This window comes from Vidua macroura, chromosome 15, assembly GCF_024509145.1.
Source record: "Vidua macroura isolate BioBank_ID:100142 chromosome 15, ASM2450914v1, whole genome shotgun sequence".
NCBI lineage: Eukaryota > Metazoa > Chordata > Aves > Passeriformes > Viduidae > Vidua > Vidua macroura.
The window spans coordinates 15,422,551-15,544,446 of record NC_071585.1 but is presented as its reverse complement, the minus strand read 5'-3'; the positions used below and the strand labels follow the sequence as shown (position 1 = coordinate 15,544,446).

General features: G+C 58.1%; 13 protein-coding genes across 31 annotated transcripts; 7 read left to right on the top strand and 6 right to left on the bottom strand.

The window, feature by feature from the left end:
• Window positions 1-2,715: 2,715 nt before the first annotated feature.
• EIF4E1B (eukaryotic translation initiation factor 4E family member 1B) lies at window positions 2,716-4,640 on the bottom strand. 4 transcript variants are annotated; one of them, XM_053991188.1, is made up of 7 exons: window positions 4,300-4,640; window positions 4,068-4,153; window positions 3,861-3,956; window positions 3,682-3,745; window positions 3,383-3,496; window positions 3,141-3,280; window positions 2,716-3,031 (listed from the first exon to the last, which is right to left on the bottom strand). In XM_053991188.1, exons 1-7 carry the CDS (start codon window positions 4,315-4,317, stop codon window positions 2,917-2,919), a joined length of 633 nt encoding a protein of 210 aa, XP_053847163.1. In that variant the 5' UTR covers window positions 4,318-4,640; the 3' UTR covers window positions 2,716-2,916. The 4 variants fall into 4 exon arrangements, with proteins under 4 accessions (XP_053847163.1, XP_053847162.1, XP_053847161.1 ...); XM_053991187.1 differs by having other exon boundaries at window positions 4,068-4,640; XM_053991186.1 differs by having other exon boundaries at window positions 3,141-3,496.
• A 155-nt stretch (window positions 4,641-4,795) lies between these two features.
• Window positions 4,796-9,325, top strand: SNCB (synuclein beta). Of its 2 annotated transcripts, none has more exons than XM_053991173.1 (6): window positions 4,796-4,916; window positions 5,471-5,598; window positions 7,064-7,102; window positions 7,452-7,570; window positions 8,348-8,437; window positions 8,581-9,325. In XM_053991173.1, exons 1-6 carry the CDS (start codon window positions 4,840-4,842, stop codon window positions 8,611-8,613), a joined length of 486 nt encoding a protein of 161 aa, XP_053847148.1. In that variant the 5' UTR covers window positions 4,796-4,839; the 3' UTR covers window positions 8,614-9,325. The 2 variants fall into 2 exon arrangements, with proteins under 2 accessions (XP_053847148.1, XP_053847149.1); XM_053991174.1 differs by lacking the exon at window positions 4,796-4,916 and adding an exon at window positions 5,219-5,326.
• Window positions 9,326-17,463: 8,138 nt separating this feature from the next.
• Window positions 17,464-22,520, top strand: GPRIN1 (G protein regulated inducer of neurite outgrowth 1). 2 transcript variants are annotated; one of them, XM_053991170.1, is made up of 3 exons: window positions 17,464-17,626; window positions 19,053-19,139; window positions 19,341-22,520. In XM_053991170.1, exon 3 carries the CDS (start codon window positions 19,381-19,383, stop codon window positions 20,767-20,769), a length of 1,389 nt encoding a protein of 462 aa, XP_053847145.1. In that variant the 5' UTR covers window positions 17,464-17,626; window positions 19,053-19,139; window positions 19,341-19,380; the 3' UTR covers window positions 20,770-22,520. The 2 variants fall into 2 exon arrangements, with proteins under 2 accessions (XP_053847145.1, XP_053847146.1); XM_053991171.1 differs by lacking the exon at window positions 17,464-17,626 and adding an exon at window positions 18,057-18,115.
• A 273-nt stretch (window positions 22,521-22,793) lies between these two features.
• Window positions 22,794-33,949, bottom strand: CDHR2 (cadherin related family member 2). 2 transcript variants are annotated; one of them, XM_053991105.1, is made up of 33 exons: window positions 33,864-33,949; window positions 32,600-32,665; window positions 32,077-32,135; window positions 31,645-31,710; window positions 31,415-31,554; window positions 31,157-31,210; window positions 30,867-30,956; window positions 30,187-30,276; window positions 29,770-29,892; window positions 29,549-29,692; window positions 29,346-29,421; window positions 29,043-29,149; window positions 28,733-28,963; window positions 28,490-28,645; window positions 28,097-28,264; window positions 27,767-27,828; window positions 27,443-27,683; window positions 27,106-27,342; window positions 26,759-26,828; window positions 26,057-26,671; window positions 25,742-25,813; window positions 25,419-25,468; window positions 25,154-25,305; window positions 24,856-24,958; window positions 24,688-24,776; window positions 24,414-24,488; window positions 24,222-24,299; window positions 24,082-24,142; window positions 23,850-23,974; window positions 23,566-23,679; window positions 23,378-23,455; window positions 23,214-23,274; window positions 22,794-23,001 (listed from the first exon to the last, which is right to left on the bottom strand). In XM_053991105.1, exons 2-33 carry the CDS (start codon window positions 32,638-32,640, stop codon window positions 22,882-22,884), a joined length of 3,948 nt encoding a protein of 1,315 aa, XP_053847080.1. In that variant the 5' UTR covers window positions 32,641-32,665; window positions 33,864-33,949; the 3' UTR covers window positions 22,794-22,881. The 2 variants fall into 2 exon arrangements, with proteins under 2 accessions (XP_053847080.1, XP_053847079.1); XM_053991104.1 differs by lacking the exon at window positions 33,864-33,949 and having other exon boundaries at window positions 32,600-32,691.
• Window positions 33,950-42,941: 8,992 nt separating this feature from the next.
• On the top strand, window positions 42,942-49,594 carry RNF44 (ring finger protein 44). The gene is given in 14 exon segments (XM_053991061.1): window positions 42,942-42,979; window positions 42,981-43,144; window positions 43,147-43,331; window positions 43,333-43,381; window positions 45,959-46,139; window positions 46,525-46,741; window positions 47,249-47,416; window positions 47,590-47,766; window positions 47,951-48,112; window positions 48,190-48,314; window positions 48,481-48,568; window positions 48,709-48,830; window positions 48,921-49,020; window positions 49,230-49,594. Coding segments are annotated over 14 exon segments (1,839 nt in total). The 3' UTR covers window positions 49,293-49,594.
• Window positions 49,595-52,881: 3,287 nt separating this feature from the next.
• FAF2 (Fas associated factor family member 2) lies at window positions 52,882-67,740 on the bottom strand. Of its 2 annotated transcripts, none has more exons than XM_053990857.1 (11): window positions 66,980-67,740; window positions 61,090-61,158; window positions 60,546-60,680; window positions 59,998-60,074; window positions 58,706-58,844; window positions 57,328-57,413; window positions 57,156-57,247; window positions 55,572-55,749; window positions 54,494-54,665; window positions 54,251-54,394; window positions 52,882-53,711 (listed from the first exon to the last, which is right to left on the bottom strand). In XM_053990857.1, exons 1-11 carry the CDS (start codon window positions 67,040-67,042, stop codon window positions 53,529-53,531), a joined length of 1,338 nt encoding a protein of 445 aa, XP_053846832.1. In that variant the 5' UTR covers window positions 67,043-67,740; the 3' UTR covers window positions 52,882-53,528. The 2 variants fall into 2 exon arrangements, with proteins under 2 accessions (XP_053846832.1, XP_053846833.1); XM_053990858.1 differs by lacking the exon at window positions 66,980-67,740 and adding an exon at window positions 63,849-64,397.
• A 96-nt stretch (window positions 67,741-67,836) lies between these two features.
• CLTB (clathrin light chain B) lies at window positions 67,837-74,219 on the top strand. 2 transcript variants are annotated; one of them, XM_053990864.1, is made up of 6 exons: window positions 67,837-68,103; window positions 69,657-69,700; window positions 70,821-70,938; window positions 71,202-71,313; window positions 71,691-71,744; window positions 72,234-74,219. In XM_053990864.1, the coding sequence occupies exons 1-6, from the start codon at window positions 67,920-67,922 to the stop codon at window positions 72,403-72,405; spliced, it is 684 nt and encodes a 227-aa protein (XP_053846839.1). In that variant the 5' UTR covers window positions 67,837-67,919; the 3' UTR covers window positions 72,406-74,219. The 2 variants fall into 2 exon arrangements, with proteins under 2 accessions (XP_053846839.1, XP_053846840.1); XM_053990865.1 differs by lacking the exon at window positions 71,691-71,744.
• Window positions 74,220-75,512: 1,293 nt separating this feature from the next.
• Window positions 75,513-76,341, bottom strand: HIGD2A (HIG1 hypoxia inducible domain family member 2A). The gene is made up of 2 exons (XM_053990871.1): window positions 76,180-76,341; window positions 75,513-75,973 (listed from the first exon to the last, which is right to left on the bottom strand). The coding sequence occupies exons 1-2, from the start codon at window positions 76,292-76,294 to the stop codon at window positions 75,807-75,809; spliced, it is 282 nt and encodes a 93-aa protein (XP_053846846.1). The 5' UTR covers window positions 76,295-76,341; the 3' UTR covers window positions 75,513-75,806.
• Window positions 76,342-76,432: 91 nt separating this feature from the next.
• NOP16 (NOP16 nucleolar protein) lies at window positions 76,433-78,709 on the top strand. Its single transcript, XM_053990866.1, has 5 exons — window positions 76,433-76,581; window positions 76,695-76,806; window positions 77,403-77,472; window positions 77,990-78,096; window positions 78,344-78,709. Exons 1-5 carry the CDS (start codon window positions 76,475-76,477, stop codon window positions 78,485-78,487), a joined length of 540 nt encoding a protein of 179 aa, XP_053846841.1. The 5' UTR covers window positions 76,433-76,474; the 3' UTR covers window positions 78,488-78,709.
• A 624-nt stretch (window positions 78,710-79,333) lies between these two features.
• Window positions 79,334-86,388, top strand: KIAA1191 (KIAA1191 ortholog). The gene is made up of 7 exons (XM_053990863.1): window positions 79,334-79,457; window positions 79,535-79,725; window positions 81,029-81,152; window positions 82,323-82,447; window positions 83,603-83,709; window positions 84,013-84,149; window positions 84,607-86,388. Exons 1-7 carry the CDS (start codon window positions 79,430-79,432, stop codon window positions 84,813-84,815), a joined length of 921 nt encoding a protein of 306 aa, XP_053846838.1. The 5' UTR covers window positions 79,334-79,429; the 3' UTR covers window positions 84,816-86,388.
• A 670-nt stretch (window positions 86,389-87,058) lies between these two features.
• On the bottom strand, window positions 87,059-95,605 carry SIMC1 (SUMO interacting motifs containing 1). Of its 7 annotated transcripts, none has more exons than XM_053990848.1 (10): window positions 95,381-95,605; window positions 93,287-94,006; window positions 92,887-93,107; window positions 92,198-92,267; window positions 91,649-91,794; window positions 91,027-91,191; window positions 90,424-90,552; window positions 89,326-89,482; window positions 89,163-89,247; window positions 87,059-87,848 (listed from the first exon to the last, which is right to left on the bottom strand). In XM_053990848.1, the coding sequence occupies exons 1-10, from the start codon at window positions 95,603-95,605 to the stop codon at window positions 87,613-87,615; spliced, it is 2,154 nt and encodes a 717-aa protein (XP_053846823.1). In that variant the 3' UTR covers window positions 87,059-87,612. The 7 variants fall into 7 exon arrangements, with proteins under 7 accessions (XP_053846823.1, XP_053846825.1, XP_053846824.1 ...); XM_053990850.1 differs by having other exon boundaries at window positions 87,059-87,833; XM_053990849.1 differs by having other exon boundaries at window positions 92,887-93,104.
• THOC3 (THO complex subunit 3) lies at window positions 94,963-98,997 on the top strand. 3 transcript variants are annotated; one of them, XM_053990860.1, is made up of 7 exons: window positions 94,963-95,094; window positions 95,628-95,786; window positions 96,160-96,316; window positions 97,050-97,254; window positions 97,587-97,748; window positions 97,838-97,938; window positions 98,269-98,997. In XM_053990860.1, the coding sequence occupies exons 1-7, from the start codon at window positions 95,068-95,070 to the stop codon at window positions 98,430-98,432; spliced, it is 975 nt and encodes a 324-aa protein (XP_053846835.1). In that variant the 5' UTR covers window positions 94,963-95,067; the 3' UTR covers window positions 98,433-98,997. The 3 variants fall into 3 exon arrangements, with proteins under 3 accessions (XP_053846835.1, XP_053846837.1, XP_053846836.1); XM_053990862.1 differs by having other exon boundaries at window positions 95,076-95,163; XM_053990861.1 differs by lacking the exon at window positions 94,963-95,094 and having other exon boundaries at window positions 95,604-95,786.
• A 993-nt stretch (window positions 98,998-99,990) lies between these two features.
• On the bottom strand, window positions 99,991-115,588 carry CPLX2 (complexin 2). Of its 3 annotated transcripts, XM_053990868.1 has the most exons (5): window positions 115,440-115,588; window positions 110,856-110,953; window positions 102,247-102,354; window positions 101,582-101,757; window positions 99,991-101,410 (listed from the first exon to the last, which is right to left on the bottom strand). In XM_053990868.1, exons 3-5 carry the CDS (start codon window positions 102,275-102,277, stop codon window positions 101,213-101,215), a joined length of 405 nt encoding a protein of 134 aa, XP_053846843.1. In that variant the 5' UTR covers window positions 102,278-102,354; window positions 110,856-110,953; window positions 115,440-115,588; the 3' UTR covers window positions 99,991-101,212. The 3 variants fall into 3 exon arrangements, with proteins under 3 accessions (XP_053846843.1, XP_053846845.1, XP_053846844.1); XM_053990870.1 differs by lacking the exon at window positions 110,856-110,953; XM_053990869.1 differs by lacking the exons at window positions 110,856-110,953; window positions 115,440-115,588 and adding an exon at window positions 104,423-104,485.
• Between the last annotated feature and the right edge of the window lie 6,308 nt (window positions 115,589-121,896).

Here is a 121,896-nt window from a genome sequence, read left to right as displayed (position 1 = left end):
CCCCACAGCAACCCCAGCCCCATATCCCCAACCCCTCTTGTGCCACGTGGGTCCCTTGACCTGCACTTCTCATCCCCACTAGACCCCACAGCACTCCTGGCCCCCCACCCCTGTCCTTGCAGGCCCCTCTGTCTGCCGTGCCTCCCACCCCCACCTCCAGCCCTGCCGCATGTCTGCTGCCATCTGCCTCTCCCTTTTGATTAGTATTAATTTTTAATTATTATTATTGACAGGGCTGCCAGCTCGGCTGCCAGCTGGGACAGCTGCCCAGCATGAGATAGGCCAGGGGCAGCCTGGCACTGCTGTACTCACTGTGTGGCTCCTGGCAACTGCTGTGCCCACACAGGGGGTGACTTTGTGCCCCTCAGCACCCTCTAGCCCTCAGACAGGGACTGTGGGGTGCAAAAGTTGAGGATGAAGGTCATTGTGTCCCTAAAGGGCAGGCTTTGGGTGGGCACTGCCAGCCCCCCAGCCTGGCTGGGCTGCAGAGCTGATAGGAACCCATAAAGCCATGGAGATAAATGGCTCCTATTATTTTTCCAATCAAAAGAAATCCCACTGTGGCTACATGAGAATGGTGATGAACCACGGCAGTGCAGCAGCCTCTGCACCCCCTCCTGCCCCAGTTAACCTTGGCCTTGTGACGTGATGGGGCAAGGGCACTCCATGAGCACAATGCCCTTGATGAGGTATAGGGACAAGGACAGCCTGGCTGCAGGGTGCCCTAGAGCCAAATGGGGGGCGATGACAGGGCCATGTGAGACAGAGCAGTAGGTTGAAGGGACAGAGGGACAAACATGCCCTGCCTCTCACACTCTTGACACTGTCACTGCTGGGGAGGAGCATTAATCGTGCGTTTTAGGGGGGTCTCAGCAGCCCCTCCTCCAGTTTCAGCTTTGCCAGCCCCATGCGTGGTCCTGCCTGTCTCTCATTCGGGTGGGGGGGGTGGGGGGGGTGGACTGGGGTAGCGCTGTGACCCCACTTCGGGCAGGGACCCAAACGTAAGCAGGGCAGGGCAGAGCAGACAGGGACCCCGCCGCAGGCAGGGCAGGCTGCCATCCCTGCCGCGCCGGAGCCGGCCAAGGCCGGGCGAGCGGCACCATCGCGTGGCGAGGGACCGGCGGTACAGGCAGCGCAGGCAGCGCCCGGGCTGCCGGCTCGCGATGCCCGTGCGGGACCAGTGGGCAAGGCAGGCAAAGCCACCCCCTGATCCCCGCTTGCAGTACCCCCAGTTTGGGGGCGCTGCCCCCCCATACTGCATCCCCTCATCCCCGTCCTGCCAGCTGCAGCACCCCCAGTTTGGGGTGCTGCCCCCCTCATCCCACTCCTGCTGCCTTCAGGCCTTCCCAGCCCCGTGGCCCTGCCGGGGAGGGCAGTGCGGTGCTGTTGCCCTTGCACCTGCACAGAGAAGTGACCCAAAGCCATCACATGATGTAAGGACACAGGGACACGGCCTGACACACTGCCTGCCAGGGGTGAGCTCCTGTCTTCATTCTCTAGTATCATCCCCTGCCTGGAACAGGAGCAATATTGGGTAGTGGAGGGCCCTGCACTGCCCTTGGGGAGCTGCAAGGCTGATGTTCCTGAGAAAAGGCAGCGGAGTCCCAGGGACACAGCTCTCTGCATCCATGAGAGCTGCAGGGTAGTGCAGGGCTCAGCAAGCTCAACCCCACAGGCTGCGCTGCAGACAGTCGAGACCTTGGGTGACACAGCCACAGCAGCTGCCTGTCAAGCTGTGACCAGACAGGTCACAACCAGCTCTAAGAGCAGAGAGTGGTCAATACTTCATCCTTCTGCAGAACCAGGTCTCTGCAGGGCCTGTCTGCAGGCAGGGCAGCACTGAGCCATCCCAGCAGGGGACAAGCAACCCTGGCTCTGGGATGATGAGGTGGCACAGTTAGGCTGGACATGTGGCCCTGGACAAGGGGCAGCCCTGGGCTGAAATTGAGCCTGGGTGCTGCTGGAGGGAACAGAGGATATCCTGGATGAGAGCAGCAGTGAGGGCAGAACTGCAGCTGCCACTGTCAGGGGGTGAGCAGACAGCTCCACCTCTGGAATCTGACTGGGCAGGGAAGCACAGACACCACAATCAAGCACACAAATAAAAGATTAGAGGACAGAGTGTGGGGTGGGGCTGGAAGAGAGTATGGGAGGCCAGGACCACCAGAAGGGACAGCAGAAGACATGAGTCATGGAAAGGAGGAGCCAGCAAAGTCCCAGGGCTCAAAAGACTGAGGTTGTGAACCTGCAGGTCTGGCACCAACAAAACCTTGGGAAGAAAATGAGCTTCATAGCACCTATGCTGCACGTGTCTGTGGGAGGGGATGCATGGGGATCATGCTGTGCTGCAGCCCAACACCCACCCTGCAGGGACACTGCCAGCCTTCAGCTGGGAAACTGATCTTCCTGAGAAGACAGACCAATGTCCCACAGTTGTGCAGGAACTTAGGAGAAAAGTGGACCAGCTCCCCAGGCTGAGCTGACTCAGATGAGCTGGGCCTCAGTAATCCCTCCCATGCCCAGGTTTTCAGGACAGTGAGCTGTGCCCATGCCTTGGCCAGGGGAGGATAGAATAGCATTCTTCTGGGAGTTATCCAGGGCCCCCCAAAACACAGGAAACACCCCCACAGCCTGAGGGAGAGGGGCACTGGTCCCAGGCTCTAGGGGAGGTGAAGGGACACATGCAGTGTCCCAATCCCACCATGATGCCAGCTCTGTGCTCCTGGCCCTGCTCACCCAGAATGGAGGGGCCAAGATTTGGCACATCGTCATCTCCCTCCCAGGAAACGTCCCCAACAAACAGGAGCCACCCCAGGTTGCCAAAAGCCCTGGAGACACAGATCATGCTCAAATGCAGAAATGTATTGTGAGACAGAACATGGGGACTTCACAGGCAACTCCCCACTCTCCCCACAGTCACACCACAAACTTGGTCTTGGCAAGGGAGCCACTCTTGGTGGCCGTATCCGCATGAGCCTGGTACCCAATGGCCACCTTCTGTGACAGGCCCAGGTGCTCCTTGTAGACACGCCTGGAGGAGAGAAAGGGATGCATGAACAGGGCACCACCACTTCTCCCATTGGGCCCCAAGGAGGAGGAGCCCTTACTCCCCTGTGCAGTCTCCCCTGAAGCTGCATTACCCAATGTGGGTGACCCCTTCCTGGTTCTCTGCTTCCCGGGTCCAGATGGCAATCTTGTCCCCCTTGGTGCGGATGTTGATGACGGCCCCGCACACCTCGTCGCTGTACTCATCAAACATCTCCCCAATGAGGCACAGCAGCTGTTGGGAGGAGAAAGGGAGCCTGGGACAGTCCCCACGGGGGCTCAGCCCTGGGGCAGGGGGGACACCACAGCCAGGACCCTCGAGTGGGGCAGCACTCACTGTGTCCAGCCAGAACCGGTCCAGCTCGGAGTGCCGCTGCTGCTTGGCCAGGGTGATGAGCCAGCGCCCACCACGCTTGTTCTGGCTGTCCTCCCACATGGGCTCAATGCCATCCTAGAAGCAGGCAAGGGACAGTCAGGGGCACCAAGTACTGGCCAGAGCTGGCCTGAGGAGCTGTGAACGCCCAGCCAGATTTCCCCTCCCACTTTATGCCCAGGGCATCCTGACAGCCTTACCAGCACCACGTGTGCCCCCATAATGCTGGGTGCTGGGGGGATTCTGAGGATGGGGTGTCATACCTTGAAGAGGGAGTAGTCACAGCCAGGTGTGAGCTTGCTGGCGAGCTGGATGTGACTGTACAGCCTGTGTTAGATGGAGGCACAGAAGCAGGTGAGAATAGGTGCCTCAGGCTCAGACCCCCCCACCAGAATATCTCCAGAAGGGACACAGTGGGTGTGCCCACCCAATGCACACTCACGCCCAGAAGTCCTCCACAGTGCTGAATTTGGTGACGAGGCGCAGGTTTGCCTGCCACATCTTGCTCTTGTCATTCTTGAAAAACCAGAGTGCCCATCTGGGGACGGAGGGGAAATGGGGTATTCAACAGTGCCAGAGTCCCCCTCCAGCCCCCCCCCACACCCATCCCAGTGCTGAGAGAGGCTGTCCATGGCCAGGCCTGCCATACCTGTTCTGCAGGGGGTGCTTGCCCAGGATCTCTGCCGGGAGCAGCTCTTGCTGCCGAGCCCTCTGCCGGCGTCGCTCCTGTTGCCTCTGCAGTGGGACAGCCCCGAAGAGCCCCATGACCAGCCCAGCAGGGATCCTGCAGCCCCCCAGCTACCTCCCACACTGGGCACCCCGAGGGCTGGCAGGGCTCTCTGTGTTCTACAGCCTCCCCAGCCCACAGGGCGAGCACCCACCTGCTCCCCTGTAGCCATCCTGACCAGCAGAGGCTCTCCCAGGCAGCCTCTGGCTCTTAAGTACCCACAGGCAGGTGGGATGAGGAGCTTTCCCAGCTGCAGCTGGTGGGGTGGGAGGGTGGTGTCCTGGGGAGACGGCGCCAGTCCTGCCCCTCCTGGGGAGCAGAGAGATGGGGGTTCCCTCTCTAGGGCAGGGAGCTGGGGGATGAGGACAGGAGCTCAGAGTGGGATGGGATCAGGATGAGGAACTAGAATTGTGTAAGTTTGGCACCATGTGTGGGGATCATGATGTGGTATGGGTGGGGCAGGACGAGGTACACAGAGAGGGTGGGATAGCATCAGGTTGGAAGGTAGGGACAGGATGGGATGGGTTCGGATGGAGTCAGGAGAGGATGTGATGGGTTCGGAAGTGGATGTGGTGGGATGGGAATGGGGTGGGATGAGGTGGGAAGAGGACATGACGAGGAGGGGATGGGAATGGCATAGAGACAGGGTGGAATGTGGAGGGAGATGGATGGCAATAAGGATGGAATGGGCTAAATGCAGCCTGTAGATGGAAAGCAGTGGGATCGGGACGAGATGGGACAAGGAACTGGAGGAGATGTGACCGGGAGAGGGTAGGATAGGATGCGATGGGGGTCAGGACAGAATAGCATGGGGACAGCATGGGGTGGCATCACAGGGAGTGATGGGGATGGGAAGAACGACTGTCCCGGGGTGCCGCGCAGTGCGGCGAAGGAGCCTGCGGGGCTGGGGCGGCGAAGGGCCGGGGCGCCGCTGCCGTACGGGGCGGTGCGGGGCGGTGCAGGGCGGTGCGGGGCGGTGCGGGGCGGCGGGGCACGGCTCGGCACGGCCGAGCACGGCTCAGCCCGGCTCAGCCCGGCGCAGCCCGGCGCGGCGCGGTCCCCCCCGCGCATCACGGCGCAGCGCGGCGCAGCGCGGCCCCGGCACAGCCGCACTGAGCCCGCCCCGCCGCAGCCCGGCCCGGCCCGGCCCGGCCCGCCCGTCCCCGCCGACAGCGAGCCAGGTCGGGCGGGCGGCGGGGCCGGGGGCGCGGGACCGGGGTGCGCGGGGAAGGGATGCTCGGGGAAGGGATGCGCGGGACCGGGATGCGCGGGGCGGGCGGGCGCGGGGCCGGGGCGGGGTGAAGCCTTGCGGCCTCTCCCCGCAGAGCCGCCATGGAGGTGTTTATGAAGGGCTTGTCCAAGGCCAAGGAGGGGGTGGTCGCCGCAGCTGAGAAGACCAAGCAAGGGGTGGCCGAGGCCGCGGAGAAGACCAAGGAAGGGGTCCTCTATGTCGGTAAGGACCGGCTTGCCCTGCCTGCCCTCTGCCAGCCCCCTGCCTGCCCCCTACCTCCCATCCCCGGCTAATCTCTGCCCGTCCCTGCCTGCCTCTGCCGGTCCTCTCTGCCTGCCCTTGCCTGCTCCTGCGTTTGCCCTTGCGTCCTCCTGCCCATCCCCCTGCCGTCCCCCTGGCGTCCCCACCTGTCCCCGGCCCCGCTCCCCCTCTCCCCTGCTCCTTCCCCGCCACGACCACCCTGCGGCGGAGTGCTCCGGGGCAGAGGGTCGGTGCCCGCAGTGCCTCGCTGCCCGCGGGGAATCTGCAGGGCAGGAGAGTGGGCTCTGCAGGCACGAGCAGAGTCGGGGACTGGTCCCCAGGCTGAGGGGATGAAACCCTCGGGGGCTGGACCCCTTGCAGCTCCCAGCCTGAGCCTGAGGGTCTCTCAGTGCTGTGCCCGGGGTGCTTTGGGGCAGGAAAGCAGAGGGACCATGCTGGAGGTGGTGACCTCTGTGTTGGGATGTGCCTCTCTTAGGGCAGGGGGGTGTGGACCGCATTTGTCCCCCTTGGAGGGGCAATGCCCTGGAGCTCGTTCCACACCGGCATCTCCTCTGCACCCGGCTGGTGACTGAAGGGTCCCTCCGTGCTGCCCCTTGAGGGCAGGATCTCTTCGGAGCCAAGTCCTAGAAGACATGGCTGGCAGGAGGAGCAGTTCCTGGGCAGTCTGTGTGCCTGGCTGTGGTGCTGGAATGCTTAGGGAAGGAGCTGAGGCCAACCCTGCTTACGGTGGGAGGGAGGAGGGTGCAGGGCTGAGTCTCTGTTCTGCTTCAGAGGGCACAAGCTCTGTGGGAGAGCTGAGGCCCCAAAACTGTTCCCCTGGGCAGTGGTGGGTGCCTGCCCTGGGCCCCCATCCTCGCTAGGGTGTATTTGCTGGACTGGGGTCCAGCAGCTCAAGGAACAGCCTGAGGCCCCATCCTACAGGAGCTGCCCAGCCCCTACCTTTCCTTCCATCCTAGACACCCCACTCCCATTCCGTGGGGTATCCTGGGTGGTGTCACTCTGCTTGAGAGGGCCTGGCAGGGTCAGCACAGCCAGCAGCAGCACCCAGCTGCGGGCACTCCAGCTGTGGGGCTTCCCATGCTCTGTTGGCACCAGCCCTACGTTTGGACCCTGTGGAAGGTTTTTCTCAGCAGCATGGCTCGCATTCGCCCTGCCTGACTGTGCCCAGACACAGTGCTGGGCCCTGGGGTCTCTGCCCTGCCTGGCACGTGGTGGTGGCCCTGTGCTGCCCCAGTTCTGGCTCCTGCAGGGACAACAGGAGCCTTGAGGGGAGCCAGGCAAGTGCTCAGCCCCCCAGGTGCCCTGGCATGGGGTGTGGACAGGCTGCTGTCCTGGCTCAGAGCCCTGCCAGGGTCCTGGCCATGGCACGTGTTGGAGCCCAGCTGTCGGTCCCTCTAACCTGATCTCTGTCTCTTTCTACCCTCAGGGAGTAAAACCCAAGGTGTGGTGCAAGGCGTAACCTCAGGTATGGCCCCTCTGTCATCCTGCCGCGGTACTGCTCTGGCCCTGAGAATGTGGCCACACTAACGAGATCAGAGGCTAATTGAGGGGCTGATGTCACTCTGCTAAAGCCTCTTATATAACCGGGCCGGCAAACAAGGATTTGCGGCGGCTGCTCACACTCCTTGCCCAGCTGCAGAGCAGTGTCATGGCCCCCTCCCCTCCCCACCAGGGCAAGGAAGCGAGAAGAGCCTGATGCTGCCCAGCATCTCCCCACCAGCTCCCCCCGTGGGTGGCGCAGGGCATGAAGCCACAGCTGGGGCACCCTTTTTGGCACGGGGGGGGTCACTGATGGGCACTCCCGGCTCTTGCAGTGGCTGAGAAAGCGAAGGAGCAGGCGTCCCAGCTGGGCGAAGCAGCGTTCTCCGGCGCTGGCAACATTGCGGCGGCCACCGGGCTGGTGAAGAAGGAGGAGTTCCCTGCAGACCTGAAGGTGAGAGTCCCTGGGCACTGCCGTGCCCGTGGGGAGGCTGGCACATCCCCGGGTTTGGCGAGGAGCCCTTTGGCTGTTCCCCAGTCCCAAAGCACAGACCACGAGGGTGCCCAGGTGGTCTCCTCGTGCCCAGGGCAGTCGGGCATCGCGGCCCCGAGCGTGCGCGGCCGCGTGCGCGGCGTCTGCGGACGTGTGCGCGCTCGGGGCCTGGCATGGCGGCCGGCGGCCTGGGCCTGCGGCGCATCGCTCCGGCGGCTGCGAGGTGACCTGACAGCTGCGGGAGGGGCAGCGGGTTCCAGCTCGCCGCCCCGTGAGCCGTTGGCTTCCAGCTTAGCCCAAAATAGCATCAGCTGAAGAAATGAGGCCACCGCCGCCACCGCCGCTGCACAGGGGGATTGGCTGCCCCCCTTTCCCGCCTGCCAGCCCCGGGGAGGGGTTACCCAGCACCGCCCTCCCCTGCCAGGGATGCAGGATGCTCCCGCAGCCCTGCCAGCGCCTGGAGCCTGTCGAGGCCCACGTGGTGCAGCACTCATTGCCTGCCCGAGGCTGGGGCTGGGAATAGTGTATAGAGGGACATACACACACAGCCCCTGCTCCCACAGACTTGTGCATGCCGCCTCCCAGCTAGGTGGGCTGCTGTGTGCCCAGGGTCCCACTGGCTCTCCATGGTGCCCATTGTATCCTGGGCGCATTGCTGGTCTTGCAGGGGCAGGGAGGATGGGTGCTGTGTGTGTATGTGTGTGTGTGTGTGGTACTGACCTCCTGGTTCACTCTCAGGCAGAGGAGGTGGCCCAGGAGGCTGTGGAGGAGCCACTGGTCGAGCCGCTGCTGGAGCCAGAGGGGGAGAACTACGAGGAACCCCCACAGGTGAGGGGACAGGGTGGCACAGTGGACACAGTGTGACAGTGGTCAGTGCACTGTCCAGAGCAAAGCTGGTGTTGGGCTGGAGAAGAGAGGGGCTCTATGCCCCACCTGAACTCTCACTGGCTCTTTCCTTCTCCACGCCACAGGAGGAATACCAGGAATACGAGCCAGAGGCATAATGGACCCCCATCCTTGCCTCTTCCACCAGCAGCACAACGAACCGCCGGTAGCCCCCTGCTCCTCTCCAGCCGGCCCCGGCCGGTGCCTGTGTGCCGGGGAGGAGCAGGGGTGCTCCTGCCCCGTTCGCTCACGAGTTCTTCCTCCAGTTCCGTTCCAAGGGACCGTGTCCGTGTCTCCGTACCATGTCTAGCAGTGAGAAACACCCGCTGTGTCCAAGCCCCCAAGCCCCGGCGCGTGCCCGAGCCGTGGGTGCTGCCCGCAGGGGCCGGTGTGTGTGTGTGTGAGCGTGTGTGTGAAGCCCGGGTTTATGGCTCTGTCTCCCTCCCAGCACCATAAACCCCGGCTGCGTCCCGGCGTGTCTGTGTGTGTACAAAGCATGTTTACCTGCTCGCGGGCTGCTGTACATTTCGCTTGCACGCGTGTCCCTGTGGTTCTGCTCTGGTCATCGTGGAACTATTTTTTTTTATATATATATCTCTCTCTATCTATGGGTGGACGGGTCTTTTGCCTTTGTGAACCCTTGGCGCCCCAGCCCGCTCCCCAGCCTGCTGGGTGGTGACGGTGCCTGCGCCTCCCCTGAGGTCCCATAGTGCCGACGCTGTGTTGTGACGTGGCATGGATATTCCCCCGTCGCTGGATGTGCAATACGAGGGCAGCTGCCAGTGACACAGCTGCCCCCGTGTCCGTGAATAAAGCCAACTCTTGTCTGTAGCCCCCTGGTCCTGGTTGTGGGGTCCCTGGGGAGGGGTTGGCCCCATGCTTTGGTTGGCAGGGGGAATTTTGGAAAGAGGAATGGGGCTGGTGCTTTGGGAGTGGGCAGGACTGGTTGCTCATGAGGACAAGATACCTTTCTGACTGCTGGCTGCTGCATCACAACAGGTCACTGTGCCCTGACTCCAGCCAGACTCTGGCTGAGACTTGGGGTGCAGGCAGTGTCCCCGTACCACCTGCCTGTCTGCAGGGCTTTGCATCTGCAGGGGGCCCTGTGGGGCTGAGAACAAGCCAGAGTAGACACAGCGCTGGGCTCCAGCACTGTTTCCCCCCTCCCTACATGCCCCTGCTCCCCTCAAGGGGCAAGGGAGGTGATTGTCACCCACAGCTTGTTCAGATCCAGTGTCACCACCTACAGGGCAGGTGAGTGTCACACATTCTGTGGGATGTCTGCCATGGCAGGGGGTCCTGTGCCCACCCCACAGCGCCGTCCTTGGGTCTTCAGCTCTCCCAGGGCAGGACCACCAACCCAGCCTGGGCCCCCAGCTAGCCTTTAGCCCCTTGACTGCATCACAAGCTGGGGTGAGAGGCTGGGCTGTGTGTCCCTGCCATGAATATCAGATTAGATCCCCCCACCTGTGCTGGCTCACCATCTTTGCCAGCGAGGAGTGAAGCTGCAGCAGTCAGCACGGACTCACAACAGGTTTGCTGATGCCAGCAAATCCTACCCTGGCTCTGGTTGCAGCAGTGCTCATAGCACTCGCTGTGTGTTATTGGAAGGACTGAGACAGCTCTTTGGGGGCTGGCTGGCTGTTCCCCTAGAACACTTTTTCCTTCCCTTGTCTAGTTCTGCTGTGCATGGACAAGCAGACCCAAACCAGCAGCAGCATGGCTTGCCCCAGTGCCAGGGAGGCTATAAAGGGGCTGGGGTAGAGGCAGTGTTGGGGGAGTACCTGGGAGAGCTGGAAGCCAGAGTGCAGGGAGAGAACTTGCTCAAACCAACGCTTTATAGGAAGCAGGGTGTCCCCTCAGTGCACACCCCCTGCACAGCAGGACTGTCACCCTCACCGGGGCAGCTCCCCTGGGTTCTGTGTCTGTAGGTGCAGCTGACCTCATTGTACACAGTGAACACCTGCTCTGGGTTCCCTGTCCACACCTAGGCTGTACTTGCAGTCATGGTTGTAATTTTCTAGAGAGGGGAGAGCTGTGAGGTCTGCCAGGAGGGCTTGGCAGCAAGAGGGGGGCAGAGGTCCCCATGCAGGCAGTGCCACAGGTGCGAGCACCAGGCACAAGCCTGGCACAAGCCTGGAAATGGGGTACACAGCTCTGGGGGACCAGGGAGAGGGACAGGGACCCAGCAGCAGCAAGGAGCACTGCTGAGCATGAGGCTTTATCCGAGATGGATGGAGTCACTGTGGGAAGTTGAACCCAGGCCTTGTGCTGACCTGCCAGGAGCTGTGATGAGGTGCCATGGGTGGGAACCCCTCAAATACAGCCAAGGGGCTCTGTAGCAAGGCAAAGAGCCCAAGAGCAAGGACAGGTGAGGCAAAGAGCCCTCGGGTACCTTGGCTGACTGTTCCATGGTGTAGGACAATCCTACATACAGTTGTGGAAGGAAGCTGGTATTTGTCCAAATATAATTTGCTCACTTTTTTTCTGCTGCCCATGATTTTCAGTGCCAACATGGTGACACTCCAGTACCTTCAAGAGCATCATCTCCTCTGCCCTTGGGGAAGATCTGATAAAACAATGAAGACTGAGAATGCAGAAGAGCCAGCCAAGCTCATTCCAACCATCCTTGCTCCCTGCCAGCAAACAAAAGCTTGGGCTTTCCTTCCCCCAAATTATATAACCTGCTACCTCCACCCCATGCTCCATCCCTCTGGCACAGCAGGCAAGGTATCAGTGTGGTGATATGGCACCTTCCTGGGCTGCTGAATTCCTAAAGCCAAAGTTTAGCTGTGCTGCTGCCACTCACACACCAATGCAGGGTCTGTCAGGAGCGTGTGGCACGAGTGGTCTGTATATTTGCTTGCTCTGGGGTGTGTTCTCACTCCTGAGCTGATTCTCAGCAGTGGCAGGGATGAGGGTGTTATGAGACATTTCCAAGATGCTGCTATCATAGTGATCTGTTTTTGGGAAGCCAAATATGGTGCCATGGTCCTGGAATGCGTAGGACAGTCCTGTTGTCCCCATCCTGACATTGTTAAGCACAGTCCTCAGAGCTGGGTCTGTAGGACACGAGGGACAGCCACCTTCTCTGTGGGCATTTCAGACACAGACACTGATCACCACCCCTTAAAGAATGGACTGGGATGAATGGGCTCAACTCACCTGCTCATATTCTTATAGGGCCTTGGTGCTGATCCTTCTGGAATTGTAAATGGCTCTGTCTGTGTCCCCCACACAGATATAGCAGGCATCAGACTTGTGCAGGTGTTCAGCCCACTTTGCCAAAGCCCTACAGTGACACAGAGCAGAGATGTGGGGTGTGGGGAGAGGGAAGCTGTGGAGACAAACATTTAACCTGACCCTCTGTGCTGGTAACAGCTCCCTCTCAGGAGCTTTTGCTGAAAAGCACAAATAGAAACCCCAGCGTAGCTGCTCTTGCTGAATGTTTTGGCTGGATAAAGAGTAGGACCTGGCAGGATAGAGATCTCTGGTGAGAGGGTAGTGAAAAGCAGAGTCTGCTCACCTTCCAGCTCATCTTGTCTTTATCACCTCCAGAGCTCCTGGACGTGGTGTTCCAAGCACAGCATGCTGTTCAGTCCCCAAGAGCCAATCCCGATAGAATACAGATACAGTGAGAAACAGTCCCTTGGTGGGCACCATGCAGCATCCAGGCACAATCTGAGCAATCCTGCACCTCACACTGCTGTGGAATTGGCTGCCACAGCACAGCACAGAGCAGGGCCATGGGGGAGGTCAGCTTTCCTTACTGGGATGGAGGATTTTCCACTGTTTGCCCCGAAGCCCTTACCAGCTTGGTACAGCTCCTAAAAGCAAAACTGACACTGCAAAACGAGTCCCAAAACTCAGCAGAACTATCCACAGTGTAGTCAAGGTTTCCAGCTGTCTCATTCTCTGCTGTATCAGCTGTATCAGCGAAGCAGAAGGATTTGTGGAAAGAAAAAGAATCAGCATAGACAGGGCCATTCCTGAGGGTACTGCAGGCAGCAGTTCAGGGTGCAGCCTTGGTTCAAAGCCTCTTCCACGGGGGAGGGAACTGCTGTGAGGTGAGAGGGCTTGGAGGGATGCACAGAGTGCCAGCAGCACTTCAGCTGTGTCTTTTCCAGTTTATTCCTCCCTGTCAACGGCCTCAGGAATGGGCAGCTGCGGGCGCTGGATCAGAGCAGCAGCGCCTGGCCAAGAGCAGGAGCTCCTGGAGTTACAGCAGGGGGAAGCACCTCACCGCAGTTGTGAGCTGGACCTGGTCTGCAGGGAAGAGGGGGAAGGTCCTTCCTGGGAGGAGAGGAGAAAATGCAGTGCTGGTAGTCTCAGGGTGCCACCAAGCTCTCAGGCTCCAAACCGGTGCTGTCAGAGTTTACCCAGTGCCCTACTGAGCGGGTGTAGATGTTTGCTATCTATCTCCCACTCCCCAAGTACTGACATCAGGGGCCAGCACACCAATCCCAGGCCCTGTGGAGGTAGAAAAATCAGCCACATCTTGTCTTGCAACTCATTTGCTGAGCTCCAACCAAAGCATATCTAGAACTGGGTGATTTCCACGGGCTGGGCATGGTCTCAGACACACCAAGGAGTCCCCTGACCAAAGTGTGGTGCTGCCCATATCCCAGGGCCACCCCAGATTCCCTCAGGCATGAATGGCTTTGGCTTTCACAGAGTCTTTGCCTTGGCCCTTACCAAGAGGGAGTGTAGAGGTCTTTGCTTTGTGATCAACACTCACTGAACTCTCTCTCTCATGCTGAGGCAGGAGAAACCTTCACTCCTCCCTGAGTCTGAGCAGGCCAGTGGGACTACGGGTTAATGTCCAAGTGAGACCCCTGCCCAGTAGGAGGACCAGCCTGAGGGCCCCTCTACTCCAAATTCTCAGTGCAGGCAAAGTAAGGTGTGAAGGGACAGTGGAGCACTGGGACAGTGACAGGCAGTGATGGTGGCAGCCTCTGAATCTGCCTGGCCAGGCAGCTGCTGCCTGCTCCCCTGGCTGCCAGCACACACTGCTTACAGAGCCAGGACAAACCCACCACCTACAAACTCCTTCCTGGCCTTTTCTACAGTAAAAGGCCTTGTTATTTTCTTAAGCTCGTGTTCCTGTGCAAGAACAACATAACAGAGTTGTTACAACAGGCCCCAGGAAAAATCACAGAGCCTCAGTACAGCATCCAGCAGCTGTCCTGCCCCGCCTAATGGCTCCAGGGAGTTTAGTCACAGCAGCTGGGGACCCAGCAATGGAAAAAAGAGATGTGTGAACTCCTGCTCCCTTTGCTCACTGCCCTTCTAAGCCCTTGCTGATTTGCCCCTTCCCCCAGCACAGCAGGCAGTGGTGGGAGCATCCCCACTCCAGGCTCCCTCAGCGTGTCTCCGGTCAGATGCACCGACCCATAAACCAGAGTTCACCCCCCTCTCCCGCCCCAAGCTGCTTTTCACAGTCGCTGAGTGAGTGTTACTCACTACAAACATCTCCCCCCACTCATCAGAGCACATCGGCACCGAGAGGGAGGGCTGTGCAAATGGAGCGTGAGTTATGGGCTGTCGGCAGGGAAACGAGGAGTGAACTCACCCAGTATTTCCTTGGATTCATCCTCACACCCACCATGGCAACACAAAAAGGAACATCTGGAAAAGGCTGGGTAAGGCAGACAGATGTTCTCTGCCAGCTCATCTGCTCCCCAGGGGGAGGAAGTGACTCTGGCAATCGTGACTGTGTTGGTGAATCCAGGCAAGGGGCCACGGCTTCCCCACGCCACACATGGCTCCCTGGTAATGCCATGGAGCCTCTGCAGAGCAGAGCTGAAGGCAGGATGGGATATGGACCTTGAGCCTGCCACAAATGCCACCAGCCAGAGCTGAATCCATGACAACCCAGGCACAGCGACTGCATCTGAGGAGCACGATGCTTGACACTTCCTGACCAGCACCAGCATTCCAGGCTGCCTGTGGTGTATTCTGCAACAAGATATGCCCTCACTCGTCTGTGCCCAGAGGAGCACCCTGCACTTCCAAAGACCTGCTGCTTTTCACAGCACCTAATGAGCTTTTCTGACTCGTGGCCCCATCCCATGCCCAAGTCACCATGTGCTTTATGCTCCCTTTGTACTTAGCCACTACAGTGCATTTGTGTGCTGTTAATGCAGCCAGGGCTTTCACTTCATCAGCGTGGATTGAGCTGCTGAAACGAACCCCTGGGAAAGGAGAGAGAAGAAGTGAAGAGTCCCTGCCTCTCTACCACAAAGGCACAGAGGCACTGTAGGAAAGGCTTTTGCTCTTCTGGAACAGCAGCATCTGGTTGCAATAGATGATTGTATTGATGATCAGAGGGCAGGAGCATTCAGCTGTGGAGACAGGATGGGAGAGCTGGGCTGTTTAACCTGGAGAAGGCTCTGAGGAAACCGTAGAGCTCCTTCCAGTACCTAAGGAGAGCTGGAGAGGGACTTTTTACAAGGGAGTGGAGTGATAGGACAAGGGGGAATGTCTTTAAACTGAAGGAGGATAGATTTAGATTAAATATTAGAAAGAAATCCTTCCCTGTGAGAGTGGTGAAGCCCTGGCACAGGTTGCCCAGAGAAGCTGTGGCTGTCCCATCCCTCAAAACATTCAAGGTCAGATTGGATAGGACTCTGAGCAACTTGATCTAGTGGAAGGTGTCCCTATTCATGGCAGGGATGTTGAAACTCGATGATTTATAAAATCCCTTCCAGCCCAAACCATTCATTACTTATATGATTCTCTGTGCTGGTTCTTTTCCAGAGCTCTCCCTCATCCTGTGCTGAGAGATGAAATGTGTGGCTAGGTTGTTGCCCAGTGTCACCACCCAGCTCTGGCTGATTGATGCCATGCTTGGGTCCCTATCAGTGGCACAGAGCAGCTGGCAGAGCTGGGCCTCTCTGTTCCCCTGTCCCTGCCTCTGCCCCCAGCTGGCCCTGGGGCCATATCCCTGTCTGCACCCAGAAACTTCCTGAATGATGTTCTCAGCCACCAGGCTGCAGTGTCCTGGGCACAGTGTTCTCCCATCACACGAGGCTGTGGCAGGGGCTGTGTTTTGGGGCACCTGGGACATGAGGTGCTGGCAGGGATCATATATCCCCCCCCCCAGCATATCCACACCAAGGCAGCTGAGAAAACAGTGCTATTTTTCGGGTGCTTGGTGCTTTTGGATCTCTGGGTAACATCCTTGTCACCCCAAGGCACTCACAGCTCTGGGCATGCAGGAGGGTCCTCCTGCTGGTGACATGACTTGGGGGACAACACGAGACACATGGCTGTGGCTGGAGATGAGATCCTGGTGTCCCTGGGCATCCCCTGCCACTGCCATCTGCAAACGCACCACCACCTCCTCCCCCGACATCTCTGCCCGCCGATACCGTGGGCAGCCGTGCGTGAAGGTGACGTGGCCGTGAAGAGGCCGTGGGAACCCCTCTCCTTCCTGCCGGGCAGCGCCGCAGGGGTCACATTCCACACCCTGCCAGCTGTGTGCCACCGCTCCCTGGCATAGCCGGGCACCGGAGAGCCGGAGGCCGTGGAGCCAAGCTCGGGCTGAGCCGAGTGCGGGACGCGTGTGCTGCCCGCTCCGGCGTGTGCGGGCGCCGGCGGCTGTGGGGGAGCCCGGTGTGCGTTCACGTGGCGCTGCCCGTGCGGCGTGGGAGGTGGGCCACGGCGCCCGGGGAGGGGGTGCCGTGCTACCTGCGCCAGCACCCCCTCCGCCGAGGGAGAACGCGCTTTTCAGGCAGCTGCCGGGCTCCTCCCGAGCCGGCAGCGCGGGAGTGCGTTGCCAAGGCAATGGGGACCATCTTACTCATCCTCCTCGCTATTGTTCTCCTGCCAGCCCTGAGGTGCCCGGGCGGGGAGAGGAGGAGGAGGAGAAGGCAGCCAGCCTGGGATGAAGGCTGCCTGCAGGGAGGGAAAGATGTTCCCCATGGCCATCCCCCCCCCACCCCCCCCGCCCCAGCCTCCAGCCAGCTCTGGTGGGATGGGGACACGCTGGTGGCAAGATGCCGATGGGGATGGGGAGAGACGCTGCTGGCGGAGCTTAGAGAGGCAGCTGGGAGCAAATGGCAGCAGGATGTGACCCCGCAGCCTCCTGCCTGCTGTAAAGTCCCAGCCAGAGGCCAGGGGGCGTTTGTCCCCGCCTCTGCCAGGACTTGCCCCAGTCCATGGTGTCCCTTGGATCCGAAAAGGAATGTGCTGGGAACTGAGTCTGATTCCATACAGGGCACCATAGGACATAACCCCACGCCTGTGCCTCACAGTGAGTTAGTTCCCCCACCGCTGCAGGCGTGCAGTAGGGTCCAGTCAATGCTGCAGGATTGGGACCAGCACACGGGACCAGGTGTGGGGACAAACACTTTGAGTAGGGGACACATTAATGTGTGCAGGGATACACCTCCCATTCCAGCCTCTCCAACCATCTACTGGAGTGCCCGTTGGTGACATTGCAGTGCCTCGCTCTGCCCCAGAGAGGGAGGGGGGCAAGGATTTTTATTTAATTTCCATATCCTGCCTCCCTATTTTTAGCCTTCGGCTTTTTGTTCCAGGCTGGCTGTTTACTGAAAGAAGCGTTTCCAACCTCCCTTGTCTCCAAGCAACCAGGTGTGCCAGCTCCCATGGAACCAGCCTTACCCTATAGATCTATAGGGCTGGGGGACCGCTGCTAACGTTATCTCCAAGATGGGGAAACCTGCCTAACCTTAGCACCCACCCCTCCGGACCCTATAGATCTATAGCTCCTGTCACTGTGCTGACATCTCTGGGTCGGGGAGGGGAGCCTGGTCCCATAGCGTGATGAGGGGCAGTGGGAAGTTTGGGGGTTATGCCGGAGGTTTTAGGGGGGGGGATGCAAGGATGCAGGTGAGGCGAGCAGGCCGCCTTCCCCCCCGCAGCGCGAGCGGGAGTGCGTGGGAAGGAGTTAGACAAAGCCTGAGCCCGGGAGCAGAGGCAAGCGCTGCCGGGAGCTAGACGGGGCCGTTCTTCCCTCCCCGTCCTCCCCCACCCTCCGGCGAGGGGTACCCGGGAGCCCATCTCCATCCCGCCACGCTGGCACGTTGTCCCGGTCCCTCGGGCTGACTGGGGCGCAGCCCCGTCCCCGGTAATGCCCGGGAGGGAAGCGGCCGTCTCCATCACCAGGTAGGAGGGGGACTGGGCTCTGTGCTGCTGTCACTCCCACCCGCGGGAGCTACGCTAAGGTTTGGGATCCCCTGACTCTGCCGGTCCCGGTTGTGTGTCCTGCTGTGCCCGAGTGCAGCGGGGAGTGCCGGGATGCTCGTCCCTGGGGCGCGCGGCGTGGTGATGCTTGGGGTACCGGGGGGGCCGTGGGACCATGGGGGGCTCCCAGGGCAGGCCGTGGTGGTGACGGCGATGACACCGGGGGACATGCGGTGTGCCGGGACCCCCACTCCCCACGCGGCAGCCGGCTCTCCTTCGTCTCCCCACTGCTGCTGGGGGTGCCGGGGCGGGCGGCAGCCGGGGGGAGCGGCCCGGGGCACGGTACCGCCCCCGCCGCCACCGCCCTACGCATGCTCGCCGCCGCTGCCGCCGCCGCGCCGAGCCGAGCCGAGCGGGACGGGGCTGGACGGGACGGGACGGGACGGGACCGGGCGGGAGGATCCGCCGCAGGTACCGGCGGCTCCGGGGCGCACGTGGCGGGACCGGGTCGGGCGCTGCCGTCGCCCGCCCCGTACCGGCACCCCTGGGGGGGGGCGGGTTGGGGGGTGTTATGCAGCCCCGGGACAGGCGGCGGGGGCGGGTCGGCCTCCCCCGGCCGGGGCTGCCGCGGAGGCGGCTTTGTCCGGGGCTCGGCCGGGGAAGAGCGGCCGGGGCGTGCACACGCGTGTCCGTGCGTGCGGGTGTGCCCGTGGCCATGTGCTGGCGTGTGCGTGCCCGTGCGTGTGCACACGCGTGTGCCGGGGCTCGCAGCTCCTTCGCGGCGCATCAATACCGGGCACGGTAGTGATCCCGCGGGATCGGGATGCTGTCGCGGCCGGTCAGGGTGCTGGGCGGCCCGGCCCTCCGGGGATCGGGGTGCTGGGAAACTACAGACGGGGCGGGGATCATCGCCTCCGGGCTCAGCTCTGCTGGGGGACGTCGGTGACCGCCTGGTCCCCGCTCCTGTCGCCTCCCTTTGGGGGAACTCGCTCGGCTCCAGCTGTGTCTGCTCGGCTCTGCCCTTTTCGGGATCCACGAGTGGCCGTGTCCGGAGGCACGGAGTGCCCCACGCCTGAGGGATGCATGCTCTGCAGGGTCTCCCCGGCATTGCCAGAGCTGGGGAGCTCTCGGAATTTTTGGGGCTTCCTGCCCTGCTCCTGCCACATGGGGCTTGGAAGGGTTTGGGGACAGCCAGGTGACACTAGATCGTGTTCCCCTCCTGTGGAGAGGGAAGGGCTTGGGCTGCCCTGTGCTCCTGCCCTTCTCTACAACCTCCCTTGGACCCCAGGCCCAGCTTGCTCTCACCCCTCACTGTGCCCAGCTTCCCACTGATAGGAGGGGGCTGCTGAGCCCCCCAGCTCTCAGCCTGGTGCCCTGGACCATTCTCCAGCTAATGCTCTCTCTGCAGGGGTGCCTGCACCACGTCCCCCGCTCCACCAGCCACAGCAACACCTGGATCCCACTCCCCTGCGCCGGGAGAAGGCTGACTTTTACGGTAGGCAGCCGACACTGTTCCTCCCTTCCCATGTGCCTGGGCACCGTGTGCCACCACACAGGCTGTGCCAGGGACAGTGAGTGCTCCAGGTGGCCACCCAACCTGTTGTCAGGGGTGGCATGGAGAAAAACAGTCGGCAGCTGAGGTGTAATGGGTTACGTGTGCTGCTGGCTCCTCACTGCCCCGTCCTCTCTCTTGCAGACCCGTGGCGGGACTAGCATGGGAGAAGCCTTCCCTGGGCATGGGCAGCGCTAAGGAGCCCGAGGGGCTGCAGGTGCTGAGCCGCCAGGCTGGGGCCGAGGACGCCTGTGAGCCCAGTGCCAGCTCCCCTGGCTGCCCAGTGGCAGGCGAGTGCCTGCCTGGCTCCGGCTGTGCTGCGGGAGCCCGTGCCATGAGGACCTGCTGTGTGGCTGAGGCAGAGTCTCAGGGCACCAAGGCCAACTCAGTGGCAGAGAAGAAGGTGCCATCGCCAGCAGGACCAGCTCCTGGCACAATTCTCCAGGACACCAGCACAGAGCAGAGTGTGGCAGTAGCAACAGGGAGCTGCGGAGGACCAAGTGGTGCTGCCTCTGCCTGTGGTGCCACAGGGATGGGGGTCCCCAACACCCAGAAGGAGGATGCAGCCCCCTCTTCCCCTGTTTCTGATCCCTGCCTCCAGGCAACCAGCAAGGACACGGGGAGCACGACAAATCTTGCCAAACATGTGGCATTTGTGGAGCCCACTGCAAGCACCGGGACAGCTGAGCTTCCAAGCCAGGAGCAGCCCCAGGACAGCAAAGGGACATCCCTGGGTGCTGCTCCCCAGACAAAGAGCAGTGAGGCTCCCAAGCACCCCCAGGCATGCACAGCAGACCCCCCCAGCACCAGCACTGCGGGGATTGGGGGTCGAAGTGAGGCAGGGCCAAGCTCCACTGCTCTGGGCCAGGGCAAAGCTGAGAGGAGCTCAGTCCAGGATGTGGGTGCTGGGAGCAGCCAGCAGCCCCAAACAGCCAAGCAGCTCTGTGAATCCTACTCCTTTGAAGTGACCCCACCCCAGGACACTGGGACACAAGACATGGGGACGCAAGTGGACAGCCGTGTGTCCTTGGTGTCGGTGGCCTTAAGCCCCATGAGCCCCCCATGTGGGGCTGCTGCCTTCACCTTCCCCAAGACAGAGACAGCCTCTGCAGCCCTGCGCCTCGAGCCCTCCAAGAAGGACGCGGAGATGCAGGTGTCCATGCCTGTGGAGACCCGCTCAGTGGCTACTGGGCCGATGACACCAGTGGCCAAGTCCCCGCAGACCTCGTATCCTGAGGTGCAGGTGAAGGGGACGGTGCCGGAGGTGGTGGAGGAGGAGCCTCCGGAGCCCATCCGGGAGGTGAGCTGGGATGAGAAGGGGATGACGTGGGAGGTGTATGGGGCCTCCATGGAGGTTGAAGTCCTGGGCATGGCCATCCAAAAGCACCTGGAGAAGCAGATTGAGGAACACGGGCGGCAGGTGGTGGTGACCCCGCAAACCACCCGCACCGGCTCTGTCAAGGGAGGGCCCCGCAAAGGCGAGGCCAAGAGGCAGCCCAGCGTCTTTCGGGCTCTGCTGCAGAACGTCCGGCGGCCCCGGTGCTGCTCCCGCGCCGGCCCTGCCATGGAGTGAGTTGCTGCCTGTGCTGGCAGGGTGGGGGTGCCTCGGGGCTTCTCCAGAGGAAATGGGGATGGGTCCCTGCCCTGGCGTCCTGAGACACCCGGTGCCAGTGTGCAGGGCTGTGGTGGTGATGGAGCACTGCACACTGGGACAAGGTATCTCCTTTGCTGGGGTCCTCCCTGTCAGCCTGGGGTTCCCCCATGAGTGTAGCCCCATGGAGGTGCCCTGGGACATGAGACTGGTGCCCTGTCTTTGTGCTTGGTGGCTTTTTTCAGCACGAGGAAGCACGTGGCTCCTTCCAGATGGAGGCAGCTGCTCCTGTGTGTCTGCTGCCCGTGGCACAGGTCTGAAGATGGCTCAGGGTGCGTGCTGCTGGCTGCCCTGAACTCTGACACCTCATCACTTCCCATGCTGGAGAGACACTGGTGCATCGCCCTGCCATTGCTTTGCCTGTCCAGGGCTTGGCCACACTCCAACAAGCCTGTGGCTGTGCATGCGTGGATCCCCACAGCCACCCATGGCAAGCACCAATCCCTCAATTTCCCTGTTCTCTCTGCCCCAGTGCCATGTTGTGGGTGCCCTGGAGCTGGGAGGATGTGGCCACACAGGGCACCAGGACAGATCTCAAATGAGAGAGACAGGGGCCAACCACGTGTGTGATGCAGAGCTGCTCATCTCTGTCACCATGGCTGGAGGTGCTTTGGGAGTCTGTCCCTATAGCCCCCAGCTCCACCTGCCTGGAAGCAGCACATCCTCACCACGGCTGGTGGTGGACATGAAGCCTGCCCTGCTTCCAGGCCTGTCCAGCTGCCCCAGTGGCGCTGGAAAAGGCCCCATGTGCTGGGGACATGGGCACGTGTCCCGCTGGGCTTCTCCTCTCCGACGGCAGCTGGGGACGTGATGACTGCAAAACGCTGCCACTTTTTACAGCTGGGGTTTTACAGGGTGGGGGGGAGGGGAGCTTTTATTGAACTGTGTTTGCATTTTTGGAGCTTTTTAAGAGACACTTTCAGCCATGAGCGTCCTGCCTTGGAGCCACTTCCCCTGCAGTGGCCTGTGGGGCTGAGTCCATCTTTTCAAACGCTGTTCCTACGTTGCCTGTGCTCTGCTAGGCTGAAGAGCATTGGGAGTGAAGGGTCAGCCTGCAGGGGGGTGAATATCCCTGTGCTTGGGCCAACATCCCTGTGGCTGGCAGCACCTCAATGTCCTGCCAAGACGTGGATCTTGGCTCCCCCAGCCTGGCCCCATACAGAGGACCAGCCCCACAGCAAGGGGGACCCAGGCCTGTGTCCAGCATCTGATGGGCAGGAGGCTGCAAACAAGGGGTACTTGGAGAGCTGCACCATCCCCTCTGGGCAGAAGTGCGGGAGGGCTCAAGGTGCCAGAGTCACCACTGCAACAGTTTTCCCTCGTTAAGGTAAAGTCTTGCCCACCTAAACCCACACTGTACATCCTGGGCTTGTTTTGTCCCTGTGGGGCTGCAAAGGGCTTGTTGAAGTGCCAGCTGGCAGCCAGGGCCGTGGCAAGTGCCCACTCTGTGCCGTGGCACTCGCTGGGACCTGGCTCTGCTCAGTGCCTTGGGCTGTGGGACCGGTGCCATGGCCATGCCAGGAAGACCAGGAGCCCTGGGGCATCCCCTTGCCACCCTGCCCCAGGCTGTGCTCACCTCCAGCCCCGCACTGCCAAGCTGTGGCACACCAGTGCTGCAGCTTCATCACCTATTTTCTTCTTTTTTTCCTCTTCATTTCTTTTGGGGGTGGGGCGGGGGGAGGAAGGGGCAGGAGGATCAATCTGTCAATGTGGATGTTGGGTAATAAAACCTTGCACAAACCTCTTCGAGGGGCTGCCTGCACCTCCCTCCCCTGGGGCAGAGGGGGTCCTGGGGACAAGAAACCCGGCTGAGCCACACAGTGGCACCTCCCCTCTGGCACCAGCTGGCCCAAAACCAGCACTTCATGCTGGGAGAGATGACGCCAAGCTGACTGAGCCCCTCAGGCAGTTGGGCTGATGACCACAGGACACTGTGACCCCCGTGGAACAGTTTTATTGCCAGACACTGAACATATCAACACTGAAGCAGCTGCCTGAGTCCTGCTCTGGCCCTGCTGCACCCTGTGAGCCCGCTCACAAGTCCGTGGTGGTGAAGGTAGTGTTGAGGTACGCTGTTTTGGTGGGCTCCTTCAGGTTCAGGGCAGCCACCAGCACCTCCTTGTCCGTGGGGTCTGTTGGCTGCATTTTGAGCTGCTGCAGGAGGAAAGTGTGGTCAGGAGGGATGGGGACAGAGATGTAGGGAAGGGACACTCGTCCTTCCCAGGAGCTGAGGGCTGTTGAGGGGTGCAGAGTAAAGAACACAAGGGGTCTGTGAGGCCCTGGGGACCACAGCAGAGAGAAGAAGATGCAGGGTGCTCTGTCAGGACTCCCAGCTGCCAAGCACTGGCAGCTCTTTGCACACTTACCTCAACCTCAAAGTTGTCATCTGCTGGTGCATTTACTGTATTTTCATCCAGGGAATTAGTGCTGTGGAGAATGGAGGGTGGGAGGTAAAAAAGGACCCAGGCACTGGAGAAGTGAGGTATGAGGTTACAGCCTGTGGCCTTTGGGACCTGCCCATATAGCTCACCTGGTCACAGAGATGGAGTCCTCGTGGAAGCCCAGGTCGTGAGAGGGATCCAGTGGGTGGTTCAGCATGGGGTTGGCCCTGGTCAGGGATGGGTGGCAGGTAAGTGCTGCCCCTTGGGGCACTGCAGCCCCTGGATGTGGGGACAAACCTGCTCTCTCCCCAGCTGCTGCAGGGAGCCCCCCACTCACCCTTCAGCATTGTACTGGTTGGTCCCAGGGATGCCAGCTCCCTGCTGTGCTGTTGCAGGGTTGAATGTTGTGGCCGCCTTCAGAGCCTTCATGGCACTCAGCTTCCTCTTGTAGCTGCAAAGCCCAGGGATGGGGTGGGTGAGAGGGGCAGGGGGGAGCTGGGCTGTGGGATGGGGTGGGCAGAAGCGGGTTGGAGGATAGGGATGGGTCTGGGGGTGCTGGTGAGGATGGGGGCAGTGGGGGGTGGTAGATGGGGGGCAGGGGGGGTGCAGGCAGTGAAATACCTCCTGGTGGTGAGTACCAAAACCAGGGTCATGATGAGTATGAAGATGAGCAGGAATGCTGCCAGTCCTGCGATAATGCCAATCAGCTCCACCTCCTTGGTGGGCTTTGTCACCTCCCCGGGGCCCTGGCACAGAGCAGGGGTGAGGGCACAGTTCCAGCCAGTGGAACCCCCCAGCCAGCCCCAAAGGGGTTGTTACCCTCTCCCCGTGCCCTTTGCCTGGCCCCACTCACAATGACAGCCAGGCCCAGTTTCACCAGCTCAGCCAAGCCCACCGGATCGGACTGTATGAGTCTGCCAAGGAAAGAGGAGGTGTGAGCAGCTGGGCTGGTTCCAGCACGTGGCAGTGCCCGTGCACAACCCCAGCACTCACATGCTCAGGTCATTGACATCCAGGGCAGTGCCATTGCTGTACACGAAGTAGGCCTCCATCACTGACTTGGCATCCACACTGCAGAGTCACAGAGATGGGGGGAGTGTGGTGCTGGGGCGCAGGGCATGATGCCCCGCCCCACGGTGACACCCCTGATGCCACCACCATGTCCCCTTCCCCACCACCACTCACTGGGTGTCACGGGTGTCCTCTATGCTTCGGATGGCCACCACGTAGACTGCTGCCTTGGTCACGGTGGTCAGGGCCCTAGGAACAAGAGAGAGGGGGAAAGCTGGGCTGGACATCCTGCTGCTCTGCTCATGGGCACAGGAAGCAGATGGACCCCCTGAAGCCCTCTCCTCTGGTGGGGACCTGTCTGGCCCACCCCGTTCACAGTCCATGAAGCTGAGAGACACACTTGGTGGGTCCAGCCATGCACCCCCAGCCCCGGCCCAGCACCCCTTACAATTTAATATTTTCGGAGTTACTCTGGACTTCTTCCACCGTTGTCACGAACTGGAGCCGAACGCGGTAGCTCTGATCCACCGTGAAGATCTGTGTGGGGGGACCAGGGGTGAGCGGAGCTGGGCCGGGCGTGTGGTGTCCTGGGCCGGGGGTTGGGGGTGACACTCACACTCAGCACGGTCTGTGCTCTGTGCACCGGTTCCTCACCATCCTCAGCCTCCACCGTCACCTTGTACTGCCCCTTCAGTGATTCATCAAGGTTGCTGGCCACTCTGTGAGGACAGGGACATCAAGTGATCCCACTGCACCGCACAGGATGTCCCCTGCCATCCCTCAAGCTCCATGCTCCCTCCATCCCTAGGCAGGACTCCGGAAAGGCTTTGTCCCCTTTCCAGCCTGTGCTGGCCCTGCAGCAGGCAGGAGCTGAGCTGCATTCCTCCCACCCCGGCCCAGACCCATGGCCTCACCGGATACTCCCAATGTAGGCGCCCTTGTCAGGTGTTGTGGACACCCCAAAGAGGTTCTCGAAGGGCCGACTGACCCCGTTGTCCTCCACAAGCACCACACTGACAATGGAGAAGGTGATGGTTCCCCCCAGCCCTGAGTCAGCATCTGTGGCCTGCAGGGATAGGCATGGCAGGAGCATGGGTGGGAATGGCCCTGGCCTGTCCATGGTGGGGACAAGTGAACAAGGCTCCACGGACTGACAGATACAGGTAGGCAGCTCCTCACCTTCACAGTAGCCACTTGCAGTTCCACAGGAGAGATTTCGGGGACAACCACTGCCAGGAACAGACAGATGGATGGTGCAGTCATGCTGGTGAGCAGCCAGACTCGCTGCAGACCCCACGCCCACACAGCCCCAGGGTTCCAAGCACCCACTGCTGCCCTTGGCCCCATAGCCTTCATGGAAAGCACTGAGTAACCCCAGCCTGGCCCCCGCACTGCTCAGCTCTGCCCCGGGCTTGGAGAAGATCCTTGCTGCTGGTGAATGTGGCAGGGCATGTGTGGGTGCAGCGAGGAGCCCACATGATGTGCCAACCCCAGCTGCTCACCAAAAGTCTCTGAGATGGCCTCGAAGACTGGCACGTTGTCATTCACATCAATAATGATGATCCTCAGGGTTTCTGCAAATGTCCCAAAAGCAGAGCTCTGATCACCAACAGAGCAGCTCTGCAGCACCATCCTCTGCTTCCTGTGGGAGCTCTGTCCTCCCAAAAGGTCAAAAGAACTGGGGACACCTTCCCTCTGTAGCCAAACCACCCAGCTCCCGCCCCACTGCCCACAGCTTCTCGTGGGAGGTGGGAGAGGCAGGTCCCAGCACCTGCCATGCCCGGTGGTGGTGGAAGGAGTGGGCAGTGGGGCCGTACCGTTCTGGCTGTAGCGGTTGCCTTTCTCAGTGTACAGGTCCTCCACCCTCAGCGTGAGCAGGACCCTGTCACACACCTCGTAGTCGATGTCCGAGCTGTTCACCAGCACTGAGCCATTGGGTGCCAGCACGAACCAGTCCCAGCACACGTCCTCAGCACTGCTGTCCCCCTTGAAGCAGGCGACTGCCACCTCCTCGAAGACCAGCGAGTGGTTGGTGTCAGGGTCGAAGGCATTCAGCGTGTGGATCAGACCCTGCTGCGTCCCGTTCTCAGCCACCGACGCGTCCTGCAGTGAGCCTGGCAGGATGGTGGGGGACTCGTCATTGACATCGAGGATGTGGACTATCACTGTGACATTGGCCTTGTCCCCTGCGTTGTCTGCAGCCGTGTTCTCTGCCAGCACTGTCAGGGTGAAGAACTTCTGCTGCAGCGTGTCATAGTCCAGGGATGTCTCAGGGTCTACGGACAGCTGCCCACTGTAGTTCCCCGGCCCCAGGCGGGTTGAGCGGATTAAGAAGTTGCTGGAGCCACTGCCTCTCTCAAGTCGGAATGAAATGCGGGAATTGATCTCTGTCCGGTCGGCGTCTGTGGCCTTCACCTCACCCACAAAGGACCCTGCAGGTGGAGACAGACACTGAGTGGGCAGTGGGCACTGACTCAGGGCCACTGCTGGTCCCACAAACCTGGCCATGCAACTTCTACCTGGAGAGTCTTCAAAGACTGAGAACTCATAGGACTGGTTAAGGAACACGGGAATGTTGTCATTCAGGTCCTGCAGAAGACAAAGCCCATGGCTGTAGCCCTTCCAGGAAACAGGATTCTCCACAGCCAGCTGGGGACAGGAGTGTGGGCACCTGCCTGCCCACAGGCAGGAGCTACACAAGCCCTCTCCTGCCTCCCTGCATCAACTATTCACTCTGCCCCCACAGAAAGCCTGGAGACACGCACCTCTGCCACAGCCAGGGATTCCACAGCCCCGCCCGGCCCATCCATCCCAGTTCCAAGCCCCAGCCTGCCCCAGCATGTCCCTGCTTGTGCCCAGGGCTCACCCCCACAGTGATGGTGACGTTCACCGTGGTGTTCAGCGGTGGCTTGCCGTGGTCATACACCATCACTGTCACCACCATCTGTCCACGCTCATCTTCCAAGGCTTCGCGGTCCAGTGGCTCCTTGCTGTGCATCTCACCTGTGTCTCTGTTGATGGTAAAGTTGTCGCTGAACAGTCCTGGCAAGATCATGAAGCCCAATTTGCTGTTGAGGCTGTCAGGCTCGTCATTGTCGATGGCCTGAAAAGGTCAGCATTTGGAACAGGGCTGCCGGGCACCTTGGGGACAGTCCCTCCCCTCTGACAGCCCTGTCAAGCCCCCCACCTCTGTTGGTACATACCTGGATCTGTGTACTAACGTTCTGCCCCTCTTCCACTGAGATGAAGTAGGAGCCAATGACGACGGGCACCATGTCATTGGCATCCAGCACGGTGATCTCCAGCACGGTAGTGCCCACCAGGTTGCCCCCATCCTTGGCCTGGAGGTTGGCATAGTAGATGGAGCGAGTCTCCCGGTCCAGCAAGCTCCCGTTGTGCACCAGCAGTGCCCCGGTTGTGGCGTTCACCGTGAAGATGTTACGGCTGTGGCATACACAGAGCCTTCAGGCCTGGAGCCCACTCTCCAGGATGATGCCCTGCTTGTGGCTGGCTCTGTCCTTACGTACATGGTCTCCGGGAGCAGCTGGTAGGTGATCTGGCCCAGGACACCGCTGTCTGGATCATAGGCCTAAAAGACAGAAGGAACCATCTGGTTAATTTGTTTCAGCCCTCAGAGCAGTGATGAGTCTGGGGCAGTGGCTGTTGGCAGTGAACACCCCAAAAATGTGGCCCTCATAGGCAAGGGGTCCCACCCTTGAGTACCCACTAGCCCTGACTCCTTCCTCTGTGTATGGAGCGATCAGCGCCCTCAGCACAAGCTGTACTAGAAGTGCTAGGTGTGCCCAGTGCACTGCTTGGGGATATTAGGTGTGCCCACTGCCTGCTCAGTGCCTGACCGTGATGTTTGGGGAGATGACGGTGCCATCGGGGCTGTTCTCCATCACACTCAGGGTGTAGGTGCTCTGGGGGAACTCAGGGATGTGGTCGTTGCTGTCGATGAGGTCAATGGTCACGGTGGCAGTGGAGCAGCAGTCTGTAGGGTTCCCCGTGTCATTAGCAATGACCTGCAGGATTGAAAAGGGACCATGTCTCACACGAGTCCCTAAACATTAGAGAGACCTGTCACACTCCAGCCCAGTTCCTCTGCACCAAACAAACTGCCAGGGCAGAGCCCTGCTCTGCTTTAGCTCCTGAACTTTGCAAGCCAAGGGCCGTGTCCCCACTGTGCCCCAATGGATGCAGGGAGCAGGAACTGCCTCCACAGAGCAGGCCAGCCCTACAAGTCCCACCTGCACCACCATGACATGGCTTATCTCGTAGTCCACTAAAGATGAGTTTTGCACCAGGATCTGGACTTCCCCTGCACCCACAATCGTTGTGGGGAACACAGTGAAGGCGTTGGCATTCGGACCCTGCAGGCTCAGCTCAAAATTGCTGTTGATGCCCTGCCACGGAGGCACAAGAGCAAGGGTGAGTGGTGCAGCGAGGACAGACACAGGCACCACAACCCAGATCCATGGACAGGCTCCTACCTTGTCTGGGTCATAGGCAACAATGTTGAGGTTGGACACAGGCAGTCTGGTGGAGGAGTGCTCTATGATGTTGCCCGTGAAGTGGTTCTGAGCACTGGCGGAGAAGTTGCAGCTGGACAGGGAGCAGTTGTAGAACTGGGGCTTGTTGTCATTGACATCAGTCACCAAGACTGTCACCAGGGTGCTGGTCTGGGCCACCTTGCCGTGGATATCCAGGTGCTCCTCACGTGCCTGGGGAGGGGGAGAGAGCAGGTTGGAGGGGCCCAGGGAGAGGAAGAGGATGGGGTTCCCCTTGCTATCTCCTACTCACTGTGACTTCCAGCAGCACTTCCTCGCTTGGCAGCTGCTCACGGTCCAGGGGCTCACTCACAGTGATGGTGCCCGTTGTATTATTGATAACAAAAGGAACACTGGCATCTAGGACAAGGGGACAGCAGGAACCAGTGGTAGCCACTGGGAAAGGCAGGCCTGGCCCTCTCTCTGCCAGCAGGTCAGGCTAGCAGAGCCTGGTTGCCCAGAACCAGTTTCCAGGGTACCCCTTGCTGCCTGAGCACCCCTCCTGCTCATCCCACTGTGTCATCCCCTTCCTGACCCATTCTGCCCCATCACTCACTGGTGATGATGTAGGAGATTTTATCATTCACCCCTGTGTCTTGGTCCATGGCAGTGACAGTCAGCACAATGGTGCCCTGTGGGGACATGGCCATCAGGGAAGGACCTATGACATCTCCAGCTGCCCACAGACCTGGTGGCCCAGACACTTGAGGGGCAGGGACAGGGGCAGGGACACGACACTGGGGCAGGCAGGCTCCTGACCAAGTCGCAATTCTCAGGCACAGAGCCCGAGTAGGGCTCATTGAGGAACCGTGGGTCCAGGTTGGGCATGTCCTTAATGGTCAGGGACAGGTAAGTAAAGCTCTTCTGGATGGTCCAATTGTTGTGCAGCAATCCCCCGCCATCCTGAGGAGCAGAGCACCTGTCAGTCACACAGCCCCCTTCCCTGGCAGCCCTGCAGCCCCAGCCTGGATGGGCCCCACCTGGGCGAGGATCTTGATCTGGTAGAAAGCGTTCTTGGCATAGTCCAGGGAACCATTGAGCACCACACTCCCATTGGTCAGGATGTAGAAGAGCTGGAGATTGTTCGTGTTGTCTGGGATCACCTGAGCAGGGGACATCAGCCTGTGTCACCAAGGCAGGGAGCAGAGGTGTCCCAGCAGAGATGGGGGCTCTGTCCCCATCCTTCTGCCAGGCTTGATCCATGGGGACCCCCAACCACCTGGCTCATCCCTGGCCTGAAACTGTTCCGCACCTTGCACCCATTGCCCAAAACCTCCCTGCACCCCCAGAGATATGGGTCTGCCCTGGCCGTGTCCCCCAGCACCTCAGCACCACAGGGGTGGCCCAGGGGTGGGTTTGGGTATGGTGTGACCCACTCCACAGTGCTCTGTGCTCACCTCCTCGATGCCGTAGCTGACTTTGGAGGCGTTCCCGGTGTCGCTGTCGTTGGCAAACACGGTGTAGATGATGCTGTGCACGCTCGTGTTCTGGCCACACAGGGGGGTGGTGGTGGAAGAGCAGGGGGGTGATGCTGGGCCTGGAGCCTGCCAGCCCTGCCCTGGCATGTTCTGGCCCTGCAGGGCTGCAGGCACTGCCCAGTGCCAGGGACACACAGGGACGAGCTGCTGCCCTTGCTCAGGCCGGGCAGAGGCTGGACCCCCTCGCTACCCTCCCTGGGGTCCCTTGGGAGCAGCGGCTACATCCCAGCCCTGGAGTTGCTGGATGGGGGTCGGACTCAGCCCCATGCCCCAGGTACACCTTGATCCAATGTCACAGGCTGACAGGTAGCTTGGGCACACCCTGAACTCATTGCAAGGGCAGAGTCCCAGTCACATTCCAGCGTCTCAGGGTGACACAGAGGCTCCCAGCGGGAATTGCCCTGGTGACAGAGTGCTCCCAGGTGCTGGCTGCACCATGGACAACCCCACGCCCAGGCACACTGTCACCACACACCCAGGTGTGGGGTCACACTGTTCCCAGCCTGTTGTTGTCCCACTCCTGGCACACCCATGCCACAGGAGCCACCCAGCACCCCTGCCCTGCTGCCCGTGGGGGCTGGGAGGTCCCAGAAAGGTACCTCAGCGATGATGGCATTATATGGCAGGTATTGGAAGACTGGGGCGTTGTCATTGCGGTCCTCCACGATGATGGTGATTTTTTTGGAGACCTACCAAGTGTCAGAGAGGGCACAAGGATGGGTGTGTGGAAGACGGTGGCCAACAGAGCTGGATGCAGTTCTGGCATCCCATGCCCACCCTGGCTAGCCAGCCAGCATCACCCACCCGCTTCCAACTGCCTTCCCACTGAGCCTTGTCCATGGGGGCTCCTTTCCCCCTGCAGCCACCCAGCCCCTGCCCCAGCACTCACCTCATTATTTACACCATCCGACACTCTGGCGATGATGGTGAGCCTGGCCTGGAGCTGAGGGGACACAAGGCAGGACTTGGTCAGGGCCAATGTGAAGCTCAATCCTTGGATGGCTGAGCCCCAACCTCTGTGAGGACAACTTCCCCTCCAGGAGCTGGGTTCTGGGGCCAGGGAGTGACCCACAGGCTCTGCCCTCCATCCCCATACCCCCAGACTCCCACTCAGGCAGGGACATCTGACCCCATCCTCTGCCCTCACCTCACGGTCCAGGGAGTTCCTCAGTGTCACTCTGCCTGATTTGGAGTCAAGAGAGAAGTAGAAGGCATCTGTCCCTCCGATTTGGTAGGTGAGAGGGTCGTTGTCAAGGTCATAAGCCTCCAGCTGGAAAGCAAACTGGCCTGGGGGCACAGGCAGAGTCAGCCCCTGCCTGAGAACCCCCCAGTGACTCCTCTGACACCCCAGGCCCTTCTCGAGACCGCCCTACTCACCCAGCTCCAGGTCCTCAGGCACGTAGAAGATGGTCACGTTGATGATGGGGACTGTGTTTCCTGAAACTACAGGGAAGAGGAGCCAAGCACCATCCCTGTGCCGGGCTCTGCTGGCAGACCCACGCCTGGCAGCACCTCCTCAGCTCCAGCCCCAGCTCCCACCCGTGGTTTGGGTCTCCACGGCAGACAGGGGAACCCCCAGCCCTCTCGCCCTTGTGCTTATCCCACACCTCCAGACCACGCTTCTCTTCCAGCTGCAGCCCCCACGCTTTCCCCACTGTCCAGCCCTGGCCTGCCCTGGATCTCCAGTGGGGCAGGCAGCTGTTTTGGGGTTGTAGCTTCCCCCAGGGAATGGAGAAAGAGTATTGGGGGTTGAAAGCAGCTCCAGCACCTCCCACCCGCCCATGCCAGATCTCCAAGAGGAGTCCTTACCTGCTGCCAGGAGGAAGGGGAGCAGCACCAAAGAGCGCCATGCCATCCTGCCAGGATGCCTGTGGGCACACACCAGGGAACAAGCACTTGAGAGACTGAGGCCTGCCCCCCAGATCCCTCCTGGGGAGCAGCCACCCGGGCAGGAGAGGTGCTGCTGGGGACAGTCCCCTCTGCTGAGCCGGGCTGGCGAGCAAACACCGGGCTCCACGCTGCACTCCTGGGCATGGGCTCCCTGAGGACGTGGCATGCGAGGACAGGGTTGACCTCCAGGTTGAGGAGACTTTAGGTGTGCCTGGGGGACCCCAGGAGCCTGTCCTGGGCATGGCTGGAGGCTCCACTGCTCGTGCCCAACAGGGCCTCTCCAAGCAGTGCTTGGAGTCCAAGAGTAACCCATGGTATGACCACGGTGTCTCCCTGCTTGTGCCAGGGTCTGTGGGCAGCTCCACAGCTGACAGGCACCCCCACCTCCCCTCCATGCAGCAAGGTGCCCGTGGGGGCCGGGATAGGGGCTGGCATCCCTTACCTGTGGCTGTGTCCCTGGGGATGCTGCCTCTGCACTTGCATCTTGACACTGCCAGACCTTTGCCTCCTGCAGTAAACATGTTCATCAATCATTAACTGCAATTAAGGGATGAGAAATCCCTCTCCCGTCTTCCGTATTCCTTGTTCTCATCCCACAGCTCCCACCCAGCTCAGCTCCAGGCTCACTCCCCAAAACCAAGTCCCCAGGTGTCCATACTGGGTGCTGTCCCTCAGGCTTCAGCCACCCCAACCTGCATCCATGGGACCCCAGCTCCCAGAAGGGGTGCGGAGCCTTCAGGGAGGCAGAGGGATCCCAAACCCCCCCAGGACACCAAAGGGGGGTTAGGGAAATGCCCTGCATCCCCTGGGCTGGGGACACTGGGGTCCTACCAGGACAGGGGGTGGGCACCAACCTTGTGGTGTGGCCACTGGGGCGGGTGCTGGGGGCCCTCTGCACCCCCTGCCACCCACTCCCATCCCCAGGAGCTTGGCCCAGCCTCCCTGACCTACTTCAGACCCGCTAGGGACAAGGGTGGATTGTCCAGCTCTGCTCAGGCAGAAAAGGGCTGGGAGGTGGCGGTGGGGGGGCATGGCAGCCTGCTGGACCCCCGCATCCATGGCCTTATTCCCTGGGGAACCCACAGGGCCTGGATACTGGAGAAACTCTGGAGTCTTCCCAGACACTCAGCCTGCTCTGAGGTTCCCATCTCACCCTACACCCAGAGAACCCCCAGAGAAGGGGCTACAGGGCACAGACTGTGACCACCCCTTAGCAAACCTCTCCTGAGCTGGTCCGGGACCACCCCAGCTCCTGCAAAAGCTACTCCAGGACATCCTCACAGACACCCCATGAGCTGCCTGGGGTTACCCCCAGAGTCCCCCAGGGCTACCCCGGGGTGCCTCCCCTGAGGTTCCTGGGGCTGGTGCTGGATACTGTTCTGCAAACTGCTCCTTGCTGTCCTGGGGCACTTCCACACCTCCCAGGGCTGTCCTGAGACATCCACAACTTCCTGAAAGGAGGTTGTAGCCTGGTGGGAGTCGACCTCTTCCCCCTAGCCACCGGTGAAGGTTTAGGTTGGTCACCAGGAAGAATTTCTTCACGGAAATGTTTGCCAGGCATTGGAATGGGCTGCCCAGGGAGGTGCTGGTCACCGTCCCAGGATATGTTTAAGGAAAGACTGGATGTGGCACTTAGTGCCATGGTCTAGTTGGCATGGTGGTGTTGGGTCATAGTTTGGGCCGCATGATCTCAGATCTTTTCCAACCTAACTGATTCCGTGATTCTCTAATTCCTGTGATCTCCCCCAGCTCAGTCCCGGCGGTGCTCGCTGCGCTGCCACTCGGAGCATTACGGCCGAAGAGCTCCGCCGTGCAGTTTAGCGGCGCCGTTCTTGGGCTCATTACGGCAGGAGGCGGCGGGCGCGCCCATCGGCGCGGTGCGGGGGGGGGGGAGGCGGTGCTGCGCGGGGAGGGGGGGCAGCGCGGCGCGGCCGGTTCCATCGGCGGGCGGGCGCGGGGGCGCCATGAGGCGGGGCTGAGGCCGGAGCGGGAGCGGCACCGGGACTGGCACCGGCACCGGGACGGACACGGAGCCCGGCGGGCCCGGCCGCCGCGCCATGCGAGCGGGCTGAGGGGCGGGCAGCGCCGGGGCACGGCACCGAGCGCCGGGGGCGCGCCTCCCGAAGGTACGGGGCGCGGCGGCGGCCGCAGGCCCGGGCTGTGCGGGGCAGGGCCGGGGCACCTGGGGGAGGCGGCGGGCAGGGCCCGGGGCTGGGGGAATGGGGAGGGCAGCCTCGGGGCAGCGGGACGGGGAGGGCGGCGGGCAGGGCCCAGAGCGATGGGGCGGATGCAGGGCTGCGGGGCCCGGTGCGGCGGGCGGAGGAGCGAGCGCGGCCCGGTGCGGCGGGGCGGCCGGGCCCGGTGCGCGGAGGGGGCGGATGGCCGGCGCGGGCGGAGGTGGCGGCTGCCGGGGCATTGGGGCTCGGGGAAGCGGCCGCAAAGCGCAGCCAGGCCCGGTGCAGCCGCAGGGCGGTGGGAGGAGCCCCCGCTGCTGGGGGAGCCCCGCGGGGACAGGGGGGCAGCGGGGAGGGAGCCGGAGCGCTGCTGCCCATGGGGGCTCTCCGAGCCTGCCCCGGCCGGAGCCCCTTCTTGGGGTCTCCCGCGACCCCGGCCGGGTGGGAGTCAGGGGCTTCTGCTGAGCCTGGTTGTTTGGCTTCAGTCAGGGGCTTCTGACTGGCTGTGTCCTCGTCCCACTTGGCACCTCGCGGTGTCCCGTCCGCCGTTCCCCCGGATCCGGTAAACTGTGCCAGCTCGGGGCAAGCTCCGGCGTGGGATAGGGGACGGGAGGGGAAGTGGTGAAACTCTTCGGAAAGTTGTCCCTGGAGAGGAGGTAGGAAACAAATGAGGCCGAGGTGACGGGGTGGGGGTAGTGGCACCGGGGGTGGTGGCAGTGGTACAAGCCGTGCCGCCGGCCCGGCAGGATCTGTGCTGGCAGCGTGGGCTGAGTGTCCCACGGAGGACGTGTGGGACCACATTGCGGGCAGCTGGGATGCTCTCCCGGGCAGGAGTTGAGCTCTGTGGCTAGGCAGGTGCTGTTCCTCCGTCTGGGGACAACCCCTCTTCCCAGGAGCGTGGCTCTGTTTTGTGCTGGTACCTTGTCCACCAGCTCTGCACCGGCCCCCGTGCTCCAGCACAACTGGCTGTGTGTGCCTGCCGCTCCAGACATCATCCTTGCGCTTGCCTTCTCGCTGTCCTGTGCCAGTGCCTTGCTCTGTCCCTCTATCACCTGCGCCCATGTCGGCTCTGATGCCCCAGGACCTCGAGGCCCCCCTCGAGGTGGGGTTTTGTGCCCCGGGGAGATGCGCAGGGCAGAGCCCGGCGGGGCAGGGGGGTCCCCGGGGCCAGGCAGGAGCCCCGGGAGGAGGAGCAGCTGTCGGAGGAGAGCCGGCTGCGTCTGATGTCACTGCGGTGCATGGTGGGTAATTATGCACGTTGCAATGAAAATAATAAGGCCGGCTCCATAGTGGTGTCTAAAAATACTGCTAATGCGGAGTGCCTGCTGGGCGCCTTTGTTTGTCACCTTTGGGTGTCTGCTCTGGGGCTGGCCGGGTGGAGCAGTGGGTTAGGTTTAGCAGATGAAATATGGCCCCTCCATACCCCCCCCACAATGGGACACGGTGCCAGTGGAGACAGGGCAGGTGTTGGCATGGGAGGTGAGGCAGAAGGCACCTGTGTGTGTTTGGGAGGTTCCAGTGCTACCTCCGTGCACGGAGCCATGCAAGGAGTCTCGGTGGGATAGCAAGGCTTTGTTCCCCTAGCCTAGCTTGGAGCTAGGCATTCTCCAAGTGGTGGAGAGAAATCTGTCCTGATATCCCCTGGCAAGTTCCAGCTGGTTCGAGTACAGATCAGGATTTGGGCCCTGGTGGTGTGGTCTGTCCATTACTGGCATTGTGTGGCCAGGGCAGAGCTCACTGGAGCTGGGGCTGCCACCATGGTGTGTCCTGGTACTGACGGGACTCAGACTGTGGCAACTTGCTGTGCTCTGGCTGTGCAAAGCTGGGAGGGAGGAAGGGATATGCCCCTGGAACAGAGGGAAATTATGTGATAGGTGCTGGGGGGCACCTGGGTGCTGGCTTAAGGGCTGCCCAGCACTCTGATGTCCATTCCGTGGGTTCTGCCTAGATGCTCTCGGTGCAGCTCTGGCTGCTGCTGTGGTCCCTCCATCTGCTGCCAGGCACTGGAAGCTCCTGCTGCTGTGGAGGGAGAGGCTTGCAGGGGTGGCAAGAGCCATCTGGCTGGCAGGCTGGCAGGGGGAAGGTGTTGTGTGGCAGGGCAGCAGCAGAGGGCTGGGAAGGGCGGGAAACACTGAGCCCGTGTGCCTGGGTCTCAATGACGAGTCTCTTCCGCATTGTGTGCAGGGAGGTCAGAGAGGTGGCGGCTGCTCTTGGTTCCCAGCTGGTGCTTGTGGTGGGCTCTGACTCCAGCTGTCAGCTGTGGGAGCTGAGCCTTGTCCCTCTTCACTGTGGAGCAAACAGGGAGATGTCACCCTGCTGGCTTGCTGGGCTGCTTCGCCTTTAGGGTCATGGCTGCGTTCTTGGGGCCCTTCACTGGAGAGGGAGTGTCGCTGCTGCCTCTGTTCTTGCCAGGTGCACACTCTGACCTCTGAAGCCACGCATAGCAGTGGTGTTCCCCTGAGCAGTGAAACACACTGTCCCTACCTGCTGGGCTGTGTGGCTCCCTTTGGTGAGTGAGGAACAAGGAATGGGGTAGGAGACTTTGCAAATCCCATTGATCCACACCATGGAAGCTGTGTGTTTGCATCTGCCTGTCCAGGACCAGGGCCCTGTGAGGGGAATTGATCAAGCTGTAAAACCTAGAGCCAGCTAATGAAATAGGGACTATAGATTTTTATTTTAAATGGAAGAGAGTTTAGGAGAGATTTAATTATCCTTGGTTTATGGACCTGTTAGAGGAATGAAATAACAGCTGGCAGGTAAGGGCTGGGTTTTAGCTCACAGCACTTTTCTCCCAGGTTGTCTGCAGAACTGCTCAAGTCCTGCCACCCAGGGTAGAGTGGGGAATGATGTAAAGTCACTCGGAGCAGAGTTAGACGGGGTGAAGTCCTGCTTATCCTGCTGGGTGTCCCTGCTTCCTGCTGGGCGTACGTGTTCTGAAGTAGCAGAGGGGCTGGCCCTGGGCAATTGGGGCTGGTGTAAGAACAGCTGTCCTTGGTCCCTGGGGCTTGGTGTGGGCCGGTCCTTGTGCTAGTGGACAGCAGAGAGTTCAGGAGCCCTGTACTCACTGGGCTGTCTCCCTCTAGGTGTCATTTTCCTGGGGCTGTGGGCACTGAGCTCTCACTGACTGTCATGTACCTGCGCAGTGTGTGGAGTTTGTAAAGGAGAGCTGCAGAGCGCTGGGATTTGCTGGGCTCAGCTGTGTGTTGGACACAAGCTGTAACGCTGTCACTACAGCCACTCCTCCTGTGTGCATCCACTCCACTGTCACGTGAGGCCGGCCGCGGGGCACGGCTCGGGAGGTGGTGGTGGCAGGCGGCACGGCGCTGGTTTTCAGCAGAAAAACCTGGCTTCTGGATGCTTTTGGGGTTTTCACCTCTTTATTGAGGAGCTGGGGCACAACATTTTCCCATGATCCCTTGTCTCCCTGCTTGGATCAGTCTGGAGAAACATGGTTTATCACCTGCTGTGTGTGGGTAATTAGTTGGCCAAGGGGTTTGTGTACCCACCTTGCAGGCACAGCCTGTAGGGTGCCAGTCTGATGTGTCCAGAGGCTGCTAAAACATCCAAGGAAGCTGCTGGTGTTGGGGAGCTCTCCCAGAGCCCTCTGACATTGATGCAGGAACTTGGGAGAGGCAAGCCTTGAGCCCCGCGGTCATGGAGCTCCATGAGGATGTTGCGTGGCTGCCTGAGACAGGTCAGTTCCAGAGGGGAGCGGTGTGGATCTGTGCTGTCGGCTCACAAGGGTGTTGGGAGAAGCCAGCCTTGGCTGGCTGCTGACTGAGAGCCTGCTGACTCTGTGGGCAGCAGAGCTGCACCATGGTGCTTATCCTTTCCTCCACCCTTGCACCTGCAAATCCTCAGTGTTTCAGGGCAGGAGCTGTTTCCTGGAGGGCACAAGCAGACCATAGATCCCATGTCCAGTGTGGCATATATGGGTTTTCTGGAGTGGGGTGGTTTGGGAGGGCTCCACACTTTGCTCTGTGCATGGCAGAGGATGAGGTTGAGCAGTGTCCCCAACAAGCAGTGCTCGTTGCAGGCCTTGGGAATATTATTTTCCAGCTGCAGGCTGGTCCCTGGAGACCTGCTCTCACTGGCTTCAGAACTGTAGTTCTGGGTCTTCCTTGGCTACCCTGGAAAGCAGGATGAGGGTTTTTAGTTCAGCCGTGCAGAGCAGAGGACTGGCCTGCAGTGTGTTAGGAGCTGCTTTCTCTCAGCCTGTGAGAGCCTGTGTCTTGGTGATCCAGGCCTCTGGCATCTCTCGCTGTTGCCCCTGGGAAGGGAGGGCCCATGTTCTGGTCCTTCTTCCCCCAGGCCTGGCAGTGCTGAGGCACGGTCCCCTCCGGCAGGTTGTCTTTTCCCTGCCGTGCTGGTGGAGCTCCCTAGCTGCGTTTGCATTTTGAGTGTCTTAGTTGGTTTTCTCTCCATGCCTGTGCTTTGGGAAACTGGTGAACAATAAAAATCTGCCGTTGAGAGCTGTAGCAGAGGTCAGGCAGCTCCTGTGCCCCAGGCTGCTCTCTTGTCACCACAGTTGCGCTTTGTGCGCGGGGGCTGTCAGCTTGAAAGTCATGTTTTTGCTCTTAAAACCAACCTCAGGCACTGGTGTGGGGTTCTCTGAGTGATGTACAGGGACATATTGCAGCAAATCTCCTTTGCACTTAGGGTAGTGGTCACTTCCTGTTTTGGTGCATCTTGTATGCAGCCTCTTGGCAAATTTTTAATCAAGGACAAAGGAGGGTAAATGGTTGCTGAAAATCATGAGTTTCTTTGAGCTCCTCTCTGAAAATGATCGTTGCAGGTTGTTGGTGTCCCTGCAGGCTTCTTAAAATGCAAAACAAACCACCCAGCCCAACTTCCTGACTGTCACTAGCGCTTTCAAGAGACGCTTCGTTTTGCTGAGTGGTAACGAAACTGCTCTTTGACATCCACCAGCTCCTGGCTCTGCCTGTATCCCTTTGCAGGAGCTGCTCTGACTGAGCGCAGTGGAGAGCAGTGGGGAAGGTGTCTGGAGCCTGGCCCCTCCTGCCCTCGGCCACTCACTTGGCACATGCCATTAACACTGTCTACAGCATGTAGACTGCAGGCTGGACTCCGAGAGATGCTTGTGGAGAGGCGACAGATGAGCTAGGGACTTCAGGGATGCTGTGTGGAGAAGGGAAAGATGAGTGATCCCTCCTCCCTGTGCTGGCTCTGTCCCAGGAGAGACTGGGTCTGGTTTAGGAAAGGGCTTTCTGAAATGTGAACTAAAAGTGAAGGGCAGAGGAGTATAGAGTCCTGAAGAGCAGTGTCTCATAGTAGGAAGGAAAGGAAGGACCAGGGGGGCTAGCCAGGCAGCAGGTTGGGGATGGACATAGTGGCATTTGCTCTTTTCCTCCCACCTATGTGTAACTGAGCTGTTGAAAGTGGCTGCTGCAAGATGCCTGGGCAGACAGAGGTGTGTGTAGTTCAGCATGCTTCTGTTCAGGGGAGAAGAGGCCACCCAGGAGAGAGGAGGACACAGCCCATTCCTTGATGCTGCTGAACTACAGAGGTGGCCAAGCTGGATCCAGTTGCTGCACCTGCAGCCTTCTGGTCATGCTATTCAGGTCGTGCTGGAGTTTCTAGGGCAAATGAAGGAAGGTGGAGATCTCTGCAGATTATTTACCCTGTCCTAAGGAAAGGATGGCTTGTTACAAGCTTACTGTTTATCTGTGTTCACTTGGCTTTGAACTTGCTGGATGGTGTCACTTGGGGTAGGTGTCAGGTGTGGATGCTGCCTCTGAGGTCTTGGCTTGCTACAGGCTCTGGCTCTTGGGGAGGAAGGTGCTGCTAGTTCTCCCTCTGCAGTGCAGCTCAGCCATGCTATTAGACATCAGAGAATCCACGTGGGAGAGATCGACAGGAAACTGGGCGTTATCAGTTCCGCTGCCTGTGCAGCTACTCGCTCCTCATGTCAGCATCCTCCACGTGTGTATGGCTGGAGGCGTTTGATGGGAGTGCTGTCAGCCCGGGGGTGGGAGTGGGTGGCGTGTGATCACGGCGGAGGCGTCCTGCCTCCACTGCCAGTGAACTCAGTTCCACCGGGTGTGTGGAGCAGGGAGGGAGCTCCTTGCTCCCCCATCTCCACTGTGAAGAAGCACTTCACCCTGCTGATGTTGGGGTGTCCCATGTCCTCTGGTGTTTGTGTTGGGCCTTGGATAGGGTAGGGACACTCCTGCTGCTCCTCCCTCCCTGCAGTCTGAGAGCTTCTGTGTTTTTGGTGCCAGTTTCTTCACGCTTTTTTCCTAGGCTCTGGGGAGAAAAGAGTAGGATCTTGGGCCTCTTTCTCTCCCTGGACTTGTGTGAGAGGCCCAGGAGAATGTGGAGGTGAAGCATTGGCACGCTGAGTGTTGGGGAGAGCACAGGGCAGACCAAGCCTTCAGTGGGAGATGTGCTCTCACCACTGGATCACCCTGGCTAATCCTGTATCAGACCTGACCTATATATGGGGCAAGGGAGGTGGCATGTCTGTGGCAGCAGATGGTCTCTTAAAGAGCCTGGGCTCAGGGAGACTTCGTCCTGCTGGCCCCTGGCTATCCTTAAGGAAAGGATGGGCCACCTGTCGGCTGTAGAGCATCCAGGTTCAGCCTGAGCAGCCCCTGCACGTAGAGAGCTATCTAAAGCTTACGGGCTGTCCCAGGCGTGTCACAAGTCTCTGTGGCTGGACTGGGATCCCTTGTCCTGGCCCAGAAGCATTGACCAGCCTTACCCAGCCTTGCTGTAGCATCTTTTGGGCCCCTCACATGGCTTTTCAGGTAGAGCTCTGTACTTGGAGCAGTGTGATGTTGGAGTCTGTGTGCATGGCTGTGTCCCTGAGACAGTGTGGGCAGAGCTGTTTCCACACACACACTCTGATCCTGTGGCTGGATGTGTGGTGCCCCGTCCTCACTGGGCACAGCCATGTGCAGTGTGGCTGTGCCAGGGGAATGATCCAGCCTGGCTGGGCAGGGAGCGTGAGCAGCGTGTGAGCTGCGTTCCATCGATGGCTTCTCCTGATGCCGTCCTGAGGACATCAATAGCTGCTGCCTACGGGGAAGCTGGTGATGCTGGAGCGGGTCTGGAGGGAGTGTCTGCACAGATATCCACCATCTGTGGCCTCTGCCTGCTGCCAGTGCTCTGCCCAGGATCAGACCGTGTCCTGGCAATCCTGTGAAGGCGCAGTGCTACCTCTGCCTACAAACAATGGCAAGGTCAAAGGACAGAGTGCTGTTTTCCTTCGCTTCCCTGTAGTCCCGGGCTCCTGAAGCAAAGAGGTTGTAGTGGAACAGACCTGGAGGGTGGTTGTTCAGGTTTGGGCTGATTCAATGCTTTGGCTCTTCCTGCTGGAGTTCTTGCTTGAGTGCGTGGCTCTGACACCATCATAGGTCTGCCTTGCTGTGCTGCCTTCCTGTCCTGTGTGTCCCCTACCATGGGGACAGAAGCAGTTGGCCGTGGTGCTACAGAGGTAGAGGGATCTTGCCCCAGAATGCTGTATGTCCCGGAGGATCCTTGAGCCTGGTGTAATTCCTCCTGCACGCCTGGATTTGGGGTGAAGAGGTGAGAGCCTTGAGAGGGCCCTGAAGGGACCTGGGCACAGGGCTGAAATCTGGCAAAGCTGAATCCGACTGCTCATCGCAACAATGAGCTACTGAATTGTTAAATCGTCAGTCTGAGGTTTTCTTTGAAAGGGGTGATGCTACAAATTAATTAGCTCCCTTTTGGTTGTTAGCACTTTAAAGCCCAGCTGTCAGGGGAGGGCTGGTTTATAGGCATTACATCAGGGCTGCCGGCTGGCTCGCTCGCCTACCTGGGAATTTCTAAGTGTGCGTTGTAACCGGGGGAAATTTGGCTCTGATGCAGCATCTGGCGCTCAGTGAAGCTGCTGCGATGTGCTGTTCTGAGCACGGGGATTTGACTGGTGCCTGAGCGGTGCTGCTGGGGCACACGGGGAGCCGGTGGCTCGGCCTCTTGGTGTGCAACTCCCGGGGAGCCGGTGGCTCTGCCTCTCGGCATCCAGCTCTCAGCGTTAGCCACCAGCCGGGTGACTCGCTCAGGTGAGCTGCAGGTGTGCAGGAGATGGGCCGAGGAGTTCCTGCTTCTTGCTTAATTAATGTGAGGGAATAGGAGGCTTTTCTGAAGCAAAAGGGGCTTTTCTGGTGCGTAAAAGTTTGAACTGGCTACAGATGCCCTGGGAGAGCTGTCGGTGCGGGCAAAGGGTTCGATGTCCTAAGCGGGAGGGGAGTAGCTCCTCCGTGCTCCCGTCGGAGCGCAGAAGGTGGTGGGGAGCTGAGCCCCTGCTTCCCCACCCCCGGGTTTTTCTGTCCACCAGCACAGAAGCACGGCGACTTCCGGGCACACGGGACTGCCGTCCCCGCGGCCCAGCGGGCCCACGGAGCTGCCAGCCCGGTGAGCAGGGGCCCGGGAGTGATGCGGGGACACAGCCGCAGGTACGGTGCCACCAGCCTTAAGGCCTGTCCCAGCGGGGCGAGGTGGCCGGTAGCGTCAGCAGGCCGCTTGAGAGGGGCGGTGGATGCCCGGTGCCCTCGGTTCTGGGCCCACCTCGGCGGTTCGGGACGGGGGTCGCTGCCCCGCGTGGCGGCCCCGCGCTCCAAGATGGCTGCGGACCGTGACACGCCTGGTCACGTGGGACGCGCGCGCGCCGCGCCGCCCCCCCCCCCCCCCCCGGTGCCCCCGGCCGCCCCCCTCTGTCCCCCCCCCGCGGCAGCCGCGCGCGCCCCCGGTGCCCCCGAGCGCTGTGACTCGGTCCGGTGCGTCCCGCCGGTTCTTAAAGGGACAGGCACCCCCCCGCGCACCCCGGCCCGCCGCGGCCGCCCCGCGCCGCGGAAAACAAAGAGGCACCGGAAACAGCGGCGGCGGGGAGGGGGCCGGCCCGGCGGGAGGCGGGCGGGAGGGAGGGAGGGGAGGGCCGGCGGCGGGCCGGCGGGGGGGGGGGGGCAGGCCCGGGCCCGGCGTCGGCGAACAAAGAGCGGCGGGAGGGAGGGGGCGGGGGCGCCGCAGCGGCACCGGAGCGGCGGCCCAGGCTATCGGTGCAGGTACGTGCGGGCCGGGGGGGGCGGGAGCGGGGCGGGGGCGGGGGCCGGCCCCCGGACCCCCGACAGCACCTGCCCCGGGCGGCGGCGGCGGGGTCCGGCGGCCGCCTTTGTTATTGCTTTTGTTTGGCGCCGAGCACATGGCCCCGGAGCGGCCGCTCTTAAAGCCACAGATCCGCACCGGCAGAGCTCCGCGGCGGGGGGCGCGGGCTGGGGTGCGCTCCCGGCTGCCGGTGGCCGCGGTGCCTCCCCGGGGTGCTGCACGGTGGGGCGCTCCGTCGGTGCGCTCCGGGTTGTGCTGCTCGCCCCGCCGTGCGCCGCCGTCCCGGACACCGAGGGTCGGCTTTGGGTCGGGTCTGGGGGTGGGGTTGGGAGTCGGGGTCGTCCTTCCGAAGGGGCTGCCGGTGCGGCGGAGACAGCGGTGACCCCGCTCCCGGGGGAGCTGGCGGCGTCCGCCTGGGAACGGCGGGGAAGGGGCTACGGGAGAGCTCGGGGTGCCGGGACAGAGCCGGAGGTGGGTGGCAGCGGGGTGGCAGGACCCCCAGGGCGGGCGGCTCCGCCGGCAGCCCCGGAGCCCGGCTGTGCCCGAGCAGATGGCACCGGGCGTGAGCGCTGGCGCGCTGCTAACTTTGTTCTCGGCGGGGCTCGGGAGCCGCCTCCCCCCGCCCTTCCGAGGGGCTGCGGGACCGTGATCTCCTTCGTTTCGGAGCTGCGGTGGCCTCCGCGGGGTCACGGTCACCCTGCTCGGAGTGGCCGCTGGCTTCCAGCCACGGGTGCGGAGGGAGCCGGGTGTGCCCGCTTGGGACAGGAGGGTGGGTACCTTACGGGTGCAGCTTGTGGCAGAACGAGGGCCTGGCCAGCACTGTTCTCCAAGTCAGGGGTGCCGTCCTGCCTCGGGATGCCATCCTGGGGTTCCGGGAGCGCAGGCAGCCCTCTGCTCTGGAGGTCCCAGGAACAGGCGAGCCCCTGTATGGCTTCAGTGTTCCTCTGCGGACATGCTGCCCATCCCCAAGCCCATTGCTGTGGTGCCTGGTCTGGAAGGTGCCCGCTGGATCACACAGGGCCTTGGCACCACGTGTGCTCCAAGAGTGAGGATGTGGACCTGGAAGCAGTAACACCTCAGGGAGGCTTCTTTAGAGTGGGGCTAAAGCTGTATTGTTGCTGCATTCTGGCTCCCAGCCCACTTAGGGGCATATTGCAGCCGGGCAGAGCTTCAAGGTGGGCAGAATAAACTCCCTGTGGAAGGAACGTCCTGGTCAGGCACACCCCCTTCCCTGGTGACAGTCACAGGCTGGTTCTGGGAGGGCTCAGCCTGTGGCTTTTGCCTTTCTTCTTCCTTTTTTCTACCAAAACAAAGAAATTTGCTTTCAGCTTCCACAGTAGTGTGGAAATGAAGGTGAGGTTAATAAGAGACTTGTGTGTGGCACTGAACTTGTCCCAGTGGTTGTTGATAGCCATTACCCAAAAGTGACATTGCAGCTTCTCCCTGCTGGGCTGAGATCCCCCTGCTGAGCAGCATTCCCTTGGCTCCAGGTCCCCGGAGTGTCTTTCCTGTCCCTGGTGTGTCTTTGCCATGGGCACTGAGGAGGAGGTGGAGCTGAAGAAGCTGCTTTGGGGGGGACCTCACCAGCCTGCAGTGAGCTGGATTTAGGGGCGTGTGGGCTGCGGTGCCAAGGCCATGGCTGCTGCCTGATGCTGTGGAGGCCGAAGGAAGCTGGGCAATGGAAGGGTACCCAGGGAGGATCTTGGAAACACATGGAGGCAAGGAAGGCTGTTTTGGGACCTGGGAAAGCAGAGCCTGGGGAAGCCCAGCCCCAAATGCAGATGTCTCCTCTGTGCAGTGTCAGGGTTCATTTGGGCTGAGGGGTTGAGCTGTGTCCTGGGAGCTCTGGTGCAGGAACACCAGTCAGGCTGGGTGTAGGAGGGGAGATGGGGCAGGGCCAGGGCAGTGTTCCCACTGTCCCACTGCCTTGGGGAGCATCTGGGAGAGCAGAGCTGCCTCCCTGGCTTCAGCACAGCCCATGCTTGTCCCCTACTCAGTAGGGATGTGTGGCTGTGCTCTGTTTGCAGCAGGGAGTTGACAGAGAAGGGCCATGAGCCCTGCTGCCACCACCAGCCCCTGTGCTGGTCTCTGGGGTAGCAGTGTCACTCCAGAGTAGGATGTGCAGGAGCTCAGTAACAAAGAGCACCCCCCAGAGCAGCATCAAGGATCTGCTGGAAACTCTCCAATGCCATGCTCAGGCTCCCTGTTGGCCGGTGAGCAGGCTGGGATGCTGCCACAGCCACAGGGCTCTTCATCACTTTCTTTCCTCTGTGCCAAAAATAAGTCTTTCTCTCTCTTTGTGTTGTGCATGGGAGGTGACTCTGGCCGTGAAGGGGAGGAACAGTAACAAGGCAGTTGGGGACAGGCTCTTCCTAGCCCCTCTCAGGGCCGTATTCAGGCTCAGGAGATGGGGTGGGTGCAGCTCAAGGCGGAGGAGCAGGATGAGCTCCAGCTATGAGCATCACCATCCTTGTGAGGATGGAGCAGCAGCCTGAGCGGTGGCGGGACAGTGCCATGACCCGCTGTCCCTCTTGCAGAATTCAAGGTGCTGGTGTCTTGCCCTGCCTGGAGCCTGAGGTCCCGTGTGCCCATCCGCCTCCCGACGTCACCAATGCGACCATGGGAACTGGCAGTGAATAGGCGGCCGCCCTCTGCCCCTTTTGCCCAGCGCCGTTTCTCGGGGGGACCCTGCAGCAGCCCCGACCACCTCCGGCGAAGGTACGGGCTGCAGGGTGGTGCGGAGCCCCGTCCCCTGTGGCACACGGGGTTGTGGGGCCGGTTCTCTGGTTCTGCTGGGGCAAGGCACCGGCTCCCAGTGGGGCTTGGGGGGCATTGATAGGGAAGCACATCCACCTGGCCCAGATGAGGGGTCCCTGGGGAGCAGGGGTCCTTTTTATGCTGCGGACACCGAGAGGGCACTTGCAGGGTGAGCAGAGAAGCTGGTTCTGGAGCTGTCCAGCCTGATGTGGCCTGGCACAATGCCCTAAGCATCTCACTCTGGGCTGGCACTGATCCTCCTGTAGCCATCCTGCCTGGGGCTGTGGTGCCCCTCTGGCCTGGGGGGTCACTCGTGCTCTGTTTCTCTTCTGCGGTGGCCCCACAGCCCCTCTGCCAGGCGTCAGTGGGGACGACGCGATCGACCTCTGGCAACCCTGCTGGGCCAGGATGAGCCCCAGGTGCACCCTGCCTTCCCCCAGCAGCCGCACATCCCTGTAGATGAGCCCCGCGCCTACGCTCTTCCCAGCACGCCGCCACGAATGCTTCACCCAGCCTCTCACCCACCCCACCAGAACCCATTCATGGTGGATCTGCATGACCAGGTAGGTGCTGCAGCCCCAGCCCCGCTCCTAAGTGTGATCCTGTGGTGTTCCTCGGGCTGTTGTCTGGAGTGGTGACATGTCCTTGGGTCCCCTCTGGCCACTTGCTGCTGGGATCACCCAGCCCTGAGCCTGCTGGTGCTCTGGTTCTCCGAGATTTAAATCTTAGGTTCCCTCTGCCTTCTGGGTATGTCCAGGGTGGTCCCTCCTCCCAGGGGCTAGGGACAGTCCCCTTGTAGGGTTGTTCATGTGACAACTGTTACCATAATCCATGGTAATGGTGATGTGTTGGAGGCTGTGTCAGCCTGTCTGTGTGGAGGAAAGAATGGCTCAAAACTCCCTCAAGTTGAGCCCTCACTCAGCCCGTCCCTCTGGCCACACCAGCAGGATGGGCATGCCAGGTGTTTTGTCCCAGTGCTGAGTGCCCAGCGTCCTGCTGTGACCCTGTCAGGAGAGGGACAGCTCAGATAGGGCTGTACCCTGACTGTGCCCTCGGCACCTTGTCCTTAGGTGCACCAGGGACCTGTCCCTCTCTCCTACACGGTTACCACCGTAACGACGCAAGGCTTCCCCATCCACGCTGGCCAGCACATCCCTGGGTGCAGCACCCAGCAGCTCCCAGCATGCTCAGTGATGTTCAGCGGACAGCACTACCCGCTCTGCTGCCTCCCACCCCCGGTGAGTCACAGCAGGGGACGCCTGGGGACAGCCTGGGCTGTGAGTGCCCAGAGGTTGTCTGGGTACCCAAGCCCAGTGTAGTGCAAGTTTCTGGGAGTACAGGGTCCTTTGGAGGCCCTGGGGAGGGGGCAGGGGTGTCTGACCCTTCTTTTTCTCTCCATCTCTCCCCACAGCTGATTCAGGCATGTGCCATGCAACAACTTCCCGTCTCCTACCAGACATTCCCCCCCATCATCTCCAGCGACCATTACATCCTGCACCCACCCCCGCCGCCAGTGCCCCCCCACCAGCCGCCCCACATGGCCCCCCTGGGGCAGTTTGTACCTCTCCAAGCCCAGCATCCACGTATGGTGAGTTGGGGTGGAGGGACAGACTGGGGACGTGATGCACCCACCACCCTGGGGTCTTGTCCTTCTGCAACCCTGCGGGTCTAAGCTGGGGGTGGTGGCCAGGGTGCTCAGGGTGCCTCTGTCTTCATAGCATTGGGGAGGTGTAATTTGGGACGCTCCTCCCAGCCTGACTCTTTCCCCACAGCCTCTGCAGAGGATAGACAATGACGTGGACCTGCGAGGGGAGCAGCACCCCATCGCAGGCTTCACATACCCTCCGTCTCACCACGCTCCCACGCTGTCGCCCTCCATGCCGCTGCATTACCTCCCCCACGACCCGCTGCACCAAGAACTGCCATTTGGCGTGGTGAGTCCCCATCCTGGGGAGGGGTTGGGAACACTGTGGGGCTGGCACAACTCTGAGTGCCCCATGTCTCCCTGCAGCCATACCCCCATATGATGCCCCGGCGGCTGAACACCCAGCGGTACCGGCTGCAACAGGCGCTGCCCCCACCGCCACCCCCTCCGCCGCCTCCTCCCTACTATCCGAGCTTCCTGCCCTATTTCCTGTGAGTACTGGTGGGGATATTCCAGGATGAGTAGGGCAGGGATGGCACTGGGGATGAGGGCCACAGTGGCACTGTGTTGGCACAGGGGGCTCTTCCCCCTGGGGGGTGCCAGGGTGGACGTTGGGATTTACGGCCCCATGCTGACTGCCCTGTCCTTCCCCCCCAGTTCTATGCTTCCTGTGTCGCCAACGGCCGTGGGGCCCACGATCAGTTTAGACCTGGACGTGGATGATGTGGAGATGGAGAATTATGAGGTGTGTCTGCTTGGCTTCCTCATCATGATGGGATAGGAGAGCTGGGGGTTTGCTGATTGCTCTGCTGGGAGGGGGGAGCCTGGAGGGATGCTGTGCCAGGACAGGAGATGAGCTGAGCCGGCCTCTGCATCTCCCTCCAGGCACTCCTGAACTTGGCCGAGCGGCTGGGGGAGGCCAAGCCACGGGGACTCACCAAAGCAGACATCGAGCACCTCCCGTCCTACCGCTTCAACCCCGAGAGCCACCAGTCTGAGCAGACCCTGTGAGTGAGCTCGGGGTGCACATGGGGGGCCTGACGGGGGTCGGGGGCCGTGGCTGGCAGTGGGGCTGTACTGATGGCTGCTTCCCCCAGGTGCGTTGTGTGCTTCAGCGACTTTGAGGCCCGGCAGCTTCTCCGCGTCCTGCCCTGCAACCACGAGTTCCACGCCAAGTGTGTCGACAAATGGTTAAAGGTACTGCCTTGTGCCCCCTCTGGGGAGTGGGGTGGCTTCTTGGGATGCTGTGGGTATAGGGTGCTGTGCCTTTTGGGTGGCCTCAGTGCCCTGCACGCACTGGGAGCTGGGGCCGAGCACTGTGCAGGGCTGGATAAGGCACTTCTGGGATGTGGTTCCAGCCTTGCCAGTGGCGCCGCTCACTTGCCCCCGTCTCTCGTTGCCCACAGGCAAACCGCACGTGCCCGATCTGCCGGGCGGACGCGTCGGAGGTGCAGCGGGAGGCGGACTGAGGCTGGCGGGCGCTGTGCCGCACAATTCGCTAGAGGACAAGGACGCCGGGCTGGGGCGGGGGCTGCTGCCCGCTGCTAGGGCCTGACCCTGCGCTTACCCCCCCTCCCCAAAGCCTCTCCTCGGATGTGGTGAGCATTGAGCAGTCTGGGCTCCCGGCCAGCCCTCCTCCTCCCCGCCGGGGCACGGACTCAGCCGGACGCCTGCCCGCTGCGCTCCCAGGGCCCCGAATCGTGTTGTGCTGGAGGCGGGAGGTGCGTGGCCATGCCCTCTGCGCTCCAAAGACGCTGTTGTTGCTCCATCACTTTCCAGGTCTTTGTACTCTCCTAGGGAATTAGTGGTTTTTCCCTTTGTCACTATTTTTTTTTATGATAGTTTTTTTCCCCCTTGTTTCCTTTTCATTTCCGTCATGTTTTTGGTTCCTTGGCCGTTTGCCCTAGGGGCACGCAGGCGGCTCCTCCCCTCAGCGTTGCTCTCGGAGGACGCGGGGAGGAGAGAGGAAGGAGCACTGCGGGTTTGATGCCGGCAGCACCCCCGCCCCGGGGACAACTGGAGGAGGTGGCTGGCGGAGTTTGGCCAAGGTGGGACACCAGCAACCCCCCAGCGTGGCTGGGGCAGAAAGGCAGGAACACAGGAATGCCTCTGTCCCCGCTCCTGTGCGCAGCCTGGCACGGCCTCTCTCCTGCCTCGGCTGCCCTGAGGAGCCCCAGAGGGCTATGGCTGTTTGGGGGTCTTTCGCCAGTGGGAGGATGGTGCTGGCGCAGCCCTGGCCCCTCTCCCTGTTCATTCCCCTGTGCCTGGCCAGCGCAGCTCCCGGGGCCAGGCCATGTGGCATCCCGCAAGGCAGCCAAGCTTGAGGAGGGGACGCCAGCCTCGTCCTTAGGGCTTTGGGCACGTGGTGTCCCCGGTGTGCTGCCCGCCCCCGGCTCCTGCTCGTATCTCTGTCCCGACGACGTAAATCAAGGTAGCCCCGTGCCCCGTCCTGCTGGCTGGACGGCGTGGTTTCCCCGGCCGGTGGGCAGCGAGGGGCCGGCTGGGCTGCGGCCCCCAGAGCGGGGGGGGGGTTTTATTCATAACTTCGTGGAGTATTTTCAGTGCTACCCTGGCCTTGGCCCGGCTGGTGCGGGGGAAGCTGTGAGCGGTCCCCTTGCCACCGTATTCCCCCAGCCCCTGCAGGCGCTGGGGGAGAAGCCGCCACGCCGCCGCCCGGCTCCATCAATCCCGCGTGGCCGTTGTTTTGCATGATTAATTAGCGAGGAGGGTGACGGGAGGCGGTGGCAGGGGTGGTGGTGAGAGCACCGCCCTCCCCTCCTGGCGCGTCGCTGACGCCTGGGAGCTTCCGAGCGGACGCCAGCCCTATGTAAATGTTCACAAATATGCATGCATGTCTGACCAGCTTGGAACGTGGTCTTGGCTACGTCTAGCCGGCTGTGGGGTGAGGGGGGTGGGGAGAGGGGTTTTTGTGCTCAGCTGATACTGCCATGCACTGTACTGCACATGTCCGCAACGCCACAGCAGGACCGTGAGACTTTCAGGGCCGTCCCCGCGGGGTCCGCGCCCGCGGCGGCGGCGTGTGCAAGGGACCGGGGTGGGACGGGGCGGCTCCCCGCGGGGCGGGGGGCAGGCGCGGGGCTGGCCCCCGGCGGTGGCTCGGCCGGGTGCGAGGTGAGGGGCCGCGCCTGGCACATGGGGTGGGCACGGTGGTGTTCCCCCACGCTGAGGGCCAGAGGGCAGTGCCAGCCACCGGTGGGCCGGCCCCGGACGCTGCCCGGTCGGGCGCGGGGGGGGTGGCGAGCAGTGGGGGGCTACGGGCCAGCTCCCCCTCGCTGCCCTTTCCCACCTCTCCGGCGGCCGCCCTCTGTGCGGAGCATCGAGGCCAAGGGCCCCGGCCCGGCGCCACCCGCTCTGCCGTGGCACGGGCGCCGGCACCGCTGGGCTCGGTGCCCCTTGGGCAGGACCCCGGCCCCTTCCCCGTCCCTCACTCAGTGACAGATAACCAAAGGAGTCCCCGGCTTCGCGCCCCCGGAGACGCCCCCTCCTCCCCTCCCGCCCTCGCGCTGCCCAGGGAGCCAGGAAAGCCTTACGGTCCTTTGACGGCGACTCGAAAGCTCACAGCTCGTGTGCTGCAGAATTTATTCCAATGAGCAGCTAAAAGTATCATTTAAAAAAAAATAACAAAAAGAAAAAATGACAAAAAAAAAATACTAAAAAACAATTATTTAGGGTGTTTGTGATTGCTGACTGCGCTGTAGATACCACTGTTTACCAATGAATTCCTGTGGTGGGATAGTGGACTGTTTACTGTTCTATTATACCAGTCCCCGGGCCCTCCGGTGGGACCCCCGCGTTCCCCGCGGCTCCCCGGAAGGTGCTAGGACGTGTGTTCTGTGTTAGAAAGTTTTTATATATATATATATATATATAAATATATATATATAATTTTTTTTGCTCTGTTACTTGCACATTTTACAGTTACCTCATTTTTCCCATGTATGTATTTGAAAAAAGGCTAATATATAGAAAAAAAAGGTTCTTAAAGCTCTAAAAGTGTTTGTTTTTTTCCATTCCATTGGAATCATATTGGTTTTGTAGCATTTAACATAACTAGTATGTTGTATTATATATATGTGTATTATACTGATTGAAATTTTTAACAGATTTGTACTTTTTTTAAAATGAAAGTTGCTAGTTCTGCTTGACCAAGTAGTGCAATCATTATTTTTTTTAATGTTGTGGCTGATTTTGAGAGGGATATTCACTAATAAATGTATGATGTATACCAACACACTGGGCCCAGCGCTTGTCTCCATGGGGGCTTGAGGGGAAGTGTGGGGGCCAGGGATGGGAAGGAGCTGCTGCAGCTGGAAGGGCCCTGGAGAGAGGCTTGGAGGAGAGCCCAGGAGGGCCTGAGGGTGGGAGCAGGGACTGGTTGGATGCTTTGCCCCAGCAGGATCTGGTTTTGAGCAGCACCACACACCCCCTCCTTCTCACCTACCGACCCCTCAGTTTGCACAGAGATGGGAAAGTCCTCCTGGCTGCTATCCTGGGACAGCTCCAGCCACAGCAGTGGGACACCTTCCACCTCTCCTCCATCCCAACCCTCCAGCATTCCCTGGGCCAGGGAAGAGGCTATCCCTGTGTTCCTGCCCATGGCAGGAGGGTGGAGTGAGATGTGCTCTGAGATTCCTTCCACCCCCAACCATTCTTGGCTCCAGACCAGGTCACTGCAGGAACAGGCTCCTACCGCTGCCTTTGGGCAGCTGATGGCACAGCTCCACAGCCTTGGCCCAGCCTCTGGCAGGGACCAGCCTTACACTCACCTCCCTTCTCCACCTGCTCCACGAGGGCTGACCCAGCCTCATCAGCTCCCTCTCTCCCTGAGCCCAGAGCTGATGCCACAGGAGGTGGCACAGCAGCAGCCCCAGCCCTGCCATCCCCTGTGCTGGGCACGCCCTCCTCACGCAACAGCTCCACTGGCACAAAAGCACCAGTGGGAGACCAGAAGCTGAGTGCACCCACACTTCTGGGAGCCCCAAGTCACAGCAGCTCACCCCCTCCCTGGGGCATGGGCAGAAAGCATCAGCACAGACATGCTAGAGGCAGAGTTTATTACACTACGCAGGCTAAGAACCCTGGGCAAGGCCCCACATGGGTAAGAATCGAACCAGCTCTTTATCAAAAAGTTAATACTATAGTCAACCCCAATCTCCTTTGGTCATTACAAAGCAAGAGAAATATTAAAAGAACAGTATTTATACACAGAGGGAAGCTGAAGAGAGTCTGTCCAGCCCTTTCCCCCCACCCCAATCCCAGCACGTTCCGGTGCTCGGTCTTGTGTCTCTCAGGAGCAGCAGAGTATCAAATCTTCACGAGATGTTGGGTTGCTGGGGTTTTATTATTATTGTCATCAATAAAAGCAATAATTACCAAGAGCTGCCATTCCTGTTCCTCCCCAGGGAGGGCAGAGGGGCAACACCAGCTCCCCCTGCGTGCCCCCCCGGTGCAGGGGATGGCCGTGCGCACGCGTCCTCTCGCCAGCGCACACACGCAGCACAGCTGGCACAGGCCATGTGGTCTCTGATCCCTCGTTTGTACGCAGTCTTTTAAAAAAAATATTGTATTATAATAATAATATGAATTTCTCTTTCCGTTTTGTGTCTTCTGGAAAAAAAAAACAAAAAAAAAAACAAAAAAAACCAAACGAAACAACAAAACAAAAACAAAACCAAAAAGAAGTGTCAATCGTCCGTGAGGTCCTGCACAAAGAGGACTTCCGTGTGGCTGAGTCCGGCCTCCTGCAGCGTTGGGGGGTTGGGCCACTCCTCTGTAGGGAGGCAGGGCAGGACACGGCGAGGGAAGTTGGCCTCAATCTGGAACTTCTCAGGGCTTTCTTTCAAGGAGAACAGGAAGTCGTGGATCACCTGGGAAAGAAGCACAGAAATAACTGCCAGCTGGGGGAGCAGTGACACAGCCAGAGCAAATCCCTGATGCGGGGAAGGCTCCCAAATTTGCACCATCACTGCAATGTAGACTCAAGACAGCCATTTCCTTGGAACACATGAACCTGGGCTTGGCACAGAGCACTGAGGAGAACAGACACTTTCTGACTCCTCCTACACCTTTATTTCATAGGGAGCAGTGGAATTAGAATAGAATATATATATATTCTATATAATTATAGAATGTTAAGGGTTGGAAGGGACTTTAAAGATTATATAGTCCCACCCTGCCCTGTCATGGGCAGAGACACCTTCCAGCTTTTCAGGAGGCAAAGAAAGCTTCTTCCATTTTCTCTCCTCTTCCACAGCACTCTTCTTACCAAGGAGCAGCTCTGCCTGCCAAGGCTCTCAGCAAAGGTCACCATTTGGCAAGTCCAAGGGGAAAAAAGGTTTGCTGAGCCACCTGCAAGTCTCTTCACCCCTCTGCTCTGGAAGGTCCCTTAGCTCTGCCCCAAGCTCACCGTCAGGGACTGTGTGAAGTGGAATCGCCGCTCCACTCTGGAATCGTTAGGCAGCTTGAAAATGATCTTGACGCTCTCTGGGTCGTCGGGATGCGGTTCTGGAGGAAGGCATTCCGACTTCCGCTCCTTCTCCTCCTGCAGGGTCTGCAAGGCAAGGAGGGAGCAGGAGCAATGGCTGTGCACTCACAATTCCTACTGCAGGCCAGGACACTGCAGCCCCTCCTGCAACCCCTCTGCTCTCACCTGTCGCCGCCTCTCCTCTGCCAGTTTTTGCTGCTGCACTTCCTCCTCCTTCTTCTTCTTCCTCTCCCTTTCCTCCTTCTTCTTGCGCTCCTTTTCCTGGTCCGCACGCAAGGATGCCAGATATGCCTCGTCCTGCTGCTGCCTCAGGACTTGGGTTTGGTTCCTCTCTTCCCTGCAGACACGAGTGGGAAGTGGTCAGGGCTAAGAGGCCCTGAAGTGAGGGGATGGCAGGCTGAGGGCAGACCCAAGGGTGCAGGGACAGCCTCCAACTCATAGAAGCACACAGCAGGTAAAGCCTGGGGTACCACAAGCTCCCAAAAGGCCAAGCCAGGTCCCCGCAGTCCCTCACAATCAAACTGCTTTGCAAGGGTGGGTAGAACTGATCTTAAAAGGCTTCTGAACCCCTGCAGCCTGACAGAGCTGACAGACAGCACAAGAACAGTGCCCAAGATTCCTGCCTCATATTTGAGACTCTTCCTCGTTTCATCTCCTTCAGGTAATTCCTTGCACATTTCATAAACTGGAACGTGTTACTGGGTCCTCACACAGAGTGTGAGGCAGAGGAGGGACAGACAGAAAGTTAAATGGTAGGATCCTGTTTTGGATGCAACCTGTGCATCCTTAAGAGTGACCAGGGACTTGTGAGGCCCCACCAGAAAAGCAGCCAGAGCTCAGCACAGCCAGCCCAGGCAGCAGCACACAGTCACCAGCTGGCTGTGGACACCAGCTCTCCTGCCTGCAATGCCTTTGCTGCCACTTAGATCCTACTGGCTATTGTCCAAGCTTTCCCTGCAAAGCTCCAGCATGCCAAAGGTGTGCTGCAATTGCAGAGAACAGAGTACTCACACCCACCTTTCAGTGGTGGGACTGTGTGTGCAACACATCTGGCTCGCTGGCTATAAGATGGCCTGAATTTACGGACTGATGATCCCCCTGGTAAGAGGAGAGCCCGTGGGCTGTGTCACAGAACCAGAGGTGCTGAGCTATGTGCCTGCACACGGTGTCTGGAGGGAGAAAGGGGACAGAGCAGAGCCTGCCTCAACACGGTTTTGTTACTGGAGCTCTGGTCCCACCCTACCTTTCCAGGCGCTCAGACACCAGGTATGTCTGGTTGGCATCCATGATGAACATCAGCTGATTGATGAGGTCATCAGCCTGGATGAGGCCTTCCAGCCGCCCAACCACGGTCATCCTGCGGTCCTTGAGCATGATCACGGCCAGGAACGGGTACGTGTTCTCCCGCAGGGCCTGGGACACTGCAACAGGCACAAACGTCACCACCCCACCCACATGGGCCACCAAGGGTACAGCACAAATGCTTCCCATCACTAAAGGCCAAGGAAAGCACCTGCCCCAGACATTCTCTCTTCCAAGGCAAAAAAGGCCTCAGGCTCCATTTTGAAAATTAAACCCTGTTAAGTTAGCAAAGGGAGGAAATGGCTTTGGGAGCACAAAGACTGATGGGGAAAAACCCCAAGCTTTCAAGTAACCAAAAAAGGCTCTTTTAACTCAAGCGGGAAGGAAGTAAATGGCTTTGAATGTCCATTCAAAAATGAGACAAAGCCATGGGTTTAAACTGCAGGAAGAGAAACACAGGACAAGCACATGGAAACACTTGCTCAGGTGATTGGAGATAGTTGGACTCAGGAAGAAACTGTCATGGGGGAGATGGCAGTATGTCCACATGGAACATTTCTGAACAAATTTAGGTTGGCTTTGCTGGAGGCAGGCTCTGTCTGAAGAAGGGAATGGAACAGATGATGTGCTTAAGTTACTGTTCATATATGGCTGTCGATCCCCTCCTTAAAACACATGGTACATCATGCAACTTGGAGCCTTTATTACCAGTGGAGCCCCCCAAACAAAATCAGAGCAGCTCAGGGATTAAATGGAAGACCATGATCCCTTCCAGCTCTGCTCCCCAGGCTGTGACTCCAAAGCACTGCAGCAATGAAATAGGAATAAGTCAAAGACTGTCTCCTCAGAGAGCTGTTCTCTCAAGTTGTTGATAACTGGGAGCAGAACTATGGAGCCAAGAGTGACCCAAATGTAGCATTTTCCTGACCCATGAAACAGAAATGGTGGAAACAACACAGGAGCCATGAACAGAACTTTGGGAAAAGGCTCCACTTGCAGCAAATCCTTAACAAATGCTGTCTGGCCAGGTATCAACAGCTCTCAAACACTGTGGGCTTTTGAGGAGACACAGAGATTGGGTGTGGATTAAGGTGACTTTCTCAGAAAGGGAAAGAATGCACCTAACAAGTCATTCCTGGCCCCAGGCGTCACCGGAGCCAGTGTTAAGGACAGATCTAGTTGGATACTTGTTTCTCCACTCAGTTTATCCCCACCACAACCACGAAGTCCCATTGCCAAGGCACTGAAAGCAGACTAAATGCCCACAGCAATGAGCACAGAACTACAACTGCCCAGGAACACACAGAATGGTGGAGGTGAAGATCAGAACGTATTTCCTTGGCATCCAAATCTTTTGAGATCTCCCAGGAAACCAACACATATATTTCCCCATGCAATACTGAAATCTGTTGTATTTTGTGCAAGTAGACAAGAGAGTGTTTCACATGTGTAAATTTGTCAAACAGAATCTGGCTTGTTCCAGAGACAGGAGGGGACAGGTAAAGCCCAGGAGGGACACACTCACCTCTGTATCCCTCTGGTTTATTGGTTGAGCAAGCCCAGAAGAGCATTCTAGTGTTGATGAGGGTGATGACCTCAGGTGCACACAGTGTATTGCTGGGGGATGAGAAGAAACCATGTGAGGGAAGCTGCATTTCAAGTGCAAAGACAACTATTTGGGAAATTCTCCTACCTACCGGCAGAACTCATCTGTGTCTTGGTGGTCATCTCCATGAAGATAAACCAACAGGAAGCGCAGCTCCCGCTTGGCATCGTTCAGTGCCTTGGCATAAGAGCAGAGGAGGTAAAGTTACTTGGTCTCTGAGCAAGGGGAATGCAGCACCCACAAGGCTTGTGTGACCCTGGCCATTACTCTGCCACTAGAGTGGTTTTAGTGAAGCAGCAGCGGAGGATGAACCTGTCAGACTTTCTAAATCAGCCTTTATTTAAGAGGGCTACAGTGGTGTTCTCTCATATCCTCTCAGGATGTGGCTTTGGGGAACACTGAACTCAGAGTGAAACTAGGTAGGCAATGACATGGGCTGACACCTCAGCTGCCTCACCAGACTCAGCTAGCAGTGAAGAACCTCCTTCAGCCCTTGGACTCACAGTGGCCAAGGCTGAGCTTTCCCCTGAGCCTGCACAGGACACAATCTTCAGATCACACCAAATGAAAACTCTATTAAAACAGGTAAGAAATAATGCTGCAGGCCCCCCAAAAACCAGACAACAAAGAAAAGAATCCCTCCCTTTGCACATCTATAGTGTCTGGATTCCAACCACCCAAGAACGTTTTTAATAAGACCACAGGATAAGTGCACAATATGCTCCCTGTTTTACTGGCACTGAGTTTTGGTAGCCTAACCATTCCACAATTACTTGAGTCTGGATTCCAGGAATGACAGAGGAGCCTGAAAGAGCTGCAGAGGCGGTGAGCTCCATCACTGTGCAGTGTGGAGCAGACAGGCACTGACACTTTTTCCCCAGGCACTTGGGAAGCAGTGCTGATCCAACTCTCTGATGGGATGCTCTGCAGGAGACCCTTCCCTTGGCCAGGCTGAGAGAAGCTGTGCAAGAGGCAGTGTCCATGGGGATATTCCTCTTCTACAGAGAGCCCCCTCAGATTTGATATATGGAACACTCACCTCCCATAATTTCTTAGGGGTTCCCTCTCAATTTTGAGGCCCTGAACTGTTGTGAAGTTGCATTGTGATACAAGCCCAGGCAGTTAATCCCAATTTGGTGAACAGAAGGACAGACTCTGGCACAGCACACCAGTTTATAAAAACAAAGGCAGGACTACAAAGAAAAGCTGTCGGCTACAGAGTCACACAGACGGTTGAGGAACAGCCAGAGTAGCTTTGCTTTCCAACTTTGCAGGCTTGGCAAATCATCAAGCCTGGCAGACACTGGTTTCCCAATACACTTGTTCACTAGCTCTCCATTACCCTGTTAAGAGAGTTTGGGGATAAATGCTGGGCTTGTAGATGAAAAGCGATTTGGCCACGTAGGCCCTGATACCACGTGGCAAAATCACCACTCCCCAGGACCTAGGCACCAACACATGACACTGACCTGGCTGTAAGTTCCCTGGTAGAAGACAGGGTGTATCCTCCCATATTTTTCCTCAAACATATGAATAAACGAAATAATGTCACCCACTGGGTCGGTGACCCGACTACGAGGATCAGGGCGTATAAAACGCAGAGCAAACCTAGGAAGGAAGCAGAGGACACTGGAAATTCAGCTCACTGACTTCTTGAGGCACAGGTTTTCTTTTCTACAAATAGTCACTGGGATTCATAAAGAGGAAAAAAGTCATAGCTGAGACCCTTGAACATTTATAATCTGGACCTAAACTGATATCCGCTCCAAACCGATACCACTGCTACAGAACCAACCCCCAATGAAGATTCATCTCATGCCAGGGATCAGTAAGGATCTGAATTCTGTGTGATTAAACAGTTTCAGCTTCCTCTGAAGCATCAAGCATAAGCCACACCAACAGCAGGAGGTTTGAAGAATTTAGTCAAAGATGGGCTGTTAAAAGCCACACAGTTTTGGCCAGATAACTTTGAAAACTGCATTTCTGCTAATCCAGAACTAACAATTTCAATGTACAGAGAGCTGCAGAAAGAGAACATTACACTACGAGTCCTATGAAACTGTCATTCCTCTGAAGCTGAAAAAACTTCACTGCAAGGCAGATATCCGTGCTGTTTAGTTCTACTGATGCACAGAAGATACACTGAACTTTGGAAATGTCTTTAATGGGGAAAAAATGTAATACAACAGGGAAAACTGCCAAACCGGGGCAGATGGCAGGACTGCTGACTATCTACCACCACTACCCTTCCCTTTTCCCTCTCTCAGTGCTGTAAAGGAGACAAGGAGAATTAGTGCTTTGGGGCAGTAAAGGGAGAAGAGTCAATAGACACCAAAGGGAATAAAGCAGAGGTGGTTACAGTTTGGGTTTTGCCAAATAACATCCAGGAATTAGGGGCAAGTTAACCTGTGGCCCACCCCAATGGGACACGATTCTGATGTTTGTCCAAGAATACCAAACAGCTGGACACTGCTTTGCAACCCCTTTGTGTGGCACTCAAGACTGTAAAGCTGAGTGGAGTTAGAGATCCAACTAAACACTTCATTTACAGAGCTGCAAGTGCTCTTTTTCTCTGCAACAAGATTTATTTCTTACTAAACAGCACAGGAACTTTACAAGGCTACAGATAATGCCAGTTAAGCAAACAAATGGAAAATCTGCCATGAGGCTTAAAGATCTAAGTGACAGAGATCCAGACAAATCCGAGCTAGTGTGTTCCCTGATGCAGTCAATAAGTGAGTCAGCACAAACAAGGACTTACCTAAATATATCAAGTAACGTGTAATAGGTAAATCGGAATGGAAGCATTATGAAGTAGTAACCCCATCCTAACAGCCCCTGCAATTACAAATACAGAATTAATTTTCTTAACTATACAAAAAGACTAACAGCATCAAATCTTACAGGTGCTTGTGCAAATCTGTTTGTAGAACATTAATGAAAGTAATTGATACTGTATTCTAGTTAATACACATTTAAGGGGGGCTCAAAAAAGAAAAACATTATCACTGCCACATGGAGGGGACAGTCCTTTGTTCCAATTCAACCGATCAAAAGGCTTTACTACACCACAGCAAGACAGTCTATGACAAAAAAAAAATGTCCTCATACTGTGAATCACAGCATGGAGAAAATCTCCACAGCAGTAACAGAAACTGAATGAATAGCTCTACATTTTGTTTTCGTAAGATAAAATATTTAGAAAGGAGATAACAGCATGCAAAGAAACAATTTCTTTCCCTGCTTGCAAGTTCTATATTCATAGAGTCAGCCAAGAAGCAGGACAAAATCCACTGTAAGATAACTTGCCCTTGGCTGTGGCCTTGAGACAACGTAGCTGTAGATCCTGTGGTCAGCTGTATTGACCTGCAACGGCCGCAGTGGAGGAGGATTAAAGACACTTGGGACACCCTCTTGCTCGTTCAGTCGGTCCTGCACAGCTGCCTTTGACATAAGGAAGAGCAAAGGGAGGTTTCAGGCATCTTATGGTTTTTGTACTTTGGACAGTGACAGTGGGTATTACTTGTCCACAGCCCCAGGGCACTGGATGAGCACAACTCCTGACAAACAGCAGCCACCAGTGCTCTTTTCCATGTGGAAAGCCTTCTCCATGACAGCCAGCACACAGGCTCCATGGGAGGCCACATGGTGTGCCAGTCAAGGGATTGTTCAGAGCCATAATGACTCTGCTGTGTTTGGATGAAACCAGAGGTGTGGAGATATAGCTCTTAAGAGCTACTTGGGTAAATCCAGGGGGGGACAGATTAATCTTACTGGTAGGCCCCCCACCTCCCACAGAGGGCTGCATTTAATCCAGGTTCTTGGAAACTGCTACAAGCATTTTCAGTGGTACCTCTATGTTCCAGTTGTGCTGCTCCAGTGTGTGGCGACATTGGTCCATGGACTCTATGCCAGTCAAGTCCTAAAGAAGGAGAATAAAAGCAGATGAGCACCAGGAAGGGCTGCATTTTGACTGCTCTTAACAATGCACGAGCACAGATGGGAGTTACCACAGCACATTATCACAATGCTCATTTTTTAAGTGCCCTGCTCCGAGTTTAAGAACAGAGTGACCCATAAACACACAGGAGGCCTCAAACAGGCCTTTGCACCCTTCCAGCACCAGACAACTCCCAGTGTGCCCAAGGTCTGTCACTACAACAGCACTCAGCACAGTCAAGGGTTTAACACAGTACTGCCCACGGGCTTCACTCTGAAAAGATGTGCCAGGCCAATGTCCTCAAACATCACCTTGAACTCAAAATACAGAGAAAGCATTTCTGAAAACTCAAGATGACTGTTACTCCACTCACTGCCAGCATAAACAGAAACTAAAACCAAAATGAGCCAAGCATTACTGAAGGTGATGTTCCCAGCATCACAGGGGAAGTAAAAAAAGTATAGTAAACAGTGTAGTAAAAAAAGCAGGAACAGTCCAACACATGGCCTGAAACAGAAAACAGTCCAAACACACCGACAAACCTCAAAGCCACTGGGTGTATTTTAGCCCTGTGCCAATCAGAATTTCTGCACAGGAGATCAAACAATTGTGTCTGTTATTACAGGAAGCTACGTGAACGCCTCCTGAACAGAGACAAACGTTTGCTGGAGGGAACACCCCTGTCACTATGCCACAGAAACATCTCTCCCCACTGCACTTGCTTTAAGGTCTGAGCAGATGTTTTCCTTGCTTCCTTGAAAAGCCCTTGACGCACTCCTGACAGGCTGACCAGTTAAGAATGCACTGAATTGTTTTATTACTGGAGAAGGATGGTGCATCTATTCCCCTCCCTGCCCCCATTCATACATTCCACATGCCATTTCCACCCGAGTAACAAACACTGTGGACAAATGCCCTATTCAATCTCTGGGCTCAGTTCAAACTTTTCAGCATTTCTTGGCTTCTTTCTCATTAAGTCTCCAGATCATCACCTTCTCTCCAATCTACTGGGCAAAAATCATTTTCATTCTGCTGCACAGAACCAATCAGACTGTTTAAAGCATTGAGACTGCAGAACTTCAGGAAAAAAAAAGCACTTCAAGTCGCTGTTCAGTGGTGTATAAATATTTATTAAAAAGTAAGTCTGCCGCAAGCCTCGCAAGGGAACACTGCAGAATTGGATTTCATAGAAGAAATAAAGCTCAGTGAACTCAGCTGTTGCTGCTAGAATACCTTTGATTATCACTCAGTTTCATAATTTAATGTTTAAGTTTAGCTATCTTTCTTTAAAGATGTGCTTCACAGAGTAAAATTTAGGGTTTGTATCCTGACTTCATTTTTTATTTATTTTTTATTCAATTTGTTTTGCATTCTGGCTTTATTTTTTCAACCTGAGTTCCTACAGCAGGCACTTCATTGTCTTTTTAGAAGGACACCATTAAAGGCACCTGCAATCTACTCAATTAATTGATTTTACAGTGGAGTCACAATGTGTTTATTTCAGAGCCTTGAAATTCTTCTGATCACCACTCCTCAATACCCTGGAAATTCTGCTGGTGTTTACAAAGTTTACAAGATTCAGAAACTCATTTACACCTTTGTCCCTAAATGCCTGGATTATCTGTGAGCACTAAGAGCATTCCCTTCTTTTTAAATTATGCAAAATTCTTCTGCAGTTTTAGGTCAAAAAGCAGCAGAGCTATCAACAAGCATTTAATGAGCACTGAATCACTGCAGCATTTGCAAGACCTGAGTTCCACAAAGGCACCAGAGCCAGCCAACTTCACCCCTCCTGACCACCACCACAGTGACAGCCAGCTCTAGTCACTTCTCAGTCTTCTACACGAGCTCTCCAGGGAGATGAATTTCCTTTTATTTCTTTTTCCTTAGCATCTTAATTCAGCTGCTCTCAACTCAAACCAGAAGTGACAAAGCCACTCCAAGCAGCACAGTGCCGAGCGCTCCTGCCACTTGTCTGATCAATGAGGCTTCACAATTAAACACTGCAGAAAAAACTGCGTGGCAAAGGCAGCTTTTAACACTCAACACCTTGCTGGCTGTTACTCTGATGTGCTCCACTGGATACACCACAGCTCCACCATGTTCTGGAGACACACCAGGGTTCAGAATGACCCACGCCCGATGTAAGGAATGGCAGGACCACGGTTCAACTGCCACTTCAGACGACTCTTGCTGGCCAACACTGATACTCGTCATTATCACCCTCATGACATTCCTACGGCCCCTGCTTCACCAAGTCATGGAAACAGATCAGAAACTTGAAACTCCACATTATTTCCACTGCCTCAGCATCTCTGGTGAACTTTGTTCAGCCACAGACTTATACACATGGCACACCAGCACATTCTTAGTGTCATCAGGGCTAAGACAATAACCAGCATCTTCAAGCCTTGCTGCTCTATCTCTTATTAGCTGCCTTTAAGAGCACGGCTCTTACAGAAATAAGTAGTTAAAATTAGTCCCATTACACCAGCACTCTCAAACCTTCAAATAAATCCAAGCTCAACATAGTGGCCAATATTTCAAAAAACAAAATATTAAATTCCACAAATGCCAGAAAAGTTCAATAGTGGCTTCTCAACCACCAAAGCAAGAGTGTTATTGTAAAGCATAAGAAGCTTTTGCTGGAGATAATTATTTGTATCTCTCACCTTTGAGACTGCTCAGAATCTTCTCAATACTGAAGTAGTGGAAAGTACAATTTCATGCTTCAAAAGCAGAAGGAATACCCCTGAGTGGACAAAGGTTGTAAACTGGACTTACGAAACCGTTGCCTCTACAGATAGGCTCCGATGTTGAAATACAGCACAGGAGATGCAAATCCACAGGACTAACTGGCACTGCTCTTGCTTCTCAACCCGCTGCCAAATTCCAGAGAATTGCTTTCCAAGGGTAAAGAACATCTGAGTTCTAACTGGAAAAACGCCTTAACCAAGAGTTTCTCATTGCATATTACAGCAAATGCCTTTCTGAGGGTTTTGATGGATACACTGAGTGGGAAAGCTGCCTGGAGTTTCACGTTTCCTCTTTCCCCTAAATCAGAGCCATATCCAGCCTTGAGCATTCTGTTTTCCCCAGCTGAAGTCAGAGATTATACAAGTGCCAACTCTCTTGCAAATAACACTCCATTACATTACATTAGCATATTACAATATCAGACATCAGCCCAAGTGTAATGGGCACAGATCAATATCCAGATCCTACAGAAGCTGCTCTGCTGTTTCTTCCATCTCCCAAATGGATCATATCTCCACGGCTTTCCTAAACTGTTCACAGCAAACTTCTCTCTCCAAATGTCAGGACAGTGAGGTCTTGACAGATGAAAAATTTAGATGCTTTTATTCTCTTACATTATTAGCCAGTTCTCTGGCAGTAAATGGGAGGCTGAAAGCACGCAAGAGGCTTCGTTGCTTTCATTTCAAGTTTATCCCAGTTCTCTCTACTGATTTTTTTCCTTTACTAACCTGCCCCAGCATGGTGCAGGGAGCTGCCCTGTTCCAGCCCTGCCCACCAGAAGGAAGCTGCTGGTTTCAGCATTCTGCCAGCAAAGCTGTTTGTATGAGCACTACAGAACCCACCACACAAACATCAGTGGAATTAATGCAGAGCAGGCACTAACACAGAACTGTGCCCAACAGCTCGGGCCAGGACAGCACATCCACCTCTGCCTGGAAAGGTGCACTCTCCAGCAGAAGTTAAACACTTCAGGGCAACAGCATCTTCACCCCAACCAGCTCTTTGCTAGGTGAATAGCACTCCTTGCTCAGTGCTTCCCTCCCTTTGGCTCTCCAACTCACTGAGGGCCTTCTACTATTCCTTACCTCATCCTTGTCATCCTGCCTTCTTTCCTGCTCTATTCACAGTGCAGTGGGATGTAACCTTCTGTGGAAGTGCAATGCTCTGTCACCATGGAATGCTGTACAGCCTACTTATGATGGCACATCACAAAGTGTGAAATTATCCTTGAAAACACTGAAGTGTTCCCTGCAAACTCAGCAGGGATCCCTGAAGGCTTTCCAAGCTGACTTGTAGCAATGTACAAATTATTTTAATGACACTTACCTAATCTCTCCAAACACCTCATTCTTCCTATTGGAGTCTGAGAAAAAGATCTCTTCCAAGTGGACTGATTTACTTTTGAGGATACAGCAGGACTCACACCCGAGCCCTTCTCAGCTAGATGTGACATATCAGAGGAGAAGGAATCACCAGTGGGGTCTGTCATTAGCCCTGGAGAAAGCTGATCCAACACACCCCAGAAGACAGAAGAGGGAGGATTCTGGCTGGTATCCAAGCCTTCTGGACCACAGCTTTCACATCTGGCTCTGCACAGCAGTGGTCTAACTGAAAGAGTTTCTCCCCTTTACAGCCTGAGGAGTGTTTCCCTGTGCCTCAAACCAGAGCTTGACAGGAAGCTGGACTAAAGCATGAATCCCTCCTTCTGGTTCCCTGGCAGCCCTCAGTCCATGACAACACCAGGCAGCACTGGGAAACAGGATTATTTCACTTCACAGCTACCCACAGGGGTTTGAAAACAGCAGCAGAGGCAGCAGTGAGAGCAGCTGGTCCTACCTGTCCAGACCAAGCAGATGAGCAAGAACCAGGATATCTCACAGCAAGAGAATGGGACATTTGTATGTGCAAAACCCTCACCTACTCACCAGGCAGCACAGGGACAGCAATGGCTAACACTGCTCTGTGCCTTTAGTCTCTATTTAATTTGACTGCCCAAACAGCTCCATTTGCAGTAGATTTAGAGGGGACATCTGTAAAGCAAGTTTCCTCATGGGTCCAGTCATGGGAAAACACCTCAGCTGGGTAATTAAGTCAGGGGGCTGTGAATCAGGTGAAGGCTTGGGAAGTCAGTGTGTGGAATGATGAACACCTGCACTGTCTCACCTGGGGAAGGCAGGGCCAGATGCCTCTGGAGTCCCTTTAAATCTACAGTTACATCACACCACACCTCCAATGCACAGTCTTCAAAAAAATAATGTAAAGCAACAAAAGCAGACAGAGCACTCTTAAAAGCAATCATTGTATTTGTAAAAGAACTGCAATCCAAGGGATGCCACACGATGTCCTACAGCTCAGAAACAAAACCCAAGATACCTGAAGGTAATTTTCATTGCTCAGCACATTTAGTTACTCATCACTGAGCAACCCTAAGAATTTCAGCTGCCCAGCACTGTTTTCTCCTCAATAAACCACATCTTCAGAGTGTGTTTATGATCACTCATCTGCCACACAGCCCCAGGCCTCGCAAACCAAAGGTTAAGCGACCTTGCCTGTGCTGTGTAGCAGACACAGATTAGATCATTACAGTTTCCAGCGGCGTTACCCAATCCTGAGGGACAGGGACTATGCTCCGCAGAAACCCACTGGATAACTCTCCCTCGGTGCCAGGAAAGGCTCTCCAGCTACGACAAGGAAAAATTTCAGACTAATTAAAATGGCCGGGACTTACCAAGGAGTTTTTCTTGCAAGGAGTTTACTGAGCAGCCACCTCTCGCCTCCCTATTAGCGATGACAGAACATCGCCCCGACAAAGCGTTAGGGGCACAGAAATCTCACTCACCCCGGCCAGGACTGCGACCACAGGTGTCTCTCCTCTCACCGTGCCCTCATGCCCAGCTCGACACCCCGCTCCAGGACGGGCCTATCCGGCTCTGTGAGCCCCGTACCCCCCAGCGCCGGCGGGGCGGGCCCAGCTCAGCTCGTTCCGTGTCCATGCACCGCCTCCCCCGCTCCCGCCGGCCGGCACGGGCCCCCCAGGACGTGGCACCTGGAACTGCAGCAGCTTCTCGGTCTGTTCCGCCGTCAGCTCCCGTTCCTCAGGCGCCGCCATTTTGCTGCCGCCTCTGACCCGCCGCTCCGTCACTCTCCGGAAGTGACGTCGCCCGCCCACACTTCCACCCCAGCCCCGCGCGGCGCGGCCAATGGCTGTTTATCGGCCGCCGCCGGAACTGCCGGGCCGCATTCCGGACAAAACCGAAGTGCTCTAGGGCCTGTCCGGAGATGCCCGAATCCCATCGGCAGCGGTGGCCGCTCTCGGGTGTCCCCGGCGGGCACGCGTAAAGTCCCGAAGTGTGCCGAGCACCGCTCGGGTGTTCCCGGCGGACACACGAGGGGTTCCGAAGCGTGCCAAGGGCTGCTCGGGTGTTCCCGGAACAGGCCGGGGATGAGCGGGCAGCCTGTTGCTGTGGGAGCGGGCCCTGAGCCCAAGGGGGGCGGGGGGGATATGAGCCGAAGACCCCCGGGAACTGGCTGTGTTCCCGTCACCGCGGGGGCTGCCGGTCACCGAGTGGGTCCTGCCCGGGCACCTCCGGTCCCGTCGGCTGTGTCCTGCCCGCTACCTCCGGTCCCGCCGGGTGGGTCCTGCCCGGCACCCCTCGTTCCGCTGGGCCGCCCGTGCGCCAGGCCCAAGATGGCGGCGGCCGCTAAGATGGAGGAGGCTGTGAGGGGTCCCCGCTCCCACCCGCAGCTACGAGCGCCCGCGTGAGGGGTCGGCGCGGCGAGACCGCGGCCATTCGAGCCCCGGGGGAGGCAGGCGGGCAGCCCTGGCTCCCCGTGCCCGCTGCGGCTGGCGGGAGGCGGGACGCGCCCGCGGGCCCGCCCCGGCGTGATGTCAGCGCGGCCGCCCCGGCCGCCGCCGCAGTGACAGCGACGGCTCCGCCCGGCCACAGTCGGGCCCAGCCCAGCCGAGCCGCGCAGCCGGGCCGGTCATGGCCGACGACTTCGGCTTCTTTTCCTCATCTGAGGGCGCTGGCGCCGAGGAGGACCCGGCCGCCGCCTTTCTGGCCCAGCAGGAGAGCGAGATCGCGGGCATCGAGAACGATGAGGGCTTCGGGCCGACCGACGGCGAGGCGGCCGCCGCCCCGGGCGGGCAGGCGGCCCCGCCGGAACAGGGTGAGCACGCCCGCGGGGGCCGCTCGGCTGCGCTCCCGCTGGGTGCGGGCGGGCTCCCGACCTTGTGGGGTAACGGAGGGCTGCGCTCCCTTCTGCTCCGAAGGCAGGGAAGGGTCCTCCGGGCCTCATCCACGCGGGGCTGGGGTCCCCGGGGGATGCACAGCATCCCCGGTGGGTGATGGGGTCTGTGCTGCCCCTCCTGGGCCGGTGGCGGGGTGATCCTATGGGCCAGGTTGGCATCCTAGCAAGGGTCGTCTGGGCCTGTGCTTGTGCCTGAAGGGCTTCTCGAACCTCGAGGATGTGGGGTGAATCCTGAGCTGCGATATGCCAGCCGTGGGGCGATTTCTCCCCCTTGTACTGGGTTTCCCGGGTTGGATGGACTCCCGACTCCATGTTTCAGTGCTCCTAGCTATGGCATTGTAAAAGGCATCCAGGCGGCACTGAGGAGCAATGACAGCCTTGTCACTGTCCCCACAGACAGGAGAGCCCTTTGGGATGCAAAATGGAAGACATTGCCATTGGGAACGTTGTGGTCCCAGGCCCTGCAGGTAGAATGTGCTAATTCTGCTCTCTTGTCTCCAGTCTGCAGGGGCTTTGGCGTCTGCTCTCTGTATGGACATGGGGGCACTGTTGCCACAGGGCTCTGACTCCTTCCCTAACCCAGCCCCACAGGGTCTCCTCATGCTGTGTGTGGAGCAGCGGTTTCAGAGCTCTGCACACAGGGCCATGGAGGCAGATCTGGGCCTGGAGAGGTGTTGACATCCACAGTGATAAATGCAGTTAGACAGGCTGGGGCTGGGTGTAGTCACGGGGCTGAGCACTTTGGGGACAGTGCTGGCCTGAACTGCACTGTGTCTGTGCCTGCAGCTGGCTGGCTGGCCAGGAGAAGCCCTGTGGTCACTGGAGAAAGCTCAGGAGCGTGATTCCTTCAAATCCTTTTCTCTCCTGGCAGCAGAAAGCCCCCTGCCTGGGCTGGCTCTGTGACCCAGGGGTGCAGCTCTCTGGGGCTGTACGGGCGGATGGGTGCCTCATTACCAACCCTGACCTTGCAACTCATCCCAGGTGGGCTCCCAAGGACCTTGGCCTGTAGGCATGCCCTCCTGTCCTGGTGGAGCACGAGGAGTGTTTCCATGGGCCGTGTCCCCGGAGAGTTGCCTTGGCACTTGGCCGGCAGCTCTTGGATCAGCTGTGTCCTGCAGCCTCTGCAGGTTGGGGTTGGTCAGGTTGTGTTTCTACAGTCAGAGCAGCAGCCTGTGTCAGTCTTGTCCAAAGCAGTTTCCCTAATCTTCAGATAAGATTAAACACCAGTGAAAACACCATAAAGATGTAAATGCCTGCAGAAGTTTGTGTGGGAGAGTGAGAGGTGCTTGCTGAATCCCACCAAGGACAGGACACTGGGAGGGTATTGTGCCATGGGTGTGCTGGGCTGAAAAAGGCACAGACGAACTCCTAGGAGTTGATCTGATGTAGTTTCATGAACACCAGCCCATCTGGGATTACCTGCAGCTGCCATAGTTGTGTTTTTTCCTTCTCTCTTCCTTTTTCTTGAGCAGGTTTCCAGAATGGAGGAGCCACTGTCAATGGAGATGTCTTTCAGGTGAGAGCTCAGCCTTTTGCTGGCCCAGGGCTGCTAGGGAAGATTGGGTGGCTATGGGGCCAGCAATCTTGCTGCTCTGCCCCCAGCATTGACTGGAGTTTGCTATCCAGCTGCAGAACAGCTACGGTGCTCCTGGAAAGGTCTGGGTCTCCCGTGGGAGTCCTGGCTGCTCCATTCTCTTTGAAGAGAAGATGTGTCCCACCTGCCATGATCTGCCCCACATCTGTTTGCAGGTGGCTTGTGCCATGAAGGAATGCCTGGGCCCTAAGAGCAGGTGACAAATCGTCCATTTCCCAAGAAGTCCCCTCTCTCCAGCCTGGCTCACTTCTGGAGGCCTCTGGGGCAGGCAGGAGCATCTCTTGACAGATGCTAGAGACAGGATAGGGCTGCCATGGGGCTTGGATCTCCCATGAAAACCACTTGCGCCATGGCCAGGGGCTTTTCGGGGGACCCACCTGGGTCTCGGATCCCCTTGGGAGCCTGAGACCTCACTCTGCTGTCAGCAGTGCCAGCATCTCACAAGCCCTTTACCCCTCTTGGTGCCCAGCAGTGGGGCATATGCACTGCCCATGCCTGGTTTACAGGATGATAATCGCATCAGAAATGGGACAGACTTAATTAGATTGAGGATCTTGGAAGAAAGCTGTAATCCCATTGCTGAGCTTGGTGTCAGACTGGGCATCCGGCCAGTGGAAGGTGTTAGGGGAGGAGCTGGGCCTGGCGGGGCCTTCAGCTCAGACATGAGGGAAGCAGCTCGGTCCCTGGGCTGCCTGGGCCCCAGTGAGGGCCAGGGAGTCCCTGGGGAGCAGTTCCAAGGCCAGTGTCTGCCCTGTGCAGTGGGGCTGCCTGGAGAATACAACAGCTGTGGTGGCAGCGAGCAGCAAGTCAAGGAGGGAAACGCTGGGAAGGCTTTAGTGACAGGGCCTGAGGCTGGGAGAGTAGCTTGAGCAGCACTTTGGGAACACTGTCCCACATGTGTCAAGCTGTCACCCTCCCTACCTCCTATCGTGGGTTGTCAGTGCTGGGAGTGTGGAGTCCTGACTGCTGCCAGCCCTTGGGGGTGGCTGGGCTGGGCTCTTGGAGGCACTGGTGCTGATGGTGAGGTGCTCATGTGCTGCAGGAGTCCAACGGCCCCACGGATGCCTATGCAGCCATAGCCAAGGCCGACCGGCTGACCCAGGAACCCGAGAGCATCCGCAAGTGGAGGGAGGAGCAGAAGAAGCGCCTGGAGGAGCTGGGTGAGACCCAAGGCCATGTGTAGCCCCCTGTGCTTGTGACATGGCAGTCAGGGGTCCCTCACTTCTTGGTGACCGTGCTGTATCCCAGAGAGATGTCTTGTGCCCCTGCCAAAGATCTGCTATCCTTGGGGCAGTGCTGCTTTTTGGCCAGTATTGGTGGGGACAGGTCTGAGGGGCTGCAGCTGTCCTGCCTGCCGAGGGGCTGCTCAGCACACCCAGCAGGTGCCAGTGTGGCTGATGGGCTCTGTCTCACTGGGCCTTAGATGCGGCATCGAAGGTGACTGAGCAGGAATGGCGTGAGAAGGCCAAGAAGGACCTGGAGGAGTGGAACCTGCGTCAGAATGAGCAGATGGAGAAGAACCGAGCAAACAACAGGTATGTCGGTGTCAGCATGGCCAAAAGGACTGTCTGCCTTTCTGGAATGTTTGAGAACCTCTTTCCCCATAGTGGGGTCCAGCCCTGCAGGGACAGAGCCTTGCCAAGCAAGGGGGGAGACTCCAGGTCTTGGAGTGGCTCTGGTGGCTGTGCAGAGCCACTCTGGCTGGAACCACACTGGGATCACCCTGGGATCTTGGTGCCTCCTGCCCCTGCAGGGGGCTCACAGGGGGGCAGGGTTGGGCTCCAGGTTCTCCTGCTGTGCTGAAGTGTGTGGGTCACTCTTTGGGAGGACTAACCCCCTCTGTTCTCTCTTTCTAACCCTCTGCCTGCCTGTTGCTCCGCTCCACTCTCTCTCTCTCTGTGCCTGGGGCTAGGATCGCTGACAAAGCCTTTTACCAGCAGCCGGACGCCGATGTCATTGGCTACGTGTATGTGCCTCTTACAGACCATATCCTGCCCCTCGAGCTCTGGGGGTCCCGCCTCCAGCACTGCCTGCCCAGCCAAGGGAAGGGGGGATGCTGGGAGGTACTGGGCTGGTGAGGTACCAGAGGGAGGATGATGCAGCTGAGTGTATCCAAATGGTGGAGTTTCAGGAGATGAGTGGAGCTCCTAGAAATGCGTCTGTGGGAGCTGGTTGAAGATGCAAAGCCGTGGGCTCTTATGCCTTTTTGGGGATGGCTCTGTGGGGGTGAAGTCTTGGGAGCAGGCAGATACTGCTGCACCCCTGGATGAGTGATGTTTTGGGTGAGTGCAGCCAAAGGCAGACTTGAGCATTGCGTCTCTCTCAGTCCCAGAGGACATTGAGCTCATCAGCTGGAGTAAAGGGACAGGAAACAGGGACACAGGGGTTTTTAAGACAGGAGGAAGAGTCTCCTTGGAAAGGGATCTGCCAGTGACAACTCTCAATATCTTTGCAGGGCCTCGGAGGAAGCATTTCTGAAGGAGTCCAAGGAGGAGACCCCAGGCTCTGAGTGGGAGAAGGTGGCCCAGCTGTGTGATTTCAACCCCAAGAGCAGCAAGCAGAGCAAGGATGTCTCGCGGATGCGCTCGGTGCTCATCTCCCTCAAACAGACGCCCCTGTCCCGTTAGCTGTGCCTGGCACAGCCGGGAGCACAGCGGGCATGGCTGGGCTCACTACGCCAGGTGGCTTCAGGGGCCGGCCCAGGAAAGGCCTCCCACTGCCTGCTCCCTGATCTGCACCTCGGCTGTGCTCGAGTCACTGGTTGTATAACTCTCCCCATGGTTTTCCTTTGCTTAAAAGGTGCATCGGTCTCTTTTTACACTTATTTATAAATCACTGTGGCATTTCCCCGGGAAGCGGCACTGGGTGGCAGAGCTGAGTTAGTGGAATAGCCCCAGCCCAGGCTCTTCAGGAGGTTATGTCTGAGAGCCTGGCTAAATGAGCATGGGAATAGCCCATCCTGTGTTCCCCACTTCACCCCCGTGCTGGGAATAAACCTGCCTGCAGCTCTCCTGGCAGCCCCATGTCCAGGCTTCAGTCCTAGCCCTGAAGCACGGATCCCAATGGGATCCCAGGCTGCTGTCTGCCTTTCCCATGGGATTTAGAGCAGAGCTGGAGCAGGATTGGGAGGGTGGAGAAACAGCTGTGGCTTGTCTCCACACTGCTGGGTCCTGCAGGGAGCATGGCTGCAGCGTGGCATTGCCAGACTGGCAGGGACTGAGCAATGTGAGTACAGGCGCCCACCTTGGGCCTGCACTGCCAGCGGCTGCCCCAGGCCCATCAAAACTCTGCCCAGCCTGGCTGTGCCCTGAAAAGTTGCTGCAGCTCCATCCATCCTGCAGTGCTGGCAGCACAGTGGTGTGGGCCACTGGGAAGGGACTATGGGGGGAGTGTGCAGGATGTTTCCTGTCCTTCCCCCATGAACACCAGCAGTTGGGAATGTGGGATGCCAGGCTTTGGGGGACCCTTGGCTTTGCTCTGCTCCTTCCCTTGCTACCAGAATGGGAGATGGAGGCTGTGTAGTTGCAGGGAAGGAGGCAGGAAGGTCCAGCTGCTGTGGGGCAGGTCAAACCCCCATCTTCCTAACCCAGGGGCCCCGAGCAGGGTTGGGCAGAGTTCTGGTGCTGGGGCTTGTCCTGGCCCTGAGAACAACCTGCACATCTGTCTGCAGTTGCTCTGCCCCCTGGATTTGCCCACCTAAGGCAGTGTGGGGAGATGCCTCAGTCCTGCTCCCTGCTTGAACTTCTCCTCTGCTTGGCAGGGATGGCACCAGTCCTGGGAACCTGCACAACTCCTGGGTAGCAGGAGAGGGACAGCCTTGAGCTGGTGCTCTGGGTCTGGCCTGCTGAGGGTTTGGGAAGAGCTTGCAGCAGCTTTGGGGGACACAGAGCAGAGCCCACAAAACATTCACTTGAGCCCCTCTGCAGAGCCCTCCTGCCCTGCAGTTGTGGCTCCAGGGCCAGAATGTCACCAGTCCTGCTGCTGCAGCTGTTGGGGGGTGCTTGGGCACGATCTCACCAGTGGGCTGGGAAGGTAAATGGGTGTGTAGGGAATCACTCGGTGTTGTGTGTTGGGACTGTGCCCCCTGCCCATAGGGCTGATAGTTCCTGCCTGGCCCCCTGAGCTCCAGCATGTGTAGGCAGCTCTGCTGTGCTGCAGGGCACCTGGGGATGTGGCTGCCTGCCTCAGCCTTGCGTTGCAGAGCAGCGGGAAGCACCCCTGGCTACTTGTGGGGGGGCAATGTGCCCCCCCCACCCCCATGCTCTGTCCCTCCAGCCCCTGCAGGCAGCTGGGCCCCTGGGTGCCCCAGCTGCCATGTGCTCTGTGTCAGGCCGGGGCAGGTCTCGGGGAGCCATGCCCACAGCTGTTCCACATCCCTTCGGCTTTGGTATCTGTGACTGTCCAAATTACCTGTTACAATAAACCAACATCTCCAATCCTACAGGGCACTGTCGTCTTTCTGCGCTAGGGATGCATGCTGTGCTTAGGAAAACCTACAGCCATGATGTCTCATGTGGAAAGGATGGGGGCTGGAGCAGAAACATCCTACAGGAAAAGGAAGGAGTGAGGGGAAGGCTGGAGGGTTGGTGTTCGGATGGGGCCAAAGCAGTGGCAGCAGGACCCGGGGCTTGTCTCTGTCCCCAAGGAACTGCAAGCTCTAGCTTGTCCAAACAGGCTGAGCTGCTCCCCTGTCCACTGTGCCCTTCTCCAGCTGCCAAGGGATTGTGCTCATGGATCTGCCCACCTGCTGCTCCTCATACCCTTGCCCCAAGCTGGCTGGGCTGGAAGTGCCAGTGAGGCAGCCAAAAGCAGTTTCCTTTGGGAAAGATGTCCGGTGCAGGCAGCCAGAGAGGGAAGACGGGCCCTGGGCTCCCTGTGCTGAGGTGGACCTCACCCTGCTCAGCATTGGCAGTGGCTTGTTGCCCACCCTCACAACTCAGAGATCAGCTCTGGTGGGCAAGAGCCTTCCCTCTCTCCTTGCCAAAGCCCACCAACTCAATTCCCTGGACAAGACAATCCACGTGCTTGTTTGCAGATAGAGGGTTCACCCCTCAGCCCATTCTTACAAGGACTCAGGGCACAGGCACCAACTCACAGAACACCTGGGAACAGCCCAGGCTGCTTGGTGAGGTGTGTCAGCACAGGCAGAGGTGTCTGTGCCCCTTCCCCTGTGGCTGCTGCAGCCACAGTGCAATGAACAGACTGTCCCCATGTCCTCCCAGCTCTGTGGCCCTGGCCCCATGTCCTCCCAGCTCTATGGCCCTGGCAAGCGAAGCCTTGCAAACCACCAAACCCCCGGTATGATCCAAAGCCAACAGTGGCACCGTGTCTGTCAGGACACAGGCAGTGCAGGTCCTTTGGAGAAGAAGGTGTTGCTGACTCCCCAGCAAGAACACCCGAAGCAGCAGCACATCCCAGAGAACACAGCCAGACCCCATTTCAGAAATGCTTCAGAGTTCCCTGCTTGTTTTCACAGGGAGTTTCATGTCTTGTTTCTTCTTACATCACCACAGCTTCAAGACAGCCATGCCCACTCCTTTTTCTCCCTGTGCTGTTTACTGCTATGGCTTCTCAGTGCTCTGCAATCCAGTATCAGTCAGGATCTTGCTGCAATTCACTTTATTACTCACCAGGTTCAACTGAACAGGTCACACAAACCTCCCACAGTGCCTCCCCCACTGCCTAGGGACTCTGCCCTGGTCACTGCCTGACTGCAACCACACCTCAGACCACGACCAAGAAGACACAACTTTATCAGCCTGTGACAGCATCAAGCAGGAACAAGAAGTCTGACAGGGGTGGTGAGCCTTAGTGACATGCAGTGCTGCAGGAGGATGAGCTCTTGAGGAAACAAAACAAAAAAAAGCGCCACAGCCTAAATTACATGTTAATCACAGAGTGTATTCATCCCATTTCCAGTGCTCCAGAACTGGCTCTACCGAGACATCACAACGGTCTCTGAGAAAACTCCATCCGCAGCCAGGATCCACCCTGCCAGCCGGGGCTGCTGGTAGACGCTTGTCCGATGTCACTGTCGGGATTTCATAGCCGTGGCCACCATGCCCCCCAGCAGGGCGGCGAAGGTGCAGCCCTGGGCTATGACACGCGCCCGCATCATCAGCTGGGAGCGCCGAGTGTTGCCTTTCTTGAAACAGATGATTCCGTAGACCAGGACACTGACGGTGCACAGGCAGCCTGCGGGGAAGGACGGGGGCTGTGAGGCGCGCCTTCCCCCGGGCTGAGCGCTGCGGGCTGGTTCCACCGCACGCCCAAAGCCGAGCCGCGCCTCCCCGGCGGACAGCCGGCCCGGGGCTGAGGGACCGGCCCCTCACCAGCGGCCATCGCGCCGGCCCGCGTCCCTCACTCAGCCTCCGTCCCGCCACCCCCCGCCCCACCCTCACCGAGGGGCACCAGGGGGTTCTCGCGGGTCTTGCGCAGGAACTTCTCCGAGAATCCCTCCTCAGGGAACGTGGGCAGCGGGATAGGCTCCAGCGGCGGGGGCGGCCCGGCCGCCATGGCCAAGGTGACAGCAAGGCCCTTTCCGGCTGCCGTAGCCCCGCCTCCGAAGCAGTGTATGCCGGGGCTTGCAGTCCGACGCGCACACTTACCGCGCGGCGCTGCCGTCTCGGAACTACACTCCCCGTGGTGCCCCGGGGCGCGCGCGGCAGCCCCGTGGCCAGCCCGCGCGTGTCCGCCATGCCGAAGGCCAAGGGGAAGAGCCGGCGGCACAAATACTCCTACAACCTCAACCGCAAGCGGCTCTACCGCAGCGCCCGCCGCCGCGCCGCGCCCCGCATCGCCTGGTGAGCGCCGGGGACACGGGGGGCGAGCGTGGGCTGGGGCAGGGCGGCCGGGAACCGCTGCACGTGTCGGTGGGGAGGGGGACGCAGCCGTGATGTCGCTTGTCCCTGCGCAGCTCGCACATCCGCCATGCCTGGGACCCGCACAAGTCGGTGGCGCAGAACCTGGCCGAGATGGGCCTGGCCGAGGATCCCAACAAGGCTGTCCCCATCTCGAAGAAGCTGCTGGTAAGCAAGGGTTTGGCCGGGACCGCTCCTTTGTGGGGGGAGGTATCCTCGCATCACTGGGCAGGTGGCTCTGGGTAAGTCCCTGGTGGTGGACACGTTTCTTATCTTTCACACTCTTATCTCACCAAGATCCTGGCGTGGGAACAAGCTACAGGGCGCCGGGGACATAATGGACTTTAGAATAAATATAAAAAACGTCAGTCCTGAGACTTGCCAGAGACAGGTGGGGTTGGGAAACGCTGCAGCCAAGTTGCTCCTGATAACAAAGAAGGGCTCTTTGTGTACAGCAGTGCCAGCCTGGCCCATCTACGTAAGAGGGCAATGTTTTCAGGTGAAAGGTGGCCCCGAGAAGCTCAAGGAAGAAGTAGGAATGACCTTGTTTGCCATTTGTCTCCATTCACACAGCCTTTCTCAGCTGACAGCCTCGCCCACAAGCCAGTTTAATGGCACAAGTGAGGCTCTGCTTTAGCCAGCTGGGATTTCCTGCCCCTTGCAGCCATGTAGAAGCAGTTTGGAGTTTTGGGAACAATGTGTGAGGACACAACACTCTTCCAACTGGGCTTTTCTTCATTTGTCTTTTCTCTGCTATAACTCAGGGGATGGAAGTGGAAAGCGATGGACAACAGCGAGGAAAGAAAATAGTGCGGAAGCCGTACGTGGTGAATGGTCAGTGCTGCATTTGGGCTTCTCCTAAGCCCCTGTGGGCTATTTTGTCATCCTGTGCTGTGCCAGGGGTAGGGAAGGGTGTTATTTTTTATCCAGCCCTGTGGAGGAGCACGTCTTTTCCACAGTGTTTGTCCCTGCAGCCTCAAGAGGGCTCTTGTCACTGCGAGATGAGCTGGTGCGCGGGTCCAGGGCGACAAGAAGCCATGGAGGCAGTACCTCGTGTGTTTCAGTGGTGGGCTGGGCAGCTCTGAGCAGTCACACTCTGCAGCCTGGGCTGAAAGGCTCTGCTCCTCCTATGTGAGCTGGAGAAGAGCTGCAGTGCAGGCCTGGATGCCTGCAGCCCGAGCAGAGGGCTGTTGTCTGGGGCCATTTTCTTGCACCAACATCCTGGGAAACGTCCCTGCGTGTGCCAGCAGCCAAGCTGTGCGGCTGGAATCGACCTTGGGGGGAGGTTGGGGGCCTCTGAGGTGTTGTTGCTTCCTTCCCCTCCCTCATGCTACCTCTGCCCTCTGCCTAGAGATGGAATTGGAGGCCAGCCTCCCTGAGAAGAAGTCGAACACGCTCTCACGAGACCTCATTGACTATGTGCGATACATGATCCAGAACCACGGGGAGAACTACAAGGTACATTCCAGAGCAAGGAGCACCTGGAGTGATTCACTCCTGGATCTTCCCATCAGCAGCGTGAGAACTGCTAATCCTCTCTGTCCTGGATCCTGTTTTGCAGTCAGCTGATTCTTGAGGGAAAAGATGCTTTGAACTGTGGCCAGCTCCCTGCCTGAGTCAGGCAGTGATCACACTGCTGTGGGTGGGCTGGTTTGGCGTTTGCTCTTGGGGCTGCTCCTCTGACTTACCTTCTCCTTTGTCACAGGAAATGGCTCGGGATGAGAAGAACTACTACCAGGATACTCCCAAACAGATTAAGAGGAAGATCAATGTGTACAAGAATTTCTATCCCGAGGAGTACAAGAATTTCATTGCATCACTCAAGCCAGAAAAAATGGAAGTGCAGTGACTGCTCTTTTTCCTCAGGTTTACCTGCAAGCACAGGCTTGACGTGAATATTTTCCAAACTGAAAAAGCCTCTGGTGATGGACGAAGATCCCTCACTAGGCAGAGAGGGTTTAACTATCCATGAAAGACTCTAATGGCACCGGCTCTGATTGTGCTGTTCTGCTCACTTTCTGTGTGGCAGTCAGCATTTCTTTAGCTTTGCTAAAATAAAATACTCTTTCTAGCTGCTTGTGAATGTCTTCTTTGTGGGCTCTTGCTTGGTGCAGTCCTGCTTTGGAGAGCTCCTGGTGCCAGCCTGTGTGATGTTGGCCTCGGGCACGCGTCCCGCCCTGCGGTGACAGGGCTGGGTGTGGGCAGCACTCGGACTTTTGCTGATTGTCCTGTAGGGAGTGTAAGCTGGAGCAGGGCCATGTGCTGCAGCCTTCCCCTGTGCCTGCAGCTTGGGAGAGCAGGCTGGGGTCCCTTCCCTGCCGAGGAACTGGAGGGCAGCAGAGAGGTCACCCTTTCACTGATAGAGGGAGAAGCAGCTGTAGAAAAGCTGTCACAGTGAGACTGTCTTGCCACGTACTCCTGTTCCCTGATGGGCTTGCCAGCTTCCAGGATTGGTTTTCCAGGACTTAGCGGTGTGGGCTGACCCAGCAACCTGTCTGCAGGAGGGCAGGACATGTGGGCAGGACATGTGGGCAGGACGCGACCCCAGCCCCGCCACCAGGGCCGTGCGTGCGCTGGGGACCCGCCTGTCCGGCAAACCCCGCCTTCTCCCCCGAACTACACCTCCCAGCGTGCCCCGCGCGGAACGACCCCATCTCGCGAGACCGCGCCCCTATAAGAGCACCCCCGCGGGCGTAAGCGCCCGGCGGCTGAGGCGGCTCGCGGAGGCTCCGCTATGGCCGCTCCGGGCCAGGCCCTGCTGCCCCTCGCCGAGCCCCGCTGAGCCCCCGCCATGAGCTCTGGGAAGCCCGACGCTCCCGGTAAGGTTCCCCACGCGCTCCCCGCCGGCCTCGGTCGGGCGCGGCGGCGGGCGCTGAGCGCTGCGCTCTCTCCGCAGCGCTGGAGCCGGGCGGCGGGCCCCGCTCGGGCAGGATGTCGTTGCCCCTCGGCGTTCCACGCCGCGCCTTCAGCTACGATGATGCTCTGGAGGACACGGCGCCCATGACGCCGCCGCCCGCCGATCTGTGCGCCAGCATGCTCTGGAAGCAGCCGGTCATCCCCGAGCGCAAGTACCAGGAGCTCTCGAAGGTACGGGCCCGGCTGGCCCCGGCATGCCCCTTGGGTACCCCGCAGCTCTGGCACCCGTCTCCTGGCATCCCCCTTTTCTCAGTCATTCCCCCCGTCCTTACAGCCCTCTTGTCCAACTGGCGCTGCCCCCCTGCCCTCGCAGCAGGACCCTCGGGAGGGGCTGGGGACAGAGCCCGGCACTGCTGCCTGGTCTTGCTCTGGCCACATGGAGATGTGGCTGGGACAGGCGTGTGCTGAGCATCTCCTCCGTGTTTGTGGTTAAAAAAAATCCCAGCAACCAGGTGTAATTAAACTGGAGCATAAGGCTGGTTTCGTTTGGATGTCAATCCTTCACTGTAAGGGTGAGGCACTGGCACAGTTTGCACAGAGAAGCTGTGGCTGTCCCATCCCTAGACGTGTTCAAGGCCAGGTTGGTGGGAGCTCTGAACAAGCTGCTCTAGTGGAAAGTGTCCCCCCACCATGGCGGGGGATTGGAACTGGATGATCTTTAAGATCCCTTCCAACCCAAACCACTCTGGGATTCTATGGTTTGAGTGCAGGACCAGCCCTTTTAAATTGAGAAACTGTTTTCTGAGTTTGAAATTCAGCTAAATGTTGTTGGATGGAGGAACTTAATTTTGTATCCCTTTGAGCTTAACCTCTACTTTATACCTCCTTGGTTTTTAAATCTCTTGTGGGAGGCAACCAAAAGTTGTGGTTTGGTACAAAAAGTAGACTCTCCAGTAGGGAACTCCTGTGTTGGGAGGAGGAAGTCAGAGTTTCACAGGATACTTTGTTTTCTAGCATTTCTTTTCTGTTTCTTTGCTGGGGTCTAGTGGTCAGTGGTCGAACTATGACCACCCGACACACTGAGCAAGAAACATAAGGATTGAGGTGGGAAAACAAGTAGTTCACCCCAGGCTCTGCTCTGTGACTGCCATTCTGTGAACAGCTGGTGCTTGAGCTGCCTGTGGAAGGTGCTCTTGGTGCTTTTGCCCAGTTGACCTTGAAATCCAGTTTGCATTTAGGAGGAGAACAGATGTTCTGTTTTTTTTCCTGTTGACCTTTTTGTACTTGGACTAACAACTTGTTTGCTGTGAGCCTGGTAGGTGTTCAGATATTGGATGCAAGTCACTTACTCATGAGTGCAAGGTTCTGACCATTCCTGGGCTGCAGTGTGCACAGCGTAGGGATTTCTCCCATGGGATGAAGGCTGGCTGCCAGAGCAGCATGGCCTTGTCTCACTTGTGTAGTTAGAGATGTGTCCTGGCCAGGTGCTGAGATACCTCCCCATCTCAAACTGTCCCCTGCTGCTTCCCCACAGGATGAGGAAGGGGATGGCAACATGAAGCCTGTCATAACTCCTTCGTCGTCCACAGAAAGTGTGAACAAGGTGCCTGTGGTGAAGGCCAAGGCCACTCACATCATCATGAACTCCCTCATCACAAGTAAGAACTCGCCTCTCACACTCTTGTGCGTGGGTTGGGCACTTGGTGATGCCTCAGGATAATTCCTGGAGAACTCTTGGGTTCAGACTGGCTCTGCGCTGGTGCTGTGTGAGTTTGTTTTCTTCAGAGGATGTTTCTAGAAGGAAGCAAGGAACTGGGGAGTAGACCACATGTGATACTTCTGTGTTTCCAGGGGTAGGAGTGCAGAGTTTGTTGTTTGCTGACAGGACACTGCAGTCCATGTTGCTGGAGTGCAGAGGCTGCTGCTGCTCTGTTTGATTATTAACTTGTTATTTCTGAATGACAGGCAGAGCTCTACCATTAACCCAAGCAGTGAGGGGAGCTGACACACTGTGCTAATGGAGCACTTGCTGGCATTGATGTTGTTAATAGCAGCAGCTGCCTTGCTAACTGCAGCACTTCTGAACACAAATCATGATGCTTTAAAATAAAATTGGGTCAGTTATGTTTACAGAGATGATGTGCCCTTTTGCAATAAGAGGAATGATTTCTGTGTTAATCTGTCCTTGCTACCTCTTCTTTCAGCAGCTACAAAAAACAGGGATCTGAAAATAACTTTAGGATGGGAAGTGTTATCTGTTTTAAAGAAGACAATGGGCTTTTCCACGAACCTTTTTGTGTTCTGATTCCTTTTGACTTTTTTCCTCATTCCACTTGGGAATGAACATCTTAATGCTGGGGTTTGGAGGAAGTGATTGTTTTTCAGAACTGAAGTTGATATGAGTGTATTAGATGCTGGCTCTGTGTCTGGCTGAAATAGCTTATTTCACCTGATCTAAAATCACTGGGAGTCTTTAAAACATGACCTGCAAGGCTCCCTTGAATGCAATGGGCCACTTAAAGCATCCAACTTATTGGGTTCTCCTAGATTTATGAAGTTGTGAGTAGGAATGATGCAGTGTCTGGGGTGAGGTGGGATTAATTACAGGTGTTGCATTTGTGGTATGTGTGGTGATTTAGGACAAATCACTGCTCATCTGACTTAGCCCTGTGTCTCAGGGTGGTTGTCAAGTCAGAATATCTCACCAGCTTCATATTTCTGCCTCGGCTTGTTACAATGTGTGAATGATGAAAAAAGGGTTTGCTTTCAGTTGCTAGAAGTGCTTGTGGTGGCACTTCTGTGTGAATTTGTGCTTTTGTGTGTTCCAGAGCAGACTCAGGAGAGCATCCAGCGCTTTGAGCAGCAGGCAGGGCTGAGGGAAGCTGGCTACACACCCCACAAAGGCCTCACCACTGAGGAGACCAAGTACCACCGAGTGGCTGAGGCAGTCCATGTAAGGCTTGTTTTCCATTGGATTTCTCTATGTAGGATGTGTCTGGTTTAACATTTGCCTGGTGACATAACTTTTGGAGTGTGTTTCCAAAATTTCCTTAAGCTGCTTCCTCTGAAGGCTTTTAGCTCATTGTGTAGTAAAGTTTACCCAGCTGTATTTTAAAGTTAGCATTAGCCTCTATAGTTTTTAAACAGCTTTTTTTTTCTCAAATCTGTCACATTTCACTGTCATATCAAACTATGACAGTTGTCTTTCCAAGTGGGGACAACTCTACACAATCAAATTTCTTGCTGTACTTTTGAATGGTTCCCTGCAGTTGAATTCTGCAACTATGTGTCCAAAGAGAACTTGTAAACTGTGCATTTCCATTGTGGAAGTTACCAGATGTGTCTTACTGAAAACAAAAGTATTGAATGGAGATGTTACTGTGGGCTGCTGAGCTCTTAAAAAAATTTTGCAGTTGGAGTTTAATAGTCAACCCTTCCAGTGTCCTCCCACGAGGCCAAAGTTTCAGTAACTACGTCCATGAATTGCAATAGCCACAGGAAACATTACAAGGTACCCTGTGTATTTTGGGTTTGAACTGTAACTGCCCTTCAAATGACTTCTTCAAAGTTCAGTTTGTACTGTCCAGCTGGTAATAACATACACCCACTTCCTGTTTATTTTGTGCCCAGGTTAATTTCTGTTCCAGAGCAGTGTTCCCATCCTGATGTACAGTGATTGCTTCACAGGGTCTGGTATTCCTGATCTTGTACCTTCTGTGAGAACTGGTCTCACCCTTGTTAGAGAACTGGTGGGACTGAAAGCTTTGTTGCTCTGATGAGTGCTGGAGACAAATGGGTGCTGTGGCATTTAGACCAGTTACCAGGGAGCTGAAGTGAGCTCTGCTGCATCCACAACCTCCCTATGAGTGCTGCTGTTCCTTTCTGTAGCCTGAAGTGAATGCTAAAAATGCTAATATTTGATGTGGAGAGAAACTTAAGGGGGTATATGCAGGTATTGTAATACTGGATACAACTTTAGGTGTGGTGACACATTCTTTATCACCTGTGATGGAAACAATTGTCTGGTTTTGGTGAAAAAACTGGGTGTTATTCCTTATGTCCAGCATTTAAGCTGTGTTGCTTCTGTTTCTCTTGCCTCTCCTGGCAGAACCTAAAACTGCAGAATGGAGAGACAACAAAAGATGACAAACAGAATTCTTCTGCTCAGTCCACTCCAAGCAGCACCCCCCACTCCTCCCCCCGGCATAGAAACAGGTACTCTGCCTCCTTTGGTTTCCTACAGGCTGCTGGGGTGGGAGCTGCTACAAATAACCTTCTTATCCTTTGAGGGACTGCACAGGGTGAAATTTATAGCCTGATGAGGATTTGTGTTGGGTAGATCCAGATGTTGGAAGCCTGTGGAACTTGAGCATGCATCGCTTATCCTGGGTGGTAACAAACCTATTAAGATTTCTTAAATTGCCCCTTTTGACTACATGAAAAGTTCCTGGCATAGTGGGGTCACTTGAAGTATTTATTCTCATGTTTTAAACATCTCAATTATTTTTTTTTCCTTAGGGGCTGGTTCAGTCAGGGATCCTCTACTTCTATCACTGGCTCAGACTTTGCTATGGAAGGTGGTGGGGACAGATTGCCATCTGAAAGATGGAGCTTTTTTGGACCCAGAGCTATCCAGAAATCGGTCAGTGATGCAGGTATGTCCTTGAAAATCTGCCTTGCCAAGAGCAAGGGGGGAACTGTCACACAACAGACTTGCTGGCTCTTTCTGGAGTCTTATCCTGCTTGCCTTGTTACTCTCCAGGACCACCTTGGGAATGTGTGTTAGTCATATAATTTCTGTGCCTAAATATAGAGCAGTTGGGTAAAACCTGTGCCAAGGATCTGGAAGTAGAAATAACTTGCAGTGAGCTGCAGTGGGAGGGGCAGGGTGTGAAGGTGACAGCTTTTTACTCTTTCTCTGATACGTGATGCAACCAGGACTGGAAGTGCCAACCCCTGATGTGGAATAGGCTTCAGATGATATGAAGCCGCTGTAATTTGCACCACTCAGGTGGTGCTGAGTGTCAGTGACACTGCTCACTCCTGGCATAGGAAAAGCATTTGACTAGTTTTCCTAGTTCTTACTGTGATTTTTTTTTTTTTTTTCATCAGGAGGATTTACCATTCAGTCCTATAAGGGTGCCCAGAAGCCATCCCCAATGGAGCTGATGCGTGCTCAGGCTACAAGGATGACAGAGGATTCAGTCACCTTCAAGCCACCCAAAATGGACATTCCAGGCACAGATGGGAGGAAACAATCTCCACGTTCCCACAATATCAAACCTCGGGATTTGAACGTGCTCACTCCCACTGGATTCTAGAGGAAAGCTTCCAGTGTCTTTAGCAGGCTACAGGGTGTCTTAGGCTCTGCTTCCCTGTCCTGTGTGCTGCAGTAAAGTAGGAAAGTCTCCCTTTCCAGCTCTTCATCTCAGAAAAAGAAACAGTCGTGATTGTCCTGCTAAAGTCAATCTTGGAAAAACTCCTACACCAGTCCTATACCAGTGTAAACCATCCTGTCTACTGCACTGCACTGGTTTGGGCTGCCAGGCTGCTCTGGATGTGCCTCCCAGTCCACAACACCACAGTGAAACCCTGAGCCATGTTTATTTTGGACAGGATTCCATGTGGTGTGTGAGCACCTGGCTTGTATGCCTGGAATGTGATTGTCTTGTCCTGCTCAGTGCTGAAGGATCCACAGGAGGACTGGTTCTGTCAAGAGCCAGAAAATGATGTGAACAAGCAAGGACTGAAAACTGGACCATTAACTGCCAGAAGGAAGATGGGGTATGCGGTAGGTCAGTATAAATGTGGCACTCCCTCACTATCCAGTGTGACCATGTTTTTTGTTCTTGGAATGTTTTTTAAAGGGAAAAGGGACTAGTGACCATTCTAAGATGTTCTCATTGGAAAGGCAGGGAGCAGAATCTAATGGAGCTTGGAAGCAATGAGGAGGGATTCCTTTTCCTCCAACACTTTATGTTCCTTTAAGAAGGTGGAAGTAATCAAAGCTGGTGTGGCTTGAAGCAAGCAATCCTCCTCTCTTCTTTCTGCAAAACAGCACTGTCCTGTGTTCTAGACAGCAGATTTGCACGTGTTCTGGCACTCTGGATGCTGCTTGACTTGTTTTTGTTGGTTTGGTTTTTTTCCCAAGAATTGTGTAGAATGTATTAGACACCAGAAACACTTCTCAGACAGGGTATTTTGTTTTATCAGCATTAAGTGTGTTCTGCAGGGCTGGGGAGGACTGAGGGCAGACCAAGGTTGAACATTCCTCCCTGCTAAGGTACAGCTGGATGTGATCCTTGACCTAGTCTGAACCAGTTTCTAGGAACAGCTAACACCGACTTTCAGGAAAAGTGGAAGGAACTCCTGCCTACCATCTAATCCCTTAAGCATGATAGGCAGCATTGCTCTGTAATCCTCACCTGTGCTGTGGCAAATGGGTCTCCTCAGGTCTGCTCTTGATCTCACGATTGTGCTGCAGAGTCCCTCAGCCAGCAGCAACCTTGCAGCTGGAAGTGGAAGCTTCTCTGTTGCCAGGACATCATATGGAGGTTACGTAACAGGTGGTAACTGTTGAGCTCCAGGGTTTCTGACTTCTTAAAGCAAACACTCTCCCTGGAGGGTGAGACAGGGTTGGTTCCTTTGGCTGGCTGCTGGCCCCTCTGAAGCAGCACATTTTGTAGCACTGCTTTCTCTCAACCTTCAGCAGCACTGCCAGTGATGTGTTGTGTGAAAGTCCCCCACCCAAACCAGCAGTTCTGTCACCACTCATTTGCACCTTGGTAATCAGGCTCTCATTTGACGTTAATTTATTTGTTGACTGTATTCATGTCTCCTAATGTGTATGTTTGTTTTGTTTGTTACAGGACAATAAAATCCTAGTGGAATGGAGGTCCACAGTGTGTTTTGGTGCTGGCAGAGCATCTGTGGGAGAAAATTTGGGGCTGTCCAGTGAGTTTGAGGTCAAGGTTCTGGTGGATAAGGCTCTGGCAGCACCTCTCTAGGGTGAAATATTTGCCCACAAACTCCCATTTCACAGGGAGACTGGGTTTACAGCCAGGCTCAGTTCTGCCTTAGGGCTTGTGCAGATGAAACTAAATATGAAGTCTGTGTTTTCTTGAGCAATCCAGATTCATGTTCCTGAGATTTTTGTCTCTTGTTGCTTGTGTGCTGGGTTTCCACCTGTACTGTGGAGGTGGGCACAGGTGTGGGAACTAGGCTGGTGTTTCTCTAGAGATGTCCAGTTCCCCTCTGGAAAGTTGTGGTTTGGTGCTGTTGTAGTGTTTTTAGCTGCCCTTTAAAGTACTGCTGATGGAGCACATGATTCAGCTGGGCTGGGGAAGTCTGGGCTCTGAATGCTGCAGTTCCCTGTGCTCCTGCAGTGTAAGCTGAGCTCAAAGTCATGGAACAGATTCAGGTACTGAGGTACAGACTGCTGCTCTGGTTCTGATGACACAGGTGAATCTCTCAGATTGGGAAGGCTGGGGTTTAAAGCGTGGCCTTGTGGTGTGATCTGACAGAGCTCTGGACTTTGGGCAGTGTTGGCACCAGGACTAAAGAGTCTTAGCAAACATGAAAAGAATTTATTTTTTAAAGTCTACAAAGTGCTTTGTAAAATTGCATGAGGTAAACTTGAACGGAAATTCTGAAACAATGTAAACCAAACAACTTTCGAAAGAACTGTACAAACCAACCCCCATGATGCTGAGATTGCAGTATGAGATGGGGGGGGTTTATACTGAGAACATGAAGTTTTGTCCCCCTTCCTGCAGTGGATGTCTCCATCAGGCAGCAGTAACAGTGAAGAACAACTCTTGCAGCACGAGCAATTTCTCCTGGATTTGTGGGGGAAAAGACTTCCTTTGGGCAGTGCTGGCATCAAGACAAAAGTGTCTTAGCAAACATGAAAAAAACTCATTTTTTAAAGTACAAAGTGCTTTGTAAAACTGCACAACAAGGCAAACTTGACTGGCAATTCTGAGACAATGTAAACCAAACGTCTTTCAACAGAACTGTATAAACCAACCCCCATGATGCTGAGATTGCAGTATCAGATAGGGGGTTTTATATTAAGAACACAAAGTTTTATCCTCCTTGCTACAGTGGTTGTCTCCATCAGGCAGCGGTGACAATTAAGAACAACTCCTGCAGCATGAACAATTTCTCCTGGATTTGTGGGGGAAAAGGCTCCCCCAGCATCTTCTGCATTCTGCTGATGAAGTCATTCATCTTCAGCTGAACGTCCAGCTGGCTGATGTCATCGCTGTCCTGGAGCCTGGGCTTGGCTTTCTGAGCAATCAGTTTCATCCGGTCACTGGCAGAGGTCCGCAGGTGCTCTGCAAGAGGAAATACTGGTGGGGAGAGACAACACCCAAAGGGCTGCCTGAGCTGCTGGGATGGACCCCAGTGTGCCACAGGCAGTGCTGGAAATGGGACTGATCCTTTTGTTATCCTTGATGGTTCTGCACAAGGCTTTGGGAAGAAGGAACTGGCCCCTCCTGTAGCTCATTTGGCATGTAGAGAGAGCCCAGGGAATGGGGAAGGGGCAAAGCTTGTATAATCCTTGTTTTCGGTGTAAATGGCAAAATGGGCAGCTACAAAGGAGTCTCCAAAGAGCTCAACAACAGTGATTATTATCTAGGACTTCAGGGAGAGTGAGACTTTGCATATATGATGGTGGATTCCTCTGCATTCATTCCTGACAGCCTTAACCCTGGGCTAAAGCACATGAAGTTAGAAGAGACTTCTGGCAAAATACAGTTTTACAGAGTGTTTTGTGACTGTGCCAGTCTCCTGGGGTCAGAATTGCTGCTGTTTCCATGGCTGCTGTGGGTGGTGTTCCCTACAGAGTTTACTAAGTGCTGGAAGTGTCCTGGCTTGCCCAAAGGAGGGCTTCAGAGATGCTGAGGGGTCTAGAGGGGAAGCCACATGAGGAGTGGCTTAGGTTACTTGCTGTGTTCAGCCTCAAGGAGACAGATCAGACCTCACTGGGGTCTACAGCTTCCTCAGGAGGGAGGGGCAGCTCCCATCTCTGCTCTGTGGGACAGTGACAGGACCCGAGGGAATGACTGGAGATGTGCCAAAGGAGATTTAGGTTGGCTATTAGGAAAAAAGTCTTCCCCCACAGGGTGGTTGGGCACTGAACAGGCTTCCCAGGGGATGGTCAAGGCTCCAAGGCTGCCAGAGCTCCAGGAGTGTGTGGACGACTCTGTCGGGCACAGGGTGGGATTATGGGGTGTCTCTGCAGGGCCAGGAGTGGAATTCAATGGTTCTTGTGTCTCTCTTCCAACTTGGGATATTCTATGATCCCTCCGCCTTCTGCTTTTCTTCCTAAACCACCCTATTCTTCCACCCACTGTGCAGCAACTTGGACAACAGTGGGTACAAAACACCCTCTTGTGTACTGTCCAGCACTGGGAAGTGCTTCCTTCCTTTAGCAAGAAGGCTATTTTGCAGGGGCTAAACTTGGCAAAGCAAGGTGGGTGTTCTGATTAATGCAACATCACTTCTTTGACTGCTGGGAATAGTTACTATCATGGTTGGGGGCACACTGTCTAAGATTCAGTGGCCATGGGTCCAATAGTGATGAGAGGAGGAAGAGGAATTTGGCTGTTCTACTGCAGCCCCTCGATGAGACTGTTAGGGCCAGAACAAGCACTGCTTACCCAGTTTTACACCATGGTAACTCAGCAGCAGCAAACTCAAGTACTGCAGCATCTCATCCCACCTTTGCCATGTTGCTGTTTCATCCTAGGACAGGAGACCGTATTTGGTTGTTAGAAGTTTTCTCAGAGGAGAACAAGTCAAAGGAGAGGTTGGACTGAATACCTGAAATTGTGGCAGCACAGAGGAGTGGCTCAGGAAATACAGGACCTTTTCCAGAGACATGGATGATGTTGTGGGCACGTCACAACTATGCTGGAATAACAGCTCTAGGAGTCTGCAGCGCAGGAGCTGGCTCTCCATGGTGTTTAATAAAGCTTCCCTGGAACACAAAAGGGATTTACTTTGGTTGACAAAGCACAGCCTGACCAGAGACAACTGTTCCAGCATGCTCCTGCTGTCCTGCTGACCTAGTGCAGATGTGGGGTGACTGCAGGGGCTACCCAGCCACGCCCTGGAAGGAAGACCACCAGATGTGGTGAGAGACCTTTGTTAAGCAGCTTGGCCATGGCCATGTTTTCATCCTCAGGTGTGACCTGTAGCAGCTGGAGGTGAGTACAGTCTCTAAAGCAAACTGAGCTGCTTCACTTCACCCTGCCCAGCAGCCTGTGTGGCAATGGCTCATTCCTGCTGACTTGCAGGGAGCCCAGCCAAGCAAGGGTGATGTGGGGTCAGGAGTAGATAGTCTATATCTGTCCTGGGCAAAGTGACAGCTTTTGTTAGAGTCAGTTTGGCTTGGTTTATACCTGGTGTGTGCACAGAGGTCTGCTGAAAGGATGTGAAGGGCTGCTTGCTGGGCATTGAAATACGGGTTTGAAATGCTTGGGGGCTTAGTGGTCTCTTCATGCCCTTGTGCTTTGGCTTCACACTTGCATTTCTTAAAGAAGCAAACAAAGGATGTCAAGGCAAAGCTGTAGGAACTGCATTATATTTGACTACCTGGTTGCCCATAGGAATCAGTGATGTCTTTGGCTGTGCTGCATAGTACTGCTTTTCAGACCCTCTTTACAGTTTTAAGGTCACAACATTAACAAGTGGGAGAATTGACTGTTCTCAGCAACACACCACCTGAGTGTGTTTCCAGCAACACATCATCTGCTCAGCTGGTGATGTTGCTTCTTCATGGGAGACACAGCCATGCTCTTGCTGGCTGGCCTGTCTTTCTATACCTTGTAGAACTTTATGCATCCAGACTTGGATGTAAATTGGGAATAAGACCATTGTTCACACAGGCAAATGCTGCCTTGCACATGCTTGTCTCACCTTTGGCTCCTCAGGGGGATATTCAGTATGAACGGGAATATGTCGTCTGCAATCTTACGGGAGCTGCAGGTGGGAGATTTGTCCACTTCCACTGCCATGGACAACATCCGCTGGAGCAGGAGCATCGTCCTGGGTGAGAGGGGACAGTCAGCACAGGGGGACTCTGCCCCTCAGCTTGCCAAGCAAGCCTTGGGGTGGCCCCTGCTTCAGCCTCGTGCAGTGAGGGGTACGGGAATACAGTGGGCCAGGTTTGGTGTCTCCTGGTGGCTTCTGAATCTGATGCTTTTGCAAGCAAAGCTCATCCCCAGATTGACCCTCAGGAGGTCTTGGTGGCTCTCCTGAGTGTTGGAGCAGTATGGGGCTGCCTGAGCTGTGAGCCACAAGCTCCTGCCTTACACTACATGCAAGAGGATGACACTGAGCCAGTTTCCTACCAGGTGAGAGTCTTTTGCTCACCAAGTCTTTAACCCAAAGAAGAACCAGCAAAGCTGGTCCCAGGTACAGCCTGGCTTCCCTGAACTGACAGCAAGAGAGTGACTCTGGCTTCTGCCTGACTTGGGTTCATGATAATGCCAGCAGGGAGTTCAGAATTCTGGAGCTTACTTTTGGGCAAAGAAAGCTGTCTGGGCCTGGTCTGTCTGAGCTGTCTGAGTGCTGGCCAGCCTTGGTGAAGATGAGCTGTGTTCAGCCCTGGCTTCTTGCAGCTGTTCCCGGGGCTGGGAGAACCCAACTCCTGTAACTGCTGCCACCAACCACTCGACCACTTCCCTGGAACAGAAACAAGAATTTTATTGGGGATGTGCCTCGTTTTGCTGTGTTCTGACCTTTAGATCCACTTGGAGCTTGAGGAAAGGCCCTGAGAATGAAGAATATATTCCACCCACTTGGACAGGTTAGGGAGTAGCTCTGTTGAACAGCTCAACAGAGGAGCTCTCTTGATTTGTACACTTGCCTACAAGACTGCTTCCTTCTTAGTCCTGAGCAATGCAAATCTGATCTCATCCCTGGGAAAAGTCCATTCTGTTGTGACTGGAAAGGCCTTGCGTTATCTGTGGTGGTTTGCTTTTGTAAATCTTTTCCTAGTCCCTACAGCTGGCCCTACACTTCCCTTTGTCTCCCAAGACTGCTTCTTGCAAAGTCTGAAAGTTTGACTGGAGTCTCGACGAGTGTTCCTTAAGCCCCTGTCTCTCAGCTTATGGGTAGAGAACAAGGAGGTGTCCCTTACTTGACATTGCTGAAGCACAAATCACATGAGAGCATTTTCTTGGCAATTGACTTCTGCAGCTGGTGTGACTTCAGATGGTGCTGGAAGTCATCCTCCAGGGTCTGTACCACGTACTGCAGGAAGAGGAGCCAGCCAGGGGGCTTCTCCTGGGGACAGATGGAGAGCACATGAGTCTGGTGGGGCCACAGGCTTATGAACACCAGGAAAGCTTGCTGTCTTGAGATTGTACTGATGTATGTACTGAGGAGTAGCTGTAGGAGGAGCTGCCTGGCTCAGGCAAGACCCTGAAGGGCATTGCTGGACATTGCACTAGTGCTGTGACCCAGAGAGGGTTTATCTGTGCCTTCCTCAGTGGGACAACCTGCCTAAAACTGTGCAGAGGGTTAAGGGAGCACTGTGGATAAATGTGGGATTCCCAGCTGGCACTCACTGTTGGATTGGCCAGCTCTGCAGCAGAGCACAGCCACAGGAAGCACTTAGGAACATTCACCCTCAGGCAGCATGTGCTGGATGATCCCTGCCCCATGTGACACACAAGGTGCCAAGTACCTGGTGCTCCATGATGAATTTCACCAGTGTCCACTCCCATCCCACCGTGGTGATGTTGGCTGGATGGAGCCTGCAAGTACAGCCATGTCCATTTGTGCTGAACTGCCTGACCATCAGCTTCCCCAGCCCTTAGCCCTTCCCCAGACACTCCCAGCCCCACTTGCTCAGGTGCCTTCCCTGCCTTCCCCTCTTCATCTTTGCCCTCACCATTTCTCCTCCCCATAACACATTAATTTTTTGGAAGCACCTGACAGGGGCTATACTCCATGGAGATGCCCAGGACTTCTAGGCCTGTGGCCTCATAAAACGTTGTACCTCTCTGTGCTCTGTGGGAGGCCTGAGAGAACTAAGGGAGCTGCTCCAGTCACTGCTGGTACTGCTATAGCCCAGGAAAGGCACTTCTGCCAAGTCACAGCAGTGAAGAATGAGACCTGTGCTTTGGGGCAAGGCAAACACACTCTTCTGTTCCCAAGGGCTCCCTTGTGACACAAGCTGTCCCTGACCCACCCTCAGAGAGCCTAGAGTGTGCTTGTGTTCACATGAGGATTATCCTGGGTTATAGGGGAAATCACTCCCTGTTCTGTGAGTGAACACCACAGAGAATAACCCTTATGCTGGGCAGACCCCTGGGAACACCTAGCCAGCCCCAGGGTGCCGGGGGGATACAAGGGGACAAGGGGAACACGTACATTTGGATCTTCATCAGCAGCGTGTAGATGTCATTCAGGATTTCCCCTTCATGGGTGTCCAACAGCATCTGTTTGATCAGGTGGCAGATGATTTCTTTGGGGGGACAGTGCTGGCAGGAGACAAACTCATTCAGGAAATATAAGGTGCCTTCCAGGCTGTTCTCCTCCATGGTGGTGTGCACCAGGCTCAGCTTCCCACTGGGGATAAGCCCAGGTTTCTGCTGTGAACAAGGCAAGACAATGGGTGAAAGCTCCCTGGACACAGAGGAACCCAGCTGTGATGTTGGGCCCACTGTGAAGGGAACTGCAATAACCAGAGCCCCTGACTGCCTGGCAAAGGAGAGCAGGGGCTGCCCTTGCTCCATCCTCTACCACAGGGGCTGCTCCAAACCCTGTTTACCTTCTCTGTTTCCCTGTTGGGTGCTATGCCTTGGAGGAAGAGGTGCTGGACTCCACTCCTGCTGAAATTGTGCAGTTTGTCCAGCAAGGCCTTGCTGTCAGCGTCAGTCCTGGCTGGGGTGGCTTGCTGGATTGGCTGGTGTGGTGGGAAGTCACTTGCTTCTGGCAAAGACCTTTGGGCCTTTCCTGGTGTTATAGGAATGGTTGGGGCAGGGCTCAGCCTTGGGGGGAGGTTCCTTTCCTGGCAGGGCTGGGGAGGATCTTCCTCTGGGCCATCAGCTCCCATGCTGCTGTTGCTGTCCAGGCTGGGGGGAGATGGGGATGGGCAGTCTGAGTCTGACTGCGAGTCCAAGCTGCTGTTAAAGGTGGTAGTGCTGTAATCCTGCTCCGAGCTCCAGCTGTGGCGCCTAGAGACAGGAGAAAGGCAGCTGCAGTTCTCCATGGTCTCTGCTGTGACCACGGTGGAACTGAGCTTCACAGAAGTGTTGTGCGATGCTGGTGCAGGGCTTGGCTCTGGCACTGCCTGCATTTCTTTTTCTGCAGCAGGGCAGAGTTGGGGATGGGACGTGTGTGCTGCTGGGGCAGCGTTTCTGGAGTTCTGAGCAGCACCAAGGGTGGAGTGGAGAAGGCTACACATGTCCTCAGTCAGATCGATGATGGCCAGGCTGCTTGATGGCATCGGGTCTGTGTTTGCATCCTCACAGGTCAGGTCAATGATCTCCTGTGGGGACAGAGCAGCAGTGTCAATGTCCTGTCCTGCCAGGAGCCTCTGCTATGGTGGCACTGTAGTCCCAGTCCAAGAGGGAAAAGAGTACCAGCCTAGAAAAACAGGGGCAAAGACCCTTCTGCTTGTCCAAGGGGGCCTGTGGCCCTGAGCTCTGGGATCAGCCTCCCCTGGCAGCACAGCTGAGCCTGAGCCCAACCCAGGCTCTTCTTCCCCACTCCCTTCAGGGCTCATGTCCTTGTGCCTTCACTCAGAGCAGACCTGGCTGCCTGCTCAGCTCTTTCCCATGACAGGGAAATGCCACTTCTACTGGCAAGTCCAGGGAGGGCAATGGAAGCACAGGGAGCTCTCCTGTACCCAGGCACTGGCAGGAACAGCAGGGATCCAAACCCTGCCACCTTTTCTATGGCACATTCCCTGCTCTGGAGGACAGGAGTGGCAGGAAACAAAGCTGCCTTTACATCTATGGCACCAATCGAAGCTACAGCAGCCCTGAGACTTTGGGGATTCCCATCCAGGCCTCGCTGGGTGATGCAGGGTCCAAGGGGCAGCAGGAACAGGCAGAGGAGGCAGCTGTGCCTGCACCAGCAGCAGGCCACACACTGCACTTCCCAAGCTTTTAGAAGGCCCAGGAGGGGTCAGAGCCTGTTTGCTCTTGGGAAAAAAAATCGCCCTCAGCACCTCAAAGCCAGGAACACGTTTAGCAGAGAATTTAAATCCACTTTCCTCCCCCCGACTCAAAGCTGCTGCCTTCCCCAAGGAGAGGGCAAAGCCCAGGGGGCTGCGGGGGGAGGGAGGTGCAGGGCTCCAACCGCCTCAGGACCCGGGACAGCGGTGCGGGGCTGAGGACCGACCGAGCCTGAGCCTCGTGCCCGGAACCACCGCCGCACGACCTCACCGGCCCCGCACCCGCCGGCGGAGAGGGACAGGGCAGAGGAACGGCACGGGGAACAGGGGCGGCAACCGCCCCGCCGCATCCCGCGGCCGGACCCCGCCGGGGGCTGAGCCCTGCAGGGCCGGATCCTTCTCGGGGTGCAGCGAGGGCACCGCGACCCTCTATGGCAGGCACCGGACTCTTTATAAGGGTATATGGCCGAGGCGGCTGGGAGCCCTGCGGGGAGCACGCTTGTGGAACGGGGCTCTGCTGACAGGAGGTGCCCGCGGGGACCCGAGCCCGGCCAGGAAGAGGGTGGGAGGTCCCTGAGGACGCGGCTGGGACGGGACGGGACGGGACCGGGGAACTCACGCCGACCCCTTCCACTGCCCCCGAGGCTGCTTCTCCGTGCGCCCCTCCCGTCCCCGCCCGCCATGGCAGCGCCGCCATCTTGTGTGTGGCAGCGGCGCCGTTCCCGGCAGGAGTCACGGACTCACGGCGGGGGCGGGCAGCGAGAGGCGGGAGCGGCAGGGCTGGAGCGGCGGCGTGCCCTCCGAATCCGAATCGCTGAGGAGGACCACGTTGTTATCCATCTCGGCGGCGGCTCCGCTCCGCCGCTGGGGCCGCGCCGGGCGCGGGCGGGCGGCGGAAGTGGCGTCAGGCGCGGTGCCGGGGCGGGGCGCGCGCGGGGGGCGCGGTGCCGGTGGCGGCGGCCCCGCCATGGCGCTGTCGCCCTACGTGCAGGCCATGCAGGAGCTGTTCCGCGCCAACACGCGGAGCCGCGAGTTCCCGGCGCACGGCGCCAAGGTGCACTCGGTGGCCTGGAGCTGCTGCGGCCGCCGCCTCGCCTCCGGCTCCTTCGACAAGACCGCCAGCGTCTTCGTGCTCGAGAAGGACCGGCTGGTGAGATCCGCCGGCATCGGGCGGGCGGGGGCGGTGCGGATCGGTACCGGGAGCCCTCGGGCACCCCGGGTGCGGCTGCTTGGGCTGGGGTCCGGAAGCCGGGAGAGCGTCCCGGTGGTCGGTACCGGGCCTGGGGGTGGGTACTCGGTGTGCACCGGAACGGGAGCACCGCCAAGGACAGCGCAGGCCGGGTCTGCGAGCCGGGAAAGGAGCTGGTGCCTGGCGGGCTTCCCCATCCTGGCCGGCCGTGCGCGGGAGCGAGCCCCGGGCGCGGCTCCTGATCTATCCCAGCGGGGATGCAGCGTGCTGGGATGTGGGCAGGAGCGGGAGCAGAGCTAGGCACACCCTCACGTCGTCTGCCCTCTCCCTCCAGGTGAAGGAGAACAACTACCGGGGCCACGGGGACAGCGTGGATCAGCTCTGCTGGCACCCCAGCAACCCTGACCTGTTTGTCACAGCGTCAGGGGACAAAACCATCCGCATCTGGGACGTCCGCACCACCAAGTGCATCGCCACCGTCAACACCAAAGGTGAGTCCCTGCCTTCCCAGCTGGGTCCTGGCAGGACTTCAGCTGTGTGGGGCCCATCTGCAGTGGCACAGAGCTTTGAACCTTTCCTGTGGTTATTTCTGGTTGGGACGTCATTGCTAATTGCTTTATATTTGTATTACACTCATCACATGAGAGCTGATTTACTGTGGGGTCAGGACTGGTAGAACTGCTAAAATATGGTGGTTGCTGTTAAAATGTCCTTTATAGTTGTCTCTCAAGTCAGTGGGCTGTGAGGCTGGAGACTGGGGAAAAGCATGTTTACAGAGAGCCATGCTGGAAATAAAAATTTGTGTGGATTCAGAAAAACTATTTGAATTCATGTGATGCTTTACCCAAATACCATCTCTGCTCTTGGAAATGTCCAGTTTGAGTTGTTGGGGCTGGGAATGACATTGTAAGATTGTGTAACAGCAACCTGCCGTGTTCTTATGTTTATTCAAAGGTATTTATTTTTGTCTTCTGCTTTTTCTGGATCTCAGAGATGACTGGATTCAGAGGATCTTTGGCATGACCTTGTGTGGTGGTTGCTGTGGTCCCATCTTGGCTGAAATGGGGTGTGGCATATTGTTTTCAAGTTGTACTTCTCACAAGTTTGGTTTTGCTGGATAGCTACTGTGCAGGGTTTGTGTATTAGTCTGAACAACCGGTAGTCTTTCCCATTTGGGAATTGTTTGGAGTGGAAGTGGCACCTGCTGCCTTTCTGTCCTTTCAGGTGAGAACATCAACATCTGCTGGAGCCCTGATGGACAGACCATTGCCGTGGGGAACAAGGATGATGTGGTCACCTTCATTGATGCCAAGACACATCGCTCCAAAGCTGAGGAACAGTTCAAGTTTGAGGTGAACGAGATCTCCTGGAACAACGATAACAACATGTTCTTCCTCACCAATGGGAATGGCTGCATCAACATCCTCAGGCAGGTGCCCATGGCTGCTGGGCCAGCTGGCTGGGCTGGCTGCAGTCATTTGCAAGTGCCTTTGCTGCTCTTGGGAAACCTGAGCCCCACATCCCAGCAATCCCCTGCCCTCAGGTGGGAATGAGCTTGCCTGGAGCTGAGGTTGCCACAGTTGGGGGCTGGGCTCAGCTCCCTGAAATGGTCCCTGATGCTTTGCCTCATTCACTGGACACTCAGTGTCTCCTGCCTCGGCAGGGTTTGCTTCCAGTCCTGGTGTGCCTCATGCCTGCCCTGCTCTAGGGAATCCCTGTGCTCCTCTCACTGCTCCCTGCCCTCTTCCTTCACCTCCACAGCTACCCAGAGCTGAAACCCATCCAGTCCATCAACGCCCATCCTTCCAACTGCATCTGCATCAAGTTCGATCCCATGGGGAAGTACTTTGCCACAGGCAGTGCTGATGCATTGGTCAGCCTCTGGGATGTGGATGAGCTGGTGTGTGTGAGGTGCTTCTCCAGGTAGGTAGAGCTGTCCCAAAATTGTTTTCCCCCCTCTCTGGGGACCGTGCTGTCAGTGCCTCACTGCCTGCTCCCCTCGGTTGCTGCAGGCTCGACTGGCCCGTGCGGACGTTGAGCTTCAGCCATGACGGGAAGATGCTGGCCTCAGCATCAGAAGATCACTTCATTGACATTGCTGAGGTGGAGACAGGTAATGGCTTTATTCTGGGGAACTGCAAGGAGGGAATTGGATGGAGAAGTGCTGGTAGAGCTGGAAGGACACAGGGAGAATCCATCTGCTAAGGAAGAGCTTTCCTGTGCAGAGCAGAACGCCATGAGGGGGAGCCTCTGCCTCAGTAGTCTGTGGCAGACATGCCTGTCATGTCTGTACCTTGTCACTGGGTGACTGAAAGGCGCTGGAGCAGCGTTTGTGCTGCCTCTCCCCTTCGCTGAGGGACGCAGCAGGTGCTTGGCTCTGGGGAGGTGAGCAGCAGAGGGGGCTGGAGGCTCTCCAGGCTGACGTGGCTCCTTTTCCATGCAGGAGAGAAGCTCTGGGAGGTGCAGTGTGAGTCCCCCACCTTCACAGTGGCCTGGCACCCGAAGAGGCCACTGCTGGCCTTCGCCTGTGACGACAAAGATGGCAAATACGACAGCAGCCGGGAGGCCGGCACTGTCAAGCTTTTTGGGCTCCCCAACGACTCCTGATGGACCTGCTGCACCCCGGGAGGTGACACCTGCCTGCCCTCGAGGGTGGGAGCTTAGATAGCATAGGTGGGGCAAGGAGCTGGCTCATCTCCTTGCCAGCCTGGCAGGGCTGTGACCTCGGGCTCAGCTCGGTGTGTCTTGTTCTTGGGAGCTTTTATAAACAGGCAGCTGTGTGCTGGGGAGAATGGGGGGATTCTGACAGGATCCCCTTCTGCCACCTACTCTCTGGGGCGTGGGGGGCTTATTCCAAAGGCAAGTGGCCAAAGTAAATCAGTCACTGAAGGTGGCTGCTGAGGAGCCTCCCATGGGAGGTGCTCTGCTTTGACCAGGCTCCCCAGCAGTGATGAGATACGTGACTGTCCCCTTGTCCCCAAAAGCCTGGTGGCAAGGGCAGCTCTGGGGACACAACCTGCCTCTCCCCGTCCCAGACATCCCATGTCCCTTCCCTGTGCTGAGGCAATGAGGGGAGGATGTGGGGTTTGAACATGTAGATGTTTTCCCAGCTGGGACTTTTTCAAAATATTTGTGGCGTCTTTTTCTAATTTTGATAAATCCTCTTCCTTAATGAAGGTGCCTGTGGCTATTTGAAGGGGGAAAAAGGGGGTGCTGAGCTGCTCTCCTTCCCCTGCCACCTTCCCTTGGCCGTAGCAAGGCCCTGGCAGAGGGGTCTGTCGAGGATTGTCCCTCTTGTCCCCGCTGCGTGTCCCCGCTCTCTGTGTGGCCTGTGCTGCGCTGTCACCACACCAGGGGGCGCTGCGTCCCCACGGTGGGGACAGGTGACAGCGGGGACGCCGCTCAGATCGGGACATGGAGGACGCTGCAGCTGCCACGCCACGGCCACCAGCCCCGGGCAGAGCCCTTCCCCTGCCCTGTCCCCACTGCCCAGGGAGGGCTGTGGGGATTTCTCCCTGCCTGCAGTCGTGCCGGGTCACAGGGCACAGCCTGCCTGTGATGGAGACCTTGCCTGTGAGATCTCTGCCGTTCTCTACGCTCATATTTCCTTCTGACAGAAGCTTTTATGGGTGACTGCTCTGCTGAGGCCGCCTGGGTAACAGCTGAGCTCTTTGCTGGTGAATGATGGCACATCAGTCAGAGCTGAAGCTGGCACCAAGCTGAAGCCTCCCAAGCTATGCCAAACCTGGGCACTGCCAGGGCCTCTGCCTTGGTGTGGGGGCATGAGATGAACCATGCCCACAGCCTTGTGTTCCCCTCTTGGAGTGGTGGAATGCTGTGACCCATCAGAAATAACCCTTGGACCCCTGGGTATCGCCAGTCATTGAGTGAGGGAAGTCCTGGAGTCAAGGAGAAGGGGGAGAAACCCTCACGCTATATCTGTGGGACATCCCTTTTGTCCCAGCCCCAGAGAGGACAGATGCCTGTGGAGGAGGAAGGCAGCAGGAATGAACAGGACTCTGGGAGCCACATTTGGCTGCTTCCTGCACCTGTAGAGGCCTGGCTGGGGGCCAACCCACGTGTGATGAGCTGCAACCCTGAGGTTGTGGGGGTGAGGGAGCTGACGTGGGGGCCCAGGAAAGCAAGGGATGAGAAGAGGCTGGAGCAATGTACAAATCCCTTTATTTTATTAGTTCGTCAAAGACTAGTTCGAGCAGGATGGTCACAGCATGTCTGTGGGGCCCCGAGCTGCCCGCCATCTCCTGGGAGGGCCCTGGTGAGCGGCTGGGGGCCGTGGCTGAGGAAGCACAGGGAGGGGGAGCACGGTGTGGCAAGAGAAGGGCTGGGATGAGGGCGTGCCCCTGCCTCCCCCCGTTGGGGTGCAAGCAGCAGCTCCGGGGACATCCCAGGGCACTTGCCCAGGGATCCCTTCCCAGGCCCAGGGACCCATGTGTCCAGCGTCGGGTGAGGGCAGCCGGGTACTCCCAGCCCAGGACTGGCTCAGCAGCTCTCGGCCCCGCGCTGGCTTTATTGCAGGGGGCAGAGTGGGGGTCCCAGCAGCACGGCGAGGGGCGCCGCGGGTGGCCCCCAGGGACAGTGGGGACTCGGGGGTGGGAGTCTGAGCAGCGGACACGAGGACGCATGGAGCGACGGGGCACACCCTGGCACAGAGACACTAATGCGAGGACGGGGGCCAGCGGGGCCAAGACACAGACGAGCGAGCGGCGGGGACGGGGGGACGAGGCAGGGGGGCCCCTGCCCCGCGCGTGCCTTTGTACACGGTTGGCGGAGCGCGGCGCCCGCTCCTCCCGGTGCTGAAGTATTGCAGTCTAACTGATATGGCTTTAACTATGGGGCCAGAGATGCGGGGAGGGGGTCCCCTCCAACCCCCCGATGCAGGGGCACACCGGGCAGCCCCGGGGGACCCCCGTGCCCGACGACTGGGGATGGGGGAGCTGCGGGCAGGGCGCCTGGCTTTGTGCTTTGGGCTTGGCCCAGGGCAGGAGGGGGGCAGGGGGATGGCAGTGTTGGGGACGGGGACAGGCGAGCAGACGCCTGCTGGGGTCCCCTGGGAGAAGAGAAGGGGCAGGGCAGGGGGCACGAGGAGCCACCCCGGGGGGGCTGGTAGGGCCTAGCCTGCCGCGAGGTTACATCAGTGCATTTGGTCCCGGTTCGCCCTGTCCGGCCAGGGCTGCTCCCCTTTGGCGTGGCGGGGGGGCCCTGCCTGGACGGGACGGGGCGGGCTTTTGGTCTGGTTGGGGGACAGGGCAGGAGGGGATGGGAGGGGGTGTGGGGACACCCTCTCTGGAGCAAAGGGAACTGATGGAGGAGTTGTAGGAGAGAGGGCGCCCGTGCCCCAGCACCCTATGGCAGGGTTGACGGTGCTGTTACTTCTTGAACATATCCTGCAGTGGGCCGGGCAGGTACTTGAGGACGGTGTCCAGGATGCTCTCCTCCTCCTCCTCTTCCTCGTCCCCACAGCCTGCCGGGATCGCCTTCTTGGGGCGCGTCAGGCTGCCCTCACACGGCTGCTCCAGAGCAGCTTTCTCCTCTGCTTCCTTCTCCTCCTTCTTCTTCAGCCCGTACTGAGAGGACACAGGCTCTCAGCAGGGCAGGCAGTGGGCACTGCCTGCGCTGTGCCCCGTGCCCATCGCCACCGACTTGGGCCACCCTCCTCCCGGCCATGCCGGCTCCCTGTCCCAGCCCCACCCCGGCTGCCACAGGCAGGGGCGGGCACAGGGGGGGTGTGTGCCCACCTTGTCACGGATCTGCTGCCGGACTTTCTCCCGCTCCGCTTCCATGCGGGCGTGCTTGGCTTTCCGCTCCTCCTCCTGCTGGCGCAGGGCCTCCTGCCTCTCTTCCTCCTTCTTCTGCGCGTCGGGGTCCTTCTCCTCCTCACCCCCCAGCATCTTCCCCATGTCCTTGGTGGCCCCTGTGCATAACGAGACCCTTGGTTGGTCCCCAAGGGTGCTGCAGCCTGGTGCTGCTGCCAAAGCCCCTGCAGCAGCAGGGAGGGCAAGGAGGCCCCTGGCAAGGAGGACGTGGGACATCCCCAGGGCCACCTGTGTCGAAGTGGGCTGCAGGCAGGCTCGGGAGGCAGTGGGGATGGGGAGTGCCACAGGCTGGCTGTTCTGCCCTCATTCAGTGTCAGCTGGGGGAGATGCCAGCAGCTCCTTCTTCAGCACCCAGGGGATTTGCAGGGGAATCCCACTTCGTGGCAGAAGAGGCAGGATTCCCCAGCCAGCCGCTGACGGCACTGGAAATGGGAAATCTGGAGGACTCCAGCAGCACCTCCCCACTGCCGGTGGCTCTCTGTGTGACTCTGTCCCCTTGCCATGTCCCTCCCACTGTGCTACTGGGGTGCTGGGCCAGCATTGCTCCCGGAGAGGGGACCCTTGAGGGGGGAACAGCTCCCACTCACCGCCCAGCGCTTGCTTCATGACGAAGTCCATGGTGCCGGTGTGTGCGTGTGGCTAGGCCAGTGCCCAGCGCTCATCCACCGCTGTCCGGGCTTGCTGACCTGGGCCACCTGTGCAGGCAGAGAAGGACAGGACATTCTAAGGTTCCCTGCTGCCCAGGCTGAGCGATGGAATGATCTCTGGGGCTGCGCTTTGCACTCTCTGCATCCTCAGCGCAAATACCTTCCAGGACGGGCAGAGGGAGGTTCTGGGGTCTGCAGGCAGAGAGTGACTGCCTGCTCCCCTCAGCCCCCTCCTTACATCCCTTCTTGCCTTGAGAACCTGTGGAGGCACCAAGGCAGGGACTCCAGAGGGATGTTCCACCTCAGCACTGCCCTTGGTGTGGCACCAGGAGCCCTGGCGTGCTGCTTGGGGGCTGGTGGGATGGGGACCCACCACGCCACCATGCACTGTGTGCCCCTGCTTTGCGGGAGGGAGTGACAGACCTTGTCTGGGGGTGCCAGGGTGGCACGGCCGGACCCGGGGTGCTGTGTGTGCGCGTGTGTCTACGGCAGTGCGAGCGCTCTGCAGAGGGATGGGGAAGAGGCTGTTGGCGGGCTGCGGCAGTGCTTGGGGGCTGCAGGGGTTGCAGGCGGCAGCCTGCGACTGTGTGTGTGATCCACGCGGGTGCTGCGGGTGGGTGACACCGTGCAGGGGCGCTGCCTGTGCAGGACGGAGCGGGTGCGCGCCGTGTCTGCGCACGCTGCGCGTGAGCTCTGCGTGCAGGCTGTGTTTGCTCCAGAGGTGTGTTTGCGGGTGCCTGCAGGCTGTGTTTGCATGCGGGGTGCGTGCACACACGCGTGTGGATAAGTTTGTGGGGCTGCAGATTGCGTGTGCCCCCGTGATGTGCGGGTTTGCAGCCTGTGTGCAAGCTTTGAGCGTGTGCGAGTTTTGGGGTCTGCGGGCTCTGCGGATGTGTGTGCACGCAGGGTTGTGGGCTGTGTCTGTGTGCTGGCTGTTTGTGCTGCGGGTGTGCGTGTGTTTGCACACTCGGGGGGTGCTGCAGGATGTGTTAGTGTGAGTGTGGCGGGGTTGTGTGTGCAGGTCCGTGGGTTTGCAGGCTGCACAGGGGGCTGTGCACGCAAATTTGCAGACTGTGTCGCGTGTGTGTACGTGTGGGGGTGTTGCAGGCTGCTTGTGTGCTCTGTGTGTGTGTGCATGCGGGGGATTACAGGCAGAGGGTGTGTGTGGGGTTGCCCGTGCCCCCCACGTGCCCCGTCTGAGTGGGGTGCTGCAGGCTGTGCTCGGAGCCTGGGGGTGCAGTTTGCAGCGTGTGTGTGTGTGTGTGTGTGTGTGTGTACGTGCCCGGTGGGTGCCGCAGCCCAGCGGGTACCCCCACCCCGGCTCCCCAGAACCCCACTGGGGCTGGGGGCGCTGCACGAGCTGTGACCCCGGGAAGTTTGCTGCTGCCAGCCCCCGGGCACCCCGCAACAACCCGGGGTCTCCTCCGGGCAGTAGAGTGCTGAGCCCTGGGACTGCAGCGGGGGCTTGGGGGGCACCGGGGACGGGGGAACAGCGGAGAACACAGGGACACGGGGGCCGTAGGCAAGCACGGGGAGCACCGGAGCACTGGGGTCGCGTCGCGGGGGGGGGGGGGGGGGGGGGGGCTTGTAGCGATAGCGGGGTATGTGGGAGACATCGGGAGGTGCACGGGCGGCGCAGGGGGAACACAGCAAACGGGGGGAACACCGGCAGGCACCGGGATACCGGGGCCACAGGGGCTGCAGAGACGCAGGAGACACGGGGGGGCGCCGGGAAGGCGGGGGACAGCGGGGACACGGGACATAGCGGACACCCAGCATGCGGGGGACACCGGGACCGCAGTGGGGTGCGGGACCCGGGGGGCGCGCCGCCGTGGAGGGGGAGGGGGGATGGAGCGCAGGCACAAGGACGACCAGGGGGGAACCGGGGTCGGAGGACACACACCGGGGCCGCAGGGGACACCAGGGAGGAAGGGGAACGCGGGGACACGGGGAAGGCGGGACCGCGCGGGGGGCGAGGGTCGCGCCGGGGACGCGGTGCCGCGGGGACCCCTCTCCCCCCACCCCATCCCGGTGTCTGCGGCGCGGGGCCCCGCCCGCCGCCCGGGGCCGCCCGGTGCCGCAGCGGCGGCGCTGTCCCTTCAGCACCGGCACTCACCGGCTCCGCCGCCGCTCGCCGCTGCCGCCGCTCCGCCCCGCCCCGCCCCGCCGCGGCCCGGCCCCCTCCCGCCCCCGGCGGCACGCGTGGGCCCGCCCGGAGCGACACCCCCCGCCACCGCGCGGACCGGCCCCCCGCGGGGGCGGCGGGATGCGGGACCCCTCCCGGGAAACGCCGCACGACCCCCGGGAAACGTCCCGGGGAGCCCCGCACCGCTTGCCAGGCTGCGGACGGGGCCCCCTCGGACACCACCCCGCGCTCCCGCAGCGGAGGGACGGGGCAAGCGCCTCCTGCGCGGGGTTAATGATTCACCGCCGCGGCAATTAACGGGCGAAACGAGGCAATAATCTGCCGGAGGTGCCCCCAGTCCCGCACCCCCCGGCTCCCTCACTCGACCCCCCGACCCGCAGCTCCCCGGCCCTCCTCTGCAGCGATGCGGGGCGGCTGCGGAAGTTTAATTAAAGTCCCTGATAAATCATGTCACCCTCCCTCCCCCTTCCGCCAAGAGCTGCCGCTCGGGGGCCCTAGCTTTGGATTTTTGGTGCTGTTCCCCCCGCGGAGCTCCCAGAGCAGGTTTGGGGTGCTCAGAGAGGGGATGCCAGAGGGAGTCTACGGTGGCATCGAGGATATGATGCCCACGGAGCTCAGAACCCCCTTCAGCGAAGGGTTCCCGGGCAGGAAATGGGGTGCACCACCCTGCCTGGCCCCCCTGCACCTGCCCGAAGGGAGATGGGCTCCTGCAGCCCCTCCTGTGTTCCTCCCCTGCAGTGCAGGACAGGACTCCCCGGGTCCTTTGTCCCGATGCATAGGGACGGTGTGTGCTCCTCAGAGCGAATGCCGGTGCCTCCTAATTAATCCAGCTCTGGGATCTCAGAGACAAGATGAGCCCCGTGCGAATCACGTTAGTGGTACTTGGAGCCGGGCTTTGGGATAGCTGGTGTTTAATGGTGAGGCTCTGGACTAGCAACCTGTGGGGGCCCAGAAGGGTGCTGGAGAGGGTCTGGGTGCGGGGTCCTTTCAGGGATGCCCCCCCCCTAAACGTGGGAGGCTGCAGGGAGCTGGGACAGGCTGCAGCTGCCCCCACAAGCCCCTTGGGGTGGGCTGTGGAGATGCTGCCAGTGCTGCTGGGGCTGCTGTGGGAAGGCTGGGGGTGATGCAGGATGTGGGGCAGGAATGGGGGGACATCTCGCAGCCAGGGGGACCAAAACTGGCTTGCAAGTGCCACCTCCACACACAGAGATCCACCGACAGATCTGTGTGTGCGCACCCGCTGCCAGCTCCAGCTTCAACGCACCAGCTCCCCCAGACAACTCCCAGCACAGAGACAGCACATCAGGGACTTGTCCCTCTTGTTCACCCGCTCTCACTACTCCCAGAAACACCCCCTGGCACAATCCATCTCCGCCAGCCCCGAGCCCTCAGCCTGGCATTGACCAACAACTCCTTTTTCCACCTCCAAGGCAAAAAAGCCTCCTGCCCTCGTGCCCAGCACCGCTCTGGCTGCTGGCAGCTGGTGGGACGGGCATGTGGGCGGCAAGACAGGCCTGTGCTTGGCCCGCCCGTCTGTCCGTCCGTCCGTCCGTCCGTCCTGCGGCAGCCCTGCTCCGGGCGTTGACGTCAGCGCTCCCGGCAGCCGGGCGGTGGGCGGGCGGCACCGCTCCTATTGTATTAAAAATAATACAGCGGAGCACAAATTCATTACAGATAAGTGTGACAGCCAGGAGGAATTAACGAGCCCGTCTCTCAGCGCCTGACAAACGCCTCCTTTTGTTCCTGGGATGGGTCCTTGAGTCTTTCAATCTTTGGAGGTGCCTCGGCTCATTAAGCACATCCTCCTCCAGTAGATCCCAGTGTGCCAGAGAGGACTGCTCCCAGTATCAGCTGGGGCCAAACTGGCAGGGACATCCCTTGTGCCAGTGCCCAGTGCTCAGTCAGGCTTGCCTTTCTTGGGAGTCAGTGGCCTGGGGTACTGTCCCCAAGCACTGTCCCCACGTGGGGTGTGGGGTGGCCAGGGGGAGGTGGGCGAAGCAGCCCCCGTCCCTGCTGCTGCGGGAAGCACGAGGCTCGTGTGAGCTGAGGCCACCCGCCCCAGCACTCCAGCTGCCAGTGCCGGCAGTGCAACCACAGCTGCTGGGCTGGTGGGCACCCTGCTCTGCCCTGCTGGCCAGGCTTCCATGGGAAGAGCAGCCAGCAGCCCTGGGCATTGCCTCCTGCCCTGCACACCCCTGCTGCGGGACAGAGATGGATCCAGGGGAGCCCCACAGTCCCAGAGCTGAGCTAGCTCCGGCTGGTGTTTGGGGGATGCTCCTGGTGCTTGTGCCCAGTGTGGGCACTCCTTTGGGCCCAGCTGTTCCTTGGCATCATCCTGCGCAGTGTCACCTGCTGGGTGGCTGCCTGGAGCTGCTGGGGGAGGCAGGAAGGGAAGGGATGTGGAGAGGTGTGAGGGGCTGGGTAGCAGCACCGTAGCCAAATGGAGGAGGAAGCTCTGAGCACCGCCAAGCCCTGCAAGTCGCCTCTGTGGAGTTAGCACAGGTGCCAGGGCCCCAGCACTTCTGTGCTCCACTCCACGCTGGCGCCCAGGGAGGGAATGGGGTTGGCTGGTGCCACCACATCGGCCACAGCATCTGCTGTCAGCAACGCCTGAGTGGCACCTGCCTGCTGGCATCGTCCCCATTGTCCCCTGACAGCCAGATCGGGACCCTGCAAGGTCACAGCCTCTGTGGGCCCTTGCAAAGCTCCCAGGCAGAGGGAATACCTGCACCCATCCCTGCAGCACTGCCAGCCTAGCCTGCTGTCACCCATTAGCCCTGGGCAGTTATTTCACTTATCCGCCCCACAACATCTTTGTAGAAAATAATTATTGGTCCTTCTCATTGCACCGAGGGATTAAAAGTGGTTAACTCCATTTCCAAAGGCTTTGTTATGTTGGTTTTCCCTCAGCTGCTGCACAAGGCGATTTCCACAGTGCCACTTAGGCAGCTTTTATCAGGTTGTCTTCTGGAGGTAATTGGGTTTTTCAGGAGCCTGTTTAAAATTCGTAACCCAGCCTCTTAAACAAAACAAAAACAGCAGCGGGGAGAAGAGGAAGAGGCAGCACGAAACATGCAGCAGCTGCAGCCTCTGAAGAGCAGCTCTGGTCCCTTGGGGCTGGCACCCGGCGGGGGCAGGGACAGGGGCAGGCACCAGCCGTGCTGTGAGATCAGTCTGGAGACAGCCCCTCCAGCTCAGCGGCTGAGCACAGACTGCTCAGGGACAGGGGGGACCCGGCGTCACTCCCTCATGCTGTGCTCAGGGCGAGGAGAGTCTGTGGTGCTCAGAGCCACCCACATCCAGTCCCTGGGGATGCCGGGGCCACCACTCTGCCCCTGCAGCAAGTCAGAGACCCCCCAGCACACGTGAGAGAGACCCCAGCACCCACTCAGCCGTTGTCACACCCATGCCAGACACGGGGTGCGAACGTGGTCTCACCCTTTGCTCAGCACTCGCCGGGAGCCCTGCGGCTCATGCCATAGCTTGACCCCCGCTCCACCATGAAGCTCCCAGCTATGGCAGGGCCCCTGACCTCACGAGGGAGGGACAGAGCAAATGGGTAAAAACCACCCTTATGGGGTAACTTCTGCTAGCCCCAAGCCCTGAAGGTCTCCCTGGCTCTGGGCTTTGCTGGCTGGCTTGGTGGGGGATCCCGCTGCCCATCCCGTGCACCCCTGCAGCCAGAGGGGCTCTGGGCTGACACTGCGGCTGTTACTGCTCCCCTGCATCACGACACGGGTCCATCTGCATTACTGCCCATCTGCACTGCTGCCACAGCACTCTGGCTGACCTGCCTGCCCTCTCCTCGTTGGACACGGGGTGCATTGTGCACCCCCAGCTCATCCCTGTCCCCCTCCGTGCTGTGGGGTGCAGTGTGGTTTGGGGAGCCAGTGGCCGGCAGGGAGCTGCCACAGCAGATGGTCGGTGGGGCTGGATCACGGAACTGCACGCCCGAGGGCTGTCCCCGGGGGGGTCATTCACAGGAGCCCCGTCACGCACCTGCTCGTCCCAGCCGCGCCTGGAGCCGGGAGGCTGCGGCTGACTGACGGAGGGATGGGCTGAGGAGAGGACCGAGCCCGTGGCTTCCAGCTGTTCCCAGCATGGCGGCGTCCCAGGAGGATAGCAGAGAGAGAGGGGTGCTCCCAGGGCTGCTCAGCCCCCCAGAGCTCCCCAAAATTGCCATCTATGCCTACGTCTGTGTCACACAGTGATGCAGGGGCTGAATCTCCCAGCGAGACCTCCCAAGGGGACAAGGGACTCAGCTCCAGGCTCCAGCTAAGAAGACTCCAGAGTGGCTGGGATGTCAGCCGTGGTGTGACCGAGCACCTTGGCTTTGCCACCGTTGCTCTGTGCCCTGTGATGTGGAGCTCTGCTCACCCAGCACCCGTCTCAGAGCCACCCAGAACCCCAAGGAGCCCACATGAGCGCTGGGGCACGCTGGGATGGACCTGTGAGTGCCAGGGGGACCCTGCTGGGATGGACCTTGCCACTCAAGTGCTGCAGTGGTGACTCCTGATCCCCGCAGCTCCTGACTCCCAGCGTGTGTCCGGTGCCTCTGTGCCGTGCATTATTAAACAGAGGCGCTGCAGCCCCTCGCTGTTTATCCTGGTGTGCCTGTGTGGGGACAGGCTGTGGTGGCTTGCTGCAGACTCAGCTGCCAGCAGGTCTGGCCAGCTCCCCAAACAGGTTTATGACCCCTGGCATTACTCACCTGGCCACTTCCAACCCCCCATCCTGCATAGGATGGATCCCACCTCCCTGAGGAGCAGACACTGCGTTCACCTTGGTGCTCTCACCTGGGCTGCGCTGCCCTGCCCGCGCAGCAGGTACAGCATTTCCATCCCCATCGCCTCTACAAGGGCACACTGGCGCCGAGTCCACCCCATCAATATTTATGGCAGGCACGCACACCCGCGCAGCTCTGCAGGGGCCGGTGCGGAGCCGAGCTGGGCGCAGCACACCAGACACTGCTTGGGAAGCAGACAAAAGCCCCCTGAGCCCCTGTGCTGCCTCTCCAGCGCCTCACCCTGTGCACACGTGGATTTTCATCCTTGCCACACTGACAGGGCCCGTGCAGGCACCAGTGACTGAGGTGGTCAGGACTGTGTGGGTAGTGGATGCACAAGGATCATCTCCTGGCTCTGTGTCAGCATGGGATTTGGGCACCCACTCCCCACAGAAAGCCTCAAAGTGGTTATACCCACCCTCATTTCACTGACAGGAAAAAGACATGAAGGACAAGGGTGTGACTGGCTCAAGGCTGGGCATCCAGGTCACAGCAGAGCAATGGCAGCCCCCACCTGTCCCCTCTCCAGCCAAAACTCCCTAAAAAATGAGACCCTTGGCACTGCTCCCCTGAGGTTCAGCCTTGTGCTGATAGAGTGTTGCTTTTGCAATGATCCTGAAGGCTCTTTGGGGCACCTGAGTTGAGGACAGAGATTGGGGTGCTTTGACCCCTCTCTGTAGCACCAGTGCTGGGGAGTGGGAGGGAGTGAGGAGCAGGGATGCTTGACCCAAACTCCCAGCCTGGCTCTGGGAGAGCATCTGCCTTCTGTGGGGGAAGGGCTCATTGCATCCCGTGAGAGGGGGGATTTGGGAGCCCAGAACGCCCCATGGCCTGGGCAACAGAGCTGGGTAAGGGGGCAACACCAGGGACACCTTGATGGCAGCAGATGGCTGCATGGTGGGGGGCTCCATGGCAGCGTGGGGGGGACATCTGGGTGCTGGGCTCAGGCCAAGCTGCAGCTCGGTGGGAGCAGGATGAGCCTGAGCTGCCCTGGCCGGGGAGGTGGGGACACCAAGGAGCAGCTGGGGTGGGTGTGGGGCTTGCTGCCCACCCCAGCTGAGACTTCCCCCAGCCTGCCTGTGCTCGGGGTTTGGGTTTCTGCTGTGGCGTGACGCTGGACAGGCACCATGCTGCTCCAAGAGCTGCTGGGGCTTGGGCCAGAAAATTCATTCTTGGCTGCTTTCAGAGGGGTTTGGCTCGTACCTTTCCCATCTGGGGGCTTTCAAATGGAAAAAAAAAAAAAAAAAAAAAAAAAAAAAAAAAAAAAAAGAAGAAAGGAAAAAACCCCTGGCCCTGTGCCACCTCCACAGTCACCATCACTTGCCATGGTCTCCAGGTGGGACCGTGCCCAGCATTTGCCAAGAGCCTGAGCCGGTCCTCTCTCCCATGGCCTCTGCCTGGTCCTGAGCTGCTTCAGGTGCCACTTGGCTGCATCAGAGTGTCACCAAGATGAGACCCCCCCCCCCCCCCAGTCTTGGGTGACCTGACTGGCTCCACTGAGGCAGCCCCAAGTGGTACCTCTGAGCCTCCCCATCCGTCCCATGGCTGTGCTGTGCCCCCCACACCACGGGGAGTGAAATGGCCCCCCAGCCCCCCAAGAGCCACAGCGCTGCCTACCTTGGTGTGTGCAGCACCAGGAGTCTGCTGCTTCAGCACCTAACGCAGGGGGACAAGGACCTCGTGGGGGTGGCTGGGCATCGCAGGGAGAGCAGGGCCTGGAGAGACACCGACAGCGAGAGCATGAGTGCCTTGGAGGGGCCACAGCACCCGGTGGCATAGACAAAGTGGCACCACTTGATGGGCGGGCAGACAGAGCACACCACTGCTTGCTGCCCTCTCCTCCACCTGGGTGGGTCTGTGTGCTCCCTGCATCCCGATCTCCAAGGATGGGAGCAACCTGCTGCCCAGAGCCACCATCTCCCTGCAGGTGAGAGCCCAGCAGGGTGTGCAGAGGGTGACAGGCTGCAGGAGGTGGCAGCTCATCAGGTCATCTCCTGGATCAGGGGTACCCACTCTGCTGCTGGCAGAGGGCTCCTGGCCATCTCTGCAGGTACCTGGCAGTTCAGATGCCTTCATTAAAAATTTAGAGGGCTCTCAACTCTTTCAGGGTTTTAAAATTTCACATTAGCTCAGCCTTCCTTAGCTTGCACATGATGAATTTCTTCTTTGGAGAACATAATGGCAAGTTAAAACAAGCCACCAGACAAAAGTCCTTGCTCAGACTCAGCAACTGGAGGAAACCTGATGTTGCTTTGGGCTCCCCACTCATGCTGGACCTCAGGAAACTTCTGTCTGAGGATCTCATCCCGTCCTCAAATGTCCTTGAAATCCCCCTGTGATGCCTGGGGAGATGCAGGGGGATGCTGGCCTGGGCAGGGGCTGTGCAGGGTCCCTGGGTACCAGGGTTCTGGGTGCCACGCTGGCAGTTTCTGGGGTGGGCTGTCCCTCTGGTGCGGCTCATGTCACTGTGACATGTGTCATGAGCATGATTTCTCCTCTGCAACTCGAGGAGCAGGTTCCTGGGGAAGTTACAAATTCATCCTGACTTCAAGCAAAGGCTTTTCCTCCACCCTGGGGAAGGAGGGAGGCTTTGGCAAATTGGAGATAAATAAATGACCCAGGGGAGCCAGGGGAAACATGGGCAAACACCGACGCTGTGCAGGAGCAGGGGCTGGGGTGGATGGAGCCTGCATTTTTAAAAGCTTTACAGAGCAGGGATGCCTCATTCCAACCCTGGGAGCAGGAGACACTGACAGCCCCTGGGAACAGGGTTTGGGGAGGTTGGTCCCAGTGGGACCTGCGAGGAGACCCCAGAACGGTGAATGGTGCACTGAGAAATGCAGTGCTGAGAGCTCAGCCTGGAAAGAGCTCAGCAGCAGCATGAAGGTGACCTTTGCTGGGGACAACCACTGCCTCCTTTGGGATGTGGGAAGGCTCTGGAGCAGGATAGGACAGGCTGCAGAGAGCTGCAGGGATGTGCTTCTAGGGGCGTCTGGTTTCCAGACAGCGCCGTGCCAAGGAGACAGCTGGGCTGGGACAGAATCAGATTGGCTCTGCTGGCCATGGCCTGGGGTGCAGATCAGCAGAGATTTATTTGCTGAAACCCCAGAGGGTGGGAAGAGCAGGAACACCCTGCCCAGGCACCTGAGAGAATGCAGAGAGAGTCCTGAGGGGTGCTGCTCCCATCCCTGCAGGGTATTTTTTATTTCAGCCAGACCAAAGAGTTTTTTTATCTCCTTTGTGATAGGCAGAGCCTGCCAGTGCCATGAAGATGCATCTCACCTGGGCAGCTGCACTAGCTCAGTCTGTCTGTCTGTCCAGGCAGCCAGACACCTACCACAGCCAAGGCAGAGGACAGGGAACAGCAGAGCAGGGTGATGGTGCCTGAACACCCCCAGCTGCAGGGACAGCAGTGCCCCCAGCTGCTGGCAGGGATGTTTTGATCCAGTCTGGACATAAGACACAGTATCCAGGGAAAACTTAATGCTTGAGATGAGACATTAGTGAGTCCACAGCTCTTCTGCTTTGGCACATCCAGCACCCTGCATGAGTAGCTGAGCTTGTCCAAGTGTCTGAGAGGAGGGGAGGCTGGGGAAGGAGGAGGGTGAGCAGTGAGGTGCATGGGCTGAGAAACTCAGGGCACATCTCAAAGCACTTCCCCTGCCTAAGGGAGATGCTCCTGGGACCTGCAGCAGTTTCCTGTCTGGGCAGCAGGTGAGAGGGAAGGTTCAGAGTCACAGTGTTTGGGGAAAGCGCTGTCTTGCTGGCAGTGTGCTGTGCTGGTCTCACACAAGGGTGCAGAGGACTTGGGGTGCCATGCCACACTGGGCAGCCCCCAGAGGCATTCCCCAGTTGAGGTCTGTACCTGAGCTGACCTGCCTTGCCTTCAAAAAGCAGAGATCCTCAGCCTCAAACATCTCAATACCTCTTGCACAATTCCTCCTGCCTCAGACTGGGGCAGGTCTGGGTCACACCATTGTGGGGCTCTGGGATTTGGCTGAGATGAGCAATATTTCTGAGCCTCTGGTGACTGTCACAGAGGGGCTGGTGACACCATTTAGGGACGGATGGACCCGCTGGTCTGGCTGTGTGCAGGAGGAGCAGGGTAGTGCAGAACAACACAGCAAAGGTGACAGTGGCTCCTGGCAAGGCACAGCCTGGAGAGCCCACAGCTGGACAAGGGAGATGGTCTGGGTCTCTGCAGGCAGGAAGGCTCCGTGGGACCAGGAGAGGCAGAGGGGAAAGCTCCTGGGACGAGCCAGCAGAGAGTGCTCAGGCTAGAGCAGCCCGCAGGAGCACAGCTTGTTTACCCTGGCTGAGCAGGCCTGATTGCTCTCTATAAATACACCCGGAGAATAAACACCGGGGAGGGAGAAGGATCATTTAAACTCCAGGATGATGCTGGCATAAGAACAAATGGGAAGGCCTGGCCAGGAACACAGAGGCTGTGGGCGAGAGCAGAGATCCTCTGGCCACGGGGAAGATCCTCTGGGTCCAGCCCTGGCTGCTGGGGAAGTGTGTGATGCCCAAGGGCTTGGGCTTGGTGCCAGTGGGAGAGGCAGCAGCCTGGGCTGCAGTGACCATGCTCTCCTGCCATACCAGACCTCCAGAGCTCCAGGCCACAGGGGAACATGGGTGCCCGGGGGTAGGAATGTGCCACACTGCCAGTGATCACCGCCTCTTCCCCAGGACTGGACCTCTGCTGGGACTTCTCATCTCCAGAGCTTAAACCAGGCTGGGCAACTCAACACAGCTCCTCTTGGCTCCTGATATGGGCCTGGTGGGCTTTGCCTGGCAGCAGCCTCTGCAGAAACCCAGGGAAGAGCCAAGGTGTGAACCACAATCATCCTCCAGTGCTGTGAGGTGTTCCGAGCTCTGTCTGCTCAGGGTCATTTCAATACTAATGTCATCAAGCAAGGCAGTCGAAGAAACAAACACTCGGCCCACAGCCAAGTGAGACTTTGAGACATTTTTCTGTGCCAGTTTGTCTCAGCTGAGCCATCTCCAGTTTCCCCAGGAGGGTGAGGGTAAGACACTGTGAACAGTGCTACTGGATGGGGACTGAGCTCCTTTGTTTCCATACTGGAGCCTGTCCTGGCACCCCTTGGGGTCCTGCAGCCTCCGAGGCACAAGGGCAGGTTTGGCAGGGAGGACACTTCTCTGCTCCCTGAGCCCAGCCCATCCTTCCTCATCCTCGATTTGCCAAGCCCAGCACCTCAGCTTGACTCGAATCACTCCGGTTCCTTCACCAGCCCTGGCCAGCAGCTGGTGGAGCCTGACTACGGAGCCTGGCTGGTTGCAGGGAGAAGCCCTGAGCCCCGAGCCCTGTTCTGAGCGACGGTGCCAGCCCTGCTTCTCTGCTCTGACTCACCACACTGCCAGCCTCGGGCAGTGGCTGCCCGGTCACGCTCGTGCCATGCGGGTGGCACTGCCACCGCGTGCTGCCAAGGCCTGAATCACGGCAGCCACCTGCCCTTGTGCTGCAGCCGTGGTGCTGGGGACACGGCGGGGAGAGGGGCTGGAGTGTGGGGCTTAGGAGGCGCCTTGTAGGGACAGTGCAGAGGGGAGAGGGGTTGAATCTCAGGGGACTGGGAACGGTGAAGCTGGAATGCTCCACCAGTGGTTGGACTTAGCCGTGGAGAGCAGGGTGGAGGAGGGAGCCTCTGATGGGGAGGCATGGGAAGAGTCCGGCAGGCACCGGAGATCCCCACGGCAGAAAGGAGCACGGAGCCTCCCGGCTGCGGGCAGGGGGTGACGGCGGGATCAGATCTCATCCTCTCCCTGCCCACAGCCCCGCTCTGCGGAGCCCCCCCCTCAGGGCATGGCCGGGCACAGAGGGGCTGGAGGGGGTATCCAAAGCCCGGGTCCGGGGGTGACAGCCCTTCTCCTGCCATCCCCTGCACACCGGCGTGTCCCCCCTCCCCAGACCTGCGGGTGGGCAGCCCGGGGGCGCGCCGCTCAGCTCTGCATCCTGCACCCGCACCCCGCACCACCTGCATGGTTCCCCGCATCCCGCATCACCTGCGTCCTTCCCCGCATCCCGCCCCGCATGCCGCATCCCGCCGCTCCGCGGCCGCCGCCCCGTTATATAAGCCGGCGGCCCCGGGAGGCTCGGCGGGCCGATCCCCGCGCCCGTGCCCGGCCCCCCCGGGCTCTGCGGCACGGCGGGCCCGGCACGGCCCGGCCCGGTCCCGCACCCACCTGGCTGGCTCGGCGCGGCTCCGGTGCGCCCCGTCCGCCCCCGGCGCGGAGAAGGAGCCGCCGCCGGAAGGGAGGCGGGAGCCGTAGCGGTACAGGGGGGGCCCGGTGCTGGCTCCCCCTCCGCCGCACGGCCTCCCGGGCGGGGCCGCCTCCGTGCCCGCCTCCGGACCGCCCCGCGCCCCGGGCGGCAGCCCCCGGCCCGGCCTTCCGCCCCGGTACCGGGCGGGTTCCCTCCGGTACCCGGTAATTGCTCCTCCAGTACCGAGATGCTCTCTCCCCGCTATTCAACCATCCGCCCCCTGCAACCCGGCTGTGCCCCCCTCACCCCGCATCACCCCCGGTTCGTGGCGTCCCTCCCAGTACCGCTTGTGCCTACAGCTGCACCTCCAGTGCCGTGACAGCCACCCCCAGTACGTGGCCATGTCTTCCAGTACCCCATTTCTTGGCCACTCGTTTCTCCAGTATCCAGCAATTCCCCCCACTCCCCGGCCATCCCTCTGGACCCCCCGAACCTGTCCGTTTCCCTCCATCCAGCAATTCTTTCTAATATTTGCTCTCTCTGCACAGGCCCTGGTGCTTCTTTGCCCTCCTGAGTTGGTGATTCCTCTCCCACGGCACTGCCAGCCCCTCCAGAGGAGGGGTCTCTAGACAGGGCACCTCTGGGTGTCTCAGGTGCCAGGAGTGCTCCCCAAATCAGAGATCCCTGTTGCACAGAGCCCTTGCCCAGGTTCTCTCACAGGGTGTCCTGAGGAGGGGGGTGATGAAGAGCCATGAGCCCGCTGGAGCCTGCAGGGCTCACAGAAAAGCCAGGGGGGAGCAGAGGACGTGGAGGGGCTGGAGCAGGGGCTGCTCTGGGAGCTGCAGAGCTCCATGGGATGGGGATATAGGCAGGCTGGCCACGTGCTGCTGCATGGGGTAGGGAACAGCAGAAGGAGGGAGTGTGAGAAATGCAAGCCTCTTGTCCACAGAGGGTTTAAGAAGCCAAAACTCTGTTTCAGGGATTGGTGCAGAGCACGGTCAAGAGGACTGCAAGATCCCCACTGGCCTGAGGGGCTGGAACTCATCCTCCCCTTGCCCAGTCCCTCTCCACAGGCTGCTCCCTTGTGTTCCTGGCAGGCAGCTGAGGCCCTTTCCCCCGCTAGGTTTTGTTTTGGGTTTGTGGATGCTCAGAACAGCTCCCACCAAGCCCTGGAGTTGGATGCTCTGGAATTGTTGCTTTCTGGGGTGGGCTCCTTGCATGGCAACTTGTCTTTGCAATCTGTTTGGCCATTGGGATCTCTGATCGCTCTCTGGACAAGGGGGGGTTCCTGTCTCTCCCTCCTGAAAAGAGGGTGCAAGACAGCTGTGTCTTAATGCCCGAGGAGGGCTCAGCACCACGGCCCCGGGGGAGTTTGCTTCTCACATTTCCCACCCTGGGGAATCCTTCCTCCACCAGGCATCACGGCAGGGTCAGATGCGGGTCATCCGGGAGCCACCTCCGGTTATCCCTCCCTGCTCCCGCCGTGCCGCTCGTCACATCACGCAGCAGCTCACTGCACCACTCCTTCTTGCAGGGCTGCTGCGGGATGGAGAGGCTGATGAATAAATCAATCCCCCTCGGTGCTGAGGCTGCAAAACTTGGATGCGAGCAGAGGAGCAGCGCTGGGGCTGGCGACCTGACGGCCGGGGTGGCACCGCTTGTGAATTCCCCCCATGCAGCCGCCGCAGACAGAGCTGCTGCAGCCAAGTGGGCAGCTCTGATTGCCTTCTCGACATGTTTTATTTATCAAAACGCTCAATGTGCAGCTCTCTCCTGCTGTCCCACATTTTCCCCAGATTCTCCCGCCTGGAAATGGGAGCAGCGGTTTGGAGAGGAGCCGTGGGGCGCTGCTGGCTCCTCCTGAGCTCAGGGGGCAGGGGTCTCTCCGCCTCCCTGCCCTGGGCTTAGGTGAGCCGATGGCATGGCCCTGCCACACGGCTGTCACTCAGCTGCTACCGTGCCGAGTGAGGGGTCCCCTGCTGCGAGCGGAAGGACAGCGCTGTGCGACTGGCCTTTCCCGAGCTCAGGGAACACTTTTAAAGAGCAGCCAGGCTTTTGGTCCTCCTCCTGTGCTTTGCCAAGGGCAGCGGTGTCCCAGGCACATGCCAGGCGCCGCAGGAGGCTGCGGCGATGCCTCCGTGCATGGCAGAGGCTGCCTTTGACCCGGTCCTGGCCAAACTGTGGCCGCTGTCGCCGGCCCATCCTGGTTCCTGCTCGCTTTCCTCCATCGCCTCCAGCTGCCTGTGCCCGAGGAGCAGAGGAGGGAGCTGCAGGGTGCGTTTCTGCTGCCTCGCTGCTAATAAATAAACCCCAGTAATGAGTTGGGCTCTGGCGGGCGGGCAGGTAGTGGCAATAATCCCCCAATTAAGTGGATGAGGCAGACAGTTAAGTGCAGAAAACCCACAAATAAACAAGAAGGAGAATAATATAGGAGCAGGGAGGAGCTGGTGTCTGGGTCCCTCAGCCTTTCCCCCGGCAGTGCCAGGAGCACTCTGGGAAGTGTAGTTCTGCCTTCATCCTCTGCCGACATCCTCCTCTGGAAGGACGGAAATCCCTAATTTTCAGCCCGTTCCTCCAGTTGCACCAGGGCTGGGCGCCCCATGAAACACCAGGACAGTCAGCCCTGGGCATGTGGAGGGGACAGGAACGTAGCTCTGACGGGAGCCTGTGTGCACAGAGCATCCCTACCGAGATGGGAGCCCACAGGGCTCCGAGAGAGGAAGCCCTGGGCAGGCAGAGAACCCTTGGGGCTGACTCCATGCCACCAGTGTGGAAACCGAGGGATGGAGAGGCTGCAGCTGCGGGATGGCTGCTTTGCCTTCTCACCCCTGCCATGCATGTGTGAGCATCCCTACCCTCGAGCTTCCTCCGGGTGGGAATATCGGCTTGGAGAGCTTGACAGAGAGTGCACTGTGGAGGATGGAGCTGTGCAGGGGCCATGCTGGATGCTGGCACAGCACAGGCTTCCTCCTGGAGCCCCAGACAGACACAGAAACCTCAGTGAGAGCAAATGACTCCCCGGCTCTATCGATCGCGGCCGTGGCTGTGCGTGCCTCGTGCTGGACTCGCAGGGATGATCAATACTTGTTTTTCTCCCCAGCCTTCACCTCGCTAATGGGAGCCACCAGCCCTGGCACTTCCCCAGAGCTGCCAGGAGGAGATGGCCATGGGTGGGCTGGAGTTGGATCCACTTCTCCTTTGCATTCTTAGGGTAAGAGTCCCCAAGAGCTGCGGTGTTGTCACATCCTGGGACTCTGCCACCAGGCACTGATGAGGCCACGGGGACAGTGGACACTGGTCCCCAGCTGGCACTGGGATAGCTGTGATTAGTCATAAACAAACATTTTGGAGCAAAGGTCCAAGGGCTTGTGGCGTGCTGGGAGTTTGCTCCCTGCAGGGACACGTTTCACCCTTCATGGCAGCCGGCAGTGGCTGCGCAGGTGCAGTGCAGGAGGAGATGCTCAGCTCCACAGCTCTGCCTGTGCCACTGCAGGTGCCTGGGAGGATGTTCCCACCGTGTGTGGGTGGAAGAGGGAAGCCCATGGTGCCACGGGCCAGGCTGCAGTGCCAGGGGACACGATCCCATTCTGCCTGGTGGCAGGGCTGCTGATGGTGGCACCGCGGGGGTTTTTCCTGTGCTGGCAGCAGAGGGGGGACTCATGAGAGGCATAATAATAATCCCCACGTGAAGTATAAGAAAAGAAGCTATTTCAGTATTGCCTCCTCCGCCTGGTGAGCCCACAGCCAGGCCTCTATCAGGAAAGGGAATGCAGATAAATCAGCCATTCTCCTTAGGAATACGAGCTTATACCCCTCATGTGGCACCAGACCTTGGTGGGAAGAGGTGCTGGTTCCTGGTGAATGCTGGGGTAGAGCTCATCACAGACACAGATACAGCCTGCCCACCATCCCAGATGTTGAGCAGGAAGCGCCTGATATCAACTCAGCTGCCTGGATCCCTGTGATGAATTTCCCAGAGAGAGCAGAAATTCCTGGAAATTTTCTTCTCTGTGTCTGTGCACGCAGTATCTGGGAGCTGAACTCCTTCAGTGGAGAAGGGAAAAAAAGAAGACCAAAAGGAAATTGAAGAGATTGGGGTTTTGATGCCTTTTCCTTTGAACACAGGGGTTTGCAGAGCTGGGCAGTGATGGGTGAGGGGCTGTAGGATGGAGCATGCACACTTTACACCATATACACTTGGGAAAGCCAAGCCAGCCTGCATGTGCCCTCTGTCCTGTTTTGGAGGGCAGGAGCTGCCCTTCATGGCAGACTGCAGAAGATTGATGTGTTTTTGAAGGCAAACTGGAGTTTTTGCCCTGAAACGGTGTGGGTGCCTGCTCCGAATGCTAAGCAGCTCCTTGGAAAGCAGTTTCAAAGCACAAAGGGGAGCAGGATGGGGGAGCAGAGCAGTCAGCCCTCTCCTATGGCCCCTGGAGACTGCACTGTCCCTTCCCAAAAGTCACAACAGATAATCAAACTCATAGGAAAAGCCTCCCAAGAAGTCTGGCCCATGGTTCTGGGGGTCTGGGTGGTGGAATCCCTCCTCAAGAGGTCACAGCCTGTTCTGTGGTGGCCAAGATCCACTCCTGGAGGATCATTCTGGGGGGGCTGTGGATTTATTTTGCAGGCAGCTGCCACTGGTGGGACTCTCTGTGCTGGTGGGGCAGGAAGCAGAGAAGTGCATGGGACCTGTCCCAGGGGTGTCACCAGCTGGAGCCCTCCCTCATGGCTGCTCCCCCCAGCCACCCCAAAACTCCCACAGCATCAGCACCATCCCAAGTGCCCTTGTTGGGGTGGCACAAGAGCATCTCCTGTGTCCCCAAACCGCCCCCCCATGCCCGGGGGGCTTTCAGGGCAGAGAGTTTGGGATCTGCAGAGTCAGGCCCGAAGTGCTCTCTCCACAGATCCTCCCACCTGCCTCTGCCAACTAATGGAGGTGATTTTCACCTCCTTTCATCTGGAAAACCGCCGGCAAAAGTAATCTAACAACTTCCCTGGCAGCAGGCGCGTTGAAGAGGTTTCTCTCTCACATTCACAGCAGGTGATTGTCCGTGCTGCTCAGAGGAGGATCGCTCTGGCTCGGGATGCAGAGCAGCACTTGGGAACCCCTGTGTGCCCGACCCACACTCAGCGCGGCACTGGGACATGCAGCGGGGGCAGACATGACCCACCCTCGGCATTGCTTCTCCTCCACCCCCCCTTGTGTGCCTGCCCTGTGAGAGGTGATGGGTGATGCAAAAATAGCCGGCATCGTCCTCAAGACAGCAAACATCCCAGGAATGATGTGAAGAAGGGAAAAGAGTTCAGGATAGTGGATCCCCATGGATGCCCCCTGTACTGTGCCTGAGCACAACCTCTCCTGGTGGTGGAGATGCCTGTGAGCATCCACTGATGGAGACACCTCTGTCTGGGGATGGGAACATCGTCGCAGTGAGGTGGATGCTGATATGGGATCCTCAGGAGCTGCTGTAATCTCATTCCAGGAGCAAATCACATTCCCAGCAGCCAAGGACATGTTAGGTCTCAATAAAAATGGTAATTCCCAGCAGACTGAGTTGGGAACAGGGAAGGTGGCTGTTGCTTCCCCTTTCAAGCCTTCTCCAGTGCCCATGGGGAGCGTGGTGGTGCTGGAGTAGGCAAAGGGCTGCACTGAAGGATGAAGGATTTGGAAAGTTGGAGCAAGAGGTTTCTGCAAAACCCCAGCTCCTCACATCCTCTGAGATGTGCCTCAGGTCCTTGTCTGCCTAATCCCTGCCCTGACGCTCACCCGAGTTGCTCAGCCATGAAAGCCAGAACTGTTTGTTTGCAGTTTCCTAGGAGAGAAATCACGTTAAAAAAAATTAATTACACACCTGAAAACAAAATCTGGCTGCTCAAGTGCACATCAGGGATAAATGGTGTGCTCCAAATGAGACAATTTACAGCTTGGGTAAGTAATGAAGGAACCCAGCCAGGCGTGAAAGCAGAGGGGGAGAGTAACCCTGGGGGAATGTGGGGTTCTTTTCTCCCTGCTCCCCTTGTCCCCCATCCCCTTCGTCCCTCTGACCCCCTTTTCATTGCTGCTTGCTGGGAAACCCCCATTTACTCAGCACTGCTGGCTGGTGTAGGTCCTTGTGGCCCCTACCTCGGGAGTTCAGCAGGGATTTTGGATGAATATGAGCCCTTTTTAGGGCTTGGAGATGGGAACGGCCCCAGAGAATGGGGCACGTAATGGAGCAGAAGGATGTTCTGTGCATCCCAGGGAGCGAAGGGCTGGGTGGGACATCTCCCCCCGTGCAATCCCAGCGAGCAGAGGTGTCCAGCATGGGGGTCCCTCGCTGCACCCCGACCCCCCTGGCATCCCCCAGCCCACGCTGGCCTCTGCAGTGCTCGCTGTGCGGTGTGTGGGCGGGCTGGCAGCGCGCAGCCGAAGAACGGGCAGCAATCCAGGCTTGCTGG

Bases quoted from the DNA above. Each gene is read 5' to 3' on its own strand.
- FAF2 (XM_053990857.1), bottom strand. From the start codon at position 67,042: ATGGCGGCGCCTGAGGAACGGGAGCTGACGGCGGAACAGACCGAGAAG. The intron at 60,075-60,545 runs GCAAGTTATCTT...TTGTAATTGCAG, and splicing joins TCTCAAGGCCACAGCCAAGG to GGGCTGTTAGGATGGGGTTA. The intron at 55,750-57,155 runs GTGAGTGTGTCC...TGCCTGTTGCAG, and splicing joins TAAACCAGAGGGATACAGAG to TGTCCCAGGCCCTGCGGGAG.
- THOC3 (XM_053990860.1), top strand. From the start codon at position 95,068: ATGGCAGGCACCGGACTCTTTATAAGG. The intron at 95,787-96,159 runs GTGAGATCCGCC...CTCTCCCTCCAG, and splicing joins TGCTCGAGAAGGACCGGCTG to GTGAAGGAGAACAACTACCG. The intron at 96,317-97,049 runs GTGAGTCCCTGC...CTGTCCTTTCAG, and splicing joins CGCCACCGTCAACACCAAAG to GTGAGAACATCAACATCTGC.
- SIMC1 (XM_053990848.1), bottom strand. From the start codon at position 95,605: ATGGCGGGGCCGCCGCCACCGGCACCGCGCCCCCCGCGCGCGCCCCGC. The intron at 89,483-90,423 runs GTGAGACAAGCA...TTTGTGTTCCAG, and splicing joins ATCCCCCTGAGGAGCCAAAG to GGAAGCTTTATTAAACACCA. The intron at 87,849-89,162 runs GTAAGCAGTGCT...TCTCCCCACCAG, and splicing joins TTACCATGGTGTAAAACTGG to TATTTCCTCTTGCAGAGCAC.
- NOP16 (XM_053990866.1), top strand. From the start codon at position 76,475: ATGCCGAAGGCCAAGGGGAAGAGCCGGCGGCACAAATACTCCTACAAC. The intron at 76,582-76,694 runs GTGAGCGCCGGG...GTCCCTGCGCAG, and splicing joins GCCGCGCCCCGCATCGCCTG to CTCGCACATCCGCCATGCCT. The intron at 76,807-77,402 runs GTAAGCAAGGGT...GCTATAACTCAG, and splicing joins CCATCTCGAAGAAGCTGCTG to GGGATGGAAGTGGAAAGCGA.
- CDHR2 (XM_053991104.1), bottom strand. From the start codon at position 32,691: ATGATTGATGAACATGTTTACTGCAGGAGGCAAAGGTCTGGCAGTGTC. The intron at 27,829-28,096 runs GTCAGGCACTGA...TCTGTCTTTTAG, and splicing joins TCATCTCCCCAAACATCACG to GCCTATGATCCAGACAGCGG. The intron at 23,680-23,849 runs GTATTTCACTGC...TGGGCTTTGCAG, and splicing joins TTGGTACTCACCACCAGGAG to CTACAAGAGGAAGCTGAGTG.
- HIGD2A (XM_053990871.1), bottom strand. From the start codon at position 76,294: ATGGCGGCCGGGCCGCCCCCGCCGCTGGAGCCTATCCCGCTGCCCACG. The intron at 75,974-76,179 runs GTGAGGGTGGGG...CCTTCCCCGCAG, and splicing joins GAACCCCCTGGTGCCCCTCG to GCTGCCTGTGCACCGTCAGT.
- EIF4E1B (XM_053991184.1), bottom strand. From the start codon at position 4,183: ATGGGGCTCTTCGGGGCTGTCCCACTGCAGAGGCAACAGGAGCGACGC. The intron at 3,746-3,860 runs GTGAGTGTGCAT...CATCTAACACAG, and splicing joins ACTGTGGAGGACTTCTGGGC to GCTGTACAGTCACATCCAGC. The intron at 3,497-3,681 runs GTATGACACCCC...GCCTGCTTCTAG, and splicing joins GTGACTACTCCCTCTTCAAG to GATGGCATTGAGCCCATGTG.
- GPRIN1 (XM_053991170.1), top strand. From the start codon at position 19,381: ATGGGCAGCGCTAAGGAGCCCGAGGGGCTGCAGGTGCTGAGCCGCCAG.
- KIAA1191 (XM_053990863.1), top strand. From the start codon at position 79,430: ATGAGCTCTGGGAAGCCCGACGCTCCCG. The intron at 79,458-79,534 runs GTAAGGTTCCCC...CTCTCTCCGCAG, and splicing joins TGGGAAGCCCGACGCTCCCG to CGCTGGAGCCGGGCGGCGGG. The intron at 79,726-81,028 runs GTACGGGCCCGG...GCTTCCCCACAG, and splicing joins AGTACCAGGAGCTCTCGAAG to GATGAGGAAGGGGATGGCAA.
- CPLX2 (XM_053990868.1), bottom strand. From the start codon at position 102,277: ATGGACTTCGTCATGAAGCAAGCGCTGGGCG. The intron at 101,758-102,246 runs GTGAGTGGGAGC...CGTTATGCACAG, and splicing joins CATGAAGCAAGCGCTGGGCG to GGGCCACCAAGGACATGGGG. The intron at 101,411-101,581 runs GTGGGCACACAC...GTGTCCTCTCAG, and splicing joins GGCAGCAGATCCGTGACAAG to TACGGGCTGAAGAAGAAGGA.
- SNCB (XM_053991173.1), top strand. From the start codon at position 4,840: ATGCAGCCTGTAGATGGAAAGCAGTGGGATCGGGACGAGATGGGACAA. The intron at 4,917-5,470 runs GTAGGATAGGAT...CTCTCCCCGCAG, and splicing joins GGAGATGTGACCGGGAGAGG to AGCCGCCATGGAGGTGTTTA. The intron at 7,571-8,347 runs GTGAGAGTCCCT...GTTCACTCTCAG, and splicing joins AGTTCCCTGCAGACCTGAAG to GCAGAGGAGGTGGCCCAGGA.
- CLTB (XM_053990864.1), top strand. From the start codon at position 67,920: ATGGCCGACGACTTCGGCTTCTTTTCCTCATCTGAGGGCGCTGGCGCC. The intron at 69,701-70,820 runs GTGAGAGCTCAG...CATGTGCTGCAG, and splicing joins TCAATGGAGATGTCTTTCAG to GAGTCCAACGGCCCCACGGA. The intron at 70,939-71,201 runs GTGAGACCCAAG...ACTGGGCCTTAG, and splicing joins GAAGCGCCTGGAGGAGCTGG to ATGCGGCATCGAAGGTGACT.